The 132,596-nt window shown below is 44.6% G+C and overlaps 3 protein-coding genes and 1 non-coding gene across 14 annotated transcripts in view; 3 read left to right on the top strand and 1 right to left on the bottom strand.

Annotated features, from left to right (window-relative positions):
• Window positions 1-14,992: 14,992 nt before the first annotated feature.
• On the top strand, window positions 14,993-16,649 carry LOC140729784 (cytochrome c oxidase subunit 8B, mitochondrial-like). Its single transcript, XM_073050001.1, has 2 exons — window positions 14,993-15,262; window positions 16,460-16,649. The coding sequence occupies exons 1-2, from the start codon at window positions 15,143-15,145 to the stop codon at window positions 16,565-16,567; spliced, it is 228 nt and encodes a 75-aa protein (XP_072906102.1). The 5' UTR covers window positions 14,993-15,142; the 3' UTR covers window positions 16,568-16,649.
• Window positions 16,650-19,692: 3,043 nt separating this feature from the next.
• Window positions 19,693-78,670, bottom strand: psmd13 (proteasome 26S subunit, non-ATPase 13). The gene is made up of 13 exons (XM_073050000.1): window positions 78,514-78,670; window positions 58,871-58,949; window positions 58,754-58,788; window positions 56,937-56,992; window positions 54,704-54,747; window positions 54,480-54,566; window positions 48,200-48,371; window positions 44,974-45,053; window positions 44,541-44,666; window positions 44,005-44,067; window positions 30,267-30,347; window positions 26,680-26,796; window positions 19,693-20,515 (listed from the first exon to the last, which is right to left on the bottom strand). Exons 1-13 carry the CDS (start codon window positions 78,612-78,614, stop codon window positions 20,420-20,422), a joined length of 1,137 nt encoding a protein of 378 aa, XP_072906101.1. The 5' UTR covers window positions 78,615-78,670; the 3' UTR covers window positions 19,693-20,419.
• On the top strand, window positions 35,594-35,700 carry LOC140729876 (U6 spliceosomal RNA). Its single transcript, XR_012099420.1, has one exon. It is a non-coding gene; the product is annotated as a U6 spliceosomal RNA (small nuclear RNA).
• A 14,372-nt stretch (window positions 78,671-93,042) lies between the features above and the next one.
• The window catches only part of sirt3 (sirtuin 3), a 78,677-nt gene continuing 39,123 nt past the window's right edge, over window positions 93,043-132,596 (top strand). For 2 of the 11 annotated variants that reach the window (XM_073049999.1, XM_073049987.1), the window contains exons 1-4: window positions 98,328-98,539; window positions 98,768-98,858; window positions 102,254-102,409; window positions 109,239-109,424. In XM_073049999.1, the coding sequence (XP_072906100.1) occupies window positions 98,476-98,539; window positions 98,768-98,858; window positions 102,254-102,409; window positions 109,239-109,424 (497 nt within the window). In that variant the 5' untranslated portion in view covers window positions 98,328-98,475. The other 9 variants (XM_073049996.1, XM_073049997.1, XM_073049993.1 and 6 more) reach the window with 9 other exon arrangements.

The following is a 132,596-nucleotide window of genomic DNA, read 5'->3' as shown; positions in this document are numbered from 1 at the left end:
TTCTTTCTGTCTTGTGCAGTAGCCCCTCCATACCAGAGAGTGATGCAGCCTGTCAGAATGCTCTCCACCGTACAACTATAGAAGTTTTTGAGTTAGCCTGCAAAATTATCTACACATATACTGGGACAGCAGACCTGATTGCTTTGCAGATTTCCACTGTCTGTCATCATTGCAATAATATGCTTCACTTTTATTGTTCTAACCAAAATTGGCAATTCATCAGCTATGGATCTATGTAACTTTGTAACCTTCTTATGTCCTTCTCACACCCTCCTTCCCCACCTATCTTTGTACCATCAGCAAATTTAAAACTATACTTTTGCATTGAAGTGGCTTGTATAAACTGTAAAAAAAAGTCAATATCTCTATAGCACATTACTTATTCATTTCAAGAGGTCTAGAATACAAGAACAAGGATATGATGCTGAAGCTTTATAAGACACTGGTGAGGCCTCAATTTGAGTACTGTGAACAGTTTTGGGCCCCTCATCTTAGAAAAGATGTGCCAGAGGTGGTTCACAAGGATGATTCCAGGAATGAAAGGGTTATCATATGAGGAAAGTTTGATGGCTCTGGGTCAGTACTGGCTGGAATTCAGAAGGATGAGGGGGGATCTCATTGAAAGCTTTCAAATGTTGAAAAGCCTAAATAGATGTGGAAAAGATGTTTCCTATGGTGGGATAGTCTCGGACAAGAGGGCACAGCCTCAAAATAGAGATCTGGAGACATTTCTTTAGCCAAAGGATGGTGAATTTGTGGAATATGTTGCCACATGCAACTGTGAAGGCCAGGTCATTGGGTATATTTAAGGCAGAGATTGATAGATTCTTGATTGGACATGGCATCAAAGGTTACGGGGAGAACTGGGGTTGAGGAAGAGATTAATAAAAAAGGAATAAAATACCAACATTGCATTCGCCTTCTTCACCACCAACTCAACCTGGACGTTAACCTTAAGGGTATCCAGCACGAGGACTCCCAAGTCCCGTTGCATCTCAGAACTATGAATTGTCTCTCCATTTAAATTATAGTCTGCCCATTTATTTCTTCTACCAACGTGCATGACCATACACTTTCCAACATTGTATTTCATTTACCACTTCTTTGCCCATTCTTCCAATCTATCCAAGTCTCTCTGCAGACTCTCTGTTTCCTCAGCACTACCTGCCCCTCCACCTATCTTTGTATCATCAGCAAACTTAGCCACAAAGCCATCTATTCCATATTCCAAATCATTGATACACAATGTAAAAAGAAGCGGCCCCAACACGGTCCCCTGTGGAACACCACTGGTAACCGGCAGCCAACTAGAATGGGATCCCTTTATTCCCACTCTCTGTTTCCTGCCAATCAGCCAATGCTCTATCCACGTATGTAACTTTCCTGTAATTCCATGGGCTCTTATCTTGTTTAGCAGCCTCAATTGCGGCACCTTGTCAAAGGCCGCCTGAAAATCCAAATACACAACATCCACTGCATCTCCCTTGTCTAGCCTACTTGTAATTTCCTCAAAAAATTGCAATAGGTTTGTCAGGCAGGATTTTCCTTTAAGGAAACCATGCTGAGTTCTGCCTATCTTGTCATATGCCTCCAGGTACTCCGTAACCTCATCCTTGACAATTGACTCCAACAACTTCCCAACCACCGATGTCAACCTAACAGGTCTATAATTTCTTCTTTGTTTCATTGCCCCCTTCTCAAATAACGGAGTGACATTTGCAATCTTCCAGTCCTCTGGAATGCATGCCAGAATCTATTGACTTTTGAAAGATCATTGCTAATGCCTCTGCAATCTCCACAGCCACTTCCTTCAGAACACCAGGGTGCGTTCCATCTGGTCCAGGAGATTTATCTACCCTTAGACTATTCAGCTTCCTGAGTACTTTCTTTGGCGTAATTGTGACTGCGCACACTTCTCTTCCCCGACACCCTTGAATGTCTGGTATATTGCTGAAGTCTTCCTCAGTGAAGACTGATGCAAAATACTCGTTCAGTTCCTCCGCCATCTCCTTATCTCCCATTACAATTTCTCCAGCATCATTTTCCATCGGTCCTATATCTACTCTCCCGTCTTTTACTCGTTATATACTTGAAAGAGCTTTTAGTATCCTCTTTGATATTATTTGCTAGCTTCTTTTCATAGTTCATCTTTTCCCTCTTAATGACCTTCTTAGTTTCCTTTTATAAGCTTTTAAAAACTTCTCAATCCTCTGTCTTCCCACTAATTTTTGCTTCCTTGTATGCCCTCTCCTTTGCTTTTACTTTGTCTTTGACTTCTCTTGTCAGCCACGGTTGCATTCTTTTTCCATTGAAAAATTTCTTCTTCTTTGGAATATATCTGTCTTGCACCTTCCTCACTTCTCGCATAAACTCCAGCCACTGCTGCTCTGCCATCCTTCCCGCTAGTGTCCCTTTCCAGTCAACCTTGGCCAGTTGCTCTCTCATGCCACTGTAATTTCCTTTACTCCACTGAAATACCGACACATCGGACTTCAGCTTCTCTTTCTCAAATTTCACAGTGAGCTCAATCATGTTACGTTCACTGCCTCCAAAGGGTTCCTTCACCTCAATCTCTCTAATCACCTCTGGTTCATTACACAATACCCAATCCAGTACAGCCGACCCCTAGTGGGCTCAACAACAAGCTGTTCTAAAAAGCCATCTCGTAAACATTCTACAAGTTCTCTCTCCTGAGATCCAGTGCCAACCTAATTTTCCCAAACCACTCACATGTTAAAATCCCCTACAATTATCATAACATTGCCCTTCTGGCAAGCCTTATCTATTTCCTGGTGTAATTTGTAGTCCACATCATTGCAGCTGTTAGGAGGTCTGTATATAACTGCCATCAGGGTCCTTTTACCCCTGCGATTTCTTAGCTCAACCCATAAAGATTCCGCAACTTGCGATCCTACGTCACCCCTTTCTAATGATTTATTATCATTTCTTACCAATAAAGCCAGGCCACCCCCTCTACCTACCTGCCTATCCTTCTGATACACCGTGTATCCTTGGACATTCAGCTCCCAGAGGCACGCATTCTTTAGCCACGTCTCAGTGATGGCCACAACATCATACTTGTCAATCTGTAACTGTACGACATCATCCACCTTATTCCTTATTCTGCATGCATTTAAGTATTATACCTTAAGTCCAGTATTTGGTACTTTTTGCTTTGATTGCACTGCAACTCATCCCAATGGCTGCAAATTTGCTGCATCACCTGCCTGTCCTTCCTGACATCTTTACTGCTCACTACCTTAGATTTATTTGTTTTCCCCCTACTCCACTCTATCATTCCAGTTCCCATTCTCCTGCCAAATTAGTTTAAACCCTCCCTAACAGCTCTATTAAACCTTCCCACCAGGATATTGGCCCCCTTTGGTTTCAGGTGTAACCTGTCCTTTTTGAACAGGTCATACTTCCCCCAGAAGAGATCCCAATGATCCAAGAATCTGAAGCCCTGCCCCCTGCACCAGTCTCTCAGCCATGCATTCATCTGCCTTACCCTACTATTCTTGCCCTTGCCAGCACGTGGCACAGGTAGCAATCCTGAGATTACTACCCTGGAGGTCCTGCTTCTCAGCTTCTTTCCTAACTCCCGGGAATCTCTCTTCAGGACCTCCTCCCTTTTCCTATCTATGTCATTAGTACCAACATTTACCTGTGCTGAGAGGCTGGTCTATCAGTTGCTTTTCTCTCCCTTGATCAGGAGAAGGCATTTGACAAGGTGGACTACGAGTACCTTTTTGGGGCTCTGTCAGCGTTTGGACTCGTGCCACATTTTGTGGCCCACGTCCGACTGTTGTACACTGCTGCAGAGTGTGTTAAGGTTAATGGATGCTGGACAGCGCCCTTGTGCTTTGGGAGGGTTTGCATCGGGGTGCCCCATGTTGGGCAGTTGTACTCTGTTTGATAAGGCCATTCCTGTGCCTTATCCATAGGAAGTTAACAGGTTTGGTTCTATGGAAACAAGACTTTGAGGTTGATGATGTCCTCCTCGTGGTCACCGGCCCTGTTAACTTGCAGAGGATGCGAGACTGCCAGCAGATCTTCTCCGCTGTATCCTCTGCAAGGGTCAACTGGGCAAAGTGTGTGGGTCTCTTGGATCAGTGGCAGGTGGACTCCCTACTGGAGGGGTTGAGACCCTTTTTGTGGAGCACCATGCACCTCCTCTAATTTGGGGTCTACTTGAGCTTGACGGAAGAGGCCTGGTCCCAGCCCAGCTACTGGGGAAGAGCATTGAGCATTAGCTGGTTTACTCCATGATATGGTACCGGCTGGTTAACTTAGTCCTGCACACTGCTTTACTCTCCAGGGCCCAAAAAAAGCTGGTGGACTTCTTCTGGAGCAATGGGGGGCATTGGGTCTCTGCTGCAGTCCAAAGTCTTCCAATCTTGGAAGTCCATCTGTCTTTGGTGTGTGTGTGCACCCAGCTGGTGCCTCTTCTCCTCAGGACCTTGCAGACCATAAGATATAGGAGCAGAGTTAGGCCATTCGGCCCATCGAGCCTGCTCCACCATTCAATCATGGGCCGATCCAATTCTTCCAGTCATCCCCAGTCCCCTGCCTTCACTCCATTCCTTTTGATGCCCTGGCTAATCAAGAACCTATCTATCTCTGCCTTAAATACACCCAATGACTTGGCCTCCACAGCCACTCATGGCTACAAATTCCACAGATTTACCACCCTCTGACTAAAGTAATTTCTCCGCATCTCAGTTCTAAATGGACAGTCTTCAATCCTGAAGTCATGTCCTCTTGTCGAAGAATCCCCTGCATATACTGAACTGAAAGTGTTACTGTCGTGGGTATCCCTCGAGGTTGAGGATGATGGTCTTCATTCCGTTCATCTATTTATGGGCTCTCAAGTGGCTTATGAGCCCAATCATGGCTTTGAAAGTTCTTCCCCATTCAGCACAGGTAGTTCCAGATGGCAGATCGGGCTTTGGTTGTTGCTGCCTCTCTTTCCATTTTCTTCTAATTCTGCACATCTGTTGGCTTCGAAAGTTGCTGTTCCTTCTCGGATGATGGTTTGTCGGAGTTTCCTGTCCTTGACATTGCTTTCCCAATTGTTGATGTCGATGTTACATTTCTTCATGTTGATTTTTAAGACATCTTTGAATCTCTTCTGTTGTCCACCTCTTTTACGTTTGCCTTCTTTAAGCTGGGAGTAGAAGAGTTGTTTCAGCAGACGTTCGTCTTTCATCCAAATAACATGACCGCTCCATCTTGATACAGGCTTAAATGCTTGTTGTTTTTGCTTTATTTAGCACACTGATGTTGGTTCTTCTATCTTCCCAGCTGATATTTAAGATGTTTTGAAGACAGCGTTGATGGAACTTTTCAAGTGCCTTCAGATGTCGTCGGTATGTTGTCCAGGTTTCTGATGCATACAGGAGCGTTGGGATTACCACTGCTTTGTACACTAACATTTTGCTGTCTGTTCGGATGTCACGATCATGAAAGACTTGTTCGGAGGCATCCAAAAGCTGTTCCAGCGCATTTAAGATGATGTTGGATCTTGTCATTAAGGTCAACATTGGAGGAGAGGTGACTTCCAAGATACGGAAAGTAGTCCACATTTTCCAAGGTTGTTTTGCCAAGTTGAATTGATGGTTCAATCCAATTTGTCTCAGTTGGTGACGGTTGGTAGAAGATTTGAGTCTTCTTGGAATTGATGGTAAGTCCAAGTTTTGTGTATGCACGGTTGAAGGCAGTCAGAATCTGTTGTAGGTGGTTTTCTGAGAGAGCTGCAACACTGTTGTCACCTGCGTATTGGAACTTGATGAGGGATCTCGTAGATGTCTTGTTTTTGGACTTGAGAAGGGCAAGATTGAAAAGTCTGCCATCTGTTCTGTAGACAATTTTGATTCCTATATTTTGATTTATATTTGAATGCACGCAGCACAAGGAATAAAATGGATGATCTTGAAATTCAGCTACAGATTGGCAAATATGACATTGTGGCTATCTCTGATACTTGGCCATCAGGGAGCTGAACATCCAAGGATATACAGTGTATGGGAAAGATAGGTTAGTAGGCAGATGGGGTGGTGTGGCTCTGTGTATAAAAAATAATATTAAATCATTAGAAAGAGATGACATAGGATTGGAAGGTGTAGAATCCCTATGGGTTGAGTTAAGAAATGGCAAGGGTAAAACGACCCTAATGGCAATTACATGCAGGCCTCCAAGCAGCAGCCAGGATGTATATTATAAATTACAGCATGAAATAGAAAGGGCATATCAAAAAGGCAATTTCATGATAATTGTTGGGGATTTTAACATGAAAGTGGATTGGGAAAACCAGGTCAGTACTGGACCTCAAGAGAGTGAATTTGTAGAATGTCTAAGGGATGACTTTTTAGAACAACTTGTAGTTGAGCCCACTAAGGGATCAGCTGTGCTGGATTGGGTGTTGTGCAATGATCCGGAGGTGATAAGAGAGCTTCAGGTTAAGGAACCCTTAGGAAACAGTGATCACAATATGATCAAGTTCACATTGAAATTAGAGAGGGAAAAAATAAAAAACCTATGCATCGGTATTTCAGTGGAATAAAGGAAATTACAATAGCTTGACAGAAGAACTGGCCAAGATTGACTGGAAAGGGACACTAGCAGGAAGGACAGCAGAGCAGCAATGGCTGGAGTTTCTGCGAAAAATGAGGAAGGTGCAAGACAGATATATTCCAAATAAGAAGAAATTTTCAAAGGGAATAAGGACACTACCGTGGCTGTCGTGTGAAGTCAGAGCCAAAGTAAAAGCAAAGGAGAGGGTACACAAGGAAGCCAGAGCTAGTGGGAAGATAGAGGATTGGGAAGCTTTTAAAAACTTGCAGAAGGAAACTAAGAAGGTCATTAGGAAGGAAAAGATGAATTATGAAAGGAAGCTGGCGACTAATATCAGGGTAATTTTTTTTACACAGAGAGTGGTGATTGCATGGAATGGGCTGCCAGTGACAGTGGTGGAGGTGGATACGATAGGGTCTTTTAAGAGACTCCTGGACAGGTATATTGAGCTCAGAAAAATAGAGGGCTATGGGTAACCCAAGGTAATTTCTCAGGTAAGGACATATTCCACACAGCTTTGTGGGCCAAAGGGCTTGTATATTGCTGTAGGTTTTTTTTTCTGTTTCTGTTTCTAAGATACTAAAAGATTTTTTAAGTATATAAAGGGTAAAAGAGAGTCGAGGGTAGATATAGGACAAATGCAAAATGACGCTGGAGATGTTGTAATGAGAGATACAGAGATGGCAGAGGAACAATGCGTATTTTGCATCAGTCTTCACAGTGGAAGACATCTGCAGTATACTGGATATTCAAGAGTGTCAGGGAAGTGAAGTTTGTGCAGTGAAAATTATGACTGAGGAGGTGCTCAGGAAGCTTAATGGTCTGAGAGTGGATAAATCTAGACCTGATGGAATGCACCCTCGAGTTCTGAAGGAAGTGGCTGGAGAGATTGTAGAGGCATTAATGATGACCCTGCAGAGATTCCTGTATAGCGATCACCCTCCCAGATGGCATGCACTGGTGACAGATTTTCTGCACGTTGCCTGCAGGAGGCCATCAGCCACGCGGCTCCGTGGGAACTGCCTTGGTTTTACCGAAAGCCATTGAGGTTATGAGGTCTAGTCTCATCCACGCAGTAAAGGATAGTGCTATAGTGAGGGGAACTTGTCCCCATTCTATCACGGTAGGTGTCAAGATGGCTCCGAAAGTGGAGGGGTTCCAGCTGCACCACCACCTGATGAACCGGAAGTGCTGGTCGGACCCAAGCCTGCAGATACCTTGGGGGAGAGGGTCCAGCATAATGTGAGCCATCGCGCGGGGCCCACCATGCCCTTCTGTGAAGCTCCAAAATGTTTTTTGTATGGGCTACTCTTGCACACCTTTCTCTTCTTTGCCTTCTTCTGCCAACCAGTCTCACCTTGGCAGTCTGCTTTACCATTTGGAAGTGGAAGAGGTTCCCAGTGGAAATTTCATTATGCAGGGTCCTTCCGCTGCACATTGGGGACCTGGGATGGAAGGCGTTGTATCGGGCAGTACCATGCAACAGGTTTTTAAGCAGGTTCGCTGACACCCTGTCCACCTGTACATTTTGTGGATGGGAGAAATCAGTACACTGGGTATAAATGGAAAGTGAGAGGTTGCAGCGGCTGTTTTAAGATCTGAAGGGGCTGCATCTCAGAATCTGGTTACACTTCAACCTGCGCTCCTTATATATGAGTACCCAGTACAGAAGGGAATGGGTCATGAGGAGGAACTACTGGGCATCAAAGTATATGGTGAGAAGGCAGGCGTATGGGCTTGAGTAGGATCTGTGATCAGCTATGATGGAATGTCAGAGCAGACTCGATGGGCTGAATGGCCTAATTCTGTTCCTATGTCTTATGCCCTGACCAATTAGAAAACTATCAACTTCCGCCTTCAATATACCCATGGACCTGGCCTCCACTGCTGTCTGTAGCAGATCATTCCACAGATTCATTACAAGTTGGCTAAAAATATTCCTCCTTACCTCTGTTCTAAAACGTCACCCCTCAACTTTGAGACTGTGCCCTCTGGTTCTGGATACTCCTATCATAGGAAACATCTTAACTAATCCTTTCAATATTTGGTAGGTTTCAATAAGATCCCCACACATTCTTCTAAGTTACAGTGACTACAGGTCCAAAGCTACCAATATCTCCTCATATATTAACCCCTTCATTCCTGTAATCATCCTCATGAACCTCTTCTGGACTCTCTCCAATGACAACAATTCCTTTCTGAGATATGGGGCCCAAAACTGTTTACAATACTCTAAGTGCAGTCTCACTCATATCTTATAAAGGCTCAGCATTATCCCCTTGCTTTTATATTTTATTCCCTTGAAATAAATATTAACATTGCATTTGCCTTCTTTACCACAGACTCAACCTGTAAATTAACCTTCTAGGAGTCTTGCACAAGGTCTCCTAAGTCCCTTTGCATCTCTGATGTTTGAACATTCTCCCTATTTAGATAACAGTCTGCACTATTTCTTCTTTTACCAAAATGCATTATCATATATTTCCCAAGACTGTATACTATCTGCCACTTTTTTGCCCATTCTTCCAATCTGTCCAAGTCCTGTTGCAATCACATTGCTTCCTCAGCACTACCTACCCCTCCACCTATCTTTGTATCATCCACAGACTTTGAAACAAAGCCATCAATTCCATCATCTAAATCACCGACACACAATGCAAAAAGTAGCAGTCCAAATATTGGCACCTGAAAAAGTTGGGTTGAGATTGCAAAGGGAGGTGGAAAAGGCATGTAATAAGAGTAATGTCACAATTGTAATGGGGGACTTCAATATGCAAAGGGATTGGGAAAGTCAGGATGGTAACAGATTGCGAGAGAGGGAATTTGTTGAATGCCTATAAGATGGCTTTTTAGAGCAGCTTGTGTCTAAGGCTATCTTAGATTGGGTGTTGTGAAATAACCCAGGTCTTACTAGGGAGTTTATTGTAAAGGACACCTTAGGAGACAGTGGTCATAATATGATTGAATTCATACTGCAATTTGAGAGCGAGAAGCAAAAGTCACATGTGTCAGTATTGCAATGGAATAAAGGGAATTCCAGAGGCATGAGAGAGGAGCTTGCCCAGGTGGACTGGAGGAGGGTACTGGCAGGGATGACGGCAGAGCAGAGGTGGCTGGTTTCTGCGAATAGTTAACAAGGCACAGGATTGTTATATCCCACAAAAGAAGTAGTTCTCAAATGGCAGGAGTAGGCAACTGTAGCTGACAAGGGAGGTTGAGGACTGCATAAAAGCCAAAGAAACGGCATATAAGGTAGCAAAAGTAAGTGGGAACACGAGTGAATCTGCAGATGCTGGAAATAAATAAAAACACAAAATGCTGGCAGAACTCAGCAGGCCAGACAGCATCTATGGGAGGAGGTAGTGACGACATTTTGGGCCGAAACCCTTCATCAGGAGTGAAGTAACATGGGATGGTCGAGGGGGGATAAGAAGTCGGGGGAGGGATGGAGTAGAGAGCTGGGAAGTGATAGGCTGAAGGGAAATGGGCTAGGGGGAAGGTGGAGAATTACGGGAAATAAAAGAGAAAGAAAGGTAGGGCTGGGGGGAGATTATAGTGGGGGGGGGGGGGGAGAGAGAGAAAGAGAACCAGACTAAAATTATAGATAGGGATGGGGTAAGGGGGGGTCAGGGGTATCAACAGAGGTCTGTGAGTTGGATGTTCATGCCGGCAGGTAGGAGGCTACCTAGGCTGGAGATAAGGTATTGCTCCATCAACCTGCGTGTGGCCTCATCTTGATGGTAGAGGAGGCCATGGGCAGACATATCGGAGTGGGAGTGGTCTGTGGAATTGAAGTGTGTGACCACAGGGAGATCCCGCCACTGCTGGAGGACTGAGCGCCGGTGTTTGGCGAAACGGTCTCCCAGTCTGCGGCGGATCTCCCCAATGTATAAATGGCCACATCGGGAGCACCGGATACAGTATATCACCCCAGTTGACTCGCAGGTGAAGTGGTGCCTCACCTGAAAGGACTGTCTGGGGCCTAGGATAGTGGCGAGGGAAGAAGTGTGGGGGCAGGTGTAGCACTTCTTCTGTTTGCAGGGATAAGTGCCTGGAGGGAGGTCGGTGGGGAGGGATGGGTGGGGGGGTAATGAATGGACAAGAGAGTCGTGTCGGGAGCGATCCCTGTGGAAAGCCAAGAGTGGAGGGGAGGGGAACATGTGTCTGGTGGTGGGATCCCATAGGAGGTGGCAGAAGTTACGGAGGATTATACGTTGGATTGCTAGGCTGGTAGGGTGATAGGTGAGGACCAGGGAGACTCTATCCCTGGTGGGCTGGCAGGGGGATGGGGTGAGGGCAGAGGTGCATGAAATACGGGAGATGCGATGGAGGGTAGAGTTGATAGTGGACGAAGGGAAGCCCCTTTCTTTAAAAAAGGAAGATATCTCCTTTGTCCTAGAATGAAAGGCCTCATCCTGAGAGCAGATGCGGCGGAGGTGGAGGAATTGAGAGAAAGGGATAGCATTTTTGCAGGAGACAGTGTGGAAGGAGGAATAGTCTAGGTAGCTGTGAGAGTCTGTAAGTCTGTAAGTGGGAAGTTGGATGATTAGGAAGATTTTAAAATCCAACAAAAGGCAACTACAAACGTTTGTAAAAAGGGAAAAGATGAAATAGGAGGGCAAACTAGCTAATAATATAAAGCATGATAAGTTTTTTTTCAGTTATAAAAAGAGTAAAAGGATGTGAGTGTTGATATTGGACCAATGGAAAATGATGCTGGTGAGGTAGTAATGGGGTCAAAGAAATAGCAGATAAACTTAATGGGAACTTTGTATCAGCCTTCACTGTGGAAAACACCAGCAGTGTGCCAGAGTTCTGTGAGTGTCAGGGAGCAGGAGTCAGTGCCATTGCTATTAGAAAGGAAAAAGTGCCAGGCAAAACTGAAAGATCTTATGGTGGATAAGTCAACTGGACCAGATGGACTACATCCCAGAGTCCTGAGAGAGATTGTTGAATAGATAACGGATGCATTGGTCATGATCTTTCAAAAATCACTTGACTTTGGCATGATTTCGGAGGACTGAAAGATTGTAAATATCACTCCACTCTTTAAGAAGGGAGAAAGACTAAAGAGAGGACATTACGGACTAGTTAGTTTAACCTCAGTGGTTGAGAAATTCTTGGAGTCTATAATTATGGGCGAGCTTTCAGGGTACTTGGAGTCTAATGATAAAATAAGTCAAAGTCAGCATAGTTTCTGTAAAGGGAAATCTTGCCTGACAAATCTGTTAGAGTTCTTCAAGGACATAACAAGCAGGGTGGACAAAGGAGAGATAGTGGATGTCATTTACTTGGATTTTCAGAAGGCATTTGATAAAGTGCCACACGAGGCTGATTAACAAGATAAATCCTATTATATAGGACATATAATAGAGCAAAAATTAGTGGTAAGTTAGAGGATGTGAAGTATTTAAAAACCAACAAAATGCAACTAAAAAAATAAAGATGGATTACAAAGGTAAGCTAACCAATAATACTAAAAGGATACAAAAAATTTCCTCAGATGGAGACACACACACACACACACACACACACACACACACAATATCAGTCCCGCAAACGCATGAGATTGAGACGGCTCTCCCACCCCAAATCCTGGTTTATGTGGATGCTGTATAAGTTGCTACCCTGTGCCAAGAAAAAACAGACACCATGCTACATATGATTAAAGGAATTACATTTATGAATCTTAAAGGATTGGTAAAGAAAAGAAAGAAAAAACCCAAAGGGCCCATTATAATTAAAGTCAAATGTGCACAAGTTGGAGCTCAACTCTTCCCAAAATTCATATTCACCCATCCTCAGTCAACCTCGCCATCTGGCTCCATCTAATCATAGTCCCCCATTGAGTCATATCCTACGACCAGTTCTCTCCAGAGTCTTCTCTTTTCATCTCCTCCAGAACAAAAGACCCAGCTCACCCGTTATCTCTACTATAGCCCAAACACTGCTTCTACAGAAAGACCATTACATTAGCAATGAAACCTTTCCTAGGTTGTTACATATAGAGCATAAAAGAGAGGCAAGAGTAGATATTGGACCATTGAGAAAATATTCTGGAGAGGTAGTAGTGGGGTAACAAGGAAATGGCGGATGAACTGAGTAAGTATTTTGCATGTTTTTTGCATGCAAGTATTTTGAAGACAGCAGCAGTATTCCAGAAATTTGAGAGTATCAAAGGGCAGATGTGTGAAGTTACCATTACTAGAGAGAAGGTTCTTGGGAAACTAAAAGGTCTGAAGGTAGATAAGTCATCTGGACCAGATAGTGTAACCCCAGGTTTCTGAAAACAGATGGCTGTGGAGAATGTGGAGACATTGGTAATAATCTTTCAAGAATCAATGGATTCAGAGAATTGGAAGTTTGCAAATTCACTCCACTCTTCGAGAAAGAAGAGAGGCAGAAGAAAGGAATTTATAGGTCAATTAGTCTGATCTCAGTGGTTGGGAAGATGTTGAAATCGATTGTTAAGAATGTGGTTTTGGGGTACTTGGAGGCACATTAAGAAACTGGGCAGTAGTCAGCATGGTTTTCTCAAGGGAAAATGTTGGCTGACAAATCTGTTGGAATTTTTTTGAAGAAATAACGAGCAGGATAGACAAAGGAGAATCAGTTGATGTTGTTTACTTGGATGTTCAGAAGGCCTTTGCCAAGGCACCAAACAGGAGACTTCTTACCACATTAAAAGCCCATGGCATTACAGGAAGATATTAGCATGGATAGAGCATTGGTTGATTGGCATGAGGCAAAGAGGGGGAATGAAAAGAGCCTTTTCTGGTTGGCTGCAGGTAACTAGTGGTGTTCCACAGAGTTCTGTGTTGGAACTGCTTCTTACGTCATATGTCATTGATTTGGATGACGGAACTGATGGCTTTGTGGCCAAGTTTGTGGAGAGGTGGGACGTTTTAAGGAGGCTGAGAAGCTGTAGAGAGACAGACAGATGAGAATGAACAAAGAAGATGCAGATGGAATGCAGTGTTGGGAAGTGTATGGTCATGCACTTTGATAAAAGAAATAAAAATGTCGACTATTTTCTAAATGGAGAGAATTGAAAATCTGAGGTGCAAAGGGACTTGGGAGTCCTTGTGCAGTATTCTCTAAAGGTTAATTTGCACGTTGAGTCTGTGGTGAGGAAGGCAAATATGATGTTAGCTTTTATTGGATTGGAATAGCATATAAAAGCAAGTATGTAATGTTGAGGCTTTATAAGGCACTGGTGAGGCCTCACTTGGAGTATTTTCAGTTTTGGGCCCCTTATCTAAGAAAGAATGTGCTGAATCTGGAGAGAGTTCAAAAGAAGTTCACAAGAATGATTTGGGGAATTAAAGGCTTATCATATGAGGAGCATTTGATGTTTCTGGGCCTGTACTCACTGGAATTCAGAAGAATGGAGGGGGGTGTCTCACTGAAACTTATTGGATGTTGAAAGGCTTCAATAAAGTGGATGTTTCCTATGGTGGGGAAGTCTAAGGCCAGAAGACACAGCCTCAGAATAGAGTGCCGACCATTTAGAACAGAGAGGAGGAGGAATTTTTCAGCCAGAGAGTAGTGAATCTCTGGAATTAGTTGCCACAGGCAGCTGTGGAGGTGAAGTCATTGGGCAGAGGGTGATAGATTCTTGATTAGTCAGGGCATGGAGGGACATGGGGAGAATGCGGGAGATTGGGGCTGAGAGGGAAATTGATCAGCCATGATGAGATGGTGGAGCAGACTCAATGGGTCAAATGGTCTAAATTTGCTCCTATATCTTATGGAATGTTGTAATTGTCAACACTTTGAGGAACTTCTAGGGGGCATAGATTTAGGATGAGAGGGGTAAGATTTAAAGGGAATCTGCAGGGTAATTTCTCACCCAGAGGATGATGAGCATATATAGAACGAACCGCCAGAGGTAGTGGTTGAAGCAGGTACACCACCATCATTTAAGAAGCACTTGGATAGGCACATGGAGAGGCAAAGCCAGAAGGGATTATGCATCAAACGAGGCAAATTGCTACTAGCTGAATAGAAGGGGGTAGTTGGGCCGAAGGGCCTGTATCAGTGCTTTCAATGAGTAACGAATTTGTAACAAGGAGAAAATCAGAGCCCATGTGTCAGTAGCGAAGGTTAGACGCCAGTTTGGAATTGGGAAGACGTTTGTAGAGGTAAAGCAGCACAGATTAGCCGCAGCCTTCCGAAAAGTGTCGAGAGGATGAATGACTGCCCACATCTTGCTGTAGTTGTGTTCAACCTGGTAACAAATGGTTGTTTGAAAGTTCGCGGAATTCTATTAACAGGAGCGAGTCTGTAAATCGATCCACCGCCAACTGTTGGTGTTAACAGGTGCCCTCTCCAAATTTATTCCAAAGCAAACACGTCCTTTAAAGTCAGTGCGTCACCAGTTAGCGGAGTTAATACCCTACTAGGTAATATATCACTAGTGGCTGCGCCGTTGGCTACTGGGGCCGAGTAGAGGCCAATCTCCTCACTAATAGTGAAGTGTTGCGTTAACCCGGCGCCCTTGCCGTTGACTTTGGCGTCACTGGAATCCCATCCACACTAGTTCAGCAGCCAGCCGTGTTCAAACGCGATGCAGAGCGTGAAGCGCCCCGCTGCCCGGGCCCTACGCCTCCTGCTCCCGCCGCTTCAGCAGCTCGTCCCCGCCGCCAGGATTGTGTCCAAACCGGGCAGGGAGAAACTGACAGCGACGGTAGGAAACTGCAATCATCGCGGAGAGGGGTGTGGGGGAGGAAACTGGATGGACGGAGAGAGGGTGGGTGGTTCCAAGTGTTCCCACCCAGCAATACACCTTCCAGCTGTTGTCCGCGCGAGGGGCGCGCCCTCCCCAGATATTATCCGTGCGACGGACGTAATCTCGGTCCAGCTGTTATTCTTGCGAGGGACGCCCCCTCAGTCCAGCTGATGCCCATGTGAGAAACGCACCCAGTCCGGCTGTTGTCCCTGTGCGGGAGGTACCCTCAGTCTGGCTGTTGTCCACATGTGAGACGCACCCTCAGTCTGGCTGTTGTGGATATGTGGGTCACACCCTCAACCCAGCTGCTGTCCGCGTGTGGGACGCACCCTCAGTCCGGCTGTTGTGGATATGTGGGTCACACCCTCAACCCAGCTGCTGTCCGCGTGTGGGACGCACCCTCAGTCCGGCTGTTGTCCCTGTGCCGGAGGTACCCTCAGTCTGGCTTTTGTCCACGTGTGGGACGTACCCTCAATCCAGCTGTTGTCCCTGTGCCAGAGGTACCCTCAGTCTGGCTGTTGTCCCTGTGCCGGAGGTACCCTCAGTCTGGCTTTTGTCCACGTGTGGGATGCACCCTCAGTCTGGCTGTTGTGGATATGTGGGTCACACCCTCAACCCAGCTGCTGTCCGCGTGTGGGACGCACCCTCAGTCCGGCTGTTGTCCCTGTGCCGGAGGTACCCTCAGTCTGGCTGTTGTCCCTGTACGGGAGGTACCCTCAGTCTGGCTGTTGTCCCTGTATGGGAGGTACCCTCAGTCCAGCTGTTGTCCCTGTGCCGGAGGTACCCTCAGTCTGGCTTTTGTCCACGTGTGGGTCGCACCCTCAGTCCGGCTGTTGTCCCTGTGCCGGAGGTACCCTCAGTCTGGCTTTTGTCCACGTGTGGGACGCACCCTCAGTCCGGCTGTTGTCAGCATGTGCGACGCACCCTGTCTGGCTGTTGTGGGCATGTGGGACACACCCTCAGCCCAGCCGCTGTCCGCGTGTGGGACACACCCTCAGCCCAGCTGTTGTCCGCGTGTGGGACACACCCTCAGCCCAGCTGTTGTCCGTGTGAGGTACGCAGCTTCCAGCTGTTTCATTCCTCAGGCCCTCACAGCAGATGTGATACAGAGTGGCACCCTGGCTTCAGCGCCTCACCAGCTGGTTTGCTCTACAGGATCAGGCCGTGGCTTTTGCGGTGATAACTGCCACCCTGCTGCTGCCCAGCGGTTGGGTCATCAGTCACCTGGAACCATACCGGCGCCGAATGAGGAAGGGCCAGTGACGGGGCCACCACACAGGGAACTGCAACCAGAGACCATCGGAAGTTGAAGCTGGAGCCACTTGAATAAACCCTTCGAACCATAGCCCTGGAACCTTGCAGATTCTTCAACCCTGGCCCCCTCTCCTCCAACTCTGAACGCCCACCAATCCCAACACTTTCTTCCAATCACAGATTCACCACCCTCTAAAGAACTTCCTCATCTCTGTTCTGAATTCTAAGCCTTTAGTTTTGGACTCCCCCACCAGAGGAAATACCCTCTCCACATCCACTCTGTGAAGGCCTTTCGATAGGTTTTAATGAAGTCACCCCTTCTGAATTCCAGTGAGCAGAGGCCCAGAGCCATCAAACACTCCTCATAGGACAACCCTTTCAATCTGGAATTATTTTTGTTAACCTCTCAACTCTCTCCAATGTCAGCACCTTTCTAAAGCCTCAACATTACATCATTGCTTTTATATTCTAATTCTCTTGAAATGGATGCTAACATTGCATTACCTTCCTCACCCACAGACTCAATCAGAAAATTAACCTTTAGGGAATATTGCCCAAGTCGGATTTTTGAATTTTCTCCCCATTTAGAAAACTGTCCACACTTTTATTTCTTTTACCAAAGTGCATGACCATACACTTCCCTATACTGTATTCCAACTGCCACCACTTTGCCCATTCTCCTAGATCTGTCCTTCTGCAGCCTGTGCTTCCTCAAAACTAGCTGCCCCTCCAATCTTCGTATCATCTGCAAACGTTGCAACAAAACCATCAATGAAATCATTGACACCGAACATAAAAAGAAGTGGTCCTAACACCATCCCTAAGGAACACCACTAGTCACTGGCAGCCAAACAGAAAAGGACCCCTTTATTCCCACTCTCCATAGTCATGGAAAAGTACAGCACAGAAACAGGTTCTTCAGCCCATCCAGTCCATGCCAAACCATTTAAACTGCCTACTCCCATCGACCCGCACCAGAGCCATAACCCTTCATACCCCTATTATCCATGTACCTATCCAAATTCCTCTTAAACGTTGAAATTGATGTCTCGTGCAGCACCTTTGCTGGCAGCTGGTTCCACACTCTCACCACCCTCTGAATGAAGGAATTTCCTGTGTTCCCTGTAAACTTTTCACCTTCACTCTTAATCCACGACATCTAGTTGCAGCTCTATCCAACCTCAGTGGAAAAAGCCTGCTTGTGTTTATCTTATCTATAGCCATCATAATTTTGTACAGCTCTATCAAATCTCCCCTCAATCTTCTCCGTTCCAAAGCCCTAACCTATTTAATCCTTCCTTTCAACCTTATTTGCATCTTTCCTATAGGCAGGTGACCAAAACCGCACAATTAGGCCTCACCAACATCTTAAACAACTTCAACAAAACAACCCATCTCCTGTACTCCATAGTTTGATTTTATGAAGGCCAATATGCCAAAAGTTCTTTTTTAATGACCCTACCTACCTACTTTCAATGAATTATGGAGCTGTGGTTCCAGATCCCTGTCCTACCATTCCTTATGTAAGACCTGCACTGGTTGGTCCTACTTAAGAGCAACATCTCGCACTTGTCTGCATTAAATCCCATCTACCGTTTTTCAGCCCATATGTTCAGCTAGACCAGAGCCCACTGCAATCTGAGTCTCCCATGCTGTCAACTACGCCCACATCTTGATTCATGTGAAAATTTGCAGATCCAGTTAACTACTTTATCATCCAGATCATAGATGACAAACAGCAATGAACCCTGCACAATTCCCTGCGGCACTCCACTAGTCACTGGTTAGTCAGAGAGATAAACATCTATGTCAATCAGCCAATGCTGTAACTGTGCTAGTATCTTACCTGCAATACCATAGGCTCTTAACTTATTAAAGCAGCCTCATGTGCAGCCCCTTGTCAAAGGCCTTCTGAAAATCCAAGCACACATCATCCACCGATTCTCCTTTAAAAGTCCTGCTTGTCTTTTCTTCAAAAAATTCCAACAGATTTGTCAGTCAAGATCTTCCCTTAAGAAAACCATGCTACAGCCTATTTTATCATGTGCCTCCAAGTACACCGAAACGCATCCTTAACAATCTCCATCAACATCTTCCCAATCACTGAGGTCAGACTAACTTCTTTCCTTTTTTCTGCCGCTCTCCCTTTGTGGAGTGACATTTGTAATTTTCCAGTCTTCTGGAACCATTCCAGAATCTTGTGATCATTACTAATGCCTCCACAATCTCTTCAGCCACCTCTTTCAGAACTCAGGGGTGTAGCCATCTGGTCCAGGTAACTTACCTACCTTCAGACCTTTCAGTTTCCTTCCCTTCTATCTAGTAATGGCAAATTCACTCACTATTTCCCCTGACACTCTCGATCTTCTGGCATACTGCTAGTGTCTTTCACAGTGAAAACTGATGCAAATTTCCACCTCTCCAGCACGATTTTACAGTGGCCTAGTATCTACTCTCACCTCTCTTTTTACACTTTATGGATCTGAATAAACTTCTGGTATCTGTTTTAATATTATTGGCTAGCTCACCCTCGTATTCCATCTTTTCTTCATGACTTTTCTAGTTGCTTTTTTTCATACCTGACAATCTCCTACTGCACTACATCTACCTTATTCCGTATACTGCGTGTATTCAAATATAACACCTTCAGCCTTGTATTATCATCCTTTCCAATTTAGTCCCCATAACTCATCTCACTGATTGCAACACCCTGTACACCCTCCTCCAAACCCAACCCACTCCACCCACCACCGGCCCATTTCCCTCCAGTCCCCTCCTTCAATCCCAAGCCCCTCCTGTCTTCCTCAGCAACCACATTCCATCCACCACCCTCCCCCCTCTAACCCAGAGCCCCAAAATATCTGCACACCCCACCCCAATACAGCCTCCAACACCCCCATACTTGTGGGGAGCACAAAGAACCAGATACCAACATACAAGATGCCAGAGGAATCAGGTCGTGTTGGGGTGGGGGTAGTTTGGGGTGCAGATGGGGCCACAGAGAGGGGGAAAGCAGGAGGTGACTGGAGAGGAGGAAGAAGGTGGGAGTTGGGGCAGGTGAAGGGAGAGAACACGAAGGGCTGGAGAGAAGGAAGAGAGTGCAAGAGGGGTTACTGCTGAATAATGAGGGGAAGTGCAGAAGGTCACACTTTATTAAAAGCAGCGTATACTCACAAACAAATGCTTCCTCCCCCCACTGAGCTGCCACTCTAGGGGCTCCCTCCCCCAATAATTTGTTCCCCCACTCCCAAAATGATTTCACAAAATCTTCAATCCTAACATCTAAAAAATCAGTTTAAAAAGGAGGGGTAGCAGACTGACCCATTGCCACAGCCCAACTCCCAGGGTAACTGGTAGCTAGGACCATCCGCCTCCCTGCCCTTTTCCTCCAGGAAGTGTGGATGTCAAGGAAATGGGGCCAACACCCCCTCTGCCCTCATTTCCCAGGGGTACTGGCATCAGGTACACAGGACCACCCACACTCACCCTCATCCCCAGGGTGTGTGAATGTCAGGGAAACGGGACCACCCATTTCTCCACCCTCAACCACTCGGGGTGTGAGGCAGTAGAAGATGTGAGAATTCCCTGGGCAGTGGGAAAGGTAGGGGGTAAGTGAGGGGCTGGGAGAAGGGGGGCAGTGAAAATGCCCTGGGTGAATGGAGTGACCTGGACTCAGAGAACTGCTCCAGCCTGAGGAAACCTTCAGCCCAAGCAGCTGACTCCCTGTCTCCAGGCAAAGAAATCAAACTGCTTCATCCTAATCCCAACACCGTCCCCCCACAGACAAGATTAAAATGCATGGTTGTAGAGTTGACTGATCGGTGTCTGCGATGGGGCTGGTGTGCAAAGGGCAGCTTTGGGTCAGGTGAGGATGTCCTGTGCTTGGTGTTCCACCAACAGGGCCACGTTCTTCACATCTTCACACCAGTAATCCAGACGCTCCTTCATGCCTTTAATCTGGAAAGGAGAACAGGGGTTTAAATGCCTGTGTGGCTCCATCCCTGGGAACCGGATAGATATAACACTTTTGAAAGAAAGATTAGCTTTATCAAATAAAAAAGTGAAATGTGTCTTTTTTGCACTGATGTCCAGCAGAGTCCAGCTCAACTGGATGTCTACAGTACCGACCTCTCACTAACGTTACCGCTGTACATCAACCTCCTTACACCCTCTTCTGAGAGGGCAGTAGAGACAGATAGTTACACTGTTTAAAGGCTATTGGACAGGTGCTTTAGATAGGAAAGGCACATAAAGGCAGGGGTATGAATCAGACCATGGGATTAGCATACATATACATCATAAATAAGAGATTCTGCAGATGCTGGAAATGCACACAACACACTGGAGGGACTCAGCAGGTCAGGCACAATCTATGAGCTGGATGGAGAAGGCATATTTGTAAAGATGAGCTTTATTTATCACATATACATCAAAACAAACAATAAAACACATTGTTTACATCAGCAACCAACACAGTCCAAGGATGTGCTGAGGACAGTTTAGATTGTTGCTACACTTCTGGTGCCAATATAGCATGCCCGTAAAAAGAGGTTGGCACCAGAACAACAGAACTTCCTTTCTATGGAAATTTTACCTCAAACCAAGCGTCAGTCATGTGATTTCTCACATGCTAATATTGGAATACAGGCAGTCCCCGGGTTACGAACAAGTTCCGTTCCTGAGTCTGTCTTTAAGTCGGATTTGTATGTAAATCAGAACAGGTACATCCAGTATTTAGCGTCAGTTAGTCAAACATTTGTCTTAGTATATAGTACATATTTAACCTTTCTATGCATATAAAACACTTAAGAAACATATGTATTCCAATAATTAAACCACTGCGTTGCTTAGTAATAATTGTAGCTTTCATCGGGGCAGGGCCTTACACATGCTCCATTATTCTCACTTTATCCTTTAAAATTGTTCCGATTGTTGACTGACTGTAGCTTAATGCTTTTCCAATGGCCAATAACATTCCACCTCTTTCCAAACACTATTATTTTCACTTTATTTTCAATCGTGATCGCTTCCCGTCAACGGAACAGAAACACTGCGGGCAGCAGGTCCAGGCCTCCTCCAGGTCCTAAGGACCACCACACTGGATTCCCCGGGTCCTAAATTCCACCACACTGAGACAGGTTAAATGGGACAAGTGGGGGCCGTGCTGGGTTTGGGTATTTGATCCTCCACAATATTCCGCATGGGAATTTAAACTGGAGGTGGCAGTGTTTTTTTTAAACGAGGTTGAGTTGCGAGCTTGTCATCAACCCGGCAAGTATGGAGAGTGCACTCAGGAGTGGTCTGTCACTGGATCGACCTCGGGTACCTCCGTTCACAAGCCTGGCACTGACCTCACTGTGCCACCAGCCGAATGGAAGTGTGGGGGGGGGGTCAGGGTGAATCTTACTAAGAAAAATCTTACTTTGAAGAGAGAGTTCAAGACTTCTGAATGAGGCCTAGCCTGTGGATGGTGTGAGGCCGGTAGAGGCCCCTGGCTCGTCGGGGCAGAGTCTTCTCGGAGTCGGGTTGCTTGTGAATGCAGCCCAAAGCAGGTGGTAAACTCCATCTAAGGCTAAATACCGGCACGAGACCGATAGTCAACAAGTACTGTATGGAAAAGTTGAAAAGAACTTTGAAAAATTTAAGTCATATGTAAATATATGTGCGTGTGTGTGTATATATAGGAGTACACAGGGAAATCGTTTCTATGTAATGGATTTGTTCATTGACATTTATGAATACTGCAATGGGGGCCCACAACTCACAAGTAGGAGGGGTTATCCCCCACAGCTAGACATTCCCTCTAGCTCAACACAGGGTCATCTACTAGAGACCTCAGCCTTGGAATCACACATTTGTTGCCATTTTTGTTATTATTTGTGTTTCTTGGTTCTTATTTGTTCAGGGAGTAGATCGATTAAGTTTTATTCTAATTTCAATGATACATTGACAGATAAATACAGATGGCTCAGGACAAAGTAAAATTCATTTCTTTTAATGTCAATGGGCTATTAAATCCAATCAAACATAATAGAATTTTATCCAAAATAAAAAAAGAACAAGCCCATGTAATATATTTACAGGAAACTCATTTAAGTGATAATGAGCATAGAAAACTAAAGACAATGGGCTTCACTAAATTGTTTTTCTCCTCATAAAAATCAGGACATAGGAGTTGCTATTCTTATCTCAAGTAAGCTAAATTTTGAAAAAGTATTCGAAATGGGAGATAAAGAGGGCAAATATATTCTGGTAAGGGCAAATATACACGGAAATTCAGTTACTCTATTGAATATATACACACCCCCGGGAAGTGATATTGGTTTCTTTCAGAAAATTACTGATATTATGGTAGCGGAAACAGAAGGTCTCCTGATATGTGGGGGAGACTTAAATTTACAATTACAACCAAACTTAGACTCTTCCAATAGAAAAACCTATGAAACAAAATCTTTACATAATAAAGTTAATACTTTTTGAGGATGTTGGTTTAATTGGTATATGGAGGGACCTTTTCCCTGACAGAAGGGATTACACTCATTATTCTGCTCCCTTTTCTGTATATACAAGAATAGACTATTTCATAACATTTGGAAAAGACAAAGACAAAATAAACACCTGTGGAATTGGGACAATAGATGTAAGTGACCATGCACCTATATATTTATCTGTTGATTTTGACCTACAACCAAAGAATACTATATGGAAATTAAATTCAAGTCTACTCAATGATCCGTACTTTAAGGAACAAATTAAAAAAGAAACTTGGTCTCTACTTAGAATTTAATGATAATGGAGAGGTTTCATTTTATGGGATACTCTGAAGGCTGTCTTAAGAGGGAAAATCATAGCAATATCTTCATATAAGAAAAAAATAAGGAATAAAACAGAGGAATTACAAAATAGGCTGAAGGAACTAGAGAAAAAACACAAATTGAATTTGGCACAGGATACATTAGGGGAAATTTTAAAAATTAGGAATGAAATTAATAGTTTGGCTACGCAAGAAATCAGGAAAAATTTAATGTTTCTGAAACAGAGACATTATGAAAGTGGATCAAAGTCTATGAAAATACAGGCATGGAAACTGAAAAAAAGATAGCAGAAAATACAATTCATAGAATTAGGGACCCAAGAACGAAAATGATAAAAAATAAGCTAAGTGAAATTCAAGAAGCTTTTGAAGTATTTTACAAAACTCTATATTCCAAAGTTCCAGGGGGAAGCATAACCCAAATTGACACCTTCTTGAATTCTCTAGAGTTACCCACTTTAAGCAAAGAACAAAATAGAACGATGACTGCTGACATAACTGAAGTTGAATTAAAAGCTGCAATTAGTAGGCTTAAATTAAGCAAGTCACCAGGATCAGATGGGTATATGGCAGAGTGGTACAAAGAGTTTAAAAATGAGTTAATTCCTGTTTTACTCCCCACACTGAACTGGGCTCTAAAAAAGGCACAAATGCCACCCAGTTGGAAGGAAGCGATAATCTCAGCTATACCACAAGAAGGCAAGGATAAAATGGAATGCGGGTCATTTAGACCAATATCATGGCCAAACGATTAGAGGAGTTTCTACCTATACTGATACGTAACGATCAGACAGGTTTTATATGACAACGCCAAACACAAGACAATATACGAAGGATACTTCACATTATGGATCATATACAAAAAAATTAAATCGAAGCAATAGTAATAAGCATAGACGCTGAAAAGGCATTTGATTCGGTTAATTGGAATTTTCTTTACAGAACTTTACATAGATTTGGTTTCCATGACACAATTATTAAAACTATAGACACTATATGACAACCCTACTGCTAGGATTAAAATCAATGGATATTTATCAAATAGTCTTACCCTAGAAAGGGGCACGATACAGGGTTGTGCATGGTCACCGATACTCTTCGCATTGTATCTGGAACCATTAGCTCAATACATCAGACAAAATGAAGATATCAGGGGAATTACTATTAAAGGACAGAGCATAAAATGGCTTGTTATGCAGATGACATTTTGATCTATCTAGGGCAACCAACATACTCTTTACCTAAATTGATGCAATCCTTTGAACAATATGGTCAATTATCAGGATACAAGATCAACATAGATAAAACCCAATTACTTTCATGTTACTATAGCCCACCAAGAGAAATTGAAAGTCAATACCCCTGGGCATGGCACACAGAGTCTTTCAAATATTTGGGCATCATTATGTCAAAAGATTTGGCAAAATTATCAGAATGTAATTATCAGCCTCTATATAAAAAAATTAAGGAAGATGTGGCAAGATGGAGCCTGATTCCTTTTTTCAGTCTCAGTTCAAGGATTGAGTCTATTAAAATAAATATACTGCCCAGACTGTTATATCTCTTTCAGACCCTACCAATAGAGATTAATCAAAATCAATTCAATGAATAGAACAAGACGCTATCAAGGTATATTTGGCAGAGTAAAAGGCCTAGAGTTCGTCTCAAAACTTTGCAATTAGCAAAGGAAAAGGGGGGATGGGGCTTGCCTTCTCTTAGAGATTATTATTTTGCAGCACAGTTGAGAGCTGTGATATGTTGGTGCAACCCATCATATGATGCTCAATGGAAAAACATTGAGGAGCGAGTACTTCCCATCCCCATACGAGCAATTTTGGCTGATAACAACCTGCAAAGGTACATAAATACTATTGATAACCCATGGGTGAAATTGACACTTAAAATATGGAAAACTACTATAAAAGAATATAATCTAAAGGGGAATACTGCAATTCTTAAACGGTGTGCATATGACTCGGATTTTACACCAAATAAATTGGATGCTAGATTTAAGGACCGGACAGCTTAAGGAATAACAGTTCTTTGCAACATAATGAAAGAAGGAACACTGTTCAGTTTTGAAATGCTTAAAGAGAAACACTATTAGAAAAACAAGATTTTTTAAATCGGTATTTACAGATGCGACAATATGTTAATAAGATGCTTAAAAATGTAACCAAGGCGAGTACATGCTTGATAGAGTTATTTAGAAAAGCATATAATTCAGATAACGGTAGTAGAATCATTTCAAGCATGTGTAAGGGGTTGTCAAATCTTAAAACACATTCGACTTCATACGTTAAAACAAAATGGCAGAAGGAAGGAGGGATAATTATATCTGAGGAAGAATGGACAATAATATGGAGGTATCAATGGAAGTGTACCAGTTCACAGAAATGGAGGGAGTTTGGATGGAAAAACTTGATATTTTATTACACCCTCTCAGAAATCCCATTATGATAGTAACCTCCCTGTTTGCTGGAGAAATTGTGGAAATCAAAATGCAAATCATTATCATATTTTTTGGGACTGCCCTGTTATCAAAAACTATTGGAGGGGGATACACAATGCCCTACAAGACATCTTTAAATGTGAAATACCCTTAGAGAGTAAGACCATATATTTTGGATATACCTCAAGGATGGTCGAAAAGAGATAAATATTTAATGAATATACTATTGGTGGCTGGTAAACAGACTCTTACTAGGAAAAATGGTTAACACAGGAGAGCCCAACTTTAAATGCATGGATGGAAATTACAATGGACATTTACAAAATGGAGAAGATAACAGCATTTGTTAATCATAAGCTGGAACAATTTGATTCATACTGGGAAAAATGGTTTAACTACATAACACCTCATAGGCCTGATTTTATCCTCACAAATCAACGAATATGTTGTAAAAAAAAAGATCACTCCTTACTTATACATAGTTTTTTCTTTCTGCTCTTTTCTATAAGTGTATACCTCAGACAAATACTTTGTGGAGATTTGTGACATATATGATTATATGATATATATGTAGAATGTCTGAAATACATCTTATGGAAATGCTTGTTTGATGATGAACTGCAATAAAAAAATAAATTACAATAAAAAAAAGAAAAATTTAAGCCAAATACAAAGTTACACACTCAACACAGTGTCAACAGCAACAACTTAAAATGGCGGACTGCGTCGCGACCCAACTTAAAATGACGGACGGCGCTCTCCTTCCTCGGTTCGTAAGTACGAGTTGTTCGTAAGTCGGACGTTCGTAACTCAGGGACCACCTGTACTCTGTAATACCCAAAATCTGGGGCTTACCTGCTGCAGATCCAACACTCGGGGCTGGACCCATGTCATGTGAACGCGCTCATCCACCTCATCAATGCTTCCCTTCACCAGACCCACAGACAATGCCTTCATCACCAGTAGTTCCACCTGTGGGCACAGCACAGTTTTACACTCAGCTGCACTCAAACAAAGAGACACACCAGCAAAGGGATGTAAAATCCTCGACATTACCATTTCAGAGGATCTGTCCAGAGCCCAGCATGGAAAAAACACAGCAGCACCTCTACTTTCTTAGGTTTGTGAAGATTTGGCATGTGATCTAAAACTTTGTCACACTTCTACAGATTCAGAGTGGAGAATATCCTGACTGGTTACATCACAGCCTGGTATGACAGAAATATGACAGCCTGACAGAAATATTTCAAATGTCATTAGAAATGGGGATGGTGCCGGAGGATTGGCGTATTGCTCACGTGGTTCCATTGTTTAAAAAGGGTTCTAAGAGTAAACCTAGCAATTATAGGCCTGTCAGTTTGACGTCAGTGGTGGGTAAATTAATGGAAAGTATTCTTAGAGATGGTATATATAATTATCTGGATAGACAGGGTCTGATTAGGAACAGTCAACATGGATTTGTGCGTGGCAGGTCATGTTTGACAAATCTTATTGAATTCTTTGAAGAGGTTATGAGGAAAGTTGACGAGGGTAAAGCAGTGGATGTTGTCTATATGGACTTCAGTAAGGCCTTTGACAAGGTTCCATATGGAAGGTTAGTTGGGCAGGTTCAATCATTAGGTATTAATATTGAAGTAGTAAAATGGATTCAACAGTGGCTGGATGGGAGATTCCAGAGAGTAGTGGTGGATAACTGTTTGTCAGGTTGGAGGCCGGTGACTAGTGGTGTACCTCAGGGATCTGTACTGGGTCCAATGTTGTTTGTCATATACATTAATGATCTGGATGATGGGGTGGTAAACTGGATTAGTAAGTATGCAGATGATACTAAGGTGGGTAGCAAAGTGGATAATGAAGTAGGTTTTCAAAGCTTGCAGAGAGATTTAGGGCAGTTAGAAGAGTGGGCTGAAAGATGGCAGATGGAGTTTAATGCTGATCAGTGTGAGGTGCTACATTTTGGTAGGAATAATCCAAATAGGACATACATGGTAAATGGTAGGGCATTGAGGAATGCAGTAGAACAGAGTGATCTAGGAATAATGGTGCAGTTCCCTGAAGGTGGAATCTCATGTGGATAGGGTGGTGAAGAAAGCTCTTGGTATGTTGGCCTTTATAAATCAGAGCATTGAGTATAGGAGTTGGGATGTAATGTTAAAATTGTACAAGGCACTGGTAAGGCCGAATTTGGAGTATTGTGTACAGTTCTGGTCACCGAATTATAGGATGTCAACAAAATAGAGAGAGTACAGAGAAGATTTACAAGAACGTTACCTGGGTTTCAGCACCTAAGTTACAGGGAAAGGTTGAACAAGTCAGGTCTTTATTCTTTGGAGCGTAGAAGGTTGAGGGGGGACTTAATAGAGGTATTTAAAATTATGAGGGGGGTAGATAGAGTTGACATGGATAGGCCTTTTCCACTGAGAGTAGGGGAGATTCAAACAAGAGGACATGAGTTGAGAGTTAGGGGGCAAAAGTTTAAGGGTAACACGAGGGGGAATTTCTTTACTCAGAGAGTGGTAGCTGTGTGGAATGAGCTTCTAGTAGAAGTGGTAGAGGGAGGTTCGTTATTGTCATTTAAAGTAAAATTGGATAGGTATATGGACAGGAAAGGAATGGAGGGTTATGGGCTGAGTGCGGGTCAGTGGGGCTAGGTGAGAGTAAGCATTTGGCACGGACTAGAAGGGCCGAGATGGCCTGTTTCCGTGCTGTAATTGTTATATGGTTATGGAAAACACCAATACTCTTGAACAGAAAGTCTCCAAAAAGTAGTGGATGTGGCTCAGTCCACCATGGGTAAAGCCCTCCCCAACATTGAGCACATCTACATAGAGTGTTATCACAGGAAAGGAGCAATCCCCATCGAACCACACTACCCAGTTCATGCTCTCTTCTCATTGTTGCCATCAGGAAGGTGGTACAGGAGCCTCAGGGCCCACATCACCAGGTTCAGAAACAGTTATTACCCCCCCCCAACCCCAATATCAAATTCCTGAACCAGAGGGGATAATTTCACTCAACATTACTCACCCCAACATTGAATTGCTTCCACAAGCTATGGGCTCACTTTCAAGCACTCTTTATCTCTTGATAATTATTGCTTATTTATTTACTTACTTATTTGCTTATTATCATTATTTTTCTTTTTGTTTTTGCATTTGCACAGCTGTTATCTTTTGCACATTGATTGTCTGTTTTATATGTGGTTTTTCATTAATTCTATTGTGTTTCTTTGTACTTACTGTGAATGGCCATAAGAAAATGAATCTCAGGGTTGTACATGGTAACATATACATACTTTGATAATAAATTTACTTTGAACTTTGAACACTGATTAGAGCAGTGGCAGGAGGCAGAATGATCCGAGTTGGAGCACCCTGGACTCCGGAAACAAGGACTCAGCCCAGTGCTTCCTAGAGTGAGAAGTTATCTTCCATGAGGTTCCATGAGGACAGCTGATGTCAGTACGACACCAAATGACAGAGTAGATGCTGAGAGGTTCTTACCACTGATTAGATTTGAATTGAAGGGGCTGCCGAGAAGTTGCTTTACTGAAAGTCACAGATCCTTTGTAAATCACCAAGTATATTCGTGAGCAAGGTACAGAGCAATGGAGGGCAGGATGTCGTGGAATGGAAACAGTCAGGAGACCCACCCCCTTCGTTGCATGGACTGACAACAGTCAAACTCAAATACTTCTAACACTTAAACATCCTATCACATTTAACCATTCACAGAGAACAGCAGAGCCCTGAGGAGTGCTGTAGAACAGAAGGAACTACGAGTACAAGTACAAGTGGAGTTACAGGTAAACAGGGTTGTGAAAGTGGTTTTTGGCATACTGGCCTTCTCAATTCAGGACACTGAGTAAAATTAAGAGGTCATGGTGCAGTTGTAGAGGTTGCTGCCAAGGACACACTTGAGGGAGTATTGTGTTCAGTTTTGACCAATCTGCTGTAGGAAAGATATCATTAAACTGGAAATAAACAGAACACATTTACAAGAATGTTGAGGGACAGAGTTATAGGGAGAAGCTGGAACTTTATTTAGTAGAGCAAAGAGACAGAGGACGTCTGGTAGAGGTGTATGAAATCATGAGGGGAACTGAGGGGAACACTCTCTTTTTCTGATAGAGTTGCAGTATTCAGTATTAGATGGTATGAGCTTAAGATGAGAGGGGAGAAATTTAAGAGGAACTTAAGGTGCAATTGTTTTTGTCTTACTCAAAGAGTGGTGTGTATGTGGACTGAGCTGCCAGAGGAAGTGATGAACAGCTATATTAGCAATATTTAAAAGACAGATGGACAGGTGTATGGATTGTATTCAGCAGATAATGGGTGAAATGTAGGCAAATGCATCGAGTATAGTTAGGACAAAGTCAGTTGGGCCAAAGGGCCCATTTCTGTACTCTATGACTCTTTGCACTTTATCACATATCAGCTCACCTCACTAACAGGAACCTTGGCAATCTCCGAGATCTCCCTGAAGGTCAGCTGCCGGTGGTTAGCTGGGCGGGTGAAGGTCATCTATACAAAGAGAAAACTTACACTGAGACACACTAAATAATCAGCTATCCTAACCAGGGACCCCATTGACTAACCATGTACCCAACCTTACAGTGCTGTTGTGGAATACCTACTAAATATCAGCACCATACCCCACCATCTCCAAAACTCCATAACCCTTTGCATTTTTAGTCCTCATGGTACTTCAGACAGTATTGACTTGTCCTTGCTGAATTCCACATGAACCAAAATGAGTGAAAGGAGATGAGAGGGGCAGTATTCACCAGAAGGTGGTAGGCAAAGAGGATGAGATGACAGAGCAAGCTGAAGAAGTGGGTACAATTACAAAACCTTAAAGGAATTTGGAGGTGTATAGGAAAGGTTTAGAGAGACAAAACCAAGCGTGAGCAAATGGGACCAGCAAAGACACCTTGGTTAACAGAGACAAATAGGCATCTCCCATGGCAGGGAACTAGAGCTGCAGCTCGATGACCTACGGCTTGCTAGGAAAAGTGAGACAATGATAGACATGAGCTCAGGGAGTTGGTCAACCCAAGGCAATAGGAGACAGTTAACGAGTGACTGTCAGGAGACGGAAGGGGGAATGTCAGATAGTGAAAAGCAAACCTGTGGCCGTCTACCTCAACAATAAGTACTCCATTTTGAGTCTTGATTGGGGGGGGGGGGGGGGGAGAGATGACCTACCTGGGCAAAGCAACAGCGACCATGCCTCTGGCGCTGTGGCCCAAAAGGGTAAGGAACTGAAGAAGATGGCGGCAGTTTTTGGGGACTCTATGCTCAGGGGGACAGTTAGGCGATTTTGTGGATGCAAAAAGGAAACACAGATGGTAGTTTGCCTCCCAGGAGCCAGGGTCCAAGATGTTTCTGGACAGGTGCACAATATCCTGAAAAGGGAGGGTGAGCAGCCAGAAGTCATTGTACATATTGGTACCAACAACATAGGTATAAAAAGGGAGATCTTGAAAAAAATATATAGGGAGTTAGGAAGGAAGCTGAAAAGCAGGACCTCAAGGGTAGTAATCTTGGGATTGCTGCCTATCCCACAAGACAAAGAGGATAGGGATTGTATGAGTTGGCAAATAAATGGATGGCTGAAGAATTGGAGCAGGGGGCAGGGATTCAGGTTTCTGGATAATTGGGACCTCTTCTGGGGCAAGTGTGACCTGTATAAAAGGGGCAGGTTGCACTTGGATCCGAACAGGACCAATATTCTTCTGGTCAGATTTACTGGCATTGTTGGGAGTGGTTTAAACTAATATGTCAGGAGGATGGGAATCAGTATAAGAGAGCTAAGGATGAGCCAGCAGACTTACAAGTAGATGATGGGTGTAACATGAATGTAAGGAAGGACAAGCCAATGATTGAGTACAAATGCAGACAGGGTGAAGAATGCAGGACTGAAGGTGCTGTATTTAAATGCACATAGCATTTGGAATAAAGTGGATGACCTCGTGGCTGAAAGAAGGCCTTAGCTGGGAGCTTAACATCAAAGGATATACTTTGTATCGAAAGAACAGGCAGGAAGGCTTGAGCAGTGGTGTGGCGCTGTTGGTAAGAGATGGAATTACATCTTTAGAAAGAGTTGACATAGGGTCAGAAAATGTTGAATCTTTCAGGGAGGAGATAAGAAATTGCAAGGGTTATAAAACCATTATGGGAATCATTTATAGGCCCCCAAATAGTAGCCACGATGTGGGGTTGAGATTGCAAAGGGAACTGGAAAAGATATGTAATAAGGCTAATGACACACTTGTAATGGGGGACATCAATATGCAAGGAGACTTGGAAAACCAGGTTGGTGTTGGATCACAAGAGAGGTAATTTGTTGAGTGCCTACTGGATAGCTTTTTAGAGCAGTTTGTGCTTGAGCCTACTGGGGGAAAGACCATCTTAGATTGAGTGTTTTGTACTAACCCAGATCATATTAGGGAGCTTAACGTAAAGGACCCCTTGGGAGGCAGTGATCATAATATGATTGAATTCATACTGCAATTTGAGAGCGAGAAGTGTAACTCACATGTATCAGTATTGTAACTGAACAAAGGGAATTACAGAGACATGCCCAGGTGGTATGGAGGAGGATACTAGCAGGAAAACTGCAGGAGGTGAGCAGCTGGATGACAGTCAGGAGAAATGGAAATAGGCAGTTAGAGCAGAGCACCCCGTGGCCATTCACCTCAAAAACAAGTATACCACTTTGGATACTTTTGTGGGGGATGACCTCCTGGGAGAATGCCATAGCGACCAAGTTACAGGCATGTAACATAGGTCTGTGGTGCAGAAGGGAAAGTTGGAGAAGAGAGGAGCGGTCATGATAGAAGACTCAATAGTGAGGGGAACAGATAGGAAATTCTGTGGATGTGAACGGGACACCCGGATGATATGTTGCCTCTCAGGTGCCAGGGTCAAGGACGTCTCAGATGGCATCCACAACATTTTGAAGAGAGAGGGGGAGCTACATATTGGTACCAATGACATCGGAAGGAGAAGCAATGAGGTCCTGAAAAGAGAATTTAGAGAGCTAGGCAGGAAGCTGAAAAGCAGGACCTGCTGGGCAGTAATTTCTGGATTGCTACCTGTGCCACATGCCAGTGAGGGTAGAAACATGATGATTTGGCAGATAAAAGTATGGTTGAGAAGCCGGTGCAGGGGGCAGGGCTTCAGGTTCTTGGATCACTGGGGGAGGAATGACCTGTTCAAAAGTGATAAGATTGCACCTGAACCCGAGGGGGACCGATATTCTCACAAGGAGGTTTATTAGGGTTGTTGTTGGGGAGGATTTAAGTTAATTTGGCAGAGGGTAGGAACCAGAGTGAGGGGACTCAGGATAGGACGGATGGTAAAAAGTAAAGATGGCGTGCAGTCAGACTGTCAGGAAGGGCAGGCAGGTGATGGGACTTAGTTATAACCATATAACAATTACAGCACGGAAACAGGCCATCTCGGCCCTTTTAGACCATACCCAACGCTTAATCTCACCTAGTCCCACCGACCTGCACTCAGCCCTTAACCCTCCATTCCTTTCCTGTCCATATACTTATCCAATTTTTTTTTTTAATGACAATATCGAACCTGCCTCTACCACTTCTACTGGAAGCTCGTTCCACACAGCTACCACTGGTGGAGGCAGCCAACAGACTGAGTATCAAAACATTAGGGATGCAGAATCAGAAAAGATAGCAAATACAGTACTCAAAGTGTTGTATCTAAACCTGCGTACTATAAGAAATAAGGTGGAAGATTTTGTTGTAGTAGTACAGATTGCCAGGTATGATGTTGTGGTCATCACTGAATCGTGACTGAGGGATGATTGTTGTTGGGAGCTGAATGTCCAAAGTTACACGTTATATCGGAGGGATAGGAAGCAGAGGGGATTGTGTGGCTCTACTGGCAAAGAATGGCATCAAATCAGTACAAAGATGTGACATAGGATCGGAAGGTGTTGAATCCTTGTGGGTTGAGTTAAGAAACAGCAAGGGTAAAAAAACATTGATGGCAGTTATATGCAGGCCTCCTAACAGTGGCTGGGAGGTGGACCACAGATTACAACAGGAAACAGAAAAGGTGCATTAAAAGGGCAATGTTATGGTAGTCAAGGGAGATTTTAACATGCAGGTCAATTGGGAATATCAGTTTGGTAATAGATCTCAAGAGAATGAGTTTATTGAATGCCTAAGAGATAGCTTTTTAGACCAGTTCGTCATTAAGCTTACTAGGGAATCAGCTATACTGGAATGGGTGTTATGTAATGAACCAGAGGTGATTAGGGAGCTTAAGGTAAAAAAAAAACTCTTAAGAACCAATATGATTGAGTTTAACTTGAAATATGATAGGGAGAAAGTAAAGTCTTTGTAGCAGTATCTCAGCAGAGTAAGAGAAATTACAGCGGTGTGAGAGAGGAGCTGGCAGAAGTAAATTGGAAGGAGCTACTGGCAGGGATGTCAGCAGAACAGCAATGGCATGCGTTTCTGGGAGAAATTAGGAAGGTGCAGGACCTGTGCATTCCAAAAATGAAGTAATACTCAAATGGCAAAATAGTTATACTATGGCTGACAAGGGAAGTCAAAGCTATTGTAAAAGCAAGAGAAAGGGCATACAACAAAGCAAAAATTAGTAGGAAAATAGAGGATTGGGAAGTTTTTAAAAACCCTACAGAGAGTAACTGAAAAGATCATTAAAAGGGAAAAGATGAAATATGAAAGCAAGCTAACAAATAATATCAAAGTGGATAGTAAAAGTTTTTTCAATTATGTTAAAAATAAAAGAGAAATGAGAGTGGATATAAGACCGCTAAAAAATGAGGCAGGAAAAATAATAATGGGGGACAAGGAGATGGCTGATGAACTAAATGAGTCTTCACTGTGGAAGACACTAGTAGTATGCCTGATGTTGTAATGTGTGAAGGAAGAGAAGTGGGTGCAGTTACTATTACAAGAGAGAAGGTGCTCAAAAAGCTAAAAGACCCAAAGATGGATAAGTCACCTGGATCAGATGAACTGCATCCTAGTGTTATGAAAGAGGTAGCCTTAGAGATTGCAGTGGCAATAGAAATGATCTTTCAAAAATCACTGAACTCTGGCATGGTGCCAGAGGGCTGGAAAATTTCAAATGTACCTCCAAGCTTTAAGAAAGGAGGAAGGCAGCAGAAAGGAAATTATAGACCAGTTAGCCTGACCTCAGTGGTAGTCAATTGTTAAGGATAAGATGATGCAGTACTTGATGACACAGGACAAGGTAGCACAAAGTCAGCATGGTTTCCTTCAGGGAAAATCCTGCCTGACGATCCTGTTGGAATTCTTTGAGGAGATTGTAAGTAGGATAGATAAAGGGGATCCAGTCTATGTTGTATATTTGGACTTCCAGAAGACCACTGACAAGGTGCCTCACATGAAGCCGTTTACCAAGTTAAGAGCCCATGGTAGTACAGGAGAGTTACTATCATGGTTAGATCATTGGCTGACCGTTAGGAGGCAGTAAGTGTGAATAAAAGGATCCTTTTCTGGTTGGCTGCTAGTGACTAGTGGTGTTCCGCAGGGGTTGGTATTAGGACCACTTCTTTTTTATGCTGTATATAAATAATATAGATGATGGAAAAGATGATTTTGTTGCCAAGTTTGTAAATGATACTAAGATTGGTGGAGGAGCAGGTAGTGTTGATGAAACAGGTAGGATACAGAAAGACTTAAGACAGATAAGGAGAATGAACAAAAGAGTGGCAAATGAAATATGTTAGAAAATGCACGGTCATGCTCGCTTCAGCAGCACATATACTAAAATTGGAACGATACAGAGAAGATTAGCATGGCCACTGCGCAAGGATGACACGCAAATTTGTGAAGCGTTCCATATATAAAAAAAAGAAAATGCATGGTCATGCACTTTGGTAGTAGAAATAAATGTGCGGGCTATTTTCTAAATGGGGAGAAAATCCAAAAATCAGAGATGCAAAGGGACTTGGGAGTCCTTGTGCAGAACACCCTAAAGGTCAACTTGAGGTTGAGTTGGTGGTGAGGAAGGCAAATACCATGTTCGCATTCATTTCAAGAGGTCTAGAATACAAGACCACGGATGTGATGCTGAAGATTTATAAGGCACTCGTGAGGCCTCACCTTCAGTATGTGAACAGTTTTGGGCCCCTCATCTTAGAAAAGATGGGCTGGCATTGGAGAGGGTCCAGGAGGTCACAAGGATGATTCCAGGAATGAAAGGGTTATCATACGAGGAACGTTTGATGGCTCTGGTCTGTACTCACTGAAATTCAGAAGGATGGTGGGGGGGGGGGGGGGAGATCTCATTGAAATCTTCCAGATGTTGAACGGCCTAGACAGAGTAGATGTGGAAAGGATGTTTTCCATGGTGGGACAGTCTAGGACAAGAGGGCACAGTCTCAGGATAGAGGGGCGCCCTTTCAAAACAGAGATGCGGAAAAATTTCTTTAGCTAAAGGGTGATGAATTTGTGGAATTTGTTGCCACATGCAGCAGTGGAAGCTAGGTTGTTGGGTGTTTTTAGGGCAGAGATTGATAGGTTCTTGATCTGACATGATATCAAAGGTTATGGGGAGAAGACAGGGAACTGGGGTTGAGGAGGAGGGAAAAAAAAGGATCAGCCATGATTGAATGGACAGATGGCCTAATTTTGCTCCTGTGTCTTATGGTCTTATGGATGATGGCAGAGCAGAAATGGCTGAAGTTTCTGGGAATAGTTCACAAAATGTAGGATAGTTATGTCCCACAGAAGTAGTTCCCAAATAGCAGGACTAGGCAACCGTGGCTGACAACAGAAGTTAACTGCATAAAAACCAACGAAAGGGGGGACGTCATGTGATGATGTAGGATCGAGACGTGGAAATCCAGCTCTCCCGTAAAAAACCAGTAAAATAATGTTTAAGTGAAGAAAAGTTAGTAAATACCTTTTAAAAATTATAAACTACTCAGGATTGTCTTAAGATATGCCCCCTAAACAGAAGCAGAAGAAAACTACTACTTTGAAGACAACACAAGTTGGAAAAGCATCAAGGCCGGCCGCCATGAAAGAGCCTTGGGCTCAAGTGCATTTTACCTCCGGCGATACAGAACAGGAAACTGCGGCAACATCAACCGTTTCCAAAAAAAAAAGAGCAACAGGAATTGCGCATGCGTAAAGGAAGGGGCATGCGCAAACACAAGCAACCCAATTTACAAATCCCGGCTATGATCGGAACTGAAAGTGAAAGTGAATATGAGGTGGAATCAGATTCTCTGGATAAATCAGACGAAGATGAAGAGACAAACAAAGAAGAGCAACAGGAAGAGGTTGGAGGTGATATTGGAGACATTAAAAAAACTTTGGTGCAAATAATGCATAAATTAAAAGCATTAAAAGTAATAAAAAAGATATTAACAATATGAAGATTATGTTTGATAAAATGATGAAAAGACAGGACAAAATGGACAAGAAAATTAAAAACTTGGAAGAAATAACCAGAGACACCATTGATAGAGTGAATAAAATGGAAGATAATATTTCTGCCTGGACATCAGAAAGAAAACGGTTGTTGGAAAAAGTGGATGTACTTGAAAATTTTAGCAGACGAAATAATATTAAGATTGTTGGACTTAAAGAAGGTATAGAGGGAGCGGATCCAATAAATTTTTTTCAAAAATGGATTCTGGAAATTTTGGAAATGGAAGAAGGAACCCAGTTAATTGAAATTGAAAGGGCTCACAGAGCCTTAAGACCAAGACCTCAAGTTGATCAAAACCCACGATCAATCTTGATAAAATGCTTAAGATATCAAGATAAAGAAAAGATCCTGAAGGTGGCTGCCCAATGTGCCCGAAAGGGAAACGGGCCATTGATGATAGAAGGGAAAATAGTTCTTTTCTATCCTGATATAAGTTATGACCTTTTGAAGAGAAAGAAGGAATTTAACCCAGCGAAAAAAGTTTTATGGGAAAAAGGTTATAAATTTATATTGCGCCACCCGGCAACCCTAATCATTTTTTTGGATGATGGAAAAAGAAGATTTTTTACTGATTATCGGGATGCAGAAGAATTTGCACAAGAACTCCCAAATATTCGCTAACCACAGCCAAAGATTTAAAAGTGAAACTGATTAAAGATGAATACAGGGACAGTGAATGGAGTTGATGGATGTTTAAGGACAGAAGAATATTTAAATATATTCTTAATTATACGATACAGGGGGAGAAAGTTAAAAATTTGAGAAATATTAATCGAGAGTAGTGATATTATTTTTTCCTTTCTTATATATACTTTTTTATGTTATGGGGGAGCTGGGGGAACTTCGGATTGATTGCTACGGGATTCACGTGTGTAATCATGGCTATTGCCATGACCCGTACAACGGAGGGGGGTAATGTTGTGTTCTTTTTTTATTCACAACATTAGTAGGGGGTTATTTTGTTATTTTTTTCTTTATAATCTATTTTTCTTTTATCTTTCTTTCTTTGCCTGGACAATCGGGTGGGAGACACATAGCAACATGGAGAATTTTAAAAAGATTCCCCAAGGTACTACGAAAGTTGAAAGGTTAGGTATTACTATAGATTGGAGTAACCCTGTTAAAAATAATGACTAATTTACTGAATGTTTTAAGTTTTAATGTTAATGGGCTTAATGGACCGGTGAAAAGAAAAAGAATTTTAACATACATTAAGAAAATGAAAATAGATATAGCTTTTTTACAAGAAACACACTTAACAGAGATAGAACATCAGATCTTTTAAAACCAACATCATATAGACCTATTTCTTTGTTGAATACTGACTATAAAATAGCAAAAATTTGATCTAATTGATTATCCAAATACTTACCAAAATTAATACATATGGATCAAACAGGATTTATCAAAAATAGACAATCGGCAGATAATGTATCTCGGTTACTTAACATAATTCATTTGGCACAAAAGAGGGAGGAAATGAGTGTGGCAGTTGCCTGAGATGCAGAAAAAGCATTTGATAGATTGGAATGAGATTTTTTATTTAAGGTATTGGAAAAATATGGATTAGGACTATCTTTCATAAAATGGATTAAAACCTTAAATACTAATCCCAAAGCTAAAGTAGTGACAAATGGTCAAATTTCAATATCATTTCAGTTAACAAGGTCAACTAGACAAGGTTGTCCATTATCACCTGCTTTATTTGTGTTGGCGATAGAACCATTAGCTTAATAAGATAAAATCCTATGGTGTTACAAGAAAGACACTGGCATGGTCAGCAGAATGGCTGACAGGCAGGAGGCAGTGAGTGGGAATAAAAGGGGCCTTTTTTGTTTGGCTACCAGTGACTAGTGGTCTCAGGGGTCAGTTTTGGGATTGCTACTTTTCACAGTGTTTGTCAATGATTTAGATAATGGAATTTATGGCTTTGTGGCAAAGTTTGTGGATGATATGAAGATAGGTTGGAGGGTAGGTAGTGCTGAGGAAGCAATGCAATTGCAGCAGGCCTTTTACAAATTGGAAGAATGGGCAATAAAGTGGCAGATATAATAGTGTTGGGAAATCTGTGATAATGCATTTTGGTAAATTTAACAATAGTGTGGACTATTATCCAAACGGAGAGAAGGTTCAAACAGCAGAGGTGCAGAAGGATTCGTGTAAGACTCCCAGAAGGCTAATTTACAGGTTGAGTCTATTGTAAAGAAGACAAATGCAATATTGACATTTATTTCAAGGGGAGTAGAACATAAAAGCAAGGAGATAATGCTGAGCACTTATAGGACATGAGTGAGCTGCACTTGGAGTATTGTCACCAGTTATGGCCCCATTTCTCAGAAAGGATTGTCATTTGAGAGTCCAGTGGGGATGATTCCAGGAATGAAGGGGTTAACATATGAGGAGTGTTTGGCAGCTTTGGGCCTGTACTCATTGGAATTTGGGAGGATCTCATTGAAACCTACCTAGTGTTGAAAGGACCATAGAGGGTGGATGTGGAGAGGATGTTTCCCACGGTAACATGAATGTAAAGGAGAAGCCAATGACTGGGTACAACTGCAGACAGAGCAAAGAGTTAAGTTGTAACACAGAGGCAAAATTCATAAGGGTAAAGAATGCAGGAATGCAGACTGTATTTAAATGCACATAGCATTTGGAATAAGGTGGACAAACTCGTGACAAATTAGAGATTGGTCGGTATGACATTGTGGGCGTCACTGAGTTGTGGGTGAAAGAAGGTCATAGTTGGAGTTTAACATCAAAGGGTATATTTGTATCGAAAGGGCAGACAGAAAGGCATAGCTGGTGGTGTGGTTCTATTGGTAAAAGATGGAATTGCATCTTTAGAAAGAGGTGACATAGGGTCAGAGAATGTTGAATCTTCATGGTTGTAAAGAAACTGCAAGGATATTTAAAAAATGATTATCGCCACCCACAGCTCCAATCTGCTAATTAAATTTGCCAATGACACAACATTGATTGGCCTTATCTCAAAAAATAATGAGGTGGCCTACAGTGGTGTCAAGAAAACGACCTCTCCCTCAATGTCGCAAAAACAAAAGGAGCTGGTTGTGAATTACAGGAGGAATGGAGATGGGCTAACCCCTATCAACATCAATGGATCTGGGGTTGAGAGGATAAACAGCTTTAAGTTCCTCAGTGTCCTTATTTTGTACACACACCAGATGTTTGATGAAAAAGGCACAACAGCTCCTCTTTCACCTCAGATGGATGAGGAAGTTCGGTATGGGCCCCCAAATCCTAAGAACTTTCTAAAGGGGCGCAATTGAGAGCATCCTGACCGGCTGCATCACTGCCTGGTGTGGGAACTATACCTTCCTTAATCACAGGACTCTGCAGAGAGTGGTGCAGACAGCCCAGTGCATCTGTAGTTGTGAATTTCCCATGGTTCAGGACATTTACAAGAACAGGTGTGTAAAAAGGTACCTTCAGGTATGTACATTTAGATGGAGACGTAACGTAAAGATTTTTACTCCTCAATTATATGAAGGATGTAAGAAACAAAGTCAATTCAATTAAGGGCTTCAAATAACAGTCAAGATGTGGGGTTGAGATTGCAAAGGGAGCTGGAAAAGGCATGGAATATGGGATTGGGAAAATCAGGTTGGTGTTGGATCGCAAGAGAGAGAATTTGTTGAACGCCTATGAAATGGCTATTTAGAGCAGTTTGTCCTTGAGCCTACTCGGGGAAAGGCTATCGTACATTGGGTGTTGTGTAGTAACCCAGATCTTATTAGCTTAACGTAAAAAATCCCTTGGGAGGCAGTGACCATAATGTGATCAAATTCATTCTGCAATTTGAGAGAAAGAAGCACAAGTCATATGTATCAGTATCACAATGGAATAGAGGCATGAGAGAGGAGCTTGTCTGGGTGGATTGGAGGAGGATACTGGTGGGGATGACGGCGGAGCAGAGATGATTGAAGTTTCTGGGAATAATTCACAAGGTGCAGGATAGATATGTTCTGAAATGGGAAGGGTAGACAACCATAGCTGACAAGGGAAGTTAAGCAATGCATAAAAGCCAAGGGAGGGGCATATAAGGTAGCAAAACTGAGTGGGAAATTGGATGCTTATGAAGCTTTTAAAATCCAACAAAAGGCAACTAAAAAAAGCTCACTTATATAAAGAGTAAAATGGAGGTGAGAGATATTGGACCACCGGAAAATGATGCTGGTGAGGTAGTAATGGGAGGACGACGACAAAGAAATGGCAGATGAAATTAGTAAGTACTTTGGTTCAGACTTCACTGTGGAAGACACTAGCTGTATGCCAGAGCTCCGTGAGTGTCAAAAAGCAGGAGTTAGTGCCATTGCTATTACAAAGGAAAACGTGCTAGGCAAACTGAAAGGTCTTAAGGAGGATAAGTCACTTGAACCAGATGGACTACATCCCGGAGTCCTGAGAGAGGTTGCTGAAGAGATAACAGATGCATTGGTCATGATCTTTCAAGAACCACTGGATTCTGGCATGGTCTCAGAGGACTGGAAACTTGCAAATGTCACTCCACTCTTTTAAGAAAGGAAGAAGACAAAAGAAAGGAAATTATAGGCCAGTAAGAGTAATGTCAGTGGTTGGGGAAGTGTTGGAGTCCATCATTAAGGAAGAGGCTTCAGGATACTTGTGACTAATGATAAAATAAGTCAGTCAGCATGGATTCTGTGAAGGGAAATCTTGCCTGACAAATCTGTTGGAGTTCTTCGAGGAAGTTACAAGCAGGATGGACAAAGGAGAGGCAGTGGATGTCATTTATTTGGATTTTCAGAAGGCATTTGATAAAGCGTCTCACATGACGCTGCTGAACAAGTTAAAATCTTATGGTGTCACAGGAAAGATACTGGCATGGATAGAGGAATGGCTGACAGGCAGGAGGCAGCGAGTGGGAATAAAGGGGCATTTTCTGGTTGGCTGCCAGTGACTAGTGCTGTTCCTCAGGGGTCAGTATTGGGACCGCTGGTTTTCACATTGTTTGTCAATGATTCAGATAATGGAATTGATGACTTTATGGCAAAGTTTGCAGATGATACGAAGATAGGTGGAGGGGTAGGTGGTGCTGTGGAAGCAATGTGATTGCAGCCGGACTTAGACAAATTGGAAAATGTGGCAGATGGAATACAGTGTTGGGAGATGTATGATAATGTATTTTGGTAAAAGGAACAATAGTGCAGACTATTTTCTAAGTGGGTAGAAAATTCAAATATCAGAAGTGCAAAGGGACTTAGGTGTCCTCGTGCAAGACTCCCACAAGGTTATTTGGGAGTTAGAGGGCAAAAGTTTAAGGGTAACACGAGGGGGAATTTCTTTACTCAGAGATTGGAAGGTGTGTGAAACAAGCTTCCAGTAGAAGTGGTAGAGGCAGGTTCGGTATTGTCATTTAAAGTAAAATTGGATAGGTATATGGACAGGAAAGGAATGAAGGGTTATGGGCTGAGTGCGAGCCAGTGGGATTAGGTGACAGTAAGCGTTCAGCATGGACTAGAAGGGCCGAGATGGCCTGCTTCTCTGCTGTAATTGTTATATGGTTATATTTCACAGGTTGCATCTGTGATAAAGAAGGCAAATGCAATGTTGACATTTATTTCAAAGGAATAGAATATAAAAGCTAGGAGATAATGCTGAGCCTTTATTAAGGCACCAGTCAGGCCGTATTATCAACAGTTTTGGGGCCCTTATCTTAAAAAGGACATGTTGTCATTGGGTAGAGTCCAAAGGAAGTTCATGAGGATGATTTTGGGGAAATGAAGGGGTTAACATATGAGGAGCGTTTGGTAGCTTTGGGCCTATACTTACTGGAATTTAGAAGAATGAGGAAGATCTCATTGAAACCTACCAAATGTTGAAAGGACTAGATAGGGTGGATGTGCAGAGGATGTTTCCTACGGCAGGGGTATTCAGAACTAGAGGGCACAGCCTCAAAATTGAGGGGTGACCTTTTAAAACAGAAGTGAGGAGTAATTTTTTAGCCAGAGTGGTGAATCTGTGGAATGCTCTGCTACAGACTGTGGTGGAGGCCAGCTCCTTGTGTACATTTAAAACAAAAGTTGATTGATTCCTGATTGGTCGGGCATCAAGTGATATGGCAAGAAGGCAGGTGGTTAAGGTTGATGGATCCAGGATCAACCATGATGAAATGGCATAGCAGACATGATGGGCTGAATAGCCTAATTTTGCTCCTATGCCTTATGTTTTTAAGGTGGGCTGAAAGGCCTGTTTCTATGTTGTATAATGTGATGACTGATTTGGTCTTATCCACAAGGAACTTTGTCAAATGTCAATATGGACAGAATCTACTGTCTTAACTTCTTAAAACACTCATTCAAGTTTATATGACATTACACCATGGTATTCCAAGTGCACTTACATCCTAACCCAAAAATTCTTCTCAACAGCTTCCCTCCCACTGCCTTGAGTCTCAAAGACCTATAATCTCCCGGATTATTACTATTAACCTCCTGAAATAAAGTAACAGTACTAAAACACAAAATTAGATTTTAAATGCAAAACAAAATAAATAAACAGATATTAAAAAACAATTTAAGTGAAATAGAGGGTTATGTGGGATAGAAAGCTTCGATTGATAGGTTAAAAGGTTGGCATTGTTCGGTGTTTATGGTTTTCCTCCACCATAACAGACAATAACAGAGGTTGAAGGGGGCTTTAGTTTGTCCAGGGTGGGGGGAGTTCATTCACTCACCTCCATCAGACATAGCAGTTGGATTTTCTCCATCAGCCGCAGTTCATTGGCCCTCAGGTCCGGCTGCAGACACATAACAGTCAGACTATTCATCAGTAACCTGCTGAAGTACCCTGCCCACACCATTCCCAGTCACACATCTCCTCCGAATGAGTCTCTCCCCCACACACCAACCACCAGCTCCATGTGATCCATTTCTGCAGCTTCCTGCAACAGCAACCCAGCTTTTCTCCCACCTGTCCCAGCCAACCATGTGCACAGCCCTACCCACCTACCCAACCTGCCACCTTTACTTCCACCTTCGGAGCCACAGTCCTGCCAAACCAACCTTCCTCCTGACCATACCTCTTCATGCATTCCACCACTCCAAACCACTGGCCCACGCAACCCTAGCTCCACAACAAGGCGTCTTCACAATCTCTACCCACTGGACAGATATCCCATCCATATCCCACCTCTAGTGCCTCCCCTCCTCATTATCCACCAACAAGTGTCCCACCCACAAACATCTCCCCCCCCCCCCAAGAATATCACACCTGCTGCCCCCAGGATGTCTTCAGAGCCTGGAACTTCTCCACGTTGCCACTGTTGAAGGCATACAATGTATCGATCAGCCACTGCTTGTCGGTGCTCCGGAGAGATTCCAACACAGGATGCATCAGCTGGAGACGGTCACAAGACAATCCAATGTCACTCACACACAATGACACAGTTACAGACAGGCAAACACTTCCTACCCAGAAACACTCTCCGGGTAAATTCCCTCATCCAGAGATACTCACCGAGTAAACTCTCTTACCCAGACACACTCACTGAGTGAACTCCCTCACCCGGACACATTCACCAGGTAAACCCCCTCACCCAGACACACTCACCGGGTAAATTCCCTCACCCAGATACACTCACCGGGTAAACTCCCTCACCCAGAGACACTCGCTGGGTAAACTCTCCTCACCTACAGACACTCACCAGTTCCCCGAAGTTATAGACACCTTCGCCCAGCAGTCCTGCCAGTCCCAGAGTGAACGCTCGCTCCTGGTGCTCGGCCACTGCAGGAAGAGGAAGGAAGATTTACAATAAGTATGCTGCAACAAACGTCTGGGGTCAATGGGTTGAAAGAGCTAGCACTGAGGAACTATTGATGAAACAGGATGAGATGTTCCACCCATGCACTGCTGAGCCTCCTCATCCAATAACGCAAGGGCTCCCAAGCACGTGGACCACAAACTCAAGCCTTGACCACAAGTTGGAGGGTGGGAATTAAAGTTAAGTATCAACAGCATTTGTCACTCATACATCAAGGCATGCAGCAAAATGTGTGGTTTTGAGTCAAAGACAACCTACACGTACAATGAGTACAACTAACCTAATTCTCCCTCTACACGTTATGGTCTTATGGAACGGGACTGGGAGATAAACGGCCAAGAGCTGAGGACCTGCAGCCTCACTTCTGGCACCACAGGAGCTGCCCTGGACATAGCAATCAGACCCGTTATATCTGCCAAAGTACCATACTGTTATAGGGTTCCCAAAGACAAGATTTCAACTAATGTACTTCACTCGGTAAGAAAAAGCTGGGATTTAGACAACACACAGGAGAAGAACTAGGCCATTTGGTCCATCAAGTCTGCTCCTCCATTCAATAATGGCTAATCCTTTTTACCCCTCCTCAGCCCGACTCCCAGGCCTTCTCCCTGTAACCCTTGATGCTATGTCCAATTCAGAACCTATCAAGCTTTGCCTTAAATACACTCAACGACCTGGCCTCCAAAGCTGCCTGGGGTAACAAATTCCATGATTTCACCACTGTCTGTCTAAAGAAATTTCTTTGCATCTCTGTTTTAAACGGACGTTTAAATCTCCTCATCTAAGTCCCTCTGCAGCCAACCTGTTTCCTCCACCAATCTTCCTATCATCTGCAAACTTGGCAATCAAGCCATCTATTCCTTCATCTAAATCACATATACAGCATAAAAACAAGCGGCCCCAATATTGACCTCTGTGGAACACCACTATTTACTGGCAGCCAATCAGAAAAGGATCCTTTTATTCCCACTCACTGAATCCTATTAATCAGCCAATGCTCTAAGCATGTTAGTAACTTTCCTGTAATACCATGGACTTGGTAACTTGGTAAGCAGACTCATGTGTGGCACCTTTCAAAGGCCTTCTGAAAATCCAAATATACAACATCCACTGCATTTCCTTTATCTATCCTACTTGTAATCTCCTCAAAGAATTCCAGCAGGTTCATCAAGCAAGATTTTCTCTAAAGGAAACCAAGCTGACAGCTGACTTTGTCCTATCTTGTCCTGTGTCACTAAATACTCCTTAATAATTGACTCCACATCTTTCCAACCACTGAGGTCAGACTAACTGATCTATAATTTCCTATCTGCTGCTTTCTTCCTTTCTTAAAGAGTGGAGTAACATTTGCAATTTTCCAGTCCTTTGGCACCTTACCAGAGTCCAATGATTTTTGAAAGATCATCACTATTGTCTGCACAATCTCTATCATTACCTCTTTCAGGACCATAGGTGTAGTTCAGCTGGTCCAGGTGACTTATGTACCCTTGGGTCTTTCAGCTTTTGAGCACCTTCACCCTTGTAACAGTAACTGCACTTACTTCTCTTCCCTCACACCCTTCATACCTGGCACACTGCGAGTGTCTTCCACAGTGAAGGCTGATACAAAATACTCAATTAGTTCATCTGCCATCTCCTAGTCCTGTTATTATTTCTCTGGCCTTATTTCCGAGCAGTCCTATATCCATTCTCATCTCTCTTTTTTTTACATACTAGAAAAAGCTTTTAGTATCCAATTGTTTGCTAGCTTGCTTTCATATTTCATCTTTTTCCTTTGAATGATTTTTTAGCTGCTCTCTGTAGGTTTTTACAAGCTTCCCTATCCTGTGTCTTCCCACTAAATTTTTGCTTTCTTGTATGCCCTCTCTTTTGCTTTTACATTACCTTTGACTTCCCTTGACAGCCACACTTGTACTATTTTGACATTTGAGTATTTCTTTGTTCTTAGAATACATCTATGCTACTCTTCTGTCAACCCTGCCAGCATCTCTTTCCAACATATTTTGGCCCACTCCTCTCTTATACCACTGCAATTTCCTTTACTCCACTGATATATGCTACGTCAGACTTCAATTCCTCCCAATCAAATTTCTTCCATAGTGATTAATTAACCTGGTTATCGGTGGTGGATAAGATGGGGACTGGTTAACAGAACAGTTAGAATAAAACAGGTAACTTTCCCTTTGGGAGAGGGGGATTAACACTGAGATTCCAGTCGTTACAACCATTCCATTAATTCAAAAGAGGATAAGTGTAAAAAATATACCAAGCTGGGAAACAGTGAGTGGTGAGGACACAGTGAGGCTTCAGGTAGGCTGGACATGTGTGGATACTAGTGTTCAGAGAGATCTCAGTATCCCTGTTTGCAAATTAATGAAAGACTACACACAGGTGATAAGTTACCCGTAGAATAGAGAGGTTGAATACAAGAGCATAGACCACACCTGAAATACGGTGTACAGGTATGGCCTGTCCATGGAAGGAGAGCTCACACCTGGAATAGGGTCTGCAGATAAGGCCTTCCCATGGAAGGAGATACTGTGATGAGTACACAGAATTCATATACAGATATTCATATTCATATACAGTACTCAGACACAGCCAAGATTCACCAGATGCAGACAGCTCAGACAGATTGCACTGCACTCAAGTTTGCAAAGTCTGAGAGATGACAAAATTCTGAGATCACAGGAGGGAGGTGGGGGACATGGTCGAAAAACTTGGCTCCGACTCAAAATGACCATTTGGCCATTCAGAGAGGAAGCATCTTCACCAGAAGCTGGTGTACTTTTAGAATTCTCTAGTCAGGAAGTGTGTGGAGGCTCGGTCACCAGATACACTCAGGTCAGAGCAGTAGTTATTGATGTTGAGGAAAGCAATGAAAATGGGTGAGTGTAGGAAAGTGGTTTTATTGAACGATGAAGCAGACCCCGGGATTGAAGGAAAATCTCCCATTTCTGCTGAGGGGGAGTTTGCATTGCCAGACAAACAGACTGCACACAGAATTTTAGATCTTCCTAAAGGAACAGGTGAACGGCCACAGCTGGGGATTTACAAGCCCAGCAAGACCAAGATCAAACTTGCAGCAAGGCTTCCTTGCCATCTTTACCTGGAAGATCTTTGATGTCAATGCAGCCCAGAAACCTCAGGGCATCCTTGTAGTAGGAAGCGTAGTTTCCAACAATCTGATAATACTTGCTAGAGAGATCATAGAAGCGCCCGTGAACTGAAGTGATCCCTGGGAGGTTGGTGAGCATCTCATCTACCTCCTCAATTGTTTTCTGGAAAGAAACCAGTGAGGGTTATAGCCATCACAAAAATACTTTTGTTTTATAATCCTGCTCGAGCTCTGTTATTCGTTCAGCAATCTCTTGAATTTAAAAATCGCTCACAAAGGATAATTGGCAGGTCGAGTTTTTGGGCTACACTCCTAAACTGTGGACCTCAATAACTAAACCTGGCAGACTCAGTTGAACTTTTAAGATGCCAGCTAAAAACCAATTTATTTAACCCTGCCTTTAATTAACATCTTTTTGTCTTTAATTTTTATGTTTGCACTTTATCCCATTGTAAAGCACATAGTTTGTAAGAAAAGCGCTCTATATAAGTCATTATTGTTCTTATTCTGAAAAACACATACATCTGGGCAAGATGGGACCAGTGACCAACACAACTAACAGCGATGTCCTGCAAACTGTTCACGAAACTACTTCTCCTTCTTTGTAATATACTTCTACTACTGACCTGTGTGCGATTGGACCCTGGAACTTTACATTTTGATAGTGTATTTTTGGGCTAATGAGCAATCCTGCACCTTTGCTGTCTCTAGGGGAAGTCGGTGTAGTTGAGAACGAAGTGAGCCTAAACACAGAACGCGAACCTGTGACCAGCTCTAATTCTCTACCAACTCACCAATTAAAGGGTTGAGCAAGATTGAAAACAACGAGGATGAGTGCAGAAGGTGAGCACTGTCTGCCTGCATTTGACTGGTTTCCCTTGCAATCTCACTTGCTGCTGCTGGAGGAGGTGTCTTGGGTCTTAGGCAAGGTTTAATCAGTGTGGTTTGTGGATTGGACTCATTTTTAGAGAACTGTGCAGCTCATGTTATATGTGTTTCTTTTTTTATTGCTATTTTGAGCGATTTTGATTGGGCTGCCTGACTCTACGCCCTGCAGTTAATGAACAACACAGCGCTAAATTGAACTGGACTGAACTAAACTGAACATTCCTAGATAGTTTTGAGGACTCTGCAGTTTGATGTTTGATATTCTGTGTATTATTGATTCATTTTTTACTGTCTGCACAATTTGTTCTTTTTTGCATGTTGAGTGTTTAATGTTTTCTTTGAACAGGTTCCATGTTTCTTTGTTTCATGGCTGTCTGTGGGAAGACAAATCTCAGGGTTGTTTACTGTATACATACTTTAATAATAAGTGTACTTTGAATCCTTGCGCTGTGACAACAGGAACAAAAGAACAACAAACTGTCAGCTTAAGGACCAAATGCTAGGAGGACAAAGGGTTCCAAACATTCACAAGTTAGGTGGGCATACGAAACAGAACCACACACCTTGGGACATGTACCCCAATTGAAGCTGCCTCCAATTCTTCTCAGATCCAGGACAGGAATTGAATCCTGTAAAAATCACCATCCTGCCCTTCCCACAATGTGGCTGAATTCTGGTATTTGTGATAATGGAGAAGTCTCTCACTTCCCAACGCCTTCTCTGCTAAGCTGCCTTGACAACACAACTCTTGCTCCAACACCATTGCTGAGTCTGCCCCACCACAGTGAATGAAGTTGCAGCAATTCTCTGTGGTTAATGTTTTTGTTTTCAATTTCCAGCACTTGTGTTTCTCACCCGTTTCTTGCTGTCCAATACCCTTTCCAGTCATTATACTGAGTGACCACTCCTTCTGCTCCATCCTTCAGGGATTTCAGACACTTTGCACCCTTCATTTCACCATTAATCCATCACAAACCTACCATCAGCTTCCAACACTTATCAAACCCTATAGAACTGTTCACCTTCCAAACAGTAGGGGAGAGTTTAAAACAGTGTGATGGGGAGGGAACCCATGGGTAAATTAGAAAGGGACAATCCAAGCAAGAAGCAGAAAAAGGCAAGCTTAAGATTAGAAGTATTTGTCACAAATACATCAAAACAAACAGTGAAATACATTGTTTGCAACAAATCAGATCAGTAAGGGAATGTTGCATGGCAACATAGAACGTCAACAACTCACTAACCCTAACCACACATCTCTGCATGTGGGAGGAAACTGGAGCACCCAGAGGAAACCCAAATTGTCACAGGGAGATGGTACAAACTCCCCAGAGAGAGTGCTGGGAACTGAACCCCTATCTTACAGCAGATGCTGTAGTGTTACACTCACCACTACAGTAACATGCATCCCAAATCATGCAGCAGTTCAAGTAGAAAAAAAGAGCAAGAATTAACTATTAGATGTTCCTCTGTGCCAATCCATGACCGACTCCACACTCCTTATCACCCTGACTCTCCATCACTGACACCACACTCTTGATCCAATTCCACCATCCATCACTGATACCACACTCCTCATCCCTCTCACCCTCCATCACTGATACCACACTCCTCATCCCTCTCACCCCCCACCAATCCTACTCCTCATCCCGTGTCACTGGCACCACACTTCTTATCCCCTTCCACCCTCCACTGATACCACACTCCTCATCCCGTCACCGACACCCCACTCCTCATCCCCTCTGACCCTCTGTCACTGACACCACATTCCTCATCCCTCTCGCCCTCCATCACTGATATCACACTCATCCCTCCTCCAGCCTCCATCAGACACCACTCCTCATCCCTCTCACCCTTCATCTGACACTCCACTCCTCATCCTCTCTGACCTTCCATCACCGATACCACACTCACATTTCCTCATATGCCTTGATGTGTTTTGTCTCTGTACCTCCATCTGCCACGTTACCATGTCTAGAGTCTACCCTGAACAGCATATTCCACACATTAAGTGGGTCACCCATGGGTCCAGCGAAGATCAGCCAGCAAGTCAGACAGACTAGCAAGTTTCAATGACGTGCTCTCATTTTTCCCAAACCTTTCATGCTTGTTAACAAATTTTCATTATCCCAATCCCATGTGTTTGCATGCCATCTTTTTACATTAACCTTATCAATTATCTTTTGAAAAGTGTATACACCAGTTCTTCCTTGTCTATTTCTGTTGTTGCATCTTCAAAACTTCCTCTGTAGGTTCACCAAACACAATCACCCTTTATAAATCTACAATCACTTTGTTTATACCAGACATTTTCCCAAGTGTCAACACTTTCTTTATTTTAGGAGCCCTGTTTGTTCCCCTCCATAGATGCTGCCTGACCTGCTGAGTTCCTCTAGCGTTTTGTCAGTCCGCTGGAGAAAATCAGCAGGTCAAATAGCATACGTGGGAGGAACTGGCCCATCAAGCCTGCTCCGCCATTCAGTAAGATCATGGCTGATCTGGCCATGGACTCATCCCCACCTACCTGCCTTTTCCCCATAACCCTACTCCAGGTGTGGCCTCACCAGTACCCTGTACAGTTGCAGCATAACCTCCCTACTCTTAATTTCAATCCCTCGAGCAATGAAGGATAGCATTCCATTTGCCTTCTTGATATCCTGCTGCACCTGCAAACCAACCTTTTATGATTCATGCACAAACACTCCCAAGTCCTTCTACACAGCAGCATGCAGCAATTTTTTACCATTTAAATAATAATCTGCTCTTTCATTTTTCCTTCCAAAGTGGATACCTCATATTTACCAACTTTGTACTCCAACTGCCAGACCCTCGCCCACTCACTTAACCTATCTATATCTCTTTGCAAACCTAATGATAACTTATCTATTTCCTCCCACAGATGCAGCTCAATCGCTGAGTTCCTCCAGCAATTTGTGTGTTGCTCCATTTCTACGTACACTGGATGCAGATTATCAACCCTGGGTATTTATTACCTTTCAGTGCCATTAATTTCTCTAACACTGATTTTAACTTGACACCAATTCTCATTAACTGCTGTCACTTCTTGCTTACCCATTATAAATCTCCCGTTTTAAACTTCTGTGGACGAATGTGTTATTGCTGAGTAAACAGCACTTGAGTAAATGCTGTTGACGGCACCTTCCAACACTCTGGTAGAGGTGACATTGATAGGGTGAGTAGATTTCTCCTACTTTTCTACACAGGAGATACCTAGGCAGTCTCCAAGGTGAACCAGACCAACTAGATTAGAAACACACTAAATTCTGAAGCACAAATTTTCAATTTGACATCTGGGATGCTGTCTGGTTCCACAAACGTTGCTGTATCTCGTTCACTCAGCAAATTCTCAATGTCATACAAGTGAATCTAAAGTGCTAGAAAACCAAATTTCTGGGGAAATCAATGGAAAGTATCAAATTGATTCAGGGAACATTGTGGTTGAGGGTCAAACCTGAACGGTGGTTTAGAAACTTACTCATACAGCATCCTTTGCTCCTGCAGAGCATAGGTTTAATCCCTGACTCCGAACTACTTAACCTTCAATTTCACTGCTTGCCAGTCCATCAGAGAACCAGCATGAGGATAAGACATGAGAGAATAGGACCAATCAAGTGTGACAGTGGAAAAGTGTGTATGGAACCGGAGAAGATAGAATGAATACTTTGCTTCAATATTCACTACGGAAAAGGACCTTGGCGATTGTAGGGATGACTTACAGCAGATTGAAAAGCTTGAGCACACAGACATTAAGAAAAAGGATGTGATGGAACTTTTGGAAAGCAACATGTTGGATAAGTCTTTGGGACCAGATGAGATGTAACCCAGGCTACTGTGAGGGGTGAGGGATGAGATTGCTGAGCCTCTGGCAATGATCTTTGCATCAGCAATGGGGACAGGACAGATTCCAGAGGATTGGAGGGTTGCAGATATTGTTCCATTATTCAAGAAAGGGAGTAGATAGCCATGGAAATTACAGACCAGTGAGTCTTACTTCAGTGGTTGGTATGCTAATGGAAAGATCTTGAGGGGCAGGATTTATGAACATTTGGAGATGCATAATATGATTAGGAATAGTCAGCATGGCTTTGTCAAAGGCAGGTCATGTCTAACGAGCCTGATTGAATTTTTTGAGGATGTGACTAAACATGTTGATGAAGGTAGAGTAGTAGATATATTGTATATGGATTTCAGCAAGACATTTGATACGATACCCCATGCAAGGCTTATTGACAAAGTAAGGAGGCATGGGATCTAAGGGGACCTTGCTTTGTGGATCCAGAACTGGCTTGGCCCACAGTGGTTGTAGACGGGTCATATTCTGCATGGAGGTCGGTGACCAGTGGTATGCCTCAGGGATCTGTTCTGGGACCCCTTCTCTTAATGATTTTTATAAATGACCTGGCTGAGGAAATGGAGGGATGGGTTAGTAAATTTGCTGATGACACAAAGGTTGGGGGTGCTGTGTATAATGTGGAGGGCTCTCAGAGGTTACAGCATGACATCAATAGGATGCAAAACTAGGCTGAGAAGTGCCAGATGAAGTTCAACCCAGGTAAGTGTGAGGTGGTTCATTTTGGTAGGTCAAATATGATGGCAAAATACAGTATTAATGGTAAGACTCTTGGCAGTGTGGAGGATCAGAGGGATCTTGGGGTCCGAGTCCATAGGACACTCAAAGCTGCTGCGCAGGTTGATTCTGTGGTTAAGAAGGCATATGAAGCATTGGCCTTCATCAACTGTGGGATTGAGTTTAGGAGCTGAGAGGTAATGTTGCAGCTGTATAGGACCCCAGTCAGACCCCACTTGGAGTACTGTGCTCAGCTCACAGTCGCCTCACTATAGGAAGGATGTGGAAACTATAGAAAGGGTGCAGAGGAGATTTACAAAGATGTTACCTGGATTGAGGAGCATACCTTATGAGAACAGGTTGAGTGAATTTGGCCTTTTCTCCTTGGAGTGGCAGAAAATGAGAGGTGACCCAATAGAGGTGTATAAGATGATGATTGATCGTGTGGATAGTCAGAGGCTTTTTTTCCAGGGCTGAAATGGCTAACATGAGAGGGCATAGTTTTAAGGTGCTTGGAAGCAGGTAAGTCAGGTCAGGGGTAAGTTTTTTTTAGGCAGAGCGTGGTGAGTGCGTGGAATGGGCTGCCAGCGATGTTGGTGAAGGCGGATAAGATAGAGTTTTTTAAGAGGCTCCTGGATAGGTACATGGAGCTTAAAAAAAACAGAGGGCTATGGGTAACCCTAGGTAATTTCTAAAGTACATGTTCGGCACAGCATTGTGGGCCAAAGGGCCTGTATTGTGCTGTAGGTTTTCTATGTTCTATGTTTCTAGAATAGAATGGTCTTTTAATTCTACCTTTGTCACCGGCAGATCACCAACATTTAACTTCAATGCCCCAATCGCCGTTTTGCAGAGAATTACTGCCTCATCACTTGATTTGACCTAAATAAAGACAAATCATCAAACTAAATAAAAACAGATTTTCCCCGGTAAAATTAATACAAGTGAAATCACAGCAAAATCAAATACAACAGATTTACACACAGTAAAGTCAATACAATGGGAGTCAAAGCACTGACCTTTTCTTTTGTTTTTTCCAAAAACGTTAAAGCCACATTCGGATCTACAATTAAACAAAGCACATCAGCAGACACCCGAGGAGAGCAATAGCTCTTTATTAGGATAAAGAAAATCCCCGAAGTACAACTTGTACAACTCAAAGTACAAGTGTTATACTGTTAATGCAGTACTGACCCTCCCTAAATATTCCACAGTAGCACATTTAACATTTACTATAATTCATAACATATTCTAAAATAGAAATGCTATAATATTTAGAACATAGAAGAGTAGAGCATAGAACAGGCCCACAATGTTGTGCCGATATTTTAACCTACTCTAAGATAAATTTAACCTTTCTCTCACATATAGCCCTCCATTTTTCTATCATCCATGTGCCAATCTAAAAATTTCTTTAATGTCTCTAATGTATCTGCCTCTCCCACCACCCCTGGCAGCATGTTCCATAAACCTTCCACTCTATGTAAAAATCATACCTCTAATATCCCCCTATACTTTCCTCCAATCACTTTAAAATTATGCTCCCTCATATTAGCCATTTCCATCCTGTGAAAAAGTCTCTGGCTGTCCTCTCAATCGTTGTCTCTTAACATCTTGTACACATCTATCAAGTCACCTCTCACCCGCCTTTGCTCCAAAAAAGAAAAGCCCTAACTTGCTCAACCTATCCTCCGATGATCCTCTCTAATCTAGGCAGCATCCTGATAAATCTCCTCTGCCCCTCTCTAAAGCTTTCACGTCCTTCCTATAAAGAGTAATAGAGATAACCCTGGGAATTATACACTAGGACCCTACTCCAAGTGTGAACTTACCAGGGGTTTATAGAACTGCAGTATTATCAAGCAGTTATTAAACTCAGTTCCCGACTAATGAAGGCCAATAAAGCATATACCTTCTTAACAACCATATCAACTTACACTGCAACTGAGGGTATTATAGATGTGGATTCCCAAGATCCTGCTATTCCTCCACACTAAAAATTCTGTGATTAACCCTGTACTCTGCTTTCTACAGGATGACAACTACTTGGAACCACAAGATCTGTACCTTATGGTATGTGGCTGCAGACATGGGTAATCCATAATTCCTTCAAACCTGGAAAGGTACAGATCAATCAGAAAACAAACTCGGATCAAGATCACTGGTGAGAAAATACCTAGTTCCATTATTGAAGAGGAAGGTGCTGAGGATGAGTGCTGACATCCCCAACTGTTAAAATCCTAGTGAAAGCTCCCCACTTCCCCCACCTGTCCAAGTCCTTGTGTAGTTCCCACGCTTCCACCTGTCTGAGTCCTTATGCACAACTCCCCACTTCACCCACCAGTCCAAGTCCTTATGTAGACTCTCCTCTTCCCCCACCTGTTTGAGTCCATCTTCAGACTCCCTGCTTCCTCAGTACTACCTTCCCCTACACCTATCTTTATATCATCTGCAAACCTGGACACAAATTCCAAATCATTGACATGTAACATAAAAAGAAGTGGTCCCAAAACCAACCCCTTAAGAACACACTAGGCACCGGCAGCCAACCAAGAAAAGCCCTCTTTATTCTCACTCCTTGCTTCCTGCCAGTCAGCCAATCTTCTATTTTGTGAAGGGAGAAACCCATCTCAAGTTCAAAGGACCCCTTCACAGAACTGTTTTTGAGAGCAAACAAACTAAAGTTAAAGAGAAGGAAGCGGAGAATTGCAACAATTTGGAAAGGTAGATGGATGGGAGAGATATAGAGGGCTAGGTCCAGATGTAGGTTCATAGAACTAGGCAGAATAATAGTTTGGACTAGGTGGGCTGAAGGGCCTGTTTCTATGCTGCAATGTTCTATGTCTCTAAGGTGAGCGAGGGATAGACAAAATAAAGGGAATGTCACTGATAGGATGGGATCAGGGTTGCCATGTAGATCGGTGGCTGTAGTCGTGGTTGAGTTATTGGTAGCAGTTAACACTTACAGCATTTCAAACCACCAAAAGTGTCATCTGGTGCGCTCCACAGCAACGAGTCAGTGCCAGATGTGTAACACAATATACACTTAGCAGTCCACTCCAACAACATCAATGGCTTTCTGATTAATGGGACAGGGAATCCTGATGAAAGGGATGAAATCTCATGGCGAGATTCCAAGAACCTCCCCCACACAGCAAGCAATGGGACTAGGAAAGCCTCCCCTCCAACACCGAGTGCAGGAACTTCATGGAAGTAGATTGTTTGTTAATCCCTGGTCAGGGAAACACTCACCTGTCATTTGCCTCACCACATGTAGAACAATTTCCACAAGGGACAGAGGGTTAATCCTGTAACAACACATTGCAAAAGCTTTCATCCACAGCAGAAACAATATCTCAGTAAATTCAAGTTTGCAACTCACTCTCTTTGCAAGGTTTCACAGCTCAAATTCCTGTGAGGCATCAAATTAATGTCCCAGATTCTACCTGCAGGCCTGGCAATGTGTAGACATGGACCCGAACTTGGCCATCTCCATCATGGACATTAGCCTCCCCACCACTGAGGATACCTTCAATAGGTGATGCCTCAAAAAAGTGGTAACCATCATTAAGGATTCCCATCATCTCAGACATGGCCTCTTTTCAATACTACCATCAGGGAGGAGGTACAAGAGCCTGAAGACACACACTCAATGTTTCAGGAACAGCTTTTTCTTCTCTGCCCTCAGATTTCTACATGGACAGGAAACCCATGAACACTCCATCACTATTTTTGGTCTCTTATTTGTATTAATTTATTTTAAATTTTCATACGTATATTTCTTATGATGATTGATAGTATTTGTTAAGTATTGCCTCGTACTCCTGCCACAAAACTACAAATTATGACTTTTGTCAGCTGAGTCTGATTGTGAAATGAAGAATCTATCCCCTCAGCAGGAAGGTCAGCAACCAGCTAAGTAACCAGAAACATGACATTGAGCTGAGCAAAATCTTTCCCCAGAATGAGTGGGGAAGGCTGGTGAGTGTGAGAGAGAGAGGTTCCACAACATTTAACCTGGAGCACTGGAATTACAATAGGCATGAACCAAGAACTGAGAGTTACCATTGGTCTCAACAGCTGTGTGTGGATGAGAGGGAGGAACAGGACTTGCTTTGTTGTTTATGTTCTGTGTTATTCTGCCGAGCAGTGTGGACATGCTATGTAGGCGCTGGAATGTGTGGTGACACTTGCAGGCTGCCTCCAGCACAAACCCCCCACACAGGCTGTGTTGCTTGTTAACACAAACAACACATTGCACTCTATGTTTCAATGTACATACAATAAATCTGAATCTGAATCAAAAACTCCAGTGATCACGATTTGACTACTCAACAATCCCAACTCTATCCTCCCACTCTCCACTCCCTTTCCCACCCACAACTTCTCCTCCCCTTTCTCCCTCCCCCTACCTCCTGGGGCCACGGTACCCCTGCTACATTTCAACTTGTGGTTCACAGAATGAGGCATCACAAACTTGTTTTTAAAAAAAGTGAATTAAATAGTCCAGAAAATCTGCTAATATGACACCAAGATCCCGAGCCTGCCACAGCAGGGTCAAGGATGCAGGAGCAACAAAGAGGGTACAGAGGAGATTCACCAGCATGCTGCCTGGATTAGAAAGCCTGCTTAGACTGAGATGGGATAGGCTGGTTTTATTCACAGGAGGCTGACGGAAAGCTTATGGAGGTTAATAAAATTACAAGGGGAATAAACAGTATCACTAGACTAGAACAGGAGAGTGCAAGATTGACGTGAGAATGGTAAGTTCGAAGCAGATCACAGGGAAGAATTTTCTAAACCGAGGGTGGTGGTTATCTAGAACAAGCTGTCTAAGGTAGTGGTGGAGACAGGCACAACCTTCAAAAGGCATTTGGACAAGTAGGTGAATGGGAAAGATACAGGCCTAATGTGGGCAGATGTGATTAGGGTAGACAGTCAGTATGGACCAGGACCCATTTCAGCATTGCACAGTTCTGTTTATTGCAGCTTTCCAGGAAGGACCTGAAATGGAAACGTGCAGCAAATTCCAATACATTAAGCTCAACAGTTAGGAGTAAAACTCTCACCTGTGTTCAAACTCACTGATAAAATTTTCATACAGCTGAAAGAGAAAAATATCGAATTATAGAGATACAATTAGAAAATTAAAATAACTGTAAAAAAGTACACTGTGCATTGCCTACCTTAATTAAACCATCGCCAGTGGCAAAGCAAGGGTTCTGGACAAAGCTTTGCAGTCGCACTGTCAGCTGGTGCCAGAGTCTGTGGTTCAAAAAGGAAGGTTGAGAGAAAGAAGCACGGTCTAGCACAGACCCAGCCCCCGCAGCAGACCCAGCCCTCTCCTTATAAAGGCAAGGAAACCCACCCCTCTTCTCTAACAACCCATGATCCCATCAAGAACCTGAAGCCCTACCCCCTGCTCAAGCTTCTCAGCCACACATTAATCTGCCATATCATCCTGTTTCTACAAAGGCAACAATCCAGAAATTACTAACCTGGAGTTCCTGCCTCTCAGCTTTTTATCTAGCTTTTTAAATTCTCTTTTAAGGATCTCTTTGCTTTTCCTTCCTATGTCATTGGTATCAATACATACTAAGACATCCAGCTGCTCTCCCTCCCTCTCCAAAATGCTGTGGACACAATCCAAGACGTTCCTGATCCTGGCGCCAGTGAGGCAACATACCATTAGTGTGTCCCGTTCACATCCACAGAACCTTCAGTCTGTTCCCTGTCTACTGAATCCCCTATTACTACCACTCCCCTCCTCTCTCTTTCCCTTCTGTACCACAGACCTTTGCTCAGTGACAGTAACCCAGTCTCCATAGCATTATCCTGGGAGGTCATCCCCCACAACAGTATTCAAAACGGCATAGTTATTCTTGAGGGGAATAGCCACAGGGGTGCTCTGTACTAACTGTCTACTTACATTTACATTTCTCCTGACAGTCACCCAGCTACCCACCTCCTGCAATTTAGGGGTGACTCCTTCCCTATAACTCTGATTGAATTATCTCCTGACTCTCCCGAACAAGCTGAAGGTCAACCAGCTGCTGCTCCAGATACCTTACAGGGTGGGTGCACTTCACGCAGATGTAGTTCTAACATCTGGCATGAAGAGCACACAGCAGCTATTTACAATACAGTTGGACCTCCTTATCCACGGGGGATTGATTCCAGGACCCCCCACGGATACCAAAAAACGTGGATGCTCAAGTCCCTTATATAAAATGGTGTAGTATTTGCATATAACCTACGCACATCTTCCCATATACTTTAAATCATCTCTAAATTACTTGTAATACCTAATACAATGTAAATGCTATGTAAATAGTTGTTATACTGTATTGTTTAAGGAATAATGTCAAGAAAAAAGTCTGTACATGTTCAGTACAGACACAACCATTGTAGCTCTTCTAGGAACGCTGATGCTGCCTCGGCATCAGCTGATCCCGATTCTCCCCTGAACTTTAAGTTCTTGAGGCTGTAGCACTTTACATAGCTATCCAGCCATCCCTTCCTAGCTTTAAACTCCTTCCTCTCACTCATAACACAAGTAGCAAACGAACGAGACGCGAGGCAAACAATGCTCAAACAACGAGTAATACTTTTAATCATCTCTAGATTACAGTACTTATAATACCTAATACAATAGAAATGCTATGTAAATAGTTGTTACACTGTATTGTTTAGGGAATAAGGACACTTTGGAGGAGGCTCAATAATACTTAAGTCAGGACCTGTGGAGGTTGAGGGCTGAGGACCACTTCGGCAAGTGACATGCCACTTTTCAAAAGATCTATGATTTCTACTTTCTTGGCGGGAGATAGCACTTCACGCTCCCTCTTAGCCTTTGAGGAATTGCTTTGACCACTTAATTGCTTTTTACACAGAAACAAAGTAGCAACCAAATGAGATTTGAGGTCAAACGACGAGAACTTCCGGGTTTTCCTGATCCACAGTTGGTTGAATCCGTGCATGCAGAACCCGCGGATAAGGAGGGCTGACTGTACCAGATACAGTAAGAGAGGGAAAAAAAACTGGAACCTTAAAAGAAGCTTACCCAGAGCTAGCACCTCAATTGAACTGAAGCCTCCTTTGTATCCAAACCTGACACTCCTACTCTCACCACTGGCCTTCTCCCAGCAATGCCCCTTCTGTACTTTTAACAAGCACCGCTAACCTGTGAGAAACCTCATAGCTGTGACAAAAATCCATTACCAAAATCAGATTGGTAATGGATCTCAAGACAGTGAGCTTGCTGAATGCCTATGAGATGGCTTTTTAGAGCAGTTTGTCTTTGAGCCTAATAGGGGCTCAGCTATACTGGATTATGTGTTATACTGGAGGCAATTAAGGAGCTTAAGGTAAAAGAATCCTTAGGAGGCAGTGATCACAATATGACTGAGTTAAACTTGAAATTCGATAGGGAGGAAGTAAAGTCTGACGTAGCAGTATTTCAATGGAGTAAACAAAATTACAGTGGTATGAGAGAGGAGTTGGCCAAAGAAAATTGGAATGAGATGCTGGCAGGGTTGACAGCAGAGCAGCAATGGCGCAAGTTTCCGGGAAAAATTATGAAAGTGCAGAACAGATGTATTTTAAAAACAAAGAAATACTTAGTTGGCAAATTAGTACAAGCGTGGCTGACAACGGAAGTCAAAGCTAATACAAAAGCAAATAAGAGGGCATACAACAACACAAAAATTAGCAGGAAGAGGATTGGGAAGCTTTTAAAAACCTACAGAGAGCAACCAAAAGAAACATCAGGAGGGAAAAGATGAAATATGAAAGCAAACTAGCAAACTATTTCAAAGTGGATAGTAAAAGCTTTTTCAGGTATGTAGAAAATAAAAAGAGATGTTAATATAGGACGGTTAGAAACAGAGGCCAGAGAAATAATAAAGGAGACAAGGAATTGGCAGATGAACAGTATTTTGTATCAGTCTTCATTGTGGAAGGCACTAGCAATGTGCCAGATGTTGAAGGGTGTGAGGGAAGAGAAGTAAGTGCAGTTACTATTACAAGGGAGAAGGTGCTCAAAAAGCCAAAAGATCCAAGGGTACATAAATCACCCAAACCAGATAAACTGCACCATAGAGTTATGAAAGACGTAGTGGTAAAGGTTGTGGAGGCATTGGCAATAATCTTCCAGAAATCATTGGACTCTGGCATGGTGCCAGAGAATAGAAAATTGCAAATGTCACTTAACTCTTTAAGAAAGGAGTTGGTATTGGGACCGCTTCTCTTCATGCTGTATATGAATGATTTAGATGATGGCTTTGATGCCAAGTTTTCAGGTGATACGAAGATTGGTACGGGGCAGGTAGTCTTGAGGAAACAGGTAGGATGCAGAAGGACTAAGGCAGATGAGGAGAATGGACAAGAAAGTGGCAATTTAATACGTTGGGAAATGCGTTGTCATGCACTTTGGTATTAGAAATAAATGTGCAGACTATTGTCTGAATGGGGAGAAAATCCAAAAATCTGAGATGCAAAGGGACTTGGGAGTCTTTGTGCAGAACACCCTAAAGGTTAATTTTTTTGGAGAAGGAAGTCGGAGGAGCAGAATGGGAGTGCGGTGGGAGCCATTTTGATTTTTCCTTCTTCTCATCGGAGTTAAGAGAGGCGGGACCGCGCAGGTATGTGACGTCATGCAGTGAAGCGGGGAAGACTTAAAAAGGACACAGCCTTAAACAGCGGGCAGCAGAGTGAGCCGGGCAGTGGAGTGAGCCGGCAGCAGAGTGAAGGCTTGAGGGCTTGGGCTCAGCGGGCTTAGGCGAAAGCGGGCGAGGCAAGGTAGGTTTAGGTTTCAGTTTTCCCTGTTATTTGAGGAAAGGGGAATTATGAGTGTGAGGGCAGCTTGTTGATCTCGGTGTCGGACGTGGGAGGTCCTGGAGTCTCCTAGCCTCCCGGACGTCCACATCTGCGTCAGGTGCGCCGAGCTGCAGCTCCTGAGGGACCGGGTTAGGGAACTGAAGCTGCAGCTCGATGACCTTTGTCTGGTCAGGGAGAGTGAGGAGTTGATAGAGAGGAGTTACAGGCAGGTGGTCACACCGGGGCCACAGGAAGCAGACAGGTGCGTCACGGTTAGGAGGGGGAAGGGGAAGAGTCAGGTACTAGGGAGTACCCCAGTGGCTGTACCCCTTGACAATAAGTACTCCTGTTTGAGTATTGTTGGGGGTGTGGGGGGGAGAGACAGCCTACCTGGGGGAAGCAACAGTGGCCGTGCTTCCAGCACAGAGTCCGGTTCTGTAGCTCAGAGGGTAGGGAAAGGAAGAGGAAGGCAGTAGTAACAGGGAACTCGATGGTTAGGGGGTCAGATAGGCGATTCTGTGGACGCAGTCAGGAGACCCGGATGGTAGTTTGCCTCCCTGGTGCCAGGGTCCGGGATGTTCCTGCTCGCGTCCAAGATATCCTGAAGTGGGAGGGTGAGGAGCCAGAGGCTGCGGTACATAGAGGTACCGATGACATAGGTAGGAAAAGGGAAGAGGTCCTGAAAGGAGAATATAGGGAGTTAGGAAGGCAGTTGAGAAGAAGGACTGCAAAGGTAGTAATCTCAGGATTACTGCCTGTGCCACGCGACAGTGAGAGTAGGAATGAAATGAGGTGGAGGATAAATGCGTGGCTGAGGGATTGGAGCAGGGGGCCCCTAGGGGTTCAAGTTTCTGGATCATTGGGACCTCTTTTGGGGCAGGTGTGACCTGTACAAAAAGGACAGGTTACACTTGAATCCTAGGGGGACCAATATCCTGGCGGGTAGGTTTAATAGAGCTGTAAGGGCGGGTTTAAACTAATTTAGCAGGGGGATGGGAACCGGAATGATGGAGCGGAGGAGAGGGAAAACAGAAATAGATCTAAGGTAATGAGCAGTAAGGATGTCAGGAAGGACAGGCAGGTGATGGAGCAAATCTGCAGCCATTGGGATGAGTATCAGTGCAATCAATGCAAAACAAACCAAATACTGGACTTAAGGTGTTATACTTAAATGCACACAGCATAAGGAATAAGGTGGATGATCTTGTTGTACAGTTACAGATTGGCGGGTATGATATTGTGGCCATCATTGAGACGTGGCTAAAGGATGCATGTCTCTGGGAGCTGAACGTCCAAGGATACACGGTGTATCGGAAGGATAGGCAGTTAGGTAGGGGGGTGGCGTGGCCTTAATGGTAAAAAATGATATTAAATCATTAGAAAGAGTTGACATAGGATCGGAAGGTACAGAATCTTTATGGGTTGAGCTAAGAAATCGCAGGGGTAAAAAGACCCTGATGGCAATTATCTACAGGCCTCCAAATAGCTGCAGTGATGTGGACTACAAATTACAACAGGAAATAGAAAAGGCTTGCCAGAACAGCAGTGTTATGATAATTGTAGGAGATTTTAACATGCGAGTGGATTGGAAAAAATCAGGTTGGCACTGGATCTCAAGAGAGAGAATTTGTAGAATGTCTACGAGATGGCTTTTTAGAACAGCTTGTTGTTGAGCCCACTGGGGGATCAGCTGTACTGGATTGGGCATTGTGTAATGAACCAGAGGTAATTAGAGAGATTGAGGTGAAGGAACCCTTAGGAGGCAGTGATCACAACATGATTGAGTTCACTATGAAGTTTAAGAAAGAGAAGCCGAAATCCGATGTGTCGGTATTTCAGTGGAGTAAAGGAAATTACAGTGGCATGAGAGAGGAACTGGCTAAGGTTGACTGGAAAGGGACACTAGCAAGAAGGACGGCAGAGAAGCAGTAGCTGGAGTTTATGCGAGAAGTGAGGAAGGTGCAAGACAGAAATATTCCAAAAAAGAAGAAATTTTTGAATGGAAAAAGGATGCAACCGTGGCTGACAAGAGAAGTCAAAGCCAAAGTAAAAGCAAAGCAGAGGGCATACAAGGAAGCAAAACTTAGAGGGAAGACAGAGGATTGGGAAGTTTTTAAAAGCTTATGAAAGGAAACTAAGAAGGTCATTAAGAGGGAAAAGAAGAACTATGAAAGGAAGCTAGCAAATAATATCATATAAAGAGTAAAAGACAGGGCAGAGTAGATATAGGACTGATAGAAAATGATGCTGGAGAAATTGTAATGGGAGATAAGGAGATGGATGAGTATTTTGCATCAGTATTCACTGAGGAAGACTTCAGCAATATACCGGACTTTCAAGGGTGTCAGGGAAGAGAAATATGCGCAGTCACAATTACGACAGAGAAAGTACTCAGGAAGCTGAATAGTCTAAGGGTAGATAAATCTCCTGGACCAGATGAAATGCACCCTCGTGTTCTGAAGGAAATAGCAGTGGAGACTGCAGAGGCATTAGCAATGATCTTTCAAAAGTCGATAGATTCTGGCCTGGTTCCGGAGGACTGGAAGATTGCAAATGTCACTCCACTATTTAAGAAGGGGGCAAGGAAGCAAAAAGGAAATTATAGACCTGTTAGCTTGACAAGGTGCCGCACATGAGGCTGCTAAACAAGATAAGAGCCCATGGAATTACAGGAAAGTTACATATGTGGATAGAGCATTGGCTGATTGGCAGGAAACAGAGAGTGGGAATAAAGGGATCCCATTCTGGTTGGCTGCCGGTTACCAGTGGTATTCCACCGCGGTCCGTGTTGGGGCCACTTCTTTTTACGTTGTATATCAACGATTTGGATTATGGAATAGATGGCTAAGTTTGCTGATGATACAAAGATAGGTGGAGGGCCCGGTAGTGCTGAGGAAACAGAGGGTCTGCAGAGAGACTTGGATAGATAGGGGGGATGCGCAAAGAAGTGGCAAATGAATTACAATGTTGGAAAGTGTACAGTCATGCACTTTGGTAGAAGAAATAAACGGGCAGACTATTATTTAAACGGGGAGAGAATTCAAAGTTCTGAGATGCAACGGGACTTGGGAGTTCTCGTGCAGGATACCCTTAAGGTTAACCCTCAGGTTGAGTCGGTGGTAAAGAAGGCGAATGCAATGCTGGCATTCATTTCTAGTGGAATAGAGTATAGGAGCAGGGATGTGATGTTGAGGCTCTATACGGCACTGGTAAGACCTCACTTGGAATACTGTGTGCAGTTTTGGGCTCCTTATTTAAGAAAGGATGTGCTGACGTTGGAGAGGGTTCAGAGAAGATTCACTAGAATGATTCTGGGAATGAGAGGGTTAACAAATGAGGACCGTTTGACCGCTCTTGGACTGTACTCCTTGGAGTTTAGAAGAATGAGGGGAGACCTCATAGAAATATTTCGAATGTTGAAAGGCATGGACAGAGTGGATGTGGCAAAGTTGTTTCCCATGCTGGGGGAGTCTAGTACAAGAGGACATGACTTGAGGATTGCAGGGAGCCCATTCAAAACGGAGATGTGAAAAAAAATTTTTAGCCAGAGGGTGGTGAATCTATGGAATTTGTTGCTACAGACGGCAGTGGAGGCCGGGTCATTGGGTGTTTTTAAGGCAGAGATTGATAGGTATCTGAGTTGTCAGGATATCAAAGGTTATGGTGAGAAGGTGAGGGAATGGGACTAAAGGGGAGATTGGATCAGCTCATGATGAAATGGTGGAGCAGACTCGATGGGCTGAATGGCCGACTTCTGCTTCTTTGTCTTATGGTCTTAATTTGCAGGCAGTCGGTGGTGACAAGGCAAATGCAATGTTAACATTCAGCTTACAAGGTCTAGAATACAAGGGCAAGGATGTGATGCTGAGGTTTAATAAGACTGGTGAGGCCTCACCCTGAGTATTGTGAACAGTTTTGGGCTCCTCATCAAAGAACAGATGTTCTGGCATTGGAGAGAGTTCAAAGGAGATTCACAAGGATGATTCCAGGAATGAAAGGCTTATCATATGAAGAACGTTTGATAGCTCTAGGTCTATACTCACTGGAATTTAGAAGGGGGGGGAATCTCATTGAAACCTTTTGAATGTTGAAAGGCCTAGCCAGAGTAGAAACGGGGAAAGGATGTTTCCCATTATGGGGGAATCTAGGACAAGAGGACACAGCCTCAGGATAGAGGTACTTCTATTTGAAACAGAGATGTGGAGAAGTTTCTTTAGCCAGAAGGTGGTGAATTCATGGAATTTGTTACCACAGGCAGCTGTGGAGGCCAGGTCGTTGGGAGTATTTAAGGCAGAGCTTGATAGGTCCTTGATTGGACAAGCATCAGAAGGTTGGGGTGTGGGGCTGAGGAGGGGGAAAAAGTATCAGCCATGATTGAATGGTGGAGCCTAATTCAGCTCCTCTGTCTTATGGTATCAGTATTAGAATGGAGTAAAGGGAACTACACAGGCATGAGAGAGGAATTGGCCAGAATTGATTAGAAAAGAACACCGGCAGGGATGATGGCACAACAACAGATGCATTTCTGGAAGAAATTCAGAAGGCATAGGATACATACATTCCAAAGAGGAAGATATATTCTAAAGATGACACAACTGTGGCTAACAAGTGAATTCAAAACCAACATAAAAGCCAAAGAAAGGGCATATAATAGAGCAAAAATTAGTGGAATGTTATAGGATTAGGAAGCTTTTAAAAACCAACAGAAGGTAACTAAAAAAAGTCTTTAAGAAAGTAAAGATGGAATATGAAGGTAAGCTGGGCAAGATTATTAAAGAGGATACCAAAAGTTTCTTCCGATACATGAAGTGAAAAAGAGAGGCGAGAGTGGATATTGAATTGCCGGGAAACAATACTGGAGAGGTAGCAATGGGGGCTAGGAAATGGCAGATTAACTGAATGTAGATCCAGTCCCTTTCTTCCAACATCCGTGACACTTCACACAATATGGATCTTTTCAATGATTTCAAGTTCCCTGGCCCCAATCATTTTATTTTCACTATGGATGTCTAGCTCCTATACACTTCCACCCCCAATCAGGAAGGCCTCAAAGCTCTCCATTTCCTTCTGGACATCAGACCCAACCGGTTCCTCTCCACCATCACTCTCCTCCGTCTGGTGGAAGTGGTTCTCAATCTCAATAATTTCTCCATTGGCTCTTCCCACTTCCTCCAAACAAAAGGTGTAGCCCTGGGCACTTGCATCGGTTCTAGCTGTGCCTGCCTTTTTGTCAGCTACGTGGAACAGTCTGTGTTCCAAGCCAACACTGGTTTCACTCCCTAACTCTTCCTGCCCTACATCAATGACTGCATTCGTGCTGCTTCCTGCACCCATGCAGAACACATCAACTTTGCCCCCAACTTCCACCCTGCCCTCAAACTTACTTGGTCCATTTCTGACATCTCCCTCCCCTTTCTCAATCTGTCTCTATCTCTAAAGACAGCTTATCTGCTGATATCTTTTATAAACCCACTGACTCTCACAGCTTCCTGAATTACACCTCTTCCCACCTGTTACTTGTAAAAATGCCATCCCCTTCTCTCAATTCCTGTCTCCACATCTGCTCTCAGGATGAAGCTTTTTTATTCCAGAACAAAGGACATATCTTCCTTCTTCAAAGAAAGGGACTTTCCTTCCTCCACCATCAATGCTGCCCTCATTCTTATCTCTTCCATTTCACGCACGTCGCCCCTCATCCCATCCTCTCACCACTCTACCATGGATAAGGTTCCTCGTCCTCACCTACCAGCCTCTGCATCCAGCACATAAGTCTCCGTAACTTCTATCACCAATGGGATCCCACCACCAGGCAGCTCTTTCCCTCCTCCCCCCCCCCCCCAACACTTTCTGCTTTCCACGGGGATCAATCCTTAAGTGATTCCCTTGTCCATTCGTTCTCCCCCCACTGATCTCACTCCTGGTACTTATCCTCACAAACGGAACAAGTGCTACACCTGCCGCTGCACCTCCTCCTTCACTACCATTCAGGCCTCAAACAGTCCTTTCAGGTGAGGCAACACTTCACCTGTGAGTCTGCTGGGGTCATCTACTGTGTCCAGTGCTCCAGGTGTGGCCTCCTGTTTATCAGTGAGACCCAAATATATTAGAAGACTACTTCACTGCGCACCTAGCCTCTGTCCACCAGAAAAAGTGGGCTCTCCCAGTGGCCATCCATTTTAATTCCACTTCCCTTTCTGATGTCTGTCCATGGTCTCCTCTAGTGCCACGAAGAGGCCACACTCAGGTTGGAGGAGCAACACTTTATACTCCGTCTGGGTAGCTTCCAACCTGATGGCATGAACAATGATTTTTTGAACTTCTGGTAATGGCACCCCCTGCCCCCCCCCCCACACCTTATCTCCTTAACCTGCCCATCACCTCCCTCTGGTGCTCCCCCCCTTCCCTTTATTCCATTGCCTTCTGCCCTCACCTATCAGATTTCCCCTTCTTCAGCCTTTTATAATATCTCTTTCACCAATCAATTTCCCAGCTCTTTCCTTTACCCCTTTCCCTCCTCCCGGTTTCACCTATCACCTACAACCTTATATTTCTTCCCCTCCCCCCTACACTTCTTACTCTGAATTCTCAGCTTTTTGAAGGGTGTTGGCCCAAAACATTGACTGTTTACTCTTTTCCATAGATGCTGCCTGGCCTGCTGAGTTGCTGCAGCAATTTGTGTGTGTTGCATTTTGCATCAATCTTCCCTGTGGAAGACACCAGCAGGATGATGGAGTTCCAAGTGTCATGGGGCATGAAGTGTGTGAAGTTACCATGAATAGAGAGAAGGTTCTTAGGAAACTGAAAGGTCTGAAAATAGATACGTCACTTGGACCAGTTGGTGTACAATTTAGGGTTCTGAAAGAGGTGGTTGATGAGACTACAGAGGCAGTAGTAATGATCTTTCAAGAACCAGTAGATTCTGGAATGGTTCAAGGAGACTGGAAAATTGTAAGTGTCACTCCACTCTTCAAAAAGGGAAAAGGGCAGAAGAAAGGAAATTATAGGCCAGTTAGCCGGATCTCAGTGGTTGGGAAGATGTTAAGAGTCAATATTAAGGATGAGGTATCAGGGTACTTGGAGGCACATGATAAAATGGGCCGTAGTCAGCATGGCTTCTTCAAGGGAAAATCTTGCCTGACAAATCTGTTGGAATTCAATTAACAAGCAGGATAGACAAAGAAGAATCAGTTGATGTTGTGTATTTGGATTTTCAGAAGCCTTTGACAAGGTGCCACACATGAGACTGCTTATCAAGCTATGAGCCCATGATACTTCACTAAAGATTCTAGCATGGATAAAACAGTGGCTGAGTGTCACAAGAAAAAGTGTGAATAAAGGGAGCTTTTTTGACTGGCAGCCAGTGACTGTCAGTTCTCAGGGGTTTGTTTTGGGACTGATTCTTTTTACGTTTATGTCAATTATTTGGACAATGGAATTGATAGCTTTGTTGCAACATTTGCAGACCTTATGAAGATAGGTGGAGGGGAGGTAGCTTAGAGGAAGTAGACAGGCTACAGAAGGACTTAAGACAGATGAGAATGGGCAAAGAAGTGGCAGATGGAATACAGTGTCAGGAAGTGTATGGTCATGTACTTTGGTAGAAGAAATGAAAGGGTTGACCATTTTCTAAATGTAGAGAAAATACAAAAAAAACTGAGGTGCAAAAGGACTTGGGAGTCCTTGTGCAGGATTCCCTAAAGATTAATTTGCAGGTTGAGTCTGTGGTGAGGAAGGCAAATGCGATGTTAATATTCATTTCAAGAGGACTAGAATATAAAAGCGGGGATGTAATGTTGTAAGTTTATAAAGCACTGGTGAGGCCTCACTTGGGAGTACTGTGACAGTTTTGGGTCCCTTAGAGAACATAGAATAGTACAGCACATTACAGACCCTTCGGCCCACAATGCTGTGCCAACCCTCAAACCCTGTCTCCCATATAACCCCCCCCCCCCACCTTAAATTCCTCCATATACCTGTCTAGTAGTCTCTTAAACTTCACTAGTGTATCTGCCTCCACCACTGACTCAGGTAGTTTCTAAGGTATCTTAGAAAGTATGTGATGACACTAGAGGGGGTTCAAAGGAGTTTCACAAAAATGATTCCAGACTGAATGGCTTGTCATATGAAGAGCATCTGATGACTCTGGGCCCATATTCACTAAAATTCAGAAGAATGAGGGTGACCTCATTGAAACCTATTGAATAGTGAAAGGCCTTGATAGAGTGGATGTCGAGAAGGTGTTTCCTGTACTGTGAAAGTCTAAGACCAGAGGACACAGCCTCAGAATAGAGGGGCATCCTTTTAAAATGGAGATGAGGAGGAATTTCTTTAGCCAGAGTGTGGTGAATCCGTGGAATTCTTTGCCACAAGCAGCTGTGGGGGTCAAATCTTTATGTATATTTAAGGCAGAGGTTGATAAGATTCTTGATTGTTCAGGAGACAAAGGAATAATGGGAGAAGGCAGAGGAACGGGGCAGAGAAGAAAATTTGATCAGGCATAGTGAAATAACAAAGCAAACTCGATGGGCCAAATGGCCTAATTCTGCTCATATCTCTTACAGTATATCTTATAATAATCAACTCCAAAATCTTCCCAACCACTTATTGGCCTATCAATTCCTTTCTTCTGTTTCCCTCCCTTCTTAAATAGTGGAGTGATACTTGTTTAAAAAACTTAAAGAGAGCTCGGCTGCTTTTGGGATTTTTCGGCGGGCTGCAATTATAATGATCTATTAGGAACTCGGCAGGGTTCAGTAAAAAGTAGTGAGTAGTCCGTGAGCCAGGACCCTAAATTTGGGCCACTGGAACCATCCGGGGGGAATAATTCTTAAGAGTGATTTTTCGAAAGGTATACACCCCTAGTGCTAGAAAATATGTGACAGCATTGCAGCAGTGGTAGCGTTTTTTGTAATAAGGTGAAATTTCTGAAGGGCTCCAAGTCACATCAAAAGCTTACACAAGCTGTACAACTCAGAGCTGACCAGACACTATGAGAATGTGCAACCCAAAAGAAAGATGAAAAGATTCTAGCAGTAACAAGCTGAGACATAGTTGCTACAGAGGCCCACTATCAAGTTTCATGCTATAAGGATAAGACCAGAATCAAGAAAAAGGAACCCAAGTACAAAGAGAATGATGATGAAACAGATGGTGATGAAGTGTATAAAAGGATTGAAAGGGAAGTCTATAAAGACCTTTTCAAGTATATCAGAACTGATATCATACCCAAGAAGATGATCGTACAAGTCACTTCTTTGGTCACGAAACTTGAATCTTTCATGCTATCTGGTGAATCCTGCAAGATTCTACAAGGAAGCACATTCATAGGAAACTGGAACCTGAGCTGAGCAATTCAGTAGATATATTTCCAGATGACAAAGGAAAATTGTTAATGGTGAAAACCAGGCATCCAGCTCAGAGTGTGTGGAAAGTTCAGATGAAGATGTGGAAGACTCGGAAAATTATTATGATTATGAATAGGTTATGAAAGTATGGAAAACAAAGTATGGAAAGCAGTCTTTGATTAAATATATTAATTTTACAACCAAATAGGGCCTAGGTTATGGCTGTGTGGAACCCCACATTTTAATAATTGTACTGCAATTCTATATGCTATGAGAAAAGCTTAAGATTGTTTTGATTTGATACAATATGGAAAATATCATGACATTGATAAAACTCCAGCAATCTCTCCAAATGAAATTTTTTACCTTTTGGGGGGGGGTAACATTTTCTGCTGCACTGATGTTAATATAGAATATATACAAAAAGTGATTACTTATTTGAAGTAATAAAGCAACCACTGATGCAATGCTATCACATATTTTCTAACTCTAGAGATGTATACCTTGCCAAAAATCACTATTAGCATTATTCCCCTCAGGTGGTACCGACCAACCCTACTGGCTCACAGACTAGAGGTGTAATCAGAGAAGCCAGTGTGTTGGACAGTGTTAGAGTGATCAGCCTTTGGCTCAACAGACGTGAGCAAGCACAAGAAGAGATTCTAAGTAAGTTTCTAGTAAGATTTTTTTCTCTATTACTACATAGCAAATGTACAGAGAATGGGTCCAGATATAGTGGTATGTTCCTTGTGTGAGATGTGGGAACTCTGAGAGAGCTTCAATCTCCCTGATAACAACATCTGCATGAAGTACAGCTCCTCAGATACTGCATTAAGGAACTGGTGCTGCAGCTCAAACGGGAGAATGAGGAGGTGACAGACAGGAGCAACAGGGAGGCAGTCACCCCTAAGATGCAGGAGGCAGGTACCTAGATAACTATCAGGAGAAGAATGGGAATGGGCAGCCAGAGCAGAGTACCCCTGTGGCCGTTTCCCTCATATTAGGTGCACTGCTTTGGAAACTGTTTGGGGGACCCACAAAGGGGAAGCCATAGCAACCCGATCTCTGGCAATGAGTCTGCTTCTGTAGCTCAGAAGGGAAGGAGAGGAGAAGGGGAGTACAGTAGTGATGTGTTTCTATAACTGGAGTAGCAGAAAGCAGATTCTGTGGATGTGAAGGCAACACCCAGGTGGGATGTTGGCTCCCAGGTGCCAGTGTCAGAGATGTCTCAGATAGGGTCCACAACATTCTAAAAGGGGAGGATGAACAGCCAGAAGTCATGATACATATTGGTATCGATAACATAGGTAGGAAAAAGAATTATGTCCTGAAGAGAGAATATAGGGTTAGGGAGAAAGCTTAAAGGCAAAACCTCCAGGGTAGTAATTTCTGGATTACTCCCAGTGCCACACACCAGTGAGGATAAGAATTGGATGACTTTCCTAATCAAAACCATTTCATTACACAACACCTAATGCTGATCCTCAAGTGGGCTCAACCACGAGCTGTTCTAAAAAGCCAACTCGTAGACATTGTACAAATTCTCTCTTAAGAATCAGTACCAAGCTGATTTTCCGTATCTAACAGCATATTGAAATCATCCCAAGACTATCATAACATTGTCCTTTTTACATGCCTTTTCCATCTCCTGTGATAATTTGTAGCCCACATCCTAGCCGGTATATAACTCCCATAAGGGTCTTTTTACACTTGAAGTTTCTTAACTCTACCTACAAGGACCCTATATCTTCCAATCCTATGTCACCTCTGATCTATCTGTGTCTTACAAGTATTTAATAAGGTAGAATATACTGCTTCCTTAGGCAGAGAATTCCACAGATTTATTACTCTCTGGGAAAAGCAGTTTTTCCTCATTATCATCCTAAATCTACTTCCCTGAATCTTGAGGCTGTGCCCCCTAGTTCTAGTCTGATTTACCAGTGGAAACAACTTTCCTGTCTCTATCTTATTTATTCCTTCCATGATTTTATGTTTCTGTAAGAACCTCTCTAATTCTTCTGAGTTCCAGTGAGTATTTGTCCAAGGTGACTCAATCTCTCTTCATAGGCTAATCCCCTCATCTCTGAATCACCCAGGTGAACCGCCTCTTCACCATCTCCAAAGCCAGTATGTTTCCTCAAGTAAGGAGACCAGAACTGCATGCAGTACTCCAGGTCTGGCTTTACTAGATCACTACTTTGCAGCATAACCTCCCTGCTCTTAAATCCAATCCCTCTAGCAATGCAGTCCAATGTTTCAATTGCCTTCTTGATAACCTGTTGCACCTGTAAGCCAACCTGTAACCCTAACCCAATTCATGCACAAGCACTCCCAAATCCCTCTGCACAACAGCATGCTGCAATCTTTCACCGTTTAAACAATAACCAGTTTTTCCTTGGCCTCACATTTGTACTCCTTCTGCCAAATCCTTGTCCACGCACATAACCTATCTATATCTCGCCACAGACTCGCTGCACCTTCTGCTCAATTTTCTTTTCAACTTAATTTAGGGTCATAGAAATTTAGTGACTTAGAAACATTATATCAAGTCCCATCTTGCAAATTATGAATGTATACAGTTAAATTACAGGCCCAGCACATCACTCACCACTGACTGCCAACCAGAGAAAAACAGAAACTTGGTGCTACAAAGTTTTGTTGTTCATCTTTGATTTGGAATGAATGTAATATTTCATTAGAGTTTGAAGAGATTTGGTATGTCACCCAAAACACATGCAAATTTCTAGATGTACCATGGAGAGCAATTCTAACTGTCTACATCATCATCTAGTAACGGGGAGGGGGCGGGGTGGTGGCTGCTGCACAGATTCCAAGTAAGCTGCAGAGAGTTGTCAAGTTAGTCAGGCTTCATAGTATCCAAGACATCTTCAAGGAGTGATGCCTCAAAAAAGCAGCATCTATCACTAAGGACCAACCCCCGCACCCCACAACACCCAGGAAATGCCCTCTTCTCATTGCTACCATCAAGGAGGAGGTACAGGAGCCTGAAGACACACTCAATGATTCAGGTACAGCTTCTTCCCCTCCGCCATCAGATTTCTGAATGGACATTAAACCGATGAACACTACCTCACTACATTTTTTTAAATTCCTATTTTTTTGCACTAGTTGCTAAATTTAACTATTTAATATATACACTTACTGTAATTAACAATTTTTTTCTGTATAATCTTGTATTACTTTCTATTGCTGCTGCAAAGTTAACAAATTTCACAACAAATGCCAGTGATATTAAAACTCATTCTGATTCTGATATACAACACGGTTAGTAAGCTTATAAAGTAGTGGTCACCAACCAGTCTATCGCGATCGACTGGTCAATCTTTGAGACTTACCCAGTAGATCCCGAAAAAAAAAAAGAAAAATAAATACGCAAATACATTATGCCTGAAAAACCTTTTGATGAAAAAGCAAATTTTACCCCTAGAGTGCATATGTGAGTCATATGTAGTGACTTCTACTTTGAAAAAGGACCACTCAACAACTTCATGTCCAAAGGAACAACTTTATCTGGGACAGCAAAACCAATGTTTAACATAGAGGTTTTCACTGAACCGTGCTTCATGGCGGAAGGGCGATACACACATGCTCACAGGGCAGAAAGAACAGAAATAAAACCCCGCAACCCCGGAAACAACCTCTCTTTACAAACAGCCTTCCGTAGCGGGAGTATTGCTATATTACCATTATCCTAATTGGTATTAACTTATCTTTATAATGCTCGCATTACAACACTTCTCCCCCTTTAAATTCCAACATTCCCCAAATGTAAAAGAACTGGGAAACAAAAAACAATGGTGTCATTAGCTTGCGTACCTCTGAAACTTATACTAGTGTCTCAGTAACAGTTACCAATACAAAACACCTAAAAAACGTGGCAGATTCAACATTCAGCCTAACAAAGGAAGCAGTCCATTCAAATATTCAGTCTGTCAGCAGGTTTGCGAGGGTGCTGTGCTGCAACAATTTGTTGACTTGCTGCCTGAGATAAAGAAATGAGGAGCACGAGGAACTGTCAGATGATGCGTGGCTACTAGATTTAGGGTTTCTGACAGACCTAACGGCTAAATTAAACGCACTTAACAATGAGCTCATGGGAAAAGACCGACACCTGCCCCACATTATAAGTGCAGTAAATGTGTTTAAGGCCAAGCTCGGCGTTTGGATTTCAAATTTAAAGAACGGGAAGCTGACACACTTCCCCAATTTGGAGAAAATGTTACAGTCCATCAAGAAAAAAAAATGCTTTTCGCCCTGAGCAGTACTGTGCTTACCTAGAGAAACTGGCAATAGAGTTCAATCAGCGTTTTGGGAAGTTAAACGTCATGAAAGATATTGCTGCATTTATTTCAAACCCATTTCTGCCAATCGATATAGCAGCCAAATTCCAGCAAGTATTTGGTGTGCCAAGTGATATTGAAATGGAAATAATTGATTTGCAAAATGACATCAAGCTTAAAGGAAGATGAAGGGAAGGTGACTTTTGGGGGCTTGTCAGCAGGGAGAAGTCTCCTCATTTCACCACATGTGCACTAAAAGTCAGTGCCTACTTCCGGTCAACTTATCTGTGTGAAACTGCATTTTCACAGATGAAAATTATTAAATCTAAGTACAGGAGCGGTCTTACTGACAGACACTTCACAGACTGGATGTCCGTAGTTATGAGCCAAATTTCAGGGAACTAGCAGAAAGTATTCAGCCCCAGTCATCACACTGAGTGCAACAGTCAATTTTATTCATTTATTTTTTATGTTGAAATAAAATTAAATAATGAAACTTAGAATTAAAGGTGTTGTAATGTGAGCATTTTAAAAATGAGTAATACTAATTAGGATAATGATAATATAGCAATACTCCCGCTACAGAAAGCTGTTTGCAAAGAGAGGCTGTTTCCGGGGTTGCAGGGTTTTACTGCCATTCTTTCTGCCTGGTGAGCATGTATCGCCCCTCTGCCATGCAGCGCGGTTCAGTGAAAACCTCTGCATGTTAAACATTGGTTTTGCTGTCCCAGATAAAGTTGTTCCTTTCGACATGAAGTTGTCAAGTGGTCCTTTTTCAAAGTAGAAGTTACTACAAAAGGTATGAAGTATTGTAATATTCTTAAAGAAAGACAGCTATGACCTGTTTGATATGCTAATTACAGTGTTTTCTTGGTTGAATTAATTTGAAAGTTTGACAAAAGCATTTCATGTAATTCAAATACAATTAGCCCAAATAAAAGGCCTGAAGTTGGAAGAGTTGCTTTTTCTCTAAAAGCAACTTGCCTTTCACTAAGGCTGAGGTCCGGGATCTTCGGCTTAAAAAGGTTGGCGACAACCATTTTAAAGGATGCTAAAGTAAGTGATCTAGTAGACAGTGATAAAAGTTATCAAAAGTTACAAGGGGACTTTAGTCAGCTGGGTAAGTGTGCTAAGCACTGACAAATGATTTTTAATTTATTAAAATTTGAGGTGTTACATTTTGGGAGGTCAAATGAGATTAGGAATTCTACAGTGGATGGCAGGGCCATGGGAAGTGCATGGAACAGAGGGAGCTTGTAGTACAATGCATGGCTCGCTGCAAGTAAAGATAGTGACCGATGGCAAGTAAATTAACAATATGGAAAGGTCAGTTGAATGAGCACATAGTTACAAGAGGTTTAGAAGGAAAAGGGCCAAATCTGGGAAAATGAGACAAGATCAGATGGGCTTTTAGTTGGATTACAGCACGTCTTTGGCCCAGGCCATGGATCCATTCCGACTGGCCAGCATGTCACTGGGGCTAACCCAGACCAGCGATGAGTGACACAGACTAGCGAGGACCCCAGAGGCACCTGAAACCTCCCTCAAACCACTGATTCAATCCCCCAGACCCTGAGCACAATCTGATCCTGTTTTGCCACCCCCAGGACATCCTGATCCCCCCTCTCTCTCTCTCCCCAGGACACCCCAATTCCCTCTCCCTCCAAGACACTCTGATTCTCTCTCCCTCTCCCGGGACACCCCCCCCCCCATTCCCTTTCTCGCTCCCCACGATACACCCCGATTCCCCCTCCCTCCCCCGAGACACCCTGATTCCCTCTGCCTCCCCTCCCCGAGACACCCCGATTAGCTTTCCCTCCCCCTGAGAAACCCCGATTCCCCTCCCTCTTCGAGATACCTCGATTCCCTCCTCCCCACCTCCGGTACAGCCTGATTCCCTCTGCCTCCCCGTGAGACACCCTGATGCCCTCTCACCCCCCCCCCCCCGAGACACTCCCGATTCCCTCCCCCACCTCCGGTACCCCCGATTCCCTCCCCCCAACTCCGGTACCCCCGATTCCCTCCCCCCAACTCCGGTAACCCCGATTCCTTCCTCCCACCTCCGGTACACCCCGATTCCCTTTTCCTCTCCCCCTGGGACACCCCAATTCTCTCTTCTCCCCTCCGAGACACCCCGATTTCCCTTTTTTTCTCTCTCCTCGAAACACCCTGATTCTTTCCCCATCTCCCCCGGGACACCCCGAATCCACCCCCCCCCCCGAGGCACCCCGATTCCCCCTCTCTCCGCCACCTCCTGGGCCACCAGGAACCGGCCTCTGAGAGAAGTCAAGGCTGAGGCCCCAGTCCCACGAGGGTCCCTCAGGACTGCACACTCGGGAATGGGGTGGGTGCAGAGCCTGGACTCACTTCTTGTTGTAAAGCTCCTCCATGCTGTGCCATTCCTGCCCAAGTTCGGCGCTGGCGCTACCGCTCTGCTGCTCCTGAAGGAAACTGCTGACATCTCGCATGGCGGCCGCCGTCCACACAGGAAAAGAAGAATCAGCTTCCGGTGTCGTAATCCTCCGACTAGAGGCGCACGCCACTCCACTCTACCGTAATCTATAGAGGGTAAGGGGTCGGTTGATGTAATACACCGATTACACTCGCATACAACCTCGCTGCACCCAATCCAAGGAATTAGGTTTAGTATCAGCGGCGTATGTCGTGAAATGTGTTGGCTCTAGGGCAACAGTACAACGAAATGCATAATAATAGAAAAAACTCTGAATTATGGTATATGTATATAGTTAAATAAGTAACCGCAATAAAAGTAGAGGTAGTGTTCATGGGTTCAATGGCCATTCAGAAATCTGATGGCAGAGGGGGCAGAAGCTGAATCGTTGAGTGTGTGCCTTCCGACTGATATCGTAATCCACTGGCTTCCAGGAGCACTGGAGTGTAGGGGTTAGTGTGTCTACAGATCTAACTGTTGTACATATTGACTTTGTGTAACCTACCTAGTGAATGTGCTCAGAGGGCGGAATATGGCGACAATTAAAGGACTTGAAGTACCGAATGCGTGTCCATCGCGAGCAATGAGGACCACTCACATCCTTATGTGGTTGTGTTTATCTCTGGAGGTGACTGGTGAGTCCAATCCGGGCTAGGAAGCACCTGACACACCTGGGGCCAGTTTAAACTAATATGGCAGGAGGATGGGAACAAAGATAATAGAACTGAGGATGAGCCAACAGCTTTACAAGTAGATGATGGGTGGAGTATGACTGGGGACAGGGCATAGGTGGTGGAGTGGCTCTGTTGGTAAGAGATGGAGTCACATTTTTTATAGAGGTAAGATAGGGATAGAGAATGTTGAATCTTTCAGGGTGGAGATAAGAAATTGCAAGTGTATAACAACCATTATGGGAATCATTTAAGCCTCCAAATAGTCACCAAAATGTGGGGTTGAGATTGCAAAGGGATCTGGAAAAGCCATTTAATAACGGTAATGTCACAATTGTAAGGGGGACTGCAATATGCATGGGGATTGGGAAAAATCAGGTTAGCGTCAGATCGCAAGAGAGGAAATTTCTTGAATGCCTATGAGATGGTTTTTAGAGCAGCTTGTGTTTGAGCCTATTCAGGGAAAGGCTATCATAGATTGGGTATTGTGTAATAAATCAGATCTTATTAGGGAGCTGAATGCAAAGGAACCCTTAGGAGGCAGTGATCATAATATGATTGAATTCATACTATACTTTGAGAGCGAGAAACATAACTCACGTGTATCAATATTGTAATTGAATAAAGGGAGTTACAGGGACATGCCCAGGTGGATTGGAGGAGGATACCAACAGGGATGGTGGCAGAGCAGAGGTGGCTGAAGTTTCTGGGAATAGTTCACAAGCCGCAGGATAGCTATGTCCCAAAGAGGATGTAGTTCTCAATGTCACAACCACGGATTCTGCAGCACAGTAGATACGGCAATTGTGCTTGTGAATTTGCAAGTGTTGGGTAATTATTATTTAATCGTGATAGTATTTGACTACATTCTTGTTGTCGTAGTGCTTGTTGAGACTTGGACAGAGCATAGCAAAGCTTCGCTGCTGTTTTGCATTTGGCCTTCCTTGAGCCATTGGACTTCCAAAATCAACTGACTCTGAAGACTAGCGGCATTCATTTAATGTTTAGATATCCTTTTCTGCCGCAGTGTAGGCTTCGTTTCCCTTTTGAGAGTTTTAGTTAATTACCCTGTTTGGCCTAGCTTTTATTGTTTTATTTTCCTTTTTACGAATTAAAGTCTGTGAACTATCGACCTGCTTCAGTGTCTCTCATTCCGCACTTGGGTCATATCCGAACCATGGTGACACTCAAATGGAAGGAGTAGGCAACTGTGACTGACGAGGAAAGTTAAGGACTGCATAAAAGTCAAGGAAAGGGCATATAAGGTAGCAAAAGTGAGTGGAAAGTTGAATGATTAGGAAGCTTTTAAAATCCAACAAAAGGCAACCAAAAAAGCTATAAGAAGGGAAAGGATGAAATATCTGGGTAAACTAGCCAATAAAATTAAGTAGGATACTAAAAGTATTTTTTTCAGTTATATAAAGAGTAAAAGGGAGGTGAGAGTTGATATGGACCACTGGAAAGTAATGGGGAACAAATAAATGGCAGGTGAACTTAATGGGTACTTTGCATCAAGTTTCACTGTGTAAGGCACCAGCACTGTGCTAAAGGTCCATGAGGGTTAGGCAGCAGGAGTGAGTGCCATTGTTCTTTCAAAGGAAAATGTGACAGGCAAAACTGAAAGGTCTTATGGTGGATAAGTCACTTGGGCCAGATGAACTACATTGCAGATTCCTGAGAGAGGTTGCTGAAGAGATAATGGATGCATTGGTCATGATCTTTCAAGAATCACTTGATTCTGGCATGATCCCGGTGGAATGGAAGATTGCAAATGCCACACCACTCTTAAAGAAGGGAGGAAGGCAAAAGAAAGGAGATTATAGGCCAGTTAGTCCAACGTCATTGGTTGAGAAAGCATTGTAGTCAATTATTAAGGATGAGGTTTTGAGGTACTGTACTTGGAGACTAATGATAGTCTCCAATAGACTAATAGTCAAAGTCAGCATGGTTTCTGTAAAGGGAAATCTTGCCTGACAAATCTGTTAAAGTTCTTCAAGGAAGTAACAAGTAGGGTGGACAAAGGAGAGGGAGTGGATGTCATTTACTTGGATTTTCAGAAGGCACTTGATAAGGTGCCACACATGAGGCTGCTTAACATGATAAAATCCTATGGTGTTACATTGGCATGGATAGAGGAATGGCTATAGTCAACGAGTGGGAATAAAAGGGGCCTTTTCTGGTTGGCTGTCAGTGACTAGTGGTGTTCCTCAGGGATCAGTATTGGGAATGCCACTTTTCACATTGTTTGTCAATAATTTAGATAATGGAATTGATGGCTTTGTGGCAAAATTTATGGATGAATCAAAGAAAGGTGGAGGGGTAGGTAGTGCTGGGGAAGCAATGTGATTGCAGCAGGACTTAGACAAATTGGAAGAATGGGCAAAAAAAGTGGCAGATGGAATAGATTGTTGGCAAATGTATGATGATGCATTTTGGTAAAAGGAACAATAGTGCGGACTATTGTATAAATGGGGAGAAGGTTCAAACATCGGAAGTGCAGAGGGACTTGGGAGTCTTCGTGCAAGACTCCCAGAAGGTTAATTTGCAGGTTGAGTCTGTGGTAAAGAAAGCAACTGCAATGTTGGCATTTATTTCAAGGGGAATAGAATATAAAATCAAGGAGATAATGCTGAGCCTTTATAAGACACTAGTCATGCCACATTTGGAGTATTGTCAACAGTTTTGTTCCCCATATCTCAGAAAGGTTGTGTTGTCATTGGAAGGGGTGCAGAAGAGGTTCACGAGGATGATTCTGGGAATGAAGGAGTTAATGTATGATGAGCATTTGGCAGCTTTGGGCCTGTACTCACTGGAATTTAGAAGAATCAAGTCAAATCAAGTCGCTTTTTATTGTCATTTTGACCAAAAACTGCTGGTACTGTACACAGTAAAAACAAAACAACGTTCCTCCAGGCCCATGGTGCTACATGAAGCAATACAAAACTACACTAGACTATGTGAGACAACTCAAGGCTACACTCGACTATGTAAAACAACACAAAAACTACACTAAACTACAGACCTACACTGGACTACATAAAGTGCACAAAACAGTGCAGGGCAGTACAATAATTAATTAATTAATAATTAATAAAAAAAACAATAGGCACAGTAGAGGACAAATTTCAATATAATATTAAATGATGCAGATGTCAGTCTGGACTCTGGGTATTGGGGAGTCTGATGGCTTGGGGGAAGAAACTGTTACATAGTCTGGTCGTGAGAGCACGAATGTTTCGGTGCCTTTTCCCAGATGGCAGGAGGGAGAAGAGTTTGTATGAGGGGTGTGTGGGGTCCTTCATAATGCTGTTTGCTTTGCGGATGCAGTGTGTCGTGTAAATGTAATGGCGGGAAGAGAGACCCCGATGATCTTCTCAGCTGACCTCATTATCCATTGCAGGGTTTTGTGATCCAAGATGGTGCAATTCCTGAACCAGGCAGTGATGCAGCTGCTCAGGATGCTCTCAATACAACCTTTGTAGAATGTGATGAGGATGGGGGGTGGGAGATGGACTTTGCTCAGCCTTCGCAGAAAGTAGAGACGCTGCTGGGCTTTCTTGGCTATGGAGCTGGTGTTGAGTGACCAGGTGAGATTCTCCGCCGGGAGAACACCAAGAATGCAGGGGTGGGGGGGGGGGGGGGATCTCATTGAAACCTACCATATGTTGACAGGACTAGATAAGGTGGATGTGAGAAGGATGTTTCCTATGGTGGGGGTATCCAGAACTAGAGAGTACAGCCTCAAAATTGAAGGGCAACCCTTCAGAACAGTGGTAAGGAGGATTTTTTTAGCCAGAGAGTAGTGAATCAATGGAAGCTCTGCCACAGATGGTAGTGGAGACCAAGTCCGTGGGTATTTGTAAGTTTCCTGATCGGTGAGGATATCAAAAGATATGGCGAGTATGGGGTTGAGTGGGATCCAGGGTCAGCTATGATGGAATGGTGGAGCAGACTCGATGGGCTGAATGGCTTAATTCTACTCCTATGTCTTATGGTCTAGGTGTGTGTAGGTGAGTTGCCTGCTGCTCGTTCTTTCTGCTGTTGTCAAATCTTTTTTGCTTAAACATTGTGATTTTCAGCTTTGGTGGCACCTTTATTGAGAGGGCTGCACCAGAATGAGCAGTTCAAGGCTACACGTTCCCAACAAGTGCAATCAAAGTCTTGTGTACCGTAATACACCGGCGACCTACCGTAATTAACCTAACCAGTGCACAAATCATCGACAGCGGAGACAACGTCCAATGTAAATCAGAATTAGATTTAATGGCCCATCATGATGAGATAAATAAGTCATTTCAAGACTTTTATACCTCCCTGTATCAATTGGAATTCCCTCAGGATCATAATACCATGTGTGATTTCCTTGGGAAATTGAATTTTCCAAAATTATCATCCGATGATCTTTCAATATTAGATACTTCGATTACGGATGCAGAAATTAAAGGGGTTATTTCCTCAATGAATTCTGGGAAAGCACCAGGTCCAGATGGGTATACAGTAGAATTTTTTAAATGTTTTTCCGCTACTCTTTCTCCTTGGTTATGCAAGGTTTTTGAAGAAGCAATTAGATTGGGGAATTTGCCACAATCTTTTTATAGAGCTTCCATTTCTTTAATACTGAAGAAAGATAAAGACCCTACTGACTGTGCATCCTATAGACCAATATCTTTATTGAATGTGGACTCCAAGATCTTTTCCAAGTTACTGGCTTCCAGGCTGGAGAAGGTATTACCCCAAATTATTTCGGAAGATCAAACCGGTTTTATTAAAAATCGCTATTCTTTTTTCAATGTTAGATTACTGAATATTGTTTATACTCCTTCACATAACACTTCAGAATGTGTTATTTCATTAGATGCGGAGAAAGCATTTGATAGAGTTGAATGGCCTTACTTATTTTATGTGTTGGAGAAGTTTAATTTTAGTCCAACATTCATTTCTTGGATTAAACTGATTTATCACACTCCAGCAGCCTCGGTGTTTACTAATAATCAAAGATCTCCCTTTTTTCGTTTATTTCGGGGCACTAGACAAGGTTGTCCTCTTAGCCCTTTACTATTTAATATTGCTTTAGAACCTTTGGCAATTGCTATCAGAGAATCACAGGATATTTCGGGTATTAATCGTGGGACAGATATTCATAAGGTATCTTTGTATGCAGATGATTTATTATTATTCATTTCTAACCCTGAGAAATCTATTCCAGCAGTTCTATCATTGTTGGCTCAATTTAGTGAGTTTTCTGGGTATAAGTTAAATCTTAATAAGAGTGAATTGTTTCCTTTGAATAGACAGGTCCCAAGTTATGGAAATTTACCTTTTAAATTAGTTAATGACTCTTTTACTTACTTAGGGATTAAAATCACAAAAAACCATAAAGAATTATTTAGGTTTAATTTTTTACCCTTAGTTGATCAGATTAAAGGCTTGTTTACTAAGTGGTCACCATTATCTTTATCTCTGATAGGTAGGATTAATGCTATTAAGATGGTTATTTTACCTAAGTTTTTATATATTTTTCAAGCGGTACCAATTTTTATTCTGAAATCTTTTTTTACTAATGTTGATTCAAAAATTTCCTCATATATATGGCAGAATAAAAATCCCAGGTTAGGTAAAATATACTTACAGAAGACAAAGAAGAAAGGTGGATTGGCATTACCTAATTTCAGATTTTATTATTGGGCAGTTAATATTAGATATTTGTTATGTTGGTTGAAAGACTGGGATGGTTCTTTTGGCCCTCATTGGGTGAGTTTGGAAATTAAATCAGTACCAGGTTATGCTCTGGGTTCTATTTTAGGGACTTCTCTCCCTTTTGCTCTTTCTAAATTGCCGAAATGAATTGACAACCCGATAGTTAAATATTCCTTACGTATATGGTTTCAATTTTGGAAATTTTTCGGGTTGACTCAATTCGTTTTAAATATTCCTATTGTATCTAATTGTTTTTTCCACCCTTCAATTATAGATCAAGCTTTTTTGGCTTGGAAAACTAAGGATTTACTAAGATTTTCTGATTTATTTTCGGACAATTGTTTTATGTCTTTTGAGCAATTATCTAATAAATATAATTTGCCTAGATTTCATTTTTTTAGATATTTACAGGTTAGGCATTTTTTAAGTACGGTACTTCCTAAGTTTCCAAATTTTGTCTCTTCAGATATTTTGGAGAGTTTGTTCGAATTAAACCCCTTTCAAAAAGGGCTTATATCAAAACTTTATAATATAATTATGAAGATACGTTCAGAGCCCCTTTATAAAACAAAAAATGATTGGGAAAGAGAGCTTAATCTTATTATTCCTATTGAGAATTGGGATAGAATTATTCAATTAGTTAATACATCATCTATATGTGCCAAACATTCATTAATACAATTTAAGGTCGTACATAGGGCCCATATGTCCAAGGATAAATTAGCTCATTTTTATTCTTATATAAACCCTATTTGTGATAGATGTCAAATTGAAATCGCGTCTTTAACTCATATGTTTTGGTCATGTCCGCTTTTGAAAAAATATTGGAAAGATATTTTTGATATTATCTCTGCGGTATTGAACATCGATTTACAACCCCATCCTATTACTGCAATTTTTGGTTTACCAATGATGGACTCACTTCATTTATCTTCTTCCGCCTGTCGAATGATTGCATTTCTCACTTTGATGGCTAGAAGATCTATTTTGTTGAATTGGAAGGAAATTAATCCTCCCACTGTATTTCATTGGCTTTCTCAAACTATGTTATGTTTAAATTTAGAAAAAATTAGAAGTGGTGTATTCGATACCTCTATTAAATTTGAAGAGATATGGAGACCATTTATTCAATATTTTCATATGATGTAATATGACCCTGTTCCAAGCTTATTTGATTTTCCAGCTTTAATCTTATTTATGTTGAGAGGATCGGAGTTGACGACACTGATGATTATGTATTCTTGTGAGATATTATAAACAGCCTTTTTTTTCTTTTTTGTTTTTCTTTTTTTTCTTTTTTTTGCTTCTTTTTTCTTCTTTATTAGTTATTAGATTAGTAGTTTAGTCAATTTTGCAATCTTTTTTTTCTTTTTTTCTGTTTTTTTTATATCATATATTATGAAATACCTAGATTTACCTTGTTCATACATATACTGTATGGTCCATGTTTTGGGAAAACTCATTTATACTGTAATCATTGCTTATGTATTCTTTCATGTGTAATGGGAATTTGTATGTTTGTAATCCCTTTGTTAATATATCAATTGTATTTTGTTCATAATATTATTATTAATAATAAAGAGATTGAAAAAGAAAAAGATTTAATGGCCCATGTCATCAGATTTGTGGTTTTTCTGCAGTAGTACAGTACAAGATGTGAAAAATGTTGTACTTTACAATCATAAATTAACATAAGTAGTGCAAAGAGAAATGGTCATGTACTGTTCGGAAATCTGATGGCCAGGGCAAAAGCTGTTCCTGAAATGCCGAGTGTGTGTCTCCAGGCTCCTGTACCTCCTCTCTGATGGTAGCAATGAGAAGAGGCCACGTCCTGGGTGATAGGGGTCCTTAATGTTTGATACCAGGAGCTGAGTTTAAGGCTCTTGCACTCACACGCCCTTCAGGAAATGTCACGTGGTGAAAACAACAGCGGTGAGCAGCAAAATGCAAAGAACGATTGCGAATCAAAATAGAAAGGGAGCACTCAAGTGTGGTGGGGTGGGGTGGGTCAAAGTGAGTGCCTCTCTGTGGATTGGATCAGCTGGTTGCCTCCATGGTGTGGTACCTGCTGTCTGCATTGGTCCGATCAACGCGTTTGTGTACAGGACCCAGAGGAGATTGGTGGATGACTTCTGGGGCAACAGCAGCCATTGGGTTTCTTCAACAGTCCTGAGCCTTCCGATCACAGAGGGCGATCAGTCATTGGTGCATCCACACCCAGCTGGTGGCTCTCTGCCTCAGGACCCTGCAGAGATATCTGTACAGTGACCAACCCCCCGAGGTGGTGTACGCTGGTGATGCGCTTTCTCCACTGGGGACACAGTCAGCAGAAGGGCACATGAATCCCAGCGGACAGCAGCGCATAATGTGAGCAGCGCATACAAAATGCTGGTGGAATGCGGCAAGCCAGGCAGCATCTATAGGAAGAAGTACAGTCGATGTTTTGGGCTGAGACCCTTTGTCACGACTAACTGAAAGAAGAGATAGTAAGGCTTACGTCCACACTACACCAGATAAATCCGTAACCGAAACTTTTTCTCTTTGTTTTTACCCTTCGTCCACACTAAAACGGCGTTTTCGTCCCCCGAAACCAGAGCTTTTCAGAAACGCTCTCCAAAGTGTGTATTTTTGAAAACGCTGGATTGGCTGGATCAGTGTGGACAGGGTAACCGGAGAAATCTGAAAACGCTGTCAGACGACAGTGCGCTATTTCATTGTTTTCCTGAACTCAGCCTAACAACTTCAGAACAGACGGCAACAAAACTGATGCCAGAAGAGTTAGAAATGTACTCACCAAACACTTTGACCCATAACTTACTGAATAAATAAATATACCCATTTTACCCTGTTTTCTGTCCTTGCTCGTATGAAGGTGGTTTACCTATTTATGCAAGTACTTCTCTGACAATAGATTTGTTACAACCTAATGTAACATCGTATGGAAATACAAGATAACACTGATGCAGACATGTTTTATACATTTAACAAGGTGCATTATTAATGCAACAGAGTTAGTCAGTTTTCCAATTGTGGTGAACTAGATATACCTGTCTGACTGCTCCTGTGGCTCCTCCCAAGACCCTGCTGACTACCCCTGTGGCTCCTCCCACAGACCCCTGTATAAAGGCGACTGTGGCCTGCTGCTCTCCCTCATTTTCCCCAGGATGTAGTGTTGTTCTTCAGTCAATAAAAGCCGATATCTCACTACCTAAGTCTCGGCGTGAGTTATTGATGGTGCATCACCAATGTTCGTCGCCAGGCGGGTCAATCTGTCCGTGTCCCTGTCGGTTGCCTCCGTATGCTCCAGTATTTGTTTTTTTTTACTTTTAAGTTCTCCTGTGCGAAAGCCAACAGCTGTCCGTCATTTTAAGTTTTTCTAGTCTGTAACTACACAAACGCGCACTTTTGCGGCAAGATTCGACACCAAACATGTCGTCTGTTTTTGGTAGATGTGTCCTGCATGCGCAGGAGAAAGAGATTCACCAAAATCTCCGTTTCAATGTGGATAGAGATATTTTTTAAAACGCATAGTGTGGACGCCTGTCATTTTTACACGAAACCGGCGTTTTCAAAATTATCTGGTCTAGTGTGGACGTAGCCTAACAGATTTGATAGTTGGAGGGGGAGGGGGAAATGTGAAATGATAGGAGAAGACAGGAGGAGGTGGGGTGGAGCTGAGAGCTGGAAAGGTGATTGGCAAAAGGGATACAGAGCTGGAGAACGGAAAGGATCATGGGACAGGAGGCCTAGGGAGAAGGAAAGGGGGAGGGGAGCACCAGAGGGAGATGGAGCAAGCAAGGAGTGATTGTGAGAGGGACAGAGAGAGAAAAAAAGAGAGAAAAGAAGAAAAAGGGGAAATAAATAAATAAATAAATAAATAAATAGATAGATAGATAGATAAATAGATAAATAAATAAAGAAAGAAAGAAAGAAAGAAAGAAAGAAAGAAAGAAAGAAAGAAAGAAAGAAAGAAAGGGTGGGGTAAGAAGGGGAGGGGACATTAATGGAAGTTACAGAAATCAATGTTCATGCCATCAGGTTGGAGGCTACCCAGCCAGTATATAAGGTGTTGTTCCTCCAACCTGAGAGTGGCTGCATCTTGACAGTAAAGGAGGCCTTGGATAGACATATCAGAATGGGAATGGGACGTGGAATTAAAATGTGTGGCCACTGGGAGATCCTGCTTTCTCTGGCAGACAGAGCGTACGTGTTCAGCGAAACAGTCTCCCATTCTGCGTCGGGTCTCACCAATATATAGAAGGAAGCACTGGACGCAGTATATCACACCAGCCATCTTGTGGGGATGCCCACCATATTGGGCAGTCCCATACAACAGGTTCACCGACCACCCCCCCACCCCAGTCCAGCTGTCCGTTCTGCGGGCAGGAGGAGTTGGTGTATCATGCGTACACGGAATGTGAGAGTTGTAGCTGCCCTTTTGAGTTCCTCAAGGTGCTGCTGCAGCAGCTTTGGCTGTACTTTAGCCCCGCGCTCCTCATCTACAGACACCCAGTTGGCAGGGGGCGGCTCGTGAGGAGGATCTCCTGTTGGGCTCGGTCTTGGTCCTGGACAAGATGGCCATTCACTAGCCTAGGCTGCAGAAAGTGGAGGCCGCTGCCCGGGCTGAGTGCCTGCCTCTTTTCCAAGGATACGTAAGTGCCCAGCAGTCCTTGGAGAGGGAGCACAGTGTCGCAACTGGTACATTGGGGTACTTCTGGGGCCCCCGGGGAATTGAGTATTTATTAGACTGTAGTAACCATATTTTAATCTGAGTGTATTCACTGTCTTGTAAATACTAAATATCTGTACCGTGTGTGATTGTTCTGTATAGTTTTTATAGTTTTGTGTAAAAAGGAGCAGCACTGAATGAGATACATGGTCATTCACTCTCCAGAGGTTGTGGGAAGTTTTGAACCTGTGCATCAGCTGAACCTTGCAGCCTCTGCAGCCCAAATCCCACCCCAGAAACGACCAGAGAGTAGTTTAATCGGAATGCTATGCCACAGACTGTGGTGAAGGCCAAGTTTGTGGGTAAATTTGAGGCGGAAGTTGATCGTTTCCTGATCGGTCAGGACATCAAAGGATATGGCAAGATGGCAGATGTATGGGGTTGAGTGGATCTGGGATCAGCCATGATGGAATGCAGAGCAGATTCGATGGGCTGAATGGCCTAATTCTGCTCCTGTGTCTTATGGTCTTACACTGTCCCTTCCCACTCTCCCGGGTTCAGAGACAGAGTGAGGCTTCCTCCACACCATCCCATTAGACACTCCAAAGGTCAGACGAAGGATGAAGCTCCCTCCACACCATCTCATCTCACACCCATGGGGTTAGACACAGGGTGAAGCTCCATCTGCACCATCTCATCGGACACTCCTGGGATCAAACACAGGATGAAGCTTCCTCCACCCAATCCCATCACACACTTGCAGTGTCACATATAAAGTGAAGCTCCCCCAGTCTACACCATCCCATCACGCATCACACACTCCCAGGGTCAGAGACAGAGTGAGTCTCCCTCCTCACCGTACAATCACACACTCTTGGAGTCAGACACAGGGTGAAGCTCCCTCCACATCATACAATCACACACTGCTGGGGTATGACACAGAGCAAAGTGTTCTCCACACTGTCCTATCACACACCCCAGGATCAGAAACAGAATGAGGCTCTCTGCACATCATCCCGACACACACTCCCGTGGTCAGATACAAAGTGAAACTTCTTCTGCACAATCCCAACACATATTGCCGGGGTAAGCCACAGAGTGAAGTTCCGTCTGATTGTGGACTTCTTAAAGGGTAAGATGAGGGAACAGGAACCAATCCTCATGTAGGGATCAGAAGTGGAGAGAGTGAACAATTTCATGTTCCTGGGTATCAGTATCTGTGGATCCCAACATATTGATGCAGCTATAAAGAAGGCAAGACAGCGGCTATATTTCATTAGGAGTTTGAGGACATTTGGTTTGTCACCTAAAACACTCGAAAACTTCTACAAATGTACCTTGGAGAGCATTCTGACTGGCTGCCTCACCACCATCTGGTATGGGGTGGGGGGGGGGGGGTACTGCACAGGATTGAGAGTGGTAAAAATAATCAGCTCTATCTATCATGGGTGCTAGCCTCTGTAATATCCAAAGCATCTTCAAGGAGCCGTGCCTCAGAAAAATGGCTTTGGGAAAATCAGGTTGGGGTCGGGTGTCAAGAGAGAGAATGTGTTGAATGCTTACAAGATGGCCTTTTAGAGCAGCTTCAGCTTGAGCCCACTCAGGGAAAGGCTATCATAGATTGGGTGTTGTGTAATAACCCAGATCTTATTAGGGAGCTCAATGTAAAGGAACCCCAAGGAGACAGTGACCATAATATGATTTTCATACTGCAATTTGAGAGGAAGAAGCGTAACTCACATATATCAGTATCGCAATGGAATAAAGGTAATTACAGAGGCACGAGAGAGGAGCTTGCCCAGGTGTATTGGAGGGGGATACTGGTAGGGATGACAGCAGAGAAGAGATGGCTAAAGTTTCTGGGAATAGTTAACAAGTCGCCGGATAGGTATGTCCCACAGAGGATGTACTCCTCAAACGGCAGAGGTGGGCAACTGTGGCTGACAAAGGAAGTTAAGGACAGCATAAAAGCAAGGGAAAAGGCATATGGTAGCAAAAGTGAGTGGGCAGTTGGATGATTGGGAAGTTTTTAAAATCCAACAAAGGCAACTTGGAGCATTGTCAACAGTTTTGGGCAATAAATCTCAGAAGGTTGTGTTGTCATTGGAGAGTGTCCAGAGGAGGTTCTCAAGGATGATTCAGGAATGAAGGGATTAACATACGAGGAGCGTTTGGCAGCTTTGGGCCTGTACTCACTGGAATTTACTCACTGGGGGATCTAATTGAAACCTACTGAGTGTTTAAAGGACTAGATAGGGTGGATGTGGAGAGGATGTTTCAAATGGCAGTATACAGAACTAGAGGGCACAGCCTCAAAATTGAGGGGTGACCCTTTAGACCAGAGTTAAGAAGGAACTTTTTTTAGCCAGAGAGTGGTGAATCTGTGGAATGCTCTGCCACATACTGTGGATGTGAGGATCAAATCCGTGAGTATATTTATGGCCGAAGTTGATCATTTCCTGATCAGTCAGGGCATCAAAGGATATGGTGAGAAGGCAGGTGTATGGGGTCGAGTGGGATCCGGGATCAGCCATGATGGAATGGTGGAGCAGACTCAATGGGCTGAATGGCCTAATTCTGCTCCAATGTCTTATGGTCTAATGGAGTGCTGCAGGGATAGGGAGAGGGTAGGGGCAGTGGGGACTAAGGGGAGTGTTTCATGAAGGCCAATGTGCTAAAAGCTCTCTTTAAGACTCCCTCTACCTATGATGCCTCTTCAAGAAACAATGGATTGTATTTCCAGATCTCCCTGTTCCATTGCATTCCTCAGTGCCCAACCATTTACTGTCTACCCTGTTGGTCCTCCCAAAATGAGACACCTCTCACTAGTTAGTCTGCATTAAATTCCATCTGCCACTTTCAGCCCATTTCACCAGCTAGTCCAGACCCGCTGCAAATCTTGATAGTCTTTCTCACCTCCACTACATCTTCAATCGTGATGGAGATGTAAGAGGGAAGTTTTACTCAGAGGGAGTAAGTAATAGGTCACCGGGTCATGAGGTCTGATAACCCCTCACTGACCGACCTGTTGCCCATTCACTGGCCCAGCCGTAGGGTCTGAAATCCGCTCACTGACCGGGCCGTGGGGTTCCATGTCCACCCACAATCCGGGCCATGGGGTCAGATGTCCACTCACTCACAGGGCCATAGGTTCCAATGTCCACGCATTGAAGCACTGTGGGGTCCGTTAGTGACCTGGCCGCGAGATCCTGTGACCCTCCACTGATACCACACTCCTCATTCCTCTCCCCGTGACCCTCCATTTACCGGTTCAGATTGACTTTGTGTGCCCTTCCTAGTGACTGTGCGCAGAGGGCGGAGAATGCCGACTTGAAATACCGTAATACACTGGCAACCTAACCAGTGCGCCCATCTGCGACAGCGGAGACAAGGTCCAACGTAAATCAGAATCGAATTTATTATCACTGACTCATGTCGACAAATTTGTTTTTTTCTGCAGTAGTACAGTACAAGACATGAAAAAAAACTACTTTATAATCATAAAATAAATAATGCAAAGAGAAATAGCCATGTACCGTTCAGAAATCTGATGGCGTCGGGGCAGAAGCTGTTCCTGAAACGCTGAACAACACACACAAAATGCTAGAGGAACTCAGCAGCATCTATGGAAAAGAGTAAACAGTTGACATTTCGGGTGAGACTCTTCGGCGGGACTGAATGTGGGTTTTCAGGTTCCTGTACCCTCCTACCTCCTGTCTGATGGCAGCAATGAGAAGAAGGCGCGTCATAGGAGGTTCATGCAAGGGCCAATTCCGTCCTGTGATTTTATTAAATGCAGCATAAGAGTTCCTATTAAAACACATGTTGCGCTTTTTGTGTTGGGATATCCTCGGTTAATAATTTGTTCCTGCATCGGCCGGCATCTCTTAAGAGCTAAATTTAAGGGATTTACAGTCGGTCACACGCTTCAAAATGTCACGTGGCGCAAATGATAGCTGTGCGCAGGAAAAGGTAAAGAACGACCGTGACTCAGAAGGGAGAGGGAGCAGGAGCAGCGCAGCGCGGCGCGGGTTGGGGCGACACGGCGCCGAGGGAGCAGGAGCAGCGCGGGTTGGGGTGCGGTGCGGTGGGGAGGGGTGACGCCGAGGGAGCACTGTGGGGTTGGGGTGCGGTGGGGAGGGGTGACACGGCGCCGAGGGACACTGTGGGGTTAGGGTGCGGTGGGGAGGGGTGACGCCGAGGGAACACTGTGGGGTTGGGGTGCGGTGGGGAGGGGTGACGCCGAGGGAGCACTGTGGGGTTGGGGTGCGGTGGGGAGGGGTGACACGGCGCCGAGGGAGCACTGTGGGGTTGGGGTGCGGTGGGGAGGGGTGACACGGCGCCGAGGGAGCACTGTGGGGTTGGGGTGCGGTGGGGAGGGGTGACGCCGAGGGAGCACTGTGGGGTTGGGGTGCGGTGGGGAGGGGTGACACGGCGCCGAGGGAGTACTGTGGGGTTGGGGTGCGGTGGGGAGGGGTGACGCCGAGGGAGCACTGTGGGGTTGGGGTGCGGTGGGGAGGGGTGACACGGCGCCGAGGGAGCACTGTGGGGTTGGGGTGCGGTGGGGAGGGGTGACACGGCGCCGAGGGAGCACTGTGGGGTTGGGGTGCGGTGGGGAGGGGTGACACGGCGCCGAGGGAGCACTGTGGGGTTGGGGTGCAGTGGGGAGGGGTGACGCCGAGGGAGCACTGTGGGGTTGGGGTGCGGTGGGGAGGGGTGACGCCGAGGGAGCACTGTGGGGTTGGGGTGCGGTGGGGAGGGGTGACACGGCGCCGAGGGAGCACTGTGGGGTTGGGGTGCAGTGGGGAGGGGTGACGCCGAGGGAGCACTGTGGGGTTGGGGTGCGGTGGGGAGGGGTGACACGGCGCCGAGGGAGCACTGTGGGGTTGGGGTGCAGTGGGGAGGGGTGACGCCGAGGGAGCACTGTGGGGTTGGGGTGCGGTGGGGAGGGGTGACACGGCGCCGAGGGAGCACTGTGGGGTTGGGGTGCGGTGGGGAGGGGTGACGCCGAGGGAGCACTGTGGGGTTGGGGTGCAGTGGGGAGGGGTGACACCGCGCCGAGGGAGCACTGTGGGGTTAGGGTGCGGTGGGGAGGGGTGACACGGCGCCGAGGGAGCACTGTGGGGTTGGGGTGCGGTGGGGAGGGGTGACACGGCGCCGAGGGAGCACTGTGGGGTTGGGGTGCGGTGGGGAGGGGTGACACGGCGCCGAGGGAGCACTGTGGGGTTGGGGTGCGGTGGGGAGGGGTGACGCCGAGGGAGCACTGTGGGGTTGGGGTGCAGTGGGGAGGGGTGACACGGCGCCGAGGGAGCACTGTGGGGTTGGGGTGCGGTGGGGAGGGGTGACGCCGAGGGAGCACTGTGGGGTTGGGGTGCAGTGGGGAGGGGTGACGCCGAGGGAGCACTGTGGGGTTGGGGTGCGGTGGGGAGGGGTGACGCCGAGGGAGCACTGTGGGGTTGGGGTGCGGTGGGGAGGGGTGACACGGCGCCGAGGGAGCACTGTGGGGTTGGGATGTGGTGGGGAGGGGTGACGCCGAGGGAGCACTGTGGGGTTGGGGTGCGGTGGGGAGGGGTGACGCCGAGGGAGCACTGTTGGGGTGCGGTGGGGAGGGGTGACATGACGCCGAGGGAGCACTGTGGGGTTGGGGTGCGGTGGGGAGGGGTGACATGGCGCCGAGGGAGCACTGTGGGGTTGGGGTGCGGTGGGGAGGGGTGACGCCGAGGGAGCACTGTGGGGTTGGGGTGCAGTGGGGAGGGGTGACACGGCGCCGAGGGACACTGTGGGGTTGGGGTGCGGTGGGGAGGGGGTGACACGGCGCCGAGGGAGCACTGTGGGGTTGGGGTGCGGTGGGGAGGGGTGACACGGCGCCGAGGGACACTGTGGGGTTGGGGTGCGGTGGGGAGGGGTGACGCCGAGGGAGCACTGTGGGGTTGGGGTGCGGTGGGGAGGGGTGACACGGCGCCGAGGGACACTGTGGGGTTGGGGTGCGGTGGGGAGGGGTGACATGGCGCCGAGGGAGCACTGTGGGGTTGGGGTGCGGTGGGGAGGGGTGACGCCGAGGGAGCACTGTGGGGTTGGGGTGCAGTGGGGAGGGGTGACACGGCGCCGAGGGACACTGTGGGGTTGGGGTGCGGTGGGGAGGGGTGACACGGCGCCGAGGGAGCACTGTGGGGTTGGGGTGCGGTGGGGAGGGGTGACACGGCGCCGAGGGACACTGTGGGGTTGGGGTGCGGTGGGGAGGGGTGACACGGCGCCGAGGGACACTGTGGGGTTGGGGTGCGGTGGGGAGGGGTGACGCCGAGGGAGCACTGTGGGGTTGGGGTGCGGTGGGGAGGGGTGACGCCGAGGGAGCACTGTGGGGTTGGGGTGCGGTGGGGAGGGGTGACGCCGAGGGAGCACTGTGGGGTTGGGGTGCGGTGGGGAGGGGTGACGCCGAGGGACACTGTGGGGTTGGGGTGCGGTGGGGAGGGGTGACGCCGAGGGAGCACTGTGGGGTTGGGGTGCGGTGGGGAGGGGTGACACGGCGCCGAGGGAGCACTGTGGGGTTGGGGTGCAGTGGGGAGGGGTGACACGGCGCCGAGGGAGCACTGTGGGGTTGGGGTGCAGTGGGGAGGGGTGACGCCGAGGGAGCACTGTGGGGTTGGGGTGCAGTGGGGAGGGGTGACGCCGAGGGAGCACTGTGGGGTTGGGGTGCGGTGGGGAGGGGTGACACGGCGCCGAGGGAGCACTGTGGGGTTGGGGTGCAGTGGGGAGGGGTGACACGGCGCCGAGGGGAGCACTGTGGGGTTGGGGTGCAGTGGGGAGGGGTGACGCCGAGGGAGCACTGTGGGGTTGGGGTGCAGTGGGGAGGGGTGACGCCGAGGGAGCACTGTGGGGTTGGGGTGCGGTGGGGAGGGGTGACACGGCGCCGAGGGAGCACTGTGGGGTTGGGGTGCAGTGGGGAGGGGTGACGCCGAGGGAGCACTGTGGGGTTGGGGTGCGGGTGGGGAGGGGTGACACGGCGCCGAGGGAGCACTGTGGGGTTGGGGTGCAGTGGGGAGGGGTGACACGGCGCCGAGGGAGCACTGTGGGGTTGGGATGTGGTGGGGAGGGGTGACACGGCGCCGAGGGACACTGTGGGGTTGGGGTGCGGTGGGGAGGGGTGACACGGCGCCGAGGGACACTGTGGGGTTGGGGTGCGGTGGGGAGGGGTGACGCCGAGGGAGCACTGTGGGGTTGGGGTGCGGTGGGGAGGGGTGACACGGCGCCGAGGGAGCACTGTGGGGTTGGGGTGCAGTGGGGAGGGGTGACGCCGAGGGAGCACTGTGGGGTTGGGGGTGCGGTGGGGAGGGGTGACACGGCGCCGAGGGAGCACTGTGGGGTTGGGGTGCGGTGGGGAGGGGTGACACGGCGCCGAGGGAGCACTGTGGGGTTGGGGTGCGGTGGGGAGGGGTGACACGGCGCCGAGGGAGCACTGTGGGGTTGGGGGTGCGGTGGGGAGGGGTGACACGGCGCCGAGGGAGCACTGTGGGGTTGGGGTGCGGTGGGGAGGGGTGACACGGCGCCGAGGGAGCACTGTGGGGTTGGGGTGCGGTGGGGAGGGGTGACACGGCGCCGAGGGAGCACTGTGGGGTTGGGGTGCGGTGGGGAGGGGTGACGCCGAGGGAGCACTGTGGGGTTGGGGTGCGGTGGGGAGGGGTGACACGGCGCCGAGGGAGCACTGTGGGGTTGGGGTGCGGTGGGGAGGGGTGACGCCGAGGGAGTACTGTGGGGTTGGGGTGCGGTGGGGAGGGGTGACGCCGAGGGAGCACTGTGGGGTTGGGGTGCGGTGGGGAGGGGTGACACGGTGCCGAGGGAGCACTGTGGGGTTGGGGTGCGGTGGGGAGGGGTGACGCCGAGGGAGCACTGTGGGGTTGGGGTGCGGTGGGGAGGGGTGACGCCGAGGGAGCACTGTGGGGTTGGGGTGCCGTGGGGAGGGGTGACGCCGAGGGAGCACTGTGGGGTTGGGGTGCGGTGGGGAGGGGTGACGCCGAGGGAGTACTGTGGGGTTGGGGTGCGGTGGGGAGGGGTGACACGGCGCCGAGGGACACTGTGGGGTTGGGGTGCGGTGGGGAGGGGTGACGCCGAGGGAGCACTGTGGGGTTGGGGGTTGCGTGGGGAGGGGTGACACCGCGCCGAGGGAGCACTGTGGGGTTGGGGTGCGGTGGGGAGGGGTGACGCCGAGGGAGCACTGTGGGGTTGGGGTGCGGTGGGGAGGGGTGACACGGCGCCGAGGGAGCACTGTGGGGTTGGGGTGCGGTGGGGAGGGGTGACACGGCGCCGAGGGAGCACTGTGGGGTTGGGGTGCGGTGGGGAGGGGTGACACGGCGCCGAGGGAGTACTGTGGGGTTGGGGTGCGGTGGGGAGGGGTGACGCCGAGGGAGCACTGTGGGGTTGGGGTGCGGTGGGGAGGGGTGACACGGCGCCGAGGGAGCAGGAGCAGCGCGGGTTGGGGTTGCGTGGGGAGGGGTGACACGGCGCCGAGGGACACTGTGGGGTTGGGGTGTGGTGGGGAGGGGTGACACGGCGCCGAGGGAGCACTGTGGGGTTGGGGTGCGGTGGGGAGGGGTGACACGGCGCCGAGGGACACTGTGGGGTTGGGGTGTGGTGGGGAGGGGTGACACGGCGCCGAGGGAGCACTGTGGGGTTGGGGTGCGGTGGGGAGGGGTGGCGCCGAGGGAGCAGGAGCAGCGCGGTTTGGGTTGGTCTTGTGCTCCGCGTATACGGGCACCCGGTTTGGAAGGGGCCAGGCGTGAAGAGTACTGCCTGGTGGGCTTGGTCCTGGCTCTGGACAAGATGCCCAGCTCTCCTTGGGAGGGTGCATGCGGTCGCGGCGGACACATTGGGGAGATTTCTGTGAATGTTGTCTCTCCCCCACCCCCCGCGGTATTGACTTTTATAGACGGTACTAACCGTATTGTAATTTAACTGTAACTGCTGTCTTTATAAAACTGATTGCCTTGTGTTTGTGTTCTATATAAACTATAGTTTTGATTAAAAAGAGTGTGGGCTCTTGGTAGGTCAGTGGCAGCTGGACTCCCTATGGGGGGGGAGGGGGTTTGAGGTAGTTTGTGTGGATTTCTATTTCTATCTCTTACTATCTTTCCCTTTCAGTTAGTCCTGACGAAGGGTCTCAGCCCGAAACGTCGACAGTGCTTCTCCCTGTAGATGCTGCCTGGCCTGCTGCGTTCCACCAGCATTTTGTGTGTGTTGATTGAGGTTTTTATACATGTCCAATGACACCCTGTCCACCTGCCCATTCTGTGACCTGGAGGAGTTAGTGTACCACACATACGGGGAATGTAAGAGGTTGTAGTCCGTTTGAGTTTTTAAAGGGGCTGAATTTTACGGTGGGCTCAGGTTCTGGCTGAATTTTAGCATTGCGCTCCTCGTCTACCCAGTTCAGAACGGGGTGGGTCACGAGGAGGATCTCCTGGTGGGCATGCTCCTGAGCGAGGCGGAGGAAAGTGGCGGGATCTGCCCGAGCCAACTGCCTGCCCCTTTTCTAAGGATACGTTCGTGCCCTGCTGTCCTTGGAGAAGGAGCATGCGGTCACAATTGGTACAGTGGGGCACTTCCAGGAGCAGTGGGACCCCCCCCCCCCCCCCGGAGTAATAGTAGTAACCACATTTTAATCTGAGTGTATTCACTGTCTTGTAAATGCTAAATACAGTGGAATACAAAAGTTTGGGCACCCCGGTCAAAATTTCTGTTAGTGTGAATAGTTAAGTGAATAGAAGATGAACTGATCTCCAAAAGTCATAAAGTTAAAGATAAAGCATTCTTTTCAACATATTAAACAAGATTAGTATATTTTTGTTTTGTACAATTTTAGAGTGAAAAAAAGAAAAGGAGCACAATGCTTCTCTCCAACTGTTAAGCGCAGGGGTGGATTGATCATGCTTTGGGCTTGTGTTGCAGCCAGTGACATGGGAAACATTTCACTGGTAGAGGAAAAAATGAATTCAATTAAATACCAGCAAATTCTGGAAGCAAACATCACACTGCCTGTAAAAAAAAACAAACAAAAAAAACTGAAGATGTAAAGAGGATGGCTTCTACAACAGGATAATGATCAGAAACACACCTCAAAATCCACAATGGACTGCCTTGAGGCGCAAGCTGAAGGTTTTGCCATGACCCTCACAGTCCCCTGACCTAAACATCATCGAAAATCTGTGGATAGACCTCAAAAGATCAGTGCATGCAAGACGGCCCAAGAATGTCACAGAACTGGAAGCCTTTTGCAAGGAAGAATGGGTGAAAATCCCCCAAACAAGAACTGAAAGACTCTTGGCTGTCTACAGAAAGTGTTTACAAGCTATGATACTTGCCAAAGGGGGTGTTACTAAGTACTGACCATGCAGGGTGTCCAAACTTTTGCTTTGGGCCCTTTTCCTTTTTTGTTATTTTGAAATTGTAAAACATGGAAATAAAAAAGTAATCTTGCTTAAAATATTAAAGAAATGTGTAATCTTTGACTTTATGCCTTTTGGAAATAGAACAGTACAGCACATTACAGGCCCTTCAGCCCACAATGTTGTGCCAACCCTCAATCCCTGCCTCCCATATAAACCCCACCTTAAATTCCTCCATATGCCTGTCTAGTAGTCTCTTAAACTTCACTAGTGTATCTGCTTCCACCACTGACTCAGGCAGTGCATTCCACGCACTAACCACTCTGAGTGAAAAACCTTCCTCTAATATCCCCCTTGAACTTCCCTCCCCTTACCTTAAAGCCATGTCCTCTTGTACTGAGCAGTGGTGCCCTGGGGAAGAGGCACTGGCTGTCCACTCTGTCTATTCCTCTTAATATCTTGTACACCTCTATCATGTCTCCTCTCATCCTCCTTCTCTCCAAAGAGTAAAGCCTTAGCTCCCTTAATCTCTGATGATAATGCATACTCTCTAAACCAGGCAGCATCTTGGTAAATCTCCTCTGTACCCTTTCCAATGCTTCCACATCCTTCCTATAGTGAGGCGACCAGAACTGGACACAGTACTCCAAGTGTGGCCTAACTAGAGTTTTATAGAGCTCTAAATCAGGTAATCTTTAACTAGCTTAGCATTCACAGTAACAGAAATTTTGACCAGGGTGTCCAAATTTTGCAAGCCACTGTATCTGTACCTTGTGTGAGTGTTCTGTAAATACATTTTTATAGTTTTGTGTAAAAAGGACTGGCACTGAATGAAAGGGAACACGAGTGAATCTGCAGATGCTGGAAATAAATAAAAACACAAAATGCTGGCAGGACTCGGCCAGACAACATCTATGGGACGAGGTTGGGATGAGGTAGTGACGATGTTTCGGGCTGAAACTCTTCATCAGGAGTGAAGTAACGTGGGATGGTCGAGGGGGAAATAAGAAGTGGGGGGAGGGATGAAGTAGAGAGCTGGGAAGTGATAGGCTGAAGGGAAATAGGCTAGGGGGAAGGTGGAGAATTATGGGAAATAAAAGAGAAAGAAAGGTAGGGCTGGAGGGAGATTATAGTGAGGAGGGAAAAGAGAGAGAAAGAGAACCAGACTAAAATTATAGATGGGGATGGGGTAAGGGGGGGGGTGCAGGGGTATCAACGGAGGTCTGTGAGTTGGATGTTCATGCCGGCAGGTAGGAGGCTACCTAGGCGGGAGCTAAGGTATTGCTCCATTGACCTACATGTGGCCTCATCTTGACGGTAGAGGAGGCCATGGACAGACATGTCGGAGTGGGAGTGGTCTATGGAATTGAAGTGTGTGGCCACAGGAAGATCCCGCCACTGCTGGAGGACCGAGCGCCGGTGTTTGGTGAAACGGTCTCCCAGTCTGCGGCGGGTCTCCCCAATGTATAAATGGCCACATCGGGAGCACCGGATACAGTATATCACCCCAGTTGACTCGCAGGTGAAGTGGTGCCTCACCTGAAAGGACTGTCTGGGGCCTAGGATGGTGGTGAGGGAAGAAGTGTGGGGGCAGGTGTAGCACTTCTTCCGTTTGCAGGGATAAGTGCCTGGAGGGAGGTCGGTGGGGATGAATGGACAAGGGAGTCGCGTAGGGAGTGATCCCTGCGGAAAGCTGAGAGTAGGGGGAGGGGAAGATGTGGTTGGTGGTGGGATCCCGTAGGAGGTGGCGGAAGTTACGGAGGATTATACGTTGGATCGGTAGGCTGGTAGGGTGATAGGTGAGGACCAGGGGGACTCTATCCCTGGTGGGCTGGCGGGGGGATGGGGTGAGGGCAGAGGTGCGTGAAATACGAGAGATGCGATGGAGGGCAGAGTTGATAGTGGACGAATGAAATACATGGTCATTCACTCTCCAGAGGTTGTGGCAAGTTTTGAACCTGTGCATCAGTTGAACCTTGCAGCCTCTCCAGACCAAAGTACTCTGACTCTCTGGAATTAACGAGTGTGAGTTTATTAAAACCTGGGTGTTGGTGTGCAAGTGCAACCAAACAGCGAAGAGCAAATACTGGAGTAAACACAGAGTGCCCAACAATGCACCCACTGCCCTAGCAATAACGTGGCATTGAACTGCACTGTGTGAGAAATTAGAGCTGAGACCTTGTTCTTCTGGGACACAGCCGGGAACTGGGTGTATTAATTCTGTTTTTGTACCCATTTGCAGGATGCAGTTTGCAATTTGTCTTCGAATTCTCTGCAGTCCGCCATGTCTCCTTGCCTCTCCACGGTTGCAGTGCAATTTCAGCGTCTTTCTGAAGATCCAAGCTCAGAGCTGGACTCAACCCACCACAGATGGATGGTTGCACAGGAGGTCTTCAAAGTATGTAGTCAAAGTATGTAGGTTCAGAAGGAGAGGGGAACAAGAGGTGTACACTGATGAGAGGCGATTCAATAGTTGGGGAAACAGACAGGAGATTCTGTGGACATTTGTGTGGTCTGTTCTCATAGAACATAGAAAATCTGCAGCACATTACAGGCCCTTCGGCCCACAATGTTGTGCCAACCATGTAACCTACTCTAGAAGCTGCCTCCAGTTTCCCTACCGCAGAACCCTCTTTTTCTAAGCTCTATGTACCTATCTGAGAGTCTCTTAAAAGACCCTATTGTATCTGCCTCTACCAGCACCACTGGCAGTGCATTCCATGCATTTCAGTGCATTTTCTCTGTGTGAAAAAATTTCCTCTGACAAGTACCTACTTCCAAGCACCTTAAAACTATGCCCCTTGTGTTAGCCATTTCAACCCTGGGAAAAAGCCTCTGGCTATCCACATGATCAATGCCTCTCATCATCTTATACATTTATATATGTATAATGGTCCATTACACACATTCTACAAAATCAGGAAAGCTCATCAATGTCCCTACTTTCTGGAGAGAGCTGGACTACACATGTCTATATATTAACATCATTCTACAGCTCCGCAGTGGAGAGCATCCTAACAAGATGCATCATTGCATAGTATGGAAATTGCACTGTGGTGAACATGAACAATCTCCAACAGGTAGTCAAAACTGCCTAATGCATCACTGACATCAGCCTACCCTCCATCAATGACATACAGTATATATAGAAAGGTGGCGGAAAAGAGCCAGTAACATCATGAAGGATCCTTCCTACCCTGCTTATGAATTGCTTGTCCCACTCCCATCAGGGAGAAGGCTATATAGCATCCATACTGGAACCACCTGACTCAGAAAGTTACTTTCCCCAAGCAGTATACAGTAGTGTTAGAGAGTTAGTGAACCCTATTTCTGCATAAAATGTGATCAAATCTTCATGTGTCCTAAATCTAGATAAAGAAAACAATTAAATAACACAAAAACATTACACTTGTTCATTTATTTATTAAGAAAAATTATACAATATTACATGTATTTGTTGGAAGAAGTATATGAGCTTTTGCTTTCAGTAACTGGTGTAACGTCCCTGTAACAGAAATAACTTCAACCAAAAGTTTCTGGTAACTTGATCAGTCCTGCATATTGGCTTGGTGGAATTTTAGGCCATTCCTCTTTACAAAACTCCTTCAACCCTGGGATGTTGGTGGTCTTCCTTGCATGAACTGCTTGGTTCAGGTCCCTCCACAACATTTCTGTAGGATTAAGGTCAGGACTTTGACTCAGCCATTCCAAAACACGAATTTTCTTCTTTTTAAACCATTGTGTTGTTGATTTACTCTTGTGTTTTGGATCATTGTCTTGTTGCATCATCCAGCTTCTATTAAGCTTCCGGTGACGGACTGCTATCCTGACGTTCTCCTGTAAAATGTCTTGGTACATTTTTGAATTCAGTGCTCCCTCAACAATTGCAAGCTGTCCAGGCCCTGAGGCAGCAAATCAGCCCCAAACCATGGTGGCCCTTCCACCATGCTTCACAGTTGGGATGAGGTTTTGGTGTTGGTGTGCAATGCCCTTTTCCCTCCAAACATAACAATGTGCATTTCTGCCAAAAAGTTCAAGTTTTGTTTCATCTGTCCAAAGAACATTTTCCAGAAGCATTGTGGAACATCCAGGTAGTCTTTTGTAAATTTGAAACGTGCAGCAATGCTTTTTTTTTGGAGAGCAGTGGTTTCCTTACAGAGCTCTTCCATTCTTGTTGAGTGTTTTTCTTATCGTGGACACATGATTAGAGACTTTCGCAAGTTCTACCAATTTCTGCAGGTCTTTCGCTGTTACCCGTGGGTTCTTTTTCACCTCCTTCATCATTGCATGTTGTGCTCTTGGTGTGATCTTTGCAGGATGCCCACTCCTAAGGAGAGTAGCAACAGTACTGAGTTTCCTCCATTTGTAGACAGTTTCTCTTGCTGTGGACAGATGATCATTCAGGTCTTTGAAATGATTTTGTAGTCTTTTCCAGCTTCATGCATCTCTACAATTCTTCTAAGGTCCTCAAGTAATTGTTTTGATCGAGGTATGGTGCACATAAACAGTTCTTTCTTGAGAAAAGCAGGCTTTGTCAGTAACCTAACTTTTTATTTATATAGGGTAGGACACCTCTACGACCCCACCTTTCATCTCATTGATTGGAATACCTGACTCCAAATAGCTTTTGTAGATGGCATTACCCCAGAGGTTCCCATACTTTGTCTAACAAATACATGTAATGTTGGATGATTTTCTCAACAAATAAATGAACAAGTATAATGTTTTTCATGTTATTTATTTAATTTGGTTCTCATTGTTTAGTTTTAGGACAAGCGAAGATCTGATCTCATTTTAGGTCATATTTCTACAGAAATAGAGACAATTCTACCGAGTTCACAAATTTTCTAACACCATTGTGGATAATTAACACTTCCACCCTCTAGCCCAACCTTCCACAGTTCCCAACCACCATTACTTTATCATTTCTATAAGACATAGGACCAGAATTAGGCCATTCAGTCCATCGAGTCTGCTCCCTATTCCATCATAGCGGATCCCGGATCTCACTCAACCCTATATACCTACCTTCTCGCCATATCTTTTGATGCCCTGACTGATCAGGAAACTACCAATTTCCATCTTAAATATACCCACGGACTTGACCTCCACCGCACTCTGTGGCAGAACATCCCACCTATTCACTACATCCTGAAAAAAAATTCCTCGTTACCTCTGTTCTAAAAGGTCTCCCCTCAGTTTTGAGGCTGTGTCCTCTAGTTCTGGATACCCCACCATAGGAAACATCCTCTCGCCACATGCACCCTATCTAGTCCTTTCAACATTCAGTAAGTTTCAATGAGATCTCCGCACCCCCCCCCCCCCCCCCCCCCCGCATTCTTCTAAATTCCGGTGAATATAGGCCCAAAGCTGCTAAATGCTCCTCACATGTTAACCCATTCATTCCTGGGATCATCCTTGTGAACCTCCTCTGGACTCTTTCCAACAACAACACATCCTTTCTGAAATGTGGGGCCCAAAATTATCAGTTACATTATGTTCAGACATACATACAATCTATGTATATTATCTACTTTATATGTTTATATTTATTGTGCTTTTTATCTTATTGTGTTTTTTTGTGCTGCATCAGACCCGGAGAAACTAATATTTTGTTCTCCTTTACACCTCTGTATGGGGAATGACATTCCACAATCTTGAATTTTGAATGTTGCAAGGGTTAGGGACTTCTCAGATTGAGCCCACATCATTCCTGAGGGGAAGCAGCCAGACATTGTGGTACATACTGGTCCCACCAACATAAGTAGGAAAAGGGGAGAAGTCCTGAAGAGAGAATGTGGGGAACAAGGGAGGAATGTCTGGATTGCTGCCAACGTTCCCTCTAATGTTTTTCATAGCTGAATGGACCAACCATTGCTCTGAGCAAGAAATTTTTACACAGCCTGAAAACTATAAGGCATTTTAATAAAACATTATACAAAAGAAAATTCCAGCTACGGAGTAACAAAGGCTATGTGTGTGGGAGCATTTCCATTACTGCACAGGCATACACCTTAGAGGGAACAATAATTGCTGCCTGTGAGGTGAGGATAAGAAAAGGCTGATTTGGCAGATGACTGCATGGCTGAGGAATTGGTGCAGGGGGTCAGGGGCTCAGGTTTATGGATCATTGGGATCACTTCTAGGGAAGGATTTCCAGAAGTCTGGAAGACTTATCCATAAGATAAGGATGTATAGAGTTGGGGGTGATGTATTACATGGATGGAGGATTGGTTAGTTAATAGATAGCAGAGAGGGATACATGGGTACTACTCTGGTTGCTAATCAGTGAGCGATGTGCCACAAGGTCGGTGTTCACGATATACATTAAAGATCTGGAAGAGGGTCCGAGTGTAGTGTATCTAAATTTGTTGATGATACTAAATTGAGCAGAAAAGCAAATTGTGCAGATGATACGGAGAGTCTGCAGAGAGATATAGGTAGGTTAAGTGAGTGGGGAAGGGTTTGGCAGATGCGAGGTCATCCATTTTGGAAGAAAAAAATACAAGATCAGACTATTATTTAAATGATAAAAATTGCAGCATGCTGCTTTGCAGAGGGACTTGGGAATGCTTGTGCATGAATCACAAAAGGTTGGTTTGCAGGAATGTTGGCCTTCATTGCTAGAAGGATTGAATTTAAGAGCAGAGAGGTTATGCTGCAACTATACAGGGTACTGGTGAGGCCACACCTGGAGTACTGCGTGCAGTTCTGGTCTCCTTACTTAAGGAAGGATATACTGGTTTTGGAGGCAGTGCAGAGGAGGTTTCTCCAGGTTGATTCCAGAGATGAGGGAATTAGACTATGAGGAGACATTGAGCTGCCTGGGACTGTACTTGGTGGAATTCAGAAGAATGAGAAGAGATCTTACATTAAAAAAATAAAATTATGAAAGGGATAGATAAGAGAGGAAGGAAAGTTGTTTCCACTGGTAGGTGAGACTAGAACTAGGGAATCTACCCTCAAGATTTGGGGGTGTAGATTTAGGATGGAGATGAGGAGGAACAGCTTTTCCCAGAGAGTGGTGAATCTGTGGAATTCTCTGAGAATGAAGTAGTGGAGGCTACATCAGTAAATATATTTAAGACAAGGTTGGATAGATTTTTGCAGAGTAAGGGAATTAAAGGGTTATGGGGAGAAGGCAGGTATGTGGAGATGAGTCCATGGCCAGATCAGCCGTGTTCTTATTGAATGGCGGAGCAGGCTCAACAGGCCAGATGTACAAAAGGGCAGGTTATACCTGAACCAGAGGAGGACCAATGTCCTTACGGGTAGGTTTGCAAGAGCTGTTGGGGGAGGGTTTATACTAGATTGGCAAGGTGATGGGAACCAGAGTGATAGGGCAGTTGGTGCAAAGAAACAGTAGATGCAATGTGTTGGGAGTCTGTGAGGAAGGATACACAATGTACAGGGCAGAAACGCAGTCAGTTGGATCGGTTGAAATGTGTCTACCTTAATGCAAGAAGATTTAAAATTAAGGGTGATGAACTAAGAGAGTGCATGAAACTACAACGTTGTGGCTGCCATGAGGGTGGATAAGTAGCATTACTAATCAGGGATAGTATCACAGCTGCAGAAAGGAAGGCGTGGAGGAATTTTGTATTGTGTCAGTGTGAATGGAAGTCAGGGACAGGAAGGGAGCAATCACTCTATTGGGAGTATTCTATAGACACCCTCCTCAAAGGCAACAGAGCTCCCGAGGAACAGGTTGAAAGTCAGGTTTTGGAATGTGCAAAAATAACAGGGTTGTTGTCAAGGATGATTTTACCTTGCCTAATATTGATTGGCATCTTTTTAGCATTAAGATTTAGTTGGGGTGGAAATTGTTAAGTGTGTCCTGAAGGATTCCTGGCTCATTATGTAGAGTGGCCAACTAGAGGAGAAGCCATACTGAATCAGGTACCAGGTCAGATGACAGATGTCTCAGTGGGTGAGCATTTTGGAGACAGTCACCACAGCTCCCTGACCTTTACCAGAGCCTTGGACAGGGATAGAGCAGACATTACAAGAAAGTATTTAATTGGGGAGAGTGAATTATGATATATCAGGCAGAAATTGGGAGTGTAAATTAGGAATGGATGTTCTCAGGAAACTTTACAACAAAAATGTGAAGGTTCCTAAGGAAGCACTTGCTTGAGGTTCTTGAGGTTTGTCCCATTAAGGCAGGGAAAGGATGGTAGGGTGAAGTAACCATGGTTGACGAGATGCAGAACATCTAGTCAAGAGGAAGAAAGAAGCCTACTTAGGTTTAGGAAACAAAGATCAAACAGAGCTCTTGAGATTTACAAGAAAACTAGGAAGGAGCTGAAGAATAAACTTGGAGAACTAGGAGGGGGCATGAGAAGGTCTTGGTGAGAAGGATTAAGGAAACCCCAAGGGGTTCTACATGTATGTGAAGAAGAGGAAGATGACTAGAGTGATGGAAGGACCAATCAGGGTCAGAAGAAGGAATGTGTAGCTGGAGATAGAGGGAATTGTTAATGAATACTTCAGTGTTCACCAGTTAGAGAATCCAGCTGGTGGTGTAGTGACATCTGGACCAGACTTCAAGGCAAGTGGTCCCTGGTGTGAATTCAGCTGGCTCCTTGCAGGCTTTCCATCCCTATGGGTTGAACATTAAGCTAGCAGCTCGGCCTCAAAAAACAAATACTAAAGAATTGGCAAGTTTGCCACCCAATGTGCTGCAAATGAGAGCAGTGAGAGGGACCTTGACAAATTGTGAGGGCAATGGAGAACAGGCTGATAATGCTGGAGCTAAGAAAGGGGTTGTGTTGGAGATTTGGAGAAACATTAGAATGGATTTGGCCCAACGGGATATAGCTGTAGGAATTGAGGACAACATCTGCTTTATAAAGTGCACTCACACCCTGTTGCGCTACACCTATCAGTTCTTTGCCGTTTGACTTACACTGTTCCGTCGACCACAACCATGTTGCACTTCACCTGTTGTTTCTCCACCCATTCCGCCCATCTCTTGTAATCTCCTCGATCGTTATCACGCTTCAATGTTTACGTCATCTGAACACAAACATTTTCCTGCCCTGTGCACCCATTTTCTGGCCATCGTCTTGTCCACAAAGCTGGGGGTCCCTCCTCTGAGCCCTGCAATGTCACAGTCAAACATCCACTGTCTCTGCTGCCTTTAATTCCAAGTCTACACCACCAGCCAAGACCCAGCCTTGTTTCATCCTGCATTGCCAATAACTGGATGTTCTGTCTCACTACAGAGACCACTGTGTGAGCTCTTGGTGCATCTGTCCTCCAGTCCGGTCCATCTTCAGAGGGAAGGGCAGTGATGAAAAGATGCAATCGCTGCGGGACATAGCAAGTCTCATTCTGAGCGGGAGGTGCAGTAAGGTCGTGGTGATGTCTGGTGCAGGGATCAGTACGCCCAGTGGAATCCCCGACTTCAGGTAAACAAGCCAACTGCGTGACTGATGAGATATTAGCCAGTGAAATCAGACACTGGCCCAAGCTGGATAATCATGGACAGGCACTGAATGTTACTGCCTGTCTCAGAGTGTGTGACAGCAGAGAAACGAGGGGGCTTGTGTCTAATCTGTGCCATGCCAGACTTGGAATGTGTGTTGGGACAGTGTTGAAATCACGATCTGAATCAGATTTAATATCACCAGCATATGTCATGAATTTTGTTAACTTTGCAGCAACAGTGCATGATGAACATAGTAAAAATATGTTTTTCTATAATTTTGTATTAATGATACAATGAAGCCACTTTCAGGCTTGAGGAGCAACACCTTGTATTCTGTCCGGGTAGACTCCAAACTGAAGACGCGAATGTCCATTTCTCAGACTTCCTGTAACAGCCAACCCCTCTCCATCCACTACTCCTCGCTCCTCTCCTCCATCTCTCCCACCACCCATCCTTCCACCCTTACCCCTTCCTACCTACTCCTTCACTTCCCTTTCCCATCTCCCCTCTTCCCCTCTCCCCCTCTCTCCCTTTCCATCATTTTCCCTTCCCCTTTCTGCCTTCCCCTTCCCCTTCCTCCCTTCCCCTTCCCCTTCCTCCACCTCCCTTCCCCATTCCCCCACTTCCAACCTTCCCTCCACCCCTTCCCCTCACCCCCTCTTCCCTTCACCACCCTCTTCCTTTCACCCCTTTGTCCTCAGCCCCCTTCCCCTCACCCAACCAGCTTCCCCTCACAACCTCTTCCCCTCATCCCCCCAGCTCCCCCTCACCTCATCTCTTCCCCTCACCCCCCTCTTCTCCTCCCCTTCCCCTCTCCCACTTCCCCTCCTCCCTCGTCAATCTTCCCCTACCCGCCCCTTCCTTCTTCCCCTCACCCTTCTTCCTCTTCATCCTCTCAAACTCCTCGGCTCCCCCTAACCCTCCAGCTTCCCCTCACCCCCAGCTTCCCCTCCCCTTCCCCTCCTCCCTTGCCCCTCCTCCCTTGTCAACCTTCCCCTTACCCTCCCCCTCCCCATCCCCCTCCCCCTCCCCATCCCATCTTCCCCTCTCTTCTCCCTTCCGCCTCTGCTCCACCCCCTTTTCCCTCCCACATCTCTTCCCCTCCACTTCCTTCTCCCACTTCTCCACCCCACTTTCTCTACACATCTCACCACCCCCTCCCCCGGGAGGAAGAAGCTGTTTCTGAATCATCGAGTACATGTGTTCAAGCTTCAGTACTGTACTTCCTTCCTGATGGTAGCAATCAGAAGGGGGCATGTCCTGAGTTTTGGCAGTCCTTGATGATGGACGCTGCCTTTCTGAGGCACCGCTCCTTGAAGATGTTTTAGATACGACAGAGGCTTGTGCCCACGATGGAGCTGATTAACTTTACCACTCTCGAACCTGTGTAGCAGTCCCCTCCCCCATACAAAACAGTGAGGTAGCCAGTCAGAGTGCTCTCCACAGCCTATTTGTGATGTTTTAGGTGACAAACCAAATCTCCTCAAATTCCTAATAAAATATAGCCACAGATTTGCCTTCTTTATAGCTGCATCGATATGTTGGAACCAGGTTAGATCCTCAGAGGTATTGATACCTCGGAACTTGAAACTGCTCACTCTCTCCACTTCTGATCCCTCTGAGGACTGGTTCCTGTTCCCTCATCTTATCCTTTCTGAAGTTCACAATCAGAAGAAATTTCACTCTGTGTCTAACCCCAGGAATATGTGATGGGACGGTGCAGAGGGAGTTTCATTTTGTGTCTGACCACGGGATTGGTGGGACGCATGGTGTAGAGGGAGCTACACTTTATGTGTCTGACCGTGGGACAGTGCAATGTGATGGTGTGCAGGGAGTTTCACTCTGTTTGACACCAGGAATCGTGATGGTAGGTGAAGGGCCTCCTCCTTCTTTGTCAGATTCTGTGAGTGTGTGATGGGTTGATGCATGGGAGCTTCACACTATGTCTGACCTCAGTAGTATAGAGCCACGTTCTGTCTCTGATGCCAAGTTTGTGTAATTGTGATGGTGTGGAGGAAGCTTCTCTCTGTCTAACCCTAGAGTGTGTGATGGGTGGTGTAGAGGGATTTCACTCTGTCTCTGACCACGGGAACATGTGGTGGAATGGCGTAGAGGCAGCTTCAGTCGGTCTAGACCTCAAGGGTGTGTGATCCTCAAGTGTGTGTGATAGAAAGATGTATGTTTGACTCTAGAGTCTGCGTTGGGACAGTGCAGAGGGAGCCTCACTCTATGTGTGACCCCGGAAAGTGTGGTGGGACGGTGTGGTGGGGGCACTTCTGACCCAAGGCGTGTGAGGTGGGATTGTGTAGAGGGAGCCACATTCTGTGTTAGACCCCGGGGACGTGTGATGGGATGGTGTGGAGGGGCTTGAAGGTGTAGAGTCTGACCATGGGAGTGTGTGATGGGTTAATGTAGAGAAAGCCTCACTCTGTCTGACCCCGGAATGGGGCAATGTGGAAGGAGCTTCACTCTATGTCTGACCCCAGAAATATATGATGGAGCAATGTAGAAGGAACATAGAATAGTACAGCACATTACAGGCCCTTCGGCCCACAATGTTGTGCCGACCCGTAAACCCTGCCTCCCATATAACACCCCCACCTTAAATTCCTCCATATACCTGTCTAGTAGTCTCTTAAATTTCGCTAGTGTATCTGCCTTCACCACTGACTCAGGCAGTGCATTCCACGCACCAACCACTCTCTGAGTAAAAAAACTATCCTCTAATATCCCCCTTGAACTTCCCACCCCTTACCTTAAAGCCATGTCCTCTTGTACTGAGCAGTGGTACCCTGGGGAAGAGGCGCTGGCTGTCCACTCTATCTATTCCTCTTAATATCTTGTATACCTCTATCATGTCTCCTCTCATCCTCCTTCTCTCCAAAGAGTAAAGCCCTAGCTCCCTTAATCTCTGATCATAATGCATACTCTCTAAACCAGGCAGCATCCTGGTAAATCTCCTCTGTACCTTTTCCAATTCTTCCACATCCTTCCTATAGTGAGGTGACCAGAAATGGACACAGTACTCCAAATTTTCTTAACTACCCTACCTGTGAGGCAACTTTCAGGGATCTGTGGACATGTACCCCCAGATTCCTCTGCTCCTCCACACTACCAAGTATCCTGCCATTTACTTTGTACTCTGCCTTGGAGTTTGTCCTTCCAAAGTGTACCACCTCACACTTCTCTGGGTTGAACTCCATCTGCCACTTCTCAGCCCACTTCTGTATCCTATCAATGTCTCTCTGCAATCCTCGGCAATCCTCTATACTATCCACAACTCCACCAACCTTCGTGTCATCTGCAAACTTGCCAACCCACCCTTCTACCCCCACATCCAGGTCTTTAATAAAAATCACGAAAAGTAGAGGTCCCAGAACCAATCCTTGGGGGACACCGCTAGTCACAACCCTCCAATCTGAGTGTACTCCCTCCACCACAACCCTCTGCCTTCTGCAGGCAAGCCAATTCTGAATCCACCTGGCCAAACTTCCCTGGATCCCATGCCTTCTGACTTTCTGAATAAGCCTACTGTACGGAACCTTGTCAAATGCCTTACTAAAATCCGTGTAGATCACATCCACTGCACTACCCTCATCTATATGCCTGGTCACCTCCTCAAAGAACTCTATCAGGCTTATTAGACATGATCTGCCCTTCACAAAGCCATGCTGACTGTCCCTGATCAGACCATGATTCTCTAAATGCCTATAGATCCAATCTCTAAGAATCTTTTCCAACAGCTTTCCCACCACAGACATTAGGCTCACTGGTCTATAATTACCTGGACTTTCCCTACTACCTTTTTTGAACAAAGGGACAACATTTGCCTCCCTCCAATCCTTTGGTACCATTTCCGTGGACAACGAGAAAATAAAGATCCTAGCCAGAGGCTCAGCAATCTCTTCCTTCGCCTTGTGGAGCAGCCTGGGGAATATTACGTCAGGCCCCAGGGACTTATCTGTCCTAATGTATTTTAACACCTTCTCTCTCTTAATATCAACATGCTCCAGAACATCAACCTTGCTCATATTGTCCTCACCGTCATCAAGTTCCCTCTCATTGGTGAATATCTAGAAGTATTCATTGAGAACCTCACTCACTTCCACAGCCTCCAGGCACATCTTCCCACCTTTATCGCGAATCAATCCTACCTTCACTCCTGTCATCCTTTTGTTCTTCACATAATTGAAGAATGCCTTGGTGTTTTCCTTTACTCTACTTGCCAAGGCCTTCTCATGCCCCCTTCTTGCTCTTCTCAGCCCTTTCTTAAGCTGCTTTCTTGCTACCCTATATTCCTCAATAGACCCATCTGATCCTCGCTTCCTAAACCTCATGTATGTTGCCTTCTTTCACCTGTCTAGATTTTCCACCTCACTTGTCACCCATGGTTCCTTCACCCTACCATTCTTTATCTTCCTCACCGGAAATTTATCGCTAACATCCTACAAGATATCCCTAAACATCGACCACATGTCCATAGTATATTTCCCTGTAAAAACATCATCCCAATTCACACTCCCAAGTTCTAGCCTTATAACCTCATAATTTGCCCTTCCCAAATTAAAAATTTTCCTGTCCTCTCTGATTCTATCCTTTTCTATGATAATGCTAAAAGCCAGGGAGCAGTGATCACTGTCCCCCAGATGCTCACCCACTGAGAGATCTGTGACCTGACCTGATTCATTACCTAATACTAGATCTAATATTGCATTCCCCCTAGTCAGACTGTCATCATACTGTGACAGGAATCCATCCTGGACAAATTTAACAAACTCTGCCCCGTCAAAACCCTTGGAACTGATCAGGTCCCAATCAATATTAGGGAAGTTAAAGTCACCCATGATAACAATCCTGTTATTTTTGCACCTTTCCAAAATCTGCCTCCCAATCTGCTCCTCGGTATCCCTGCTGCTACCAGAGTGCTATAGAATACCCCCAGTAGAGTAACTGCTGCTTTCCTGTTCCTGACTTACACCCATACTGACTCAAAAGAGGATCCTGCTACATTACCCATCCTTTCCGTAGCTGTAGTAGTATCCCTGACCAGTAATGACACACCTCCTCCCCTTTTCCCCCCTCTATCCCTTTTAAAGCACTGAAATCCAGGAATATTGAGAATCCATTCCTGCCCTGGTGCCAGCCAAGTCTCTGTAATGGCCACTACATCATAATTCCATGTATGTATCCAAGCGCTCAGTTCATCACCTTTGTTCCTGATGCTTCTTGCATTGAAGTACACGCACTTTAGCCTTTCTACCTTACTACCTTTGCACCCTTTATTCTGCTTCTCTTTCCTCAAAGCCTCTCTGTATGTTAGATCTGGCTTTACTTCATGCACTGCTTCCACTGCTCTATCACTCCGAGTCCCATCCCCTTTGTAAATTAGTTTAAAGGCTCCCAAACCATGCTAGCAAACCTACCTGCAAGGAACCTCACTCTGTGTCTAACCATAGGACTGTGTGATGGGGCAATGTAGAAAGAGCTTCACTCTGTGTCTGACCCCGGGCATTTGTGATGGGGTAATGTAGAAGGAGCCTCACTCTGTGTCTGACCATGTGTGTGATTGTGATGGTGTGGAGGGAGCCTCTCTGTGATTGGACCCCTGGTCTGTGATGTAGTGGGAGCTTCATTCTGTCTGGACCATGAGGATGTGTGATGGGATAGTCTGGAGGGAGCTTCATTCTGTGTCTGTCCCCAGGAGTGTGTGACAGGACGATATTGAAGGAGTTTCACTGTCTGTTTGACTTGGATTTTCAGAAGATGTTTATTAAGGTGCCACACATGAAGCTGCTTAACATGATAAAATCCTTTGGCATTACAGGAAGGATACTGGCACAGATAGAGGAATAGATGACAGGCAGGAGGCAACGAGTGGGAGTAAAGGGGGCCTTTTCTGGTTGGCTGCTAGTGACTAGTGCTGTTCCTTGGGGGTCAGTGCTGGGACTGCTGCTTTATACATTGTTTGTCGATGGCTTTGTGGCAAAGTTTGCGGATGATACAGGTGGAGGGGTAGGTAGTGCTGAGGAAGCAATGTGATTTCAGAAGGACTTAGACAAATTGGAAGAATGGATAAAAAAGTGGCAGATGAAATACAGTGTTGGGAAATGTATGATGATGCATTTTGGTTGTAACATCTTGGAAGAGGTTTCACTGCTAATGTAATGGTCTTTCTGTAGAAGCAGCGCTTGGGTTATGGTTCGAGATCACGGGTGCTTTGGATTGTGAGCTGTCCAAGGACAGGAGGGTGTTTCTGTGCCATATGCCTGACCCCAGGGTGATCTGGGTCTTCTGTTCGGTGGGAGATGAAGAGAAAAGATGCCGGAGCGCGGCCATGATCTGACAAAGGCCGGAGGTGGGGGGGGGGGGGGGGGGATCAGAGGAGGATCGACGACGGAGAAACCGAGAGCTCCAACGTGTGCACATTAGACTGTTTCATTAAGATGGGCCCTTTTCTTTTGTTACGTTTTCTTCACTAACCCTGTAGTCAAATTAAGAATTATAAAGCTAAATTGTTTAATTACCGTATATGTGGTGTACTGTCTGTTACTTCGCGGTACTGATTTGTAACAGGGTAAATCACGCAGCATCCACACAAACGGGGTTTTGGGTGGACCTGCAGCTCAATCTCACTCATTTGGCAGGGCCAGCGATCGTCTTCCCTAGACTTATGCAGCGGACAGAACCTGAGGGTTACATGGTAAAAGGAACAATAATGTGGACTATTATCTAAATGGGGAGAAAGTTCAAATGTCAGAGGGACTTGGGAGTCTTCATGCAAAATTCTCTGAAGGTTAATTTACAGGTTGAGTCTGTGGTGAAGAAGGCAAATGCAATGATGGCATTTATTTCAAAGGCAATAGAATATAAAAACAAGGAGATAATCCTGAGAATTTAAAAAACACTAGTGAGGCTACACTTGGAGTGTTGTCAATAGTTTTGGACCCATATCTCAGAAAGAATGTATTTTCATTGGAAGGAGTCCAGAAGAGGTTCACGAGCATGATTCAGGGAATGAAGGAGTTAGCATGCAAGGAGTGTTTGGCAGCTTTGGGCCTCTACTCACTGGAATTTAGAAGAATGCAGGGGAAACTCATTGCAACCAACCAAATATTGAAAGGACTAGGTAGGATGGATGTGGCGAAGACGTTTCGTACAGTGGGGGTATCCAGAACTAGAGGGCACAGCCTCATAATTGAGGGGCGACCCTTTAGAAAAGAGGTGAGGAGGAAATTTTTTCAACAAGAGAGTAGTGAATCTGTGGAATGCTCTGCCACAGACTGCGGTGGAGGTGAAGTCAGTAGGTATATTTAAGTCGGAGTTGATAGTTTCCTGATCTGCCAGGGCATCAAAGGATATGGCGAGCAGGCAGGTGCATGCAGTTTAATGGGATCTGGATTCAGCCATGATGGAATGGCAGAGCAGATTCAATGGGCTGAATGGTCTAATTCTGTTCCTGTGTCTTATAGTCTTAGGACTCTGGACTGTATATCCCAGCAGAGTGCATGACTCTGTGTTTGAACCTGGGAGTGTGTGATGGGATGGTGTAGATGGAGATTCAGTCTATATTGTTGTATTTTATAGGATGGTTGTAGTTGGGAGCAGAATGTCCAAGTTTACATGTTGTATTGGAGGGTTAGGAAGGTAGGCAAAGTGAGTGGCATGGCTCTGCTGGTAACGAATGGCATGAAATCAGCAGAAAGATGTGACACAGAATCAGATGTTGAATCCTTGTGGTTGAGTTTAGACACTGCAAGGATAAAATGACCATGATCGCAGTTATATTCAGGCTTCTCAACAGTAGCTGGGATGTCAACCACAGATACAGTGGGAAATAGAAGAGACGTGTCAAAAGGGCAATGTTAATGATAGTAATGTGAGATTTAAATATGCAGGTCAATTGGGGAAATCAGGCTGGAAATAGATCTCAAGAGAGTGAGTTTGTTGAATGCCTACGAGATGGCTTTTTAGAACAGTTTGTCATTGAGCCTTCTAGGAGATCAGCTATACTGTATTGGATGTTATATAATGAACTGGCAGCGATAAGGGAGCTTAGAGTAAAGGAACCCTTAGGAAGCAGTGATCACTATATGATTGAGTTCAACTTGAAATTTAATAAAGAGGAAGTAAAGTCTGACATAGCAGTATTTAGTGAAGTAAAGGAAATTACAGTGGTATGAGAGAGGAGTTGCCTAAAGTAAATTGGAAGGAGCAGCTAGCAGGGATGACAGCAGAGGAGCAATGGTGTGAGTTTCTGGAAAAAAATGAGGAAGGTGCAGGTGTATTCCAAAAACAAAAAAATACTCAAATGTCAAAATAGTACAAGTGTGTAAGTCAAAGCTGATGTAAAAGCAAAAGAGGGGGCATACAACAAAGCAAAAATTAGTGGTAAGACACAGGATTGAGAAGCTTTTAAAACCCTACAGAGAGCAACTAAAAGAATCATTTGGATGGAAAAGATGAAATATGAAAGTGGATATTAAAAGCTTCTTACCTAAGTAAAAAATAAATGGGAGGTGAAAGTGGATGTAGGACCACTAGAAAATGAGGCAGGAGAAATAATAACAGGAGACAAGGAGATGGCAGATGAAGTAAATGACTATTTTGCTTCAGTCTTCACTGTGGAAGACACTTGTAGTACATCAGATGTTGAAGGGTGTGAGGGAAGAGGAGTGAGTGCATTTACTATTACAAGGGAGAAGGTGCTCAAAAGCTGAAAGACTTCAGGGTACATATGTCACCCAGACCAGATGAACTGCACTCTGGGGCTTTGAAAGAGGTAGCAGTAGAGATTGTGGAGGCATTAGTAATGATCTTTCAAAAATCATTGGACTCTGGCATCATGCCAGAGGACTGAAAAATTGTAAATGTCACTCCACTCTTGAAGAAAGGAGGAAGGCAACAGAAAGGAAATTATTGACCAGTTAGCCTGACCTCAGTGGTTGGGAAGATGTTGGAGTCGATTGTTAAAGGTGAGGTTATTGAGTATTTGGTGTCTTTAAGAAAGGAGGAAAGCAGCAGAAAGGAAATTACAGACTAGTTAGCCATACCTCAGTGGTTGGGGAGATGTTTTTATGGAGTACTTGGTGACGCAGGACAAGATAGGATAAAGTCAGCATGGTTTCCTTAAGGGAAAATCTTGTCTGATGAACGTGTTGGAATTCTTTTTGGAGATTAAAAGTAGGATAGATAAAGGGAATGTATGGATGTTGTGTATTTCAGAAGGCCTTTGACAAGGTGCCACACATGAGACTGCTTTCCAAGTTGGGTATTACAGGAAAATTGCTGGCATAATTAGAGTATTGGCTGATTAGTAGGAGACAGTGAGTGGGAATAAAAGGATCTTTTTCTGTTTGGTTGCCAGTGACAAGTGCTGTTCCATAGGGGTTGGTGTTGGGACCACTTCTTTTTATGCTGTATATCAATGTTTTAGATTATGTTTATCAGTGATTTAGATGATGGAATATATGGCTTTGTTGCTGAATTTGCAGATGATACCAAGATTGATAGAGAAGCAGGTAGTGTTGAGGAAACAGGTAGGCTGTAGAAGGACTTGGACAGATATGGAGAATGGGCCAGAAAGTGATAAATTAAATACATTGTTGGAAAATGCATGGTCATACACTTCCATAAAGTAATAAATGTGCAGACTATTTTCTAAATGGGAAGAAAATCCAAAATCTTGAGACGCAAAGGGGCTTGGGAGTCCTTGAGTAGAACACCCTAAAGGAGTACTTGCAGGTGGAGTCAGTGATGAGGAAGGCAAATTCAATGTTGGCATTCATTTCAAGAGGTCTGGAAAAAGAACATAAGAAATAGGACCAGGAGCAGGCCATCCAGCCCATCGAAACAGCCCCGCCATTTAATAAAATCATGACTGATCTGTCCGTAAACTCAGCTCCATCTACTTGCTTTTTCCCCATAACCCTTAATTTCCTTACTATGTAAAACCCTATCTAACTATATCTTAAGTATATTTAGTGAAGAAGCCTCAATTGCTTCCCTGGCAGAGAATTCCACAGATTCACCACTCTCTGGGAAAAACTGCTCATCTCCGTCCTAAATCTTCTCCCCTGAATCTTGAGGCAATGTCCCCAAGTTCTGGTCTCACCTACCAATGGAAACAACTTTCCTACTTCTATCTTATCTATCCCTTTCAAAATTTTGTATGTTTCTATAAGATCCCCTCTCATTCTTCTGAATTCCAGAGAGTATAGTCCTAGGCAACTCAATCTCCCCTTATAGGTTAACCCTTTCATCCCTAGAATCAACCTGGTGAACCTCCTCTGCACTGCCTCCAAACCCAGTATATCCTTCCTCAAGTATGGAGACCAGAACTGCACACAGTACTCCAGGTGCAGCCTCACCAGTACCCTGTATAGTTGCAGCATGACCTCCCTGCTCTTGAATTCAATCCCTCTAGCATTGAAGGCCAACATTCCATTTGCCTTCCTAATAACCTGTTGTACCTGCAAGCCAACTTTTTGCGATTCATGAACAAGCACTCCCAAGTCCCTCTGCACAACAACATGCTGCAATCTTTCACCATTTAAATAATAATCTGCTCTTCTATTATTCCTTCCAAAGTGGATGATCTCGCATTTACCAACGTTGTATTCCATCTGCCAGACCTTGGCCCACTCACTTAACCTATCTATATCCCTCTGCAGACTCTCCACATCCTCTGTACAATTTGCTTTTCCACTCAGTTTAGCATCATCAGCAAATTTTGCTATGCTACACTCAGTTCCCTTTTCCAAATCATCCATGTAAACGGTAAACAGCTGCGGGTCCAGCACCGACTCCTGTGACACCCCACTCACCACCGACTGCCAACCGGAGAAACAACCATTTATACCAACTCTCTGCCTTCTATTGGTTAACCAATCCACTATCCAAGCCAATACACTCCCTCCAACTCCATGCACCTGTATCTTATTTATAAGTGCGGCACCTTATCAAACGCCTTCTGGAAATCCAAGTATACGACACCCACCTGTTCCCCTCTATCCGCTGTGCTCAAAGGACTCCAGTAAGTTTGTCAAGCAGGACCTGCCCTTTCTGTATCCATGCTGTGTCTGTCTAACGGAACCACTCCTTTCTAAATGTTTTGCTATTTCTTCCTTAATGACAGCTTCAAGCATTTTCCTGACTACAGATGTTAAGCTAACTGGCCTATAGTTGACCGTCCTTTTTAAAAAAGTGGCGTGACATTTGCTGTCTTCCAATCCGTCGGGACCTACCCAGAGTCTAGAGAGTTTTGATAAATGATTACCAACGATTCTATTATAACCTCTGCAATTCCCTCAGCACTCTGGGATGCATCCCATCAGGACCAGGGGACTCATCTACCATCAGGCCCTTTAGTTTTCTCATCACTATTTCTTTAGTGACAGTGATTTTATTGAGGTCCTCTCCTCTCATTTCATCCAATACAAGAGCAGAGATGTGATGCTGAGGCTTTATAAGGCACTGGTGAGGCCTTGCCTTGAGCTTTGTGAACAGTTTTAGGCTCCTCATCTGAGAAAAGATATACTGGCATTGGAGAGGGTTCAGAAGAGGTTGACAGGGATGATTCTGGGAATGAAAAGGTTGTACAAGGAACATTTGATAGCTCTGAGTCTGTACTCACTGGAATTTAGAAGGATGAGGGGGGATCTCATTGAAACTTTTTGAGTGTTGTAAATCCTAGACAGAGTAGATATGAAAAGGATGTTTCTCATGGAAGGGAAGTCTTGAACAAGCGGGCACAGCCTCAAGATAGAGGGGAGCCCATTTATCACAGAGATATGGAGAAATTTCTTGAGCCAGAGGGTGGTGAATTTGTGGAATTCATTACCACAGGCAGCTGTGGAAGGCCAAGATGTTGGGTGTATTTAGGCAGAGCTTGATGAGCACTAGATTGGTCACGGAACCAAAGGTTCATGGGGAGAAGACCGGGCAGTGGGGCCAAGGAGATGGTGGTGGACTTTAGGAGATCTAGGCCTCATATGGAGCCAGTGATCATTAATGAAGAATGTGTGGAGCGGGTTAAGACCTACAAGTATCTAGGAGTACAGTTAGACGAGAAGCTAGACTGGACTGCCAACACAGATGCCTTGTGCAGGAAGGCACAGAGTCGACTGTACTTCCTTAGAAGGTTGGCGTCATTCAATGTCTGTAGTGAGATGCTGAAGATGTTCTATAGGTCAGTTGTGGAGAGCGCCCTCTTCTTTGTGGTGGCGTGTTGGGGAGGAAGCATTAAGAAGAGGGACGCCTCACGTCTTAATAAGCTGGTAAGGAAGGCGGGCTCTGTCGTGGGCAAAGTACTGGAGAGTTTAACATCGGTAGCTGAGCGAAGGGCGCTGAGTAGGCTACGGTCAATTATGGAAAACTCTGAACATCCTCTACATAGCACCATCCAGAGACAGAGAAGCAGTTTCAGCGACAGGTTACTATCGATGCAATGCTCCTCAGACAGAATGAAGAGGTCAATTCTCCCCAATGCCATTAGGCTTTACAATTCAACCGCCAGGACTTAAGAACTTTTTAAAAGCTATTATTAATGCTTTTTGAGATAGTGATTTAGATGCATATCATATTTTTAACTGAGTTAAGTATTGTATGTAATTAGTTTTGCTACAACAGGTGTATGGGACATTGGAAAAAAAGTTGAATTTCCCCATGGGGATGAATAAAGTATCTATCTATCTATCTATCTATCTAAAAGTAACAGATTGAAATTCATGATTGAATTTTGGAATAGACTTGGTGTGCGAAATGGCCTAATTCTGCTCCTATATCTTATGGAATGTGTTGAGGGAGCCTTACTCTGTGACTGACCCCAGAAGTGTGTGATTGGACAATGCGGAAGGAGACTTACTCTGTGAGTGTGTAATGGAATGGTGCAGAGGGAGCCTTGCTCTGTGTCTGACTGCAGGTGTGTGTGATGGGATATTGTAAAGGGAGACTTACTGTGAGCCTGACTCCTGGTATGTGTGATGAGTCATAGTGTTATAGCATCATAGAAAAGTACAGCACAGAAACAGGCCATTTGGCCTATCATGTCCTTGCCAAAACATTTAAACTGCCCAGTCCTATCAACCTGCACTGGGACCATAGCTCTCCAACCCCTACCATCCAAGTACCTATCCAAACTTATCTTAAACAAGGTGGAAGTTAGGAACAGGAAGGGGTCAATAACTCTACTGGGTGTTTTTTATAGACCTCCCAAAAGCAACAGGGCATCAAGGAGCAGATAGGGAGACAGATTCTGGAAAGGTGTAATAATAACAGAGTTGTCGTGGTAGGAGATTTTAATTTCCCAAATATCAATTGGCATGTTCCTAGAGTGAAGTGGAGTTAGGTGTGTTCAAGAAAGTCTCTTGGCACAATATGTAGATAAGCCTACAAGAGGAGAGGCTGCACTTTATCTGGTATTGGGAAATGAGCCTGGTCAGGTGTCAGATCTCTCAGTGAGAGAGCATTTTGGAGATAGTGATCACAATTCTATCTCCTTTACCATAGCGTTGGAGAGGGATAGGAACAGACGAGTTAGGAAAGCATTTAATTGGAGTAAGGGGAAATATGAGGCTATCAGGCAGGAACTTGGAAGCATAAATTGGGAACAGATGTTCTCAGGGAAAGGTATAGAAGAAATGTGACAAATGTTCAGGATATATTTGCATGGGGTTCTGTATAGGTATGTTCCAATGAGACGGAAAGGATGGTAGGGTACACGAACCGTGGTGTAAATCTAGTCAAGAAGAAAAGAAGAGCTTATGAAAGGTTCAGAAAACTAGGTAATGATAAAGATTTGGAAGATTATAAGGCTAGCAGGAAGGAGCTTAAGAAAGAAATTAGGAGAGCCAGAAGGGACCATGAGAAGGCCTTGGCGGACAGGATTAAGAAAAACCCCAAGGCATTCTACAAGTATGTGAAGAGCAAGAGGATAAGACATGAGAGAATAGGACCAATCTAGTGTGACAGTGGGAAAGTATGTATGGAACCAAAGAAGATAGCAGAGGTATTTAGTGAGTCCTTTGCTTTGGTATTCACTATGGAAAAGAATCTTGGTGATTGGATGAATTACAGCAGACTGAAAAGCTTGAGCATGTACATATTAAGAAAGAGGATGTGCTGGAACTTTTGAAAAGCATCAAGTTGGATAAGTTCCCGGGACCGGATGAGATGTACCCCAGACTACTGTGGGAGACAAGGGAGCAGATTGCTGATCCTCTGGCAATGATCTTTGCATCATCAATGAGGACGGGAGAGGTTCTGGAGGATTGGAGGGTTGAGGATGTTGTTCCCTTATTTAAGAAAGGGAGTAGAGATAGCCCAGGAAATTATAAACCAGTGAGTCTTACTTCAGTGGTTGGTAAGTTAATGGAAGAGATCCTGAGAGGCAGAATTTATGAACATATGGAGAGGTATAATATGATTAGGAATAGTCAGCATGGCTTTGTAAAAGGCAGGTCGTGCCTTACAAGCATGATTGAAATTTTTGAGGATGTGACTAAACACATTAATGAAGGAAGAATAGTAAATGTAGTGTATATGGATTTCAGCAAGGCGTTTGACAAGGTACCCCATGCAAAGCTTATTGAGAAAGTAACGAGGCATGGGATCCAAGGGGTATTGTTTGTGAATCCAGAACTGGCTTGTCCACAGAAGGTAAAGAGTGGTTGCAGGCAGGTCATATTCTGCATGGAGATTGGTGACCAGTGGTGTACCTCAGGGGTTGTTCTGGGGCTCTTGTGATTTTTATAAATGACCTGGATGAGGAAATGGAGGGATGGGTTAGTAAATTTGCTGATGACACAAAGGTTGGGGGTGTTGTGGATTGTGTGGAGGGCTGTCAGAGGTTACAGCGGGACATCGATAGGATGCAAAACTGGGCTGAGAAGTGGCAGATGGAGTTCAACCCAGATAGGTGTGAGGTGGTTCATTTTGGTAGGTCAAATATGATGGCAAAATATTGGATTAATGGTAAGACTCTTGGCAGTATGAAGGATCAGAGGGATCTTAGGGTCCGAGTCTGTAGGACACTCAAAGCTGCTGTGCAGGTTGACTGTAGTTAAGAAAGCATACAGTGTATTGGCCTTCATCAATCATGGGATTGAGTTTAGGAGCAGAGAGGTAATGTTGCAGCTATATAGGACCCTGGTCAGACCCCACTTGGAGTACTGTGCTCATTTCTGGTCATCTCACTATAGGAAGGATGTGGAAACCATAGAAAAGGTGCAGAGGAGATTTGCAAGGATGTTGCCTGGATTGGGGAGCACGCCTTATGAGAGTAGGTTGAGTAAGCTTGGCCTTTTCTCCTTGGAGCGACGGAGGGTGAGAGGTGACCTGATAGAGGTGTATAAGATGATGAGAGGCATTGATTGTGTGGGTAGTCAGAGGCTTTTTCCCAGGGCTGAAATAGCTAGCACGAGAGGGCACAGTTTTAAGGTGCTTGGAAGTAGGTACAGAGGAGATGTCAGGTTAATGTTTTTACGCAGAGAGTGGTGAGACTCCTGGATAGGTACATAGAGCCTAGAAAAACAGAGGACTATAGGTAAACCTAGTAATTTCTAAGGTAGGGACATGTTCGGCTCAGCTTTGTGGGCTAAGGGCCTGTATTGTGCTGTAGGTTTTCTATATTTCAATGTTTCTAAATGTTGAAATCAAGCTCACATGCACCACTTCCGCTGGCAGCTTGTTCTACAATCTCATGAACCTCTGAGAGAAAAACATCCCTTTAAGGTTCCCCTTAAACTTTTCAACCTTAACCTATGACCTCTTGTTTTAGTACCATCCAATGTTAGTGGAAAAACCCTGCTTTCATTTACCCTATCTGTGCCCCTTGTAATTTTGTATACCTCTAGCAAATCTTTCCTCAATCTTCCATGTTTCAGGAAATAAGGTTCTTCAATTTTTCCTTATAACTCAGGTTTTCTATTCCTGGCAATATAGCTGCAAAATTTCTCTGTACTCTTTGCATCTTTTCTGTTGGTCGGTGACCAAAACTGCACGCAATACTCTAAATTAGATTTCACCAATGTCTTGTACTTCAACATAACATCCCAATTCCTGTACTCAATACTTTGATTTATGAAGGCCAATGAACCTATAGCTTTCTTTATGACCCTACCGATCTGTTATGCCACTTTCAACAAATTATGGACCTGTATTCCCAGATTCCTGTGTTCTGCTACATTGCTCAGTGCCCTACTGTTCATTGTTTAACACCTACACTGGTTAGTTGGCCCAAAACGTGACTGCTTATTCATTTCCATAGATGGCTGCTTGACCTGCTCACTTCCTCCAGCATTTTGTGTGTGTTGCTTTGGATTTCCAGCATCTGCAGACTTCCGTGTGTTTCTGGAAAAAATGACAGCTGGAATTTACAATGTAAACAAGTGTGATGTGTTGCACTTCGGTAGAACCAGCCTGAGTAGGTCTTAGACAGCGATCTCGCAGGGAAGCTGCAGTGCGTGGTAGAATAAAGAGACCTGGAAATCCAAAATCCTTTGTTAGTGTGCTAAAGGAACTTTTGTTACATTAGCCTTCATAAATCTTAGCATTGAGACAGGAGTTGGGATGTTATGTTGAAGTTGTCGAAGACGTTGCTGAGACCAAATTTGGCTTATTGTCTGGACAGTTACCTGCAGGAACGATTTCAATAAGATTGAAAGGATAAATTTACCAGGATGTTGCTGGGACTTGAAGACCTGAGTTACAGGGAAATGTTGAATAGCTTAAGACTTTATTCCCTTCGGCGTAAAGAATGAGGCGAGACCTTATCAATATATTCAGAATTCTGAGGAGTATAGATTACTTGCAGGTTTTTACCCTGAGACTGGGTGAGACAGAAATGGAGATCATTGTTTAAGATGAAAGATGAAATATTTAAAGGAAACCTGAGGGGGAATTTCTTCACTCAGAGCATGGTGATAATGTGGCATGAGCTGTCAGTGGAAATGGTGGACTACGGTTCAATTTCAACATTAAAGAGAGGTTTGGAATAAATGGCAGGGATTATGGAGTCCTCTTGTCTGGGTGCAGATAGATGGAACTGGACAGAAAAACAAGTAATCATAGACTAGATGGGCTGAAGGGCCTGTTTTTTCCCTGTAGTGCTCTATGATTGTATGACTACAAGCTAGTAAGCCAAGCTGACTGTCCCTATTTGGCCATGGTTTTCCTAATGCTCATAAATCCTATCCTTAGTGATCCTCTCCAGATACTTCCTAATCATTGAAATAAGCCTCAGCAGTCTGTAGTTCCTACAGTCATCACTGTTTCTGTTCTTGACTAATGCACCATCATTGTCTACTCGCAGGTCCTCTGGGACCTCGAAAGGGCACAAAGATATTGGTCAAGGCCCCAGAAGTCTCTTCCCTTACTGTGGTGAACTATATATACCTGTCTGGACACGCCCCTCTGCTGACTGCTCCTGTGGCTCCTCCCACAGACCCCGGTATAAAGGCGACTGGAGGCACTGCTCCTCCCTCAGGATGTTGTCCAGGATGTCTCCAGGATGTTGTGTGGTGGTCTCTTGCTGCTAATCGTGGTCTCTTGCAGCTAATAAAAGCCTATTGTTTGCCTCCTGTCTCCGAGAGTTATTGATGGTGCATCACTTACCTCTCTCATTAAACTGGGAAATCCCATCAGGCCTTGAGTACATATCCATCGTAAAGTTCTTTAAGAGACCCATGCCACCTCCTTCATTATTTCAAAATTTCCTACTGTATATGCATGAGACAAACTGATCGCACCATTGCATAAATCTTTCCACATGATATATATTGAAGCAAAGTACTAATGTAGAACCTCTCCCACATCCTCTGCCAGAAGTACATGTTCCTTTCTTTATCCTTGGTCCTACTATCCCCCAGTTATCCTCTTGCTTTTGATGTATGTCTAGAATGCCTTGGGATTCTCTTTAATCCTACTTGCCAAGGACTTTTCATGGCCCTCTCTGGTTTTCCTAATTCTCTTCTTGAGTTCTTTTCTGGCTTCCTTATAATCCTCAGGGGTTCTGTTTGATTCTAGCTTCCTAAACCTTGCATTCTGTTTTTTTTCTTGGCTAAATTCACCAGCTCTCTTTATAAGGTCCCACCTGGGTGGTTGGTCAAGATGAGGCAGTAAATTGGGTCAGTCATTGTGGGAGAAACCAGAGAGTGGTTGTAGATAGTTGCCTATCTGACTGGAGGCCTGTGACTAGTGGTATGCTGCAGGGATCGGTGCTGGGTCTGTTATTGTTTTTCATCTATATCAATGATCTGGATGATAAAGTGGTCAACTGGATAAGCAAATTTGCAGATGACACCAAGATTGGGGCACAGTGGACAGTGAGGAAGACTTGCATGGCTTGCAGAGGGATCTGCATCAGTTGAAAAAATGGGCTGAAAAATGGTTGACGGAATTTAATGCAGACAAGTGCGAGGTGTGGCACTTTGTTAGTACCAACAAGAATAGATCTTGCACTGTGAATGGCAGGGCATTGAGGAGTGTGAAAGAACAAAGAGATAGAAACATAGAAAATAGGTGCAGGAGTAGGCCATTCGGCCCTTCGAGCCTGCACTGCCATTCAGTATGATCATGGCTGATCATTCAACTCAGAACCCAGTACCTGCTTTCTCTCCATACCCCCTGGTCCCTTTAACCACAAGGGCCATATCTAACTTCCTCTTAAATATAGCCAATGAACCGGCCTCAACTGTTTCCTGTGGCAGAGAATTCCACAGATTCACCACACTCTGTGTGAAGAAGTTTTTCCTCATCTCGGTCCTAAAAGGCTTCCCCTTTATCCTTAAACTGTGACCCCTTGTTCTGGACTTCCCCAACATCGGAAACAATCTTCCTGCATCTAGCCTGTCCAATCCCTTTAGAATTTTATACGTTTCAATAAGATCCCCCCTCAATCTTCTAAATTCCAGTGAGTATAAGCCTAGTCGATCCAGTCTTTCTTTATATGAAAGTCCTGCCATCCCAAGAATCAATCTGGTGAACCTTCTCTGTACTCCCTCTATGGCAAGAATGTCTTTCCTCAGATTAGGGGACCAAAACTGCATACAATATTTTAGGTGCGGTCTCACCAAGGCCTTGTACAACTGCAGTAGAACCTCCCTGCTCCTGTACTCAAATCCTTTTGCTATGAATGCCAACATACCATTTGCCTTTTTCACCGCCTGCTGTACCTGCATGCCCACCTTCAATGACTGGTGTACAAAGACATCCAGGTCTCATTGCACCTTCCCTTTTCCTAATCGGCCACCATTCAGGTAATAATCTGTTTTCCTGTTCATGCAACCAAAGTGGATAACCTCACATTTATCCACATTAAATTGCATCTGCCATGAATTTTCCCACTCACCTAACCTATCCAAGTCACCCTGCATCCCCTTAGCATCCTCCTCACAGCTAACACCGCCGCCCAGCTTTGTGTCATCCGCAAACTTGGAGATGCTGCATTTAATTCCCTCATCTAAATCATTAATATATATTGTAAACAACTGGGGTCCCAGCACTGAGCTTTGCGGTACCCCACTAGTCACTGCCTGCCATTCTGAAAAGGTCCCGTTTACTCTCACTCTTTGCTTCCTGTCTGCCAACCAATTCTCTATCCACATCAATACCATACCCCCAATACCGTGTGCTTTAAGTTTGCACACTAATCTCCTGTGTGGGACCTTGTCAAAAGCCTTTTGAAAATCTAAATATACCACATCCACTGGCTCTCCCCTATCCACTCTACTAGTTACACCTTCAAAAAATTCTATAAGATTCGTCAGACATGATTTTCCTTTCACAAATCCGTGCTGACTTTGTCCGATGATTTCACCTCTTTCCAAATGTGCTGTTATCATATCTTTGATAACCGACTCTAGCATTTTCCCTACCACCGATGTCAGACTAACCAGTCTATAATTCCCCGGTTTCTCTCTCCCTCCTTTTTTAAAAAGTGGGGTTACATTAGCCATCCTCCAATCCTCAGGAACTAATCCAGAATCTAAGGAGTTTTGAAAAATTATCACTAATGCATCCACTATTTCTTGGGCTACTTCCTTAAGCACTCTGGGATGCAGACCATCTGGCCCTGGGGATTTATCTGCCTTTAATCCCTTCAATTTACCTAACACCACTTCCCTACTAACATGTATTTCCCTCAGTTCCTCCATCTCACTAGACCTTCGGTCCCTTACTATTTCCGGAAGATTATTTATGTCCTCCTCAGTGAAGACAGAACCAAAGTAGTTATTCAATTGGTCTGCCATGTCTTTGTTCCTTATGATCAATTCACCTGTTTCTGACTGTAAAGGACCTACATTTGTCTTGACCAATCTTTTTCTTTTCATATATCTATAAAAGCTTTTACAGTCAGTTTTTATGTTCCCTGCCAGCTTTCTCTCATAATCTTTTTTCCCTTTCCTAATTAAGCCCTTTGTCCTCCTCTGTTGGTCTCTGAATTTCTCCCAGTCCTCAGGTGTACCGCTTTTTTTTGCTAATTTATATGTTTCTTCTTTGGACTTGATACTATCCCTAATTTCCCTTGTCAGCCACGGATGCACTACCTTCCCTGGTTTATTCTTTTGCCAAACTGGGATGAACAATTGTTGTAGTTCATCCATGCGATCTTTAAATGCTTGCCATTGCATATCCACCGTCAACCCTTTAAGTATCATTTGCCAGTCTATCTTAGCTAATTCACGTCTCATACCTTCAAAGTTACCCTTCTTTAAGTTCAGAACCTTTGTTTCTGAATTAACTATGTCACTCTCCATCTTAATGAAGAATCACTACACTAGTGAAGTTTAAGAGACTACTAGATAGGTATATGGAGAAATTTAAGGTGGGGGGTTATAGGGGAGGCAGGGTTTGAGGGTTGGCACAGCATTGTGGGCTGAAGGGTCTGTAATGTGCTGTACTGTTCTATGTTCTATGTTCTCTAAGGGACCCAAAACTGTCACAGTACTCCAAGTGAGGCCTCACCAGTGCTTTATAAACGTACAACATTACATCCTCGCTTTTATATTCTAGTGCTCTTGAAATGAATATTAACATCGCATTTGCCTTCCTCACCACAGACTCAACCTGCAAATTAATCTTTAGGGAATCCTGCACAAGGACTCCCAAGTCCTTTTGCACCTCAGTTTTTTTTGTATTTTCTCTACATTTAGAAAATGGTCAACCCTTTCATTTCTTCTACCAAAGTACATGACCATACACTTCCTGACACTGTATTCCATCTGCCACTTCTTTGCCCATTCTCATCTGTCTTAAGTCCTTCTGTAGCCTGTCTACTTCCTCTAAACTACCTCCCCTCCACCTATCTTCATAAGGTCTGCAAGTGTTGCAACAAAGCCCTCAATTCCATTGTCTAAATAATTGACGGGAATACCGATCCATAATTCGTTGTAAGTGGTGTCCCATTTAGATAGGGTTGTAATAAAACCTTTCCGCACATTGGCCTTCATAAATCAGTGATGAGATGACGAAGTTGTATGAGGCATTGATGAGGCCTAAGTTGGAGTATTGTGTGCAGATTTGGTCACCTACCTACAGAAAAGATGTTAACAAGGTTGAAAGAGTACAAAGAAAATTTACAAGGATTTTGATGGGTCTGGAGAGCCTAAGTTATAAGGAAAGATTAAATAGGTATTCCCTAGAACGTAGAAGATTGATACAGGTATATAAAATGATGAGGGGTACAGATAGGGTCAATGCAAGCAGGCTTTTCCCACTGAGGTTGGGTGGGACAACAACCAGAGTTCATGGCTTAGAGGTGAAAGGCAAAAAGGGAAACACGAGGGGAAACCTCTTCACTCAGAGGCTCATGAGAGTGTGCAATGAGCTGCCAGCACAAGTGGTGCATTCGAGCTCAATTTCAGCGTTTAAGCAAAGTTTAAGTTGGATAGATACATGGATTGTAGGGGTATGCAGAGCTATGGTTCTGTTGCAGATCGATGGGAGTAGTCAGTTTAAAAGCTTTTGGCATGGATTAGATGGGCCAAAGTGCCTGTTTTGGTGTTGTACTTCTCAATGATTCTATGACTCTTGGACATCAAAGGTTCCCTTACCTTGCCAGTTTATAACCAGAGCCCGTAGATTTAGGTCCAGAGACCAGTGCAGGCTATCTGAAGAATTTTTGTCACCCAGGATGGGTTGGAGTCTGGAATAATGCCCAAGTGGGTGATGGAGTAGAGACTTGTAACATACAAGTATCTCGCAAGCAATAGGATAATCTAGTTGGAACATCTGTAGTGTGCTACATGAATACTTCTATTCCATCCATATCAAAGGTTTCAAAGATACATTTAATGTCAGAGCAGTGTATACAATATGCATCCTGAAATACTTTTTCTTTGCAACCATCCACAAAAATGGAGGAGTGCTCCCAAAGAATGAGCAACAGTTAAATGTTAGAACCCCAAAGTATCAACCTCATTTTAATTTTAGCACATGTACTTTATTCAAAAGCTACAGAAAGCAATATTGCAAGGCAATAGTATGCATTTTGAGACACATAGAATGGTTTAAAGTCAGTGGCTAAGCAGCAGCTGCAGCCTCCAAACTCAGGGAAAGCAAAGGAAAACCCAATCACCGAGAGACGATCCTGGTCCTCATTTCCGGTAAATATTGATCACTCCGCCAACCACCAGCCCAAACAGAATCATAAAGACGAGGATAGACAGGATTGTGGCTGCCAGATTCAGTGCTTTCGATGTGGAACCGTGGTGGCTGGCATTGTAGATATTCCCCAGGACTTTCTGGTCTCTAGCCTGTAGAGAGAACAGATGGGAACAGTGGGAATTCTGCAGAGTACGTGGAGATGATGGAACTCTGCAGCTCTGACTCCAGCTAGAAATGATGGAATATCCAGTGCCCTACAGGAAACCAACTGAAGTCAGTAGCACCCAACACAATGCCCAGATACCAAATGCCCCCCAACATCATCAGCAGCTGAACACCATGCAGACACAACAGCTTGTAGAAGGCAAAAGGCACTACAACACCTCAACTGTTGTTTCTCCAAAATACTGATGTCTTTCTTTCTTTCTTTCTTTTTAAATCTTTTTATTAATTTTTAAGCAAACATAAATGAAACATGAATACAAAGAGTTTGAGAGTACATAGTTAATAGTTTAAGTAGGCATTCAAATATATAATAATCAATATATAT

This window comes from Hemitrygon akajei, chromosome 6, assembly GCF_048418815.1.
Source record: "Hemitrygon akajei chromosome 6, sHemAka1.3, whole genome shotgun sequence".
Classification (NCBI taxonomy): Eukaryota; Metazoa; Chordata; class Chondrichthyes; order Myliobatiformes; family Dasyatidae; genus Hemitrygon; species Hemitrygon akajei.
The sequence above is the reverse complement of the archived record's forward strand: the minus strand, read 5'-3'. Positions and strand labels throughout refer to the sequence as shown.

Bases quoted from the DNA above. Each gene is read 5' to 3' on its own strand.
- LOC140729784 (XM_073050001.1), top strand. From the start codon at position 15,143: ATGCAGAGCGTGAAGCGCCCCGCTGCCCGGGCCCTACGCCTCCTGCTC. The intron at 15,263-16,459 runs GTAGGAAACTGC...TTTGCTCTACAG, and splicing joins GGGAGAAACTGACAGCGACG to GATCAGGCCGTGGCTTTTGC.
- psmd13 (XM_073050000.1), bottom strand. From the start codon at position 78,614: ATGCGAGATGTCAGCAGTTTCCTTCAGGAGCAGCAGAGCGGTAGCGCC. The intron at 54,748-56,936 runs GTGAGTGTTTCC...GTTTAATTGTAG, and splicing joins TGTGGTGAGGCAAATGACAG to ATCCGAATGTGGCTTTAACG. The intron at 20,516-26,679 runs GTAAGCCCCAGA...TCTCCTTTCCAG, and splicing joins GAGTGTTGGATCTGCAGCAG to ATTAAAGGCATGAAGGAGCG.